At 41.2% G+C, this 144,179-nt stretch overlaps 1 protein-coding gene across 1 annotated transcript; it reads left to right on the top strand.

Annotated features, from left to right (window-relative positions):
* Window positions 1–64,773: 64,773 nt before the first annotated feature.
* LOC148027495 (Glycosyl hydrolase family protein) lies at window positions 64,774–128,646 on the top strand. Its single transcript, XM_087689218.1, has 7 exons — window positions 64,774–65,280; window positions 98,299–98,625; window positions 98,788–98,957; window positions 116,791–116,888; window positions 116,990–117,343; window positions 121,767–122,180; window positions 127,767–128,646. The coding sequence occupies exons 1-7, from the start codon at window positions 64,828–64,830 to the stop codon at window positions 128,366–128,368; spliced, it is 2,418 nt and encodes an 805-aa protein (XP_087545344.1). The 5' UTR covers window positions 64,774–64,827; the 3' UTR covers window positions 128,369–128,646.
* Window positions 128,647–144,179: the final 15,533 nt, after the last annotated feature.

The raw sequence follows: 144,179 nt of genomic DNA, 5'->3' as shown, positions 1-144,179 counted from the left end.
GCAGGACACTATAGGTTACACTTAGCAACACCATGATTATGCTACTGTATTTTCTCCTGAGTGAGTCTAGGGTGGATAGAGAGCAACAAGAATTTACTAGATATCGGTCTACTGCCTATCGCCTTACTCCATCATATTATGACGTGCAAACTAGTGTTAATTGTCCTTGTTGGGATTTTATATGTTGGTATATGGACGCAACTGAGGGACATTCTTTAGATTGTTTACCCGTGGCACCTATGTCCTATTATGATGATGATGCCTCGGCTCCACTCCATGTTATACTAGAGATTTCTAGTGATGCACTTGATGATGCTTCTGATATATCTGGTGTGAGGGTGCTAGGGATTCTTCAAGATCATCATGTATGTTGTGATTTGTTTGATGGATTTGATGTTGACCGTTTAGATGATTTTGGGTTACATTTTTTGTTTGTTTTAGAGGATTTACGAGGCTATGATGATTTTTGTTTAGATTTTTTGTTTTCTTAGTTTGTTTAGTTTGTGTTCTAATTTACATGATTTTTTTAAAAAACAAACCTCTTAATTTAAAAAAAACACACCAAAACAAAATATTCTAATATGATCCACTTTTAGTGTAAGGTTTCCTTTGTTTTTCAACTGTTCACACATTAGTTTAGTTAACTTTCACTTAGTTAGGTAGTCTGCTGCACACACGATTGGGTTTATCTTTCAATGTCGGTTTTCTTTTCAATTGGCTCTGGGAACCACAAAGTTACGACGCACTCTTATCAAGTGTTTTCTTACCTTCTTTTGTTTTGAATTTTTTATTATTGCACTTTCTCTTTTTAGTAGGTTCGTTTTGTTATGATAAGAATGGTGTACTTATGAGTATTAATTTCTAAAGCAAGGGGAGTCCTGACTCATGCATGATTGTGTTTTTGCTAGTTTGAACTAGCTAATTAGAAGCTCACTAGAGTATATCCCTTATGGATTGTTAACCCTCAAATGAACAAAGGTGGAAAATCTGGAAAAGCTGAAGCAGAAGACAAGGCCAAGGCAAAAGTGAAACGGAAGACGAAGGCGCACCAAGAAAAATCTAGAAACACAAGAAGCGTAGAAAAGTCCTAAATAAGAGAAAAAGGTGCACAAGGAAAAGCACAAGTCAATACTTTTGTAAATGAGCGCAAGCGCATCGTGATTTAATTTAAGGAGAGCTGGGCTATCACCCATGCAATTTGTAAAGGTAGCTGGGCAGTAGGAAGGAAGCTAGGAAGATAAGAGGACAATGGGAAAAAGGGCCTAGGCGACGGCCAGCCATGTAAAAAAGGGGATAAGGGGATGACCACCCAAAAGGGATTTAGGGTTTTGTATATAAAGTTGAAAAGTGAATGAGAAGCTCATTCTTGTCTGTGGCCAAAAGTGGCTCTCCTCCTCTTCTTCTTCTTCTTCTTCTTCTTCTTCTTGCTTACTTGAGCTTGTGCTTGAGAGAGGGAGTGTGAGAGTGTGAGGGAGTGAGTGTGTGAGGGTGAGGGACCGGGGAGGAGAATCTCTCCATCTTCTCCTCTCTTCTTCTCTTCTCTTCTCTTCTCTTGTCTTGCTCGCGGCGATGGAGCTTGGAGCGTGGAGCTTGCTTGAAGCTTGCACTTGGATGGTGGAGCTACCGGAGTGCGCGAGAGAGGAGGTAACTCGATCGGCATGGAGATAAGCTCATTACACCCATAGATATGGATGGCACGTTGGCTATGTGAGAGGTAGCCATTAGTGCTCAGCTTGGAACGCTTGAAACAATAAGCGGTCCGCGGGTCTTGGTGGTTGAGCGAAAGCTCCCACATTTTGGTTCCGTTTTCGAGACCAACGGATTGAAGCCTTGAGCGCTTGCACGCTTCGAATCGAGCATTGAAGTAGGGTTTTCCCCGAACGGGCGCTTGAGGTAGATAGGTAGGAAGTGAGGTAGTTTGAAGAGGTATTCAATCTCCTTAGCAAGTAGGTTTTTGTTGTTTTGGACTTGGGAAAGCATGATAGAGTAGTGTAGATATTTTTCTTATAAAGTTTTCTTGCATTTAGGAAGGATAGGAGCAAGACATGGGAGCAAATAGTAGGGATTTTTGTTGTTGTATAACAGGTTGAAATAGGGAAATAGGGACACGGATTCAAATTTCTGGCTGGAAGAGTACGAGGGATTAATTTCTGAGGTTACAGCAGGCTAGGATGGGGCAATAAGAGGCCCACGGAACCAGGGAACACCACATTTGACATTCTACCTTCTGAGAAGAGAGTGAGCTTGAGAGCTAGGAAGAGAGCGAGAGAGAGGAAGCAGCGGGGAGATCGTTGAAGTCGACTGATTCAAGCGCCACATTGATTCCAAGTATGCCTAATAGTTCCTTGCATTGTTTTGCACCTAAGCACGGGATGATTCCAAGGAGTAGGCGTTGACCTTGAAGCATCGCACGCAGCCTGCGGACCGTCGTCTACACCGTTGGACCAGTCCGTCCAACCCCCAGAATAGGACCACCCAATTTCTGGAGTCGGACCATCCCACTCAGAAAATCGGACCACTTTTCCGATTCGACTCCCAGAATCGGATCACTCCCAAAATCGGAGCACTCTGAAAATCAAACCACTTTTTGGATCAGACTCCCAAAATCGGATCACTCCGAAAATTAGACCACTTCGAAAATCGGACCACCCCCGTCCGACTGCTATAATCGAACCCAGTGTCAAAATCGAACCACGTTTGGACCACTCGACCCATTGCAGCAGTCCGACCCAATGCCAAAATCGGACCAAAGTAGAAATCGGACTGTCCGAGTCCCACAATCGGACCACCCTGTCCGATTTTCACAATCAGACCACCCTATAGAGTGTGAGACCCTAAAACTGATCGAGAGACCATATAGAGTCGAAACCATATTATAGGGCTGAAATTTAAAGCAAGTAGTTCAAAATTTGGCTATATACAGTCTTTCAATTCCTGTATGGCATTTACCCCCGAACCCCCACAAAGGGGGCTCTACCCCCTCCGCACCTCCCCCAAGTAGGTTGGAGAGAAAATACGCGTCGTGATAGGTCCTCCAAATTGGACCCTAGTGTAGTAATGGCTCTACATGAGCATGGATTCTCACTTGCAAAAGAGCAATCAAAAGACCCTACCCGAGCAGAGAGAAACAGAGACCCTAGAACATCAATGGGCCAATCTAGCCAACAAGGGCAAAATGGCCACACTGCAAAAACACATATGTATTGCATACGGACTGCATCTAGTCAAAGCAAAAATCAACAACATCAAGCTATGACTACGAGGAGGACTAGATATGAGTCCTGATGATAGATTCTCCTTGAATAGCACTGCACTGACGATCCAAGACATCAGTGGAGAATCCACATCTGGTCGTGCACTTGGGGACTCAAGGGCATTTGTCAAAAGGCTTAAATTTACAAGCCAAGACCCGGAAGACGAAAACATAGTACCACTTGCTTATCTTAGGGTCAAACTCACCATGAAAAGAGAGCATATTATCGATGCTCTGATGGATGAAGGAGCAGATTTTAATATCTTGACCTATGAATGATGGACCCTACTAGGCCAACCAGAGCTCACATCGACTAATGCAACTCTTAGCCCTTACGGGGGAGACCCAAAAGCACTCATAGGGAAGTGCAAAATCCTTGCGACAATCGAAACTGAAAGCTTTCCTATCCTATTTCATGTTCCTCCAAATAGTGCTAATTATGGGAAGGAAACTCTCCTAGGAAAGGGAGACCAAGTGTGAGGCTGACTATGTAGCACAGAGGATACACCTAACACTACTGGGTGTGAGGATAGTCACAACCTTTAGCAAGGGTGACCTCATCGAACCTCGAGGGAAAGGCCAAGAGGGTGCTGACATAACAGTCAAGCCTGCTAACGCGAGTAAGGACTTGTTGGAATAGTTGATACAAGCACAGGTCGAACAGCGAGAACTAGTGAGTGAGGCCATGCCTGAAACAAGAAGGTCAAGAGACAATGCCAAGGACGGGCTTTGGACTTACAAATATCGTAGAAAACCCCAAAAGAAGCCCAAGCCTTATATAGATGAAGGCATCGATGGAGGGTGAGCACAACGCCACGATGGATATCCAAAGCATTGCTACGTGCTCAAGGGTATTACGCAGGTAACCAATGGATTTGGGTGCCAAAACCCCTTGCTAAACCTCCCTTGTCGACTGAAGTCCAGATCATGTCAAGAACAAAGAAGCGTAGGAGGAGATCTAAACGAAAAACCAAGTCTTGAGTCAACAACAGTGGAGTGACCAAGCCCCTCATGGTTGAAATCAAGAAACCAAATGGGACCAATCAGAGGGTAGATCCTCAGCCTAGCGTGCTTGACAAGCAGATATCAAATGTAACCATTGAGGATACGCAAAAGCCACTAGTGCCCAAGGAGCCTTTGATTCCCCAAGAGGGTAGCAGGCATCATAGGCATAACATTGCTCATGGCAAGGTTGAATGCTCAACAAAGCAAATGGCAAAATCATCTAACAGCCACGAACAAATCTCCCAGCCAGTGTCAAAGCCACTTAGGAGTCCCAAGTCTCCTACACCCTCTTCTCCTAAATAGACATAGGAAGCACAACAGTCGTCAAGTGCGGCTACTCAATCCCAATCTCTACCTACATTAGAGCTTCCAAATGTCTCAACCTAAGGATGTGTTTGTGCAATCCACCGTGGCTAGCTCGACTGATACTCGATCTACACAAGTGAATGCTCTAAGGGCAACAAAAGACTCGACCACTTCCAATCAACTTAAGGACTTGACACCGCAATCCACCAATAGTAGCAAGTCCACTGAACTAGTTGCTACTACTTCCAATCAGGGATCACAGCAGTCACAACCCTTGGCCGTGACAATGCCACTTGCGGAATGTGTCCTTAGTAGTTTACCTGTGAAGAAGGTGTCGCAACGAGCTTCATTGACAACTCCAGCACTTCCAAAGCGCCTAAAGTCTAGGCTGGAGGAGTTAAACAGAAGGGAAGCTAGACTCTCCAAAAAGGGAGGCAGTTGTATCCTCACAACCTAGCGAGGCTATTCAGCAGGCCACGGCTATGTCCCATAAGGACACACTAGAGAAAGAGAATGCTGAGGCCCAGCCAAGCACATCAACAGTTGACCTAGTCCAGGGTCCTGAGTCATTGAGAGATGCACCTTCACTGACCAAGAAAAAGAGGAGAAAACAACGAAAACAATAGCAGTTACAGGTGGTTGTGGACCCCAAGAACATTGATACCAAGAGCACTAGAAAGCTAACGAATAAAGCATCAAGTCCATCCACCAATGACCCCATTGATGCCTCTCCTAATAGTGGTGAAACCTCAGACACATCCGTGTGCTCTGAAAAATCAAAGCAGTCGTTACCATCAACAGCTGCTTGCAACACTCAATCCACCGACAATAGAACTTGCATTGACCAATCAAGAGTGGATACAACACAATCACAATAGGGTGACAAATCTATACCAGTCACATCCAACGAGAACCATGGCGCAATAACAAAGCCTTATGAGAAACATGGAAACCCCAAGAGCATAAGAAATCCTAGCGTTGACAAATCTTGCTCATCCAGGCCTAAGCCCCCAGCTATGCTAAGGCCTAGGCAAACTCCTAGAACCTTGCATGGCATAGCAACCAAGCAAGCCCTCGTTGAACATAGAAGTGTCGCATAATGCTTAACCGAGTTGGATGCTAAGTTCAAAGTGTTCGCATGTGTCTATGTCCTGGCAAACATGGGCGCATTCCCTAAAGAGCAGCTTGAAGAATACTTGCCATTTCCCTTATCTTGGGAAGAGCAAGAACATCTTGACGAGCACTATAATAGGCTCCTGTATGAACGCATGCGACTCATCTCTGACGAGGAAGCCAACAAACTATGCTTAATTGTAACATTCAATGATGTGCTCTGCCAACCAAATCTCTTAGAGATAGAGCAACTAAAGCGACAATCAGAGGTCGAAGTCAATTTGAACAAGGTTGGTTTGAAAACCGCGTGGCAATGGCCGAACTAGGAGCCCAGATCATGACAATCTCAGAGGAGCGATTGGCCAAATGGTGGTCTCAAAGAGACCAAACTTATGTGGCTCCAACTTTCTTTCGAGTGCTGATTGCCGTTCGGGGTACGGACTTAGCTGAAACTAGCCAAGAGAACTCTCTGTCTGATAAGGTTCTCACTGAGGAGGAGTTACATGTTGCTAGTAGACTCGGACAAGGTTCCATGCTACTCGATGTTGCAAAATATCTATCGGTATTGAGTAAGCTGCCACGAGTACTAGATGCGTGTGCCACACTCCAGTACAATCCGGAGTTCTACAATTGGCTTTCATCCTCGAGAAGTGACATGGATTCGTAAATATGTACATAAATAAACAATGAATTTTGTGACTCTATATAGACAATGTCAACACACACAAGCAATGATAGTCAAGCGCAGGGAGAAGAGTTGGGTTCAATAGGCTAAGCTCCTCAGGTCCTCCTCTCACCACACATTTAGAAGTTGTGTGACCATTCCCGCCTCCAGGTGGAGGGCATCCAACCCTCATCACCACCATAGGAAGCTCTGACCGACATCTCTGAGGGTGTAGACAGGGTACCGTCCCTTTCTATACACCTTTCCCCCTTTCCGGTCTATCCTTCTGAGGAGGAGCCCTGCCCCACTCCATAACAACTAGTCCATGAAACTTAGCATAAGCCAAGATATGCTAATGGCTGGAGGCCAAATGAACATCATCATAGGGGCCATCCCTCTAGTACAAACACTACATGCCTCACCTCTCCCCTCCTTGTCATATGCGCTTGATAACCCATTGTATAATCCCTTCCATGCGAATGGTTTTATCCTGTCTCAAGGCCTAATCCTTGGTTCGCATCTTGCAGGTCCCCCTACGGTAGTAGACATGGAGTACCCAGTGTAGCTGGCTTGCAAATATGCTATCTGCCGTCGAAGGGAGCATGCAGCATAAGCTCCTCCGCCGGAATGCTACGTACCTAGCCTCAAAAGGTATGCAAAGAAATGAGGTTCCAAGCGACACCGCCCCGGACGTAGGTCGAAAAATCCCCAGGCCAGGGGCATAGAAGCTCAAGGAAGCACACAAGGCATGGCAACACTGGTCGTGCAAGCCCCCAATAGATGCTCGGGCACTAGGTGCTCGAAAGAGGAGAGGGCAGCTCGAGACAAGCAAGAATTTGATGCATTGTTCAAAAGTATTTTGGAAATAGTTGCGGCCAGGGACTACACCATTCAGGTCTCGGGCAACATCTTCCCTACCCAACCTCACAGGAGTCCCTCACCAGCAAAGCCTCATTCGCCCGACCACCTGAACTCGCCCCGCCTCGTACAAATAGAGTAGCCCCATGTTATGTAAAAGGCTTATCAAATGCTACCTGTACGTACTGACATGTTTCCCAAATGTACAAACTATATATATTTATGTTTACTATGTTTCACGTCTTTAGCAAAAGAAAAAGATAATCAAGCGCATGTGATAAGTATCTAAGTTAACACCATGGAATTCAGATAAGTGATGTCTCCTTGTGTTGCACTGGTTTATTATGGTTGTGGCATGAGCCGTGCATGTACTCTCATGAAGTAACAAGTGGATGCAGGATGATATAGGTCTTTGTGCGAAAGTGTTCAATGCCCAAGTCACCCCAAGACCACCAACCCCACAAAGAGCCGTGACAGAGCTACGCTGCCAAAAGCAAAAATCACCCGTGCGAGTGCCCACATCGCACGGCCCAAAGCATGATCTTAACCACTTCCTCTTTCTGGGTTACGCTCTGTGCCGGGCACTCACGACAGCTAATACCCCAATTGTACCAACATCGCACGTTCCAAAGAGGGTTGCAATATCTCAAGTGTATCTCCCCATCTCAACGACTGCTTCTCTAACAACGAGGCTAGGGCACAATCATCACTGTAATATCCATTTCTTGAGCCTTCGAAGCTTGACATTCCCCAACCCATTAAAAGGCTAATAGCCTCAACATATTGCAATGGTTGTACTCATGCAAGTCCAAAAAAAAAAGGCACAAGAAAAAGAAAACGAAAAAGCAAAGAAAGAAAAGAAACGAAAAGAAGAAAAAAAAAACAAAAAGATACGAAGCACCCACGATCACGGCACAACACCTAGGGGTCCTCAAATTAGGTACATCCAGTGACCTTGGTCGGATGGCTCCGTCCCTAGTCCCCTAGCCCTTTAGTATCACCCACAATTGTTCAAGGCACATCAAGGGCAGGACATACCTAGGGAGCTTGTCTCGCCTATGGTTAGACATGTCACCCTGACCCATTCGCACGATTCCCTCTTGCACTCTGCCTTAATACCATTGCATTCAATTGTTGTAAGCATCGCACGAATGGCCATGAAAAGTACACCGTCCTCATCAAGCAAGTCCACTAGCTCCCAGCTACCGAAAGTGCGGTGTCCATGTGTTCAATTATGCTACGTCATGCAGCCACAATGCAAATGATGTCTCATACACCTTCATGTGTACTTCTTCTTAACATGGACAACTTTGCTTCATCAACACATTGTTACGAGAAACCAGCCCACGGTCTTCTAACTACGTAATACCTAAGTATGCACGAGCACTCACATAATATCTGCACCGAAATATATACACAGTTTGGGTCCTCAAGTGTAGGACAATACTCTCAGCTCACTTAGAGTTCGACCTGTCTCCCAAACTAATTGAACTATGTCTTGTGCACGATAGAGAAGACTAGCACTACCCCTAGGGAGAGACCACCTATGAGAGGTTTTCAATTGCAGGTATTAAAGACTCCAACGAAAGTGTCGTTCGCTCTTCATCAATACCCAACTCTGAACTCTTATCCTTTATCATCCTGTAAGCCCGCCAAGAATCGTCATGTGCAGAATCCCCAACAAACCAACACTTGTGCTGGCCATCAGTGCAATCCCCAACAAAGAATAGCTCTACCACCAACTCCAACAACCCTACCAGCAGCCACCTAGGCCACCAACGTGCCCCTAATGACCTTCCTCCACACCACCACCAACACTTCTCCACAGCAACCATCGATGTCCCTTTCACCCACGTCTTAAGTGCATGCCAAAGCCTGCTACCTACGACGGTGAGTGCCATGGGACTGGCACTCGTCTAGGAGGGGGGTAATGTTAACCCTCAAACGAACAAAGGTAGAAAATCTGGAAAAGCTGAAGCAGAAGACAAGGCTAAGGCAAAAATGAAATGGAAGATGAAGGCGTGCCAAGAAAAATCTAGAAACATAAGAAGCGCAGAAAAGTCCTAAATAAGGGAAAAAGGCGCACAAGGAAAAGCACAAGTCAATACTTTTGTAAAAGAGCGCAAACGCATCATGATTTAATTTAAGGAGCGTCGGGCTCTCACCCGTGCAATTTGTAAAGGTAGATGGGCGGTAGGAAGAAAGGTAGGAAGATAGGAGGACAATGGGAAAAAGGGCCTAGGCCATGGCCAGCCATGTAAAAAAGGGGATAAGGGGATGACCGCCCAAAAGGGATTTAGGGTTTTGTATATAAAGTTGAAAAGTGAATGAGAAGCTCATTCTTGTGTGTGGCCAAAAGTGGCTCTCCTCTTCTTCTTCTTCTTCTTGTTCTTGCTTGCTTGAGCTTGTGCTTGAGAGAGGGAGTGTGAGAGTGTGAGGGAGTGAGTGTGTGAGGGTGAGGGACCGGGGAGGAGAAGCTCTCCATCTCCTCTCTTCTTCTCTTCTCTTCTCTTCTCTTCTCTTCTCTTGCTCGCGGCGATGGAGCTTGGAGCGTGGAGCTTGAGGATGGAGCTTGCTTGAAGCTTGCACTTGGATCGTGGAGCTACCGGAGTGTGCGAGAGAGGAGGTAACTCGATCAGCATGGAGGTAAGCTCACTACACTCGTAGATATGGATGGCGCGTCGGCTATGTGAGAGGTAGCCATTAGTGCTCGGCTTGGAACGCTTGAAACAATAAGCGGTCTGTGGGTCTTGGCAGTTGAGTGAAAGCTCCCACATGGATTTATTTCATTTCTTACTTGGATTTTTTGAGTATCAAACCATCTCTTCATGAAATTTTGACTAGTTTGTCTGTGATGAAGTTACTTCTATTGAGCCTTGTGAGATTAGCCTACAAGTCAGCTGACTAGTTAGTGTAGCTCTCTTGATTAAGTTTCTCGAGGAGGATTGTTGAGATAAAATTTTTGAAGGCTCAATGTTGAATAGTAATTGCGTAAGTACTCTTTTAAAAAACTCAAAATATAATTAAACCCAACAAACTCAAGACTTGAAACAAAAAAAACACAAATCCATGAAAAGAAAGAAGGAAAGAAAGAAAGAAAAAAAGCTCTCAAAAGAAGATATCCATTGCTTCTAAGGTCTTGGTAGGCTATAGGGATTTCCTTGACGGTGCCTTGTATCTCTTTGGGCTGGGACCTTTTGAGCATGGCTGAAAACAAGTCTTTAAAAAAAACACACACAAACAAACAAGCCTCTAATAAAAGGAGATAGAGGTGTAGTAATAATTATATTATATATTATAACATGTTAGTAGCTAGACACATTGTCTCTTCTTTCATGGAGGGTTAGCAATTCTGCCCTAGAGACTTTATCTTGTGGAGTGTCCTATATTAGTTTTGCTAAGGTCTGGTGTTGGACTTGCAAGAGTAAGCAAAGTCTTTGTCATGGATATTTGGAAGGAGAATAGCGTAGCATTTCTTTGCTTTGAGAGGTTTCTTCTTTCTTAGCAGCTCTTATGGTATTCTTTTTTGTTGGCTTCTTGATTGGAAATTGCAATGTCATGCACGTCAGTGGACAAAGTCGTTGAGAAACTAGTTTTATTCCCACATTAAGTTAGTTCTTAACTATAGAAGGAAGAGATTATTATTTGTTGGAATATATTGGTTTCCTTTGTGTTCCTTGTAGGATGGCTGCAGATATAGCCGTGTTCACAACAGGGACGCTCGCGATGTGGAGGGGGAGACCAATTATTTTTTCACACTTCTCAGTTTTGAGCTTCAGAAGCTTTCTTGGATAATGTAGCTGCTATTGAAGCCATTCTTGAATATTGGAGTCATTTTTCCTTTGTTATTTCACAAGAGCTCACTCAAGCTAGTGAGGGAGGAATGATAATTGCTTATTTTGAGTCATTTTTACACCATTTTTTGGCAAACTGATGAGTTTTGGCTCTGCATTACGCACTATTTTTTACAAAAGTTAACTTAAAAATAAGATTGTAAAGCCGTATTTGGGCTGTGCTGAGGAGGAATTAGAAGTCGAGAGTTTGGATATTTTTAATGGAGAATTTAGGGAGTGGAAAAAATAACAGTACTAAAAAGATGTGGGAATTTTTTTAGTGAAAGGCGTAGACATTTTAGAGATGGGTAGAAATACATGTATAATCTAGTATACATACATAGAATTTGGGTCGAGAAGCCATGGGCGGGGACAAAATAAGTTGAGAGATGTGGAAAGGTGTCAGGGAAACCGGTTTAAAGTGGGAAAACTCTCAATTTTGAAAAGGGGTTATTCAAGAAGTTGAGGGGGGGGGGGGGGGGGGGGGGGGGCTGTCATGTGAAGGAGGAGTTGAAGAATGAGAGAGAAAACAACAAGAAAGTAGGCACCATCATTCTTGGGCCTTTGGGAGAGATTGCTGCAGAATTTGGCCATGAAATCATCATCATTTGGCTGCATTTTATCCTCTCTTCCATCTCCACCATCCTCATCCCGTTCTTAGTTCTCATTAATCAGTGTAGTGAGAGGAATTTTCTACAAGATTAAGAGGAGATTAGTGCATATTAGTGGGATAAGTGGAAGATTAAGGAATAGGAAGATTTCTAGAAGTGAAGGCAGAGGAGGAGCAAGCATCAACACCCCCAAATACGGTGGAACATCTTCAGTTATCTTCTTAATCGGGTATTTTGTTTTCATGAAAATTTGAATGAAAAATGGATAGAATGCATGATTTGTGGTTGAATATATCAATTTTTCATCTCTGAGTGTTTACATTGAAATGGTAGAGAAATGGGGGCTGAAAATAGGCTAAAAACTATATTTTTAAGCCATAATTAAGGAAAATCAAGAGTTCTAAATAATATTAATAAGAATTGAATCAAAAAAGAGTTAGAATACATGGAAATCAATTTAGAAATGAATTTTCATAACTTGGAGATGAATCTACTAAAATATTTATGTGTTTTAGTACCAAAAATGACAGTTTTTTATTATAATTAGTGAAAATTAAGAACATTAATGAAAGATTAAGGTGCATACCTTTTTAAAAAAGTTGAAAGAGGTTAAGATAGATACACCTATCAAATCTTAGTTCAAATGGACCTCTATAGTTAAAGTTATTAAATTTTCAACGGTGAAATAATAGTTTTTAGGTGTTTTTGAGAAATAATTAGTGAATATTAAGAATAAATGAAATAATTTATAAATAAAAAATAGTATATACACTAAATTCATCATTAGGAGTGTGTGGTTAATAGGGTTTGATGTATTATGATGGGATATAGCTATTATAAATATTTTTATTTGTTAAATGGTAATAAGGAAAAATTAATAACATTTGATAATGAAGAAATTAGAAGGGAATTTGAAAAGAGACTATAGTTCATTTTCTATTGAGAATATGTTTTTAAAGTTTAATGGATAATGGTTTTCATTTACATACACTTCCTTTGTAAAACACCATTCATGGTTGAAGTAGAAATTAGTGAATATTAGTGATTGTATTAAAGTATTAAGAGAAGTCAATAATTAATTAAGAGTTTTTAAGTTATTTCTTTCTCTAATTAAAGTCTTGAGAACATTGGAGTTTGTATGCTACGGTTGTAGTTCAAATTTGGGAGGTTGAATAGTAATGTATAAGGAATTGCAAGTAAATAAAGAAGGTTATTAAATAGTTGATGGTTGGACTACTGAGAGAAATGTAATGTGAAGATAAAGAAGACATAAATATCCATTTTAAAACCTTAATTAATACAATGACTTTACATATAGTCATTTTTCCCACTTATCTATAGGCTTCCTAGGGGACCTACAAGCTTACTTTCCATGGTAGACTTCTCTTTGAGCCACCACGCTATTGGGGCTAAAAAATAAGTTAACAAATTAGGTATGTGCACCAAACTAAACAAATAACTGAGCTTAAAAGTGACTGAGTTACATATTTTCTTCACTTGGTCTCTACTAATTTTCAAGAACCATGGTGGTGTGCTCCCCTTCTCCCTCTAGCTCCCCCTTTTGCTCTCTAGAGGTAGGAACCATAGTGGGCTCCTCCTCTCCCTCCAGCTCCCCCTTTTTCTCTTTACAGATAGTAAAAGAAGAATAAGGTAGACTGTATAAAAAAGAAGTAAATAGTTACTTACTCTCGTAAATATATCCCTTGTGATCCCAACTCTTGGCCACTTTTGGGATTTGATTATTGCATCCATCTTTCACACATGTCGTTTGTCATGAGAGTGGTAGCAAAACACAAGGGGATGTACTGGTGCTTGCAAGCCAACATGAAAGAATCCACTACATAGGCGGAGTCTAAAGACTACCCATAAGCAATGCAAGTCCCCAAAACATGGATTGTGTTGCCTTCATCCACAACTTGGGGATTGGGAAACAATACAAGCCTTCCGCCTCTCTCCAATTTTGCAATCAACATTTTAAGAAAATCACTATGGGCCTAAGTCTCTTGACCCTCGATAGTGAGCAAATCACATTTTATCAATAGGAGAAACATGAATATGTCATTAGTAAAGAGTACCAAATAGTACCAATATTATCAAAGAGTGCCATAATGTAAATCACAATGTACCAAAACACACAAAAATATAGCAACATGTTTCAGAAGGTACCAAAATGCACAAATAGTTGGGTGCAAAATACACTATAATGTATGTAATAAAAGTGTGCAAAAATTACCATGGATTACTAATAAATAATTGATATTCAAAAATAAAAAGGACTAAATAGTACCAAAAATACTAGAAAGTACCAAGTGATGGGGGGTCCTCCACCAAGCAATGGAGAGCCTTCTGAAGAAATTCGCATGATGGTTACCACCAAGCAATGGAGGGCCCTCTATCAAGGGATGCGGGGTCCTTCACCAAGCAATGGGAAGTACCAAACAATATTTGATATTCAAAAATATAAAAAAGTATCAATCAATACTAAAAATAGTAAAAAAGTACCAAGCGATGGGGTCAAGCAATGGGGGGCCCTCCGCCACAAGCAATGCAGGTTCCTTCGCCGATGGATGGAGAGTACCAAACAATATTTGATATTCAAAAATAAAAAGTACCAAACAATAAAAATACCAAAAAGCTACCAGTAATGGGGGGCCTCCCCCCAACAAGCAATCAGGGGTTCTTCAAAAAAGTTCACACAAGGGCCACCATTGAGAGATGGGGGACCCTCCACCATAGTGACGGGTGTCCCTCGCTTAGTGGTGACCCATACAATGATTGGTATACATGAGGGTCACCACCAAGTGACGTGGGGGTCCTCTACCCCACCAAGTGAGGGGCCTCCCTCACTTGGTGCTTACCCGTAGGGCATGAGCAATGCACATGAGGATACCACCAACTGATGTGGGTGACCCCTACTGCAGTGAGGGGTCTCCCTCACTTGGTGGTGACCCATATGGCATTTAGTGCACATGAGGATCACAAAATAAATACAACACTAGGCCAATGGAGTATAGTAACTACTGAAAGAAAAGGATGATGCCAAAAGGTAAGGTAAAAGTACATGTTAAGCTTCCACCTCTTGGGCAAGAAGCTGCAAATCCTCAATGATTCCAAGTTGACACCATGGCATTGGAGCCCTTAACCCTCTATAAGCTCTCCTTGTTTCATTGGAGAGATGCCCTTAGCTTATGTAACTTGCTCAACTTCTACGTCATGCAACTTGTTAAAACCCTCTCATCAATGCCTTGCAAATTGAAAATGTAATCTAGTTCAGAAGGCCTCAATTGAAAAAGTTATCTTCTTCAATGCACATGTCACTTGCACCCTACATGGTCTTTCTATTCAACCCATGCATGGTACCTTGAAAAATACCGTTTACCCTCCTCCAATGGTCCAACTTCTTTTCCATCCCTTCAGGCTTGCTTTTGCACATGTCTAGCACTATCTCCCCGAACTTTGCCCATGCAATCTTATGCATGGAAAGGTCTTCTTTTATCACACGACATCTCTCAAATGTGTAGCACTTGGAAAAATTTGTCGTGATCTCCCCTCTCGATGGGAGGGGCCTAATAAACCTTGTGGAAGAGTAGTTTGCAGTCCTCAAAAAATTCACATTGTAGATGGTTCAAGTATATCTTGGCATTCTTTTAATGTTGTAGCTTGAACACTATGAGCCATTGTTCATCAAGGAGATCATCATCAGTCAAGGCCTCTAAGTGACCTTTTCCTCAAGGCTCAAGCCATACTCCTTGTGTAGTTCATATGCTATAAAGTAGAATTTGCTGAGTATTGGGTACTCATCCCTTTTGTTTTTCCTTGCAATGCACAACTATCTAATTAGTTGGTACATGGCACCCAAGGTTCTAACTATATGTGATCATGCAAGTGACGATGCAGTTGCTTACCCCTTTTCCCCATTACCAACATGTTTTGCTGCTAAGACGAGGTGTATTCTTAGTCTCACGAAGGAGACCATCTGTCTTCTTTGGCATTGGGGCAACAATTGTGGGGCTTGCCCTCGATGCGCATTTGCATGCTAGTGGCCTCATAGCAATTGGAAAAAATGGAACCCTAAAAACCTAAAGCAAAGCTTGCATAAAAATATTGCATAAAATCTACCCTCCAAGTTTACGAAAAAGAACCAAAGTGCAAAACTAAAAATAGGTACAATCCCTGCTATGAAGTGAAGCTGCCCACTTTTTAATATAAACTTCCCTAAAAAACTCCCTCCAAGTTTGTGAAAAATAACCAAAGGGAAAAACTAAAAATAGGTACAATCCTTGCTACGAAGTGAAATCAAATATTAGATGCAATAAAGGTTTGTGATGTCGTAAAAAGACTTAAGAGCTAGGGGGTTGTTTGCATAGTAGTAGCTAGAGTAAATCCTTTTGCTCGCTCATTGGCAGACCTTGAGTTTGCTTATACTAGCATCATGCCACAATTGAGCAAATGTCCTCCCTTCACTTTTTTTTTGGTGATTTTGCAATGGTGCCATGATCCCTTTCTCTACTTCTTTGCCTGCAGCTCTTTGTAGCATCTCATTGGTGCTTGGACCAACATCCATGGAATGCACTTGCTTGGAGTCATCATAGCTTAGGAAGCATCATAGCTAAGTTTCTCCAAAGAGAGAGAGAGAGCTATGGAGCTACCTTTTACAATAGATCTAAACAATAAGCATGTTTTTGGGGGTTGGTGGGAGAGAGAGAGAGCATGCTATGGTGATTTTCACTGTGGCAGCAATGAGGAGAGAGAGAGAGAGAGAGAGAGAGAGAGAGAGAGAGAGAGAGAGAGAGAGAGAGAGAGAGAGAGAGAGAGAGAGAGAGAGAGAGAGAGAGATGTTGAGTCCTAACCTCAAACCCTCCCTTCCATCTCCGCCATGTCCATAATCAGTTGCAAGTGCAATTAATAGGGTGATGTGGTACTTCATTTCTTAAGTTTAAATATTTCAATCCTTCCATTTCTTCAAAGAAAATTTCTTTTAGCCAATGGGGTCGTAGCATAGTGGTTGGTGCATGGGTTGAGTTCCACCAAAGACACAATCATCAAGCGACTAAAAATTGGTTTATTCTACACACAATTTACCAAAGGCATGTGGTTTTTCCACCAAACTGCTCTTTCGGTATGGTACTTTCATTATCTATCATTCATTGATGGCGAACTTTAAAGATGTCACATGCACCGCCTTCAATGTCTCACCATCACATACAAACTTCCCTTCAATGACTCTCTCAAAATCTTCCCTCTTCATTTTCAAATCTTTGTTTTTGGGGACTCTAAACCACATCAATGTTGCAAGCATGGATCACTAATTGTAACTCGATTGCAAACATGGTTGGCTGTAAATGTCTATACCATCTCCATATTGATCTAGAAGATGAATATGAATCCATTCACAAGAGAAACCAGGTGCCTATTAACACCCCAAGTGCGCTGGAATGAGATCAGAGGGTAGAAAGAATATCGATCTATGGACTGATTGTAGGTTGTATCCTATGGATCCTACAACAAGAAGCACCCCTCCATTCTCGTCATGTTCCTCATTGCTGAGGTTTATTGGAGATAGTAGCCAAGGGCTTCTAGCTTATACATGGAATCTAGCATGTCATTCAAACATTTTGAAGCTGCAAAACCAGTGGTTACTCCAAGAGAGAACCACAATGATAAAACAATTGGAGGAGAGCCAAGAAAAAATAAGGAGACTCAAAACCCAGCTACGTGCAGCCAAGCAAAAGGAAACAATGCTCAGGTGGTGTGAGAGGCAAAGAAGTCTAAATAATATCAAGACTCTCAAGCTTGGAAGCAGAGGTTATAAGTAAAGAATAATAACAATATGGTAACAGTTGGTTGCTTGCCCTAAACTACTTGTATTATTTAATGCTATGTTGGGAGCATCAAGTCTAAAGTTAGTGATCATTCTGTGAATGTGTTATGAATCCACTCTCATACGTGTGACATTGTTGTTGTACTAACACAACCACTCTCTATCTAGACAAAGCAATGAGGGATGTGGAGAAAGCATCAGAAGCCTAAAACAACATCATTCCTTCAAAAGCTATGAGGAGCATGTTGACCGAAAATAGGTTTAAGAAAGCCAAGGAGCAATGTGTTGAAAAGTTCTTGCAACAAGGGTCTTTCCTAGACAAAGAGGACATTCAAAGCACCTTGGACAGGGTGAGAATTAGAAGATAAAAAGCTACACCCAACTCTTCAAAGTTATGCAAGAGACATTAAAGAAGAAAAGGGTCAAGGAGTCTTTGCTTCCAAAGCCATCTTCAATTCAACAAAAAAGACACAAAATCAACCAGTGAGTCTTGGAAGTCCTTGGTGAGCCCTTTCACATCATAGATAGCTATCCCAAAAAGAAGAGAGTGCTAAACTAGGACAATTGTAAAAATATATTCTTAAGAATGTTGCAAAGAGCAATGATCAAGTTCTACATGCTAGAGCATGCAAAAGCAAATGGGGTTGCCATTTTTGTTATTAAGGTGGATGAAACTGAGATTGCGATCGCAAGAAAATGGAGAGAGTTTCTATCACCTTGATGAATAGGGCTCTTGAACCATGTATCAAAGGGGATAAAGGCTTGGAGGTATTGCACTTTAGCATACAATTAGAGCAAGACACCTAGTGGTTGGGAGCATTTTAGGTTGGCATGGAAGATTTTGACTATTGAACTAGGTGTTTAAACAAACTTATATACCCGAGATAATAAGTGCTCAACAATCAGGGGAGAAACTAAGCATGAAAGGGTTTGGACATAATAAAGTGGAGTTGCACATGGCCATACATTTAAAGACTCTAAAGTACATATATAATGTATAAAAAGGTGCTACTACTAAGAGTCCTTGCATTTACTACATGGCCATGGCCAAGAGTGGAATGCTACTAGTTGGAACAAGGTTGCCAATAGACACACCAAAGATCCAAACTTTTAGGTCATTCTAGATATCCCTTTAACAAACATCTACATGTGCACATTGCATGCCTTGTGTAGAATAGTTGAGAAAATTTTGCATATGTACCAAAAGGCCATTGATGGTGCTATCATGGCTCTTGAGAGGGTTTTGCTAGACATTGGTCTCCACAGGGGGGGAATGTTGTGATTGAGATAGATCCTTAGAGATCCAAAAATGAAATGAAAATAGTGTTCCCATAAAAACCTCGATAGGTGGGGTTAGGGCTAGAAGGTTTTTAGGCTTCCATGGTAAGCTCAAAAAAGGTTCTTCTCACATTCACCACAACCAATGGAAAGTGCTACACAATGTAGTCAAAGACCATGGGGATGATGGAAGAGTAAGGAACAATAAGGTTGAAGTATGGGAGGCATTGGACATAGTGTTCATGTATCATGATAAAATACCTTGGTCCATTGAGGATCTCCTAGCCTTCAAGAAGGCCCTCAACAAATTCAAAACCTCCATGAAGGATGCTTGGGGAGAAAACAAATTCATGCAATATATGGTAAGGAAGTTCCTTCAATTTTTTAAAAAAAGTTTGGGGCGAAAGGGAAAGCAAATATGAGGCTTCAATGACATCTACAAAAGGGGTCACTACCAAGCAATATGGGGCCCTTTCTCTTTGAGGGAGGAGTTTTTTTTTGCTTGTTAGTGACCCTCCCCCTCCCTCAAAATGAGACACCCAACATCGCAATTAACCAAATTCAAGGTAGATGATGAAAAGGGGTCACTGCCATGCAAAATGGGGAGTTCCTCTCATCGATGTAGGGGCCCATTTTGCTTGTTTTTTACCCTCTCTGGGAATGAGGTGCCCAACACTCCAACTCACTCTGTTCAAGATAGGCGGTAAGTAAGTGACACAGATAATTGATTGGAATGAACTCACAATCAAGTAGATAGCATTTGTGTTTTTTGAAACTCCATATGGAGCTTCAATAGGCCTTGAACTTACTACTTAACACTTAACTAATTCCATCTCTTTTCTTATACACAACATATTATTTATAGTCATGGACCCTGGTTTGCAAGGTAGTATGAGAGTTTGTCGATTTGGTCCACCCAAGGAGTGGAGAAGTCTCATTACCAAGCAAGGACCATATACTTTAGGCATATAAGAGATCATGGTGATGCACAAAAGGCAAATAGCCTACTGGAAGTTTTCCGTAGGTTTTATAGATTCATTTGGCACAAAATGAGGTTAGAAGAAGCAAAAAGGATGTGCCAAAACTTGGACATTGCTCTTGCATTAAAAAGATCAAAACAAAAGAGATAAGAAGCATACAATAACTCATGTATAAATGAAATTTTTTTACAATGGCTGGCCTCTATGGAGAGACAAGGCCAGAGATGGGGCTTAAGGAGCAAATAAGTAAGCATCCACTCCTTACTATGTGGGCTTGAAGGGGACAATTTCATCGTCTTTGTCGACATGTCCTCATCCTCATCACCCTCGTCCCCTAAGGTTGGCAGTTGTATTAGTAGTGATGGCTCCGTTGGAGGTAGTGACTCTATAGCCAACACTCCTAGAGGGGCAGGCTCTGTAGGACCCTGTGCTTTGTCCACTATAAGAATTCTTGTTTTGCGTAAGGATGCAAGTCACCCAATTCCTAGATCCTTACTGCAATGTTATGAGCAATGTATGACATGTAGTAAGAGGCCCTCAAAGATTAGCATCCACAAAACCTGGTCAACACTTGAGAAAAAAATGGGGAGCCTTGTATTGTCCAAAGAATATTCATTGTGAAAAATTATAATCTGTAACAGTAAAGTCATTTATTCAGATCAATACACATATTTCTTTGTAATACATTGCTTGAAAGTATATTCGTGTGTATGTACCTTTGTATGATTCAATTTGCCAATGTGTATTGTTAGAGAGTCGTATCTTTTTTGTGGAGTTGCTAGCAACCAATGTTCTTGAGCCACTACTTGTGTAAGAAAGTCATTGCTTCCAACTAACATCTACTTGTAAATATACATTCTTAGAAAAGAATCCAGGAACCAAGAATAAGAAGAGCACACAAACTAAATACCCATTGATTTTCATTGCTTTCAAGAAAATGTGATATCCATAAAGGGATTGTGCCACCAGTGGATTCCTATGGCCGTAATGTTTCATGTTGTCCCATGTTCACTATGTTGAGCCTTTGCATTATTGCCCATCTTTTCTCTTTCGTAGGCCATTTCTACTACTCATAGGCCTTGCCCTCCACTTTATGCCTTTTGAGGATCGCCTCATCCAACGTCCATTTTGCATCTTTGACTGCAACATCAACCAGGAGATGCAAATCTACATCATCCACTACTTGCCTCACTAAATTGAGCCAAGACAATAAGTTTGTAATTCTCGTGGATATATAATGAACTCATAATGTCATCTACTAACACATAGTCGTGGTCATCCAACATTGTAAATGTAGATAGAGGCATACCTCCTTCCTTGGTATATGAATCGAGTGATAGCACATCCTCTAGGTCAGTAGGGATAGTAACTAATGCTCTATCAAAACTTTCCCTTTGTTGAGCAGCCTCCACTCTCTCCTCCTCTACATCAAAGGCTGCAATCTCCACTACCTATTCAACCTCTCTATTAGTAATAGTAGGTTGTCTCCTATTGCCAACGTGCAGTGCTTGTGAAGTCCCTTGCAAGTCTATTCCCATTCAATAGGAGATACAAATAGAAAAGGAACACAAAGGAAGAATGAAGTAGACGATACCTCTTTGAGTGTATCACTAGTTCTTTGTGCCCTTGTGTGCATTGGCAAGTAATTTATCTAGCGCCCTGACTAACTTTCTCTTGGTGACTTTGTTGGTCTTGAAGTCATTCAGGTGAACATATTCCTCCGCATCAATAGTCATCATGCTAGATGATGTGATTCTTTGGTATTCCTCCATGTTGGGAGTAAAGGTGCTTGTGCTGCCTAGCCACTCATGTATTAGTTACGCTGATAGTACCCATATACCCACACACCTGTATATCAAAGGTGGTGGGCGTCCATTACTAACACTTCATTCTTTATTCTTTTAGTGACATTTGAATAAAGGGAAGGTCGATCACACATTGTGAGTGTTGGAGTTCCCACGTTCTCTCTCTCTCTCTCTCTCTCTCTCTCTCTCTCTCTCTCTCTCTCTCTCTCTCCATCTCTCTCTTGCTTTTGCTCTGTGCTTCCACTTCAGGGCTCACTCCCTTCAACTGGTATCAAAGCCATTGCATCAACATTGAGGAGCTCAACTTGGCATTGCTTCAACCTCTGGAGAAAAGCTTCAATTCACAATTTTAATGGCAGACATGGCTCAGCTTGGAGAGGTATGATTTGGTTCTCTTCTTCTTCCCGATGATAGGAAACTTGTTGAGGCTTGCTGCAAGACTTCCCTTGGCCCTAGCAATCATTGCCTTGGGCTCCATTGGGAGCAAGAATAGCTACAACAAGAGGGTTGTAGTAGGCAGAGCGTTTTTACTGCCTACTATCCGTGCCCCTCTTCTTGCCTCATTTGGTATTGGAAAATTCATGGGCATTCACCCTTTGGAATCTGTCATTGGTCCTTGCTACTTGAGCACTCCATTGGAGTGTTATTCTTCAGCTATTGATTATGCATTACAACTTACAGGCTGCAATAATAGGGCAACCCCCTATCTTGAATGTCCCATGATCATTGGCATGCCCGTTTGATGCCCGAGTGGCTATGCCTATGCTTTGAGCTCAGTTTGGAACTGATTTGAGGACTGTTCTTGCTCAGTTTGATAGTGATTTGGTTGCTGTAATAACTAGGGATGAAGTCTATTTTATTAGTGAAAGCATATGCCTATTACTCCCAAGTGCTTATTACTGATTATTCCGGGTGATATACCGATGCTTATGGTTCATGTTACATGCTTGGGTATGATTTTGGATTGCCTTTGAGCTAAGATTGGAGCATTTAAATCTTGGCATTAGCTATCCTTCATTGTTCTTGACATTAGCTATCCTTCATTGTTATCTATGGTTATTTGATGCTCTAGTAAGAGCTTTGTAAGATACTTGGGTCGGATGCTCTCAAATGTTTGCTACTTGGATCTTGGATGTACGGATGCCTTCCACAATATTTTGAGCTTTGTTTTCTTGTCTGGCATTTGAATTTTATTCCAATGGGTGACATTTGGAGATTACATTGAGCTTTTGGTTACACAGTTGAGCTTGAGGGTCTTATAGTGAGACCGTGGAACTTGGTGACATGTACATGTTCTTGTCATGCTTTATGTACACAATTGATGCTTAGTGGGCTGATTTGACATTACTTTTGGGCTGGGACCTATCTCTGTCATGATATTGTCAGTGATGTATGAATCTTGGTTGGTTATATACTAAGCTTTCGTTACATTTGCTCAGTTGGTTGTGCCTCTAGTTAGTCTCTTCTATTACCCGCGAGACCCACTCTATGCATAATGGTTATGCCTATGGGATGTACCTCAGTCTGACACACTAATTCTTTGTAAATTCTAGGGTGCAAGTTTCATATTCACTCACTACTAGTTGGAGTTATTCCCTAGCAGTTGCAGTGTGTCCTCTATCAATGATTGCCCCTCTTTGGCATTGATTTCTTACTAATGTACTTTATTTTCAGCATGTTGTAATTGCAATTTACTGCACTATTATATGAGTAGTCACCTTCATTTAATAGTTCTTTACATTAAGTTTGTGGACAGTTCATTACTTGGTCAATACCCCTTGTTTTCAACTTGACGTAGCAGTGGTTTTAGGGTTGTTTGTAGTACTTACAATAGCTTTCTTTGACATTTTGTGTAGTTGTTTGCCTTCATTATGGTTGGTGGCTCGAGTGTTAGTGCTATCTTTAATATTGAAAAGTTGGATGGCACCAACTATAGCTACTGGAAGGCCCAAATTTGGCAAGTTTTAGTGCAAAAAATGCAGGCTAGACCCTTGAAACATAAGGGCATCAAGCCCAAACTTATTGATGCAAATAGGTGGGATGAATTAGATAAGCTATGTAAGTCCACCATCATATTACCCCTCTCTAAGCCGGTGTTCTATAATGTTCTCTCTGATTGGAAATCCACATGGAAATTATGGGAAAAGATTCATAATGTCTATCTATACAATAAGCAAAGCCCCGCTTCTCAGATGTATTAGCTGAAGCAACTCATGGACCTTGTCATGAATGATGGCACTTCTATGTCTGCTCACTTATATGAGTTTCATTCCATTATTAGCCATTTGTCTTCGTAGGGGATTGAATTCAAGGGCACTCTTCTTCCCTTGTTCCTATTAGTTACACTACCTAAATCATGGGATACCTTTCGTACTACTATGTGTGACAACATACCTACTGATGTGCTATAGTTGCGGGATATAAAGGGTGCATTCTTAACTGAAGAGGTTAATAAGAAGAATGTCGATGCTTCCCGCGCTTTTCATGATTTGATAGTTCGATGCAATAATGGTAGGGGCGGTAATGATCACTGTGGCAAAGACTCTTAGCAGTCTCACTCTCAGTCATGTGGACAATTATGGGAAAGCAGGGCATATTTGGCCATAGTGCCATAAAATGTACCTTGACAAGTGCCATAAGGGTAAAGCATAAGACAAAAATGATGATCACAACATTGTCCCTAGCAAATCCAATGTTAAGATTGAAGAGATTAATGGTGTGCAAACTAATTCTGATGATGAATTCATGCTTCCAAATTCTTCTCTTGATACTTCATAGTTGATTGATGCTTTATCAAGGTATACCCAATGTTGGTTGATAGATTCAAGGACTTCTTTTCATGTGACCCCTCATAGAGAGTGGTTTCACTCCTATTGTAGTTTGACTGGATTTGTCTATTTGGGTAAAGACTTGACATTGGAGATAGTTGATATTGGTGATGTCTAGCTACAGTTTCATTCAAGTCAAGTGTTTACTCTTCATGATGTATGTCATATACTGGCTCTCATGAAGAGGCTTATCTCTAGCACTTTGAATGATGCAAGTTATCTAGTTTCTTGTGGTGATACCTCATGGAAGATTACCTATGGGAATCTTGTCATTGCACGTGGTGCTAAGTCCAATACTCTCTACCCCTTGCTTGTATCTAGATCAATTAACCATATTTTGGTAGTGGATGCAGTTCCACATGTATTTCTTTGGCATCGTCACCTTGGGCACATGTCCTTGAAAGGAATTAAAATGCTTACTTGTTTGCAGTATCTTGTGCTCCTTGACTATAAGTGCTTTAAGTCTTGTGATCATTGTCTATATGGTAGGAAAACACGTAATACGCATAAAAGGTCTCGTATGACACACATGGGTGAGCCATTGGCTCTCGTTCATTCAAATGTATGTGGTCTCATGCCTTACAAGTTGTTAGGTGGTGTGAAGTATTTCGTTACTTTCATTGATGACTATATATATAAGGTTTGGGCATGTTCTATTAAGCAGAAATTGAAAGTCTTGGTTACATTTTAGAGTTGGCTTGCTTGGGTTGAGAACCAATCTAGGTATAGGCTAAAATGACTAAGGTTAGATAATGGGAGTGAATATGTCTCTAAAGCCTTTGAGTAGTTTTGTGATAAGAGGGGTGTTAAGCATTAGTTGACCACTCCGTACACCCCACCCCAAAATGGTATAGCTGAGTGCATGGATAGGAAAATTTAGGAGTGAGTTCATAGTATGCTTATCCTCCAGGCAGGCTTACCCATGGGATCTGTGTTTAAGTCTATGAAATGCATCTTTCTTGGTTATGGAAATGTAGGTGAGATGGGCTATCGCCTATGGGATCTGCAAAAGCTTGGAAGGTTATCTGTAGCCATAATTTTATTTTCCAAGAAGAAAATGCATAAGCAGCCTAAGTATGATATGTTGATTGCCGGGCATGCTCATGATGAGTTGGATGCCTTGAAAGGTTAGCTCATGAAGAGCTTTGAGATGAAGGACATGGGTCACATATTCTAGGGATGTGCATTCTGCGCGATCGCTCTAAGGGGCTCCTCTACTTATTAGAGCAAGAGTACATCCAAAAGGTCCTTGGGTAGTTTCATCTACATGATGCTAAGCCTATTAGCTATCCTTTACCTTCTCATGTGAAGGTTAGTCAAGCTGATCGTCCACTGTCTGATGAGTAGAAGGCCAAGATGGCCAAGATCCCTTATGCATTCGTAGTGGGTGTATAGCATGATAGCTACTCGTTCTGACATAGCATTGGCAGTGGGAGTTGTGGCACACTATATGGCTACAATTGGTTGATGGCATTGGGATTCCATCAATGGTATCATGAGGTACCTGAAGGGCATAGTAGCTATGTGCATATGTTATAGTGGCCAAGATACAGGGGTTGTGGGATACACTAACTCTAATTATGTAGGACATACAAACAATAGAAATTTCACCTCTAGCTATGTCTTCAACTTTGCTAGAGGTGTTGTTTCTTGGATGTCCAAGGTGCAAAAATGCATGGCCCTATCTACTATAGAGGCAAAGTATATTGTACCCACACTAAGGCTTGCAAGGAGGCTCTCTACCTTGGCATTAGTGATGTGATCCCTACACTGCATTCAAATTCTATGAATGCTATTCAATTGGCCAAGAATCCATGATCTTCCATGTGAAGACAAAGCACATTGAGGTACGTTTCCACTTTATACGAGAGTTCATTGAGGACAATTCCATTGAGCTTGTCAAGATCTCAAAACTGACCAAAATCCTATAGATTTTCTCATTAAAACTCTCTTAGCAGAGTATTTTGTCTTCCTTAGGAAGTTGATGGGTGTTGGATGAGATGATGTCTTTCCTCATCCTACTGTACTCATGTACATTTGTACTTTGTTACCTTTTTCTTATTCTCTCCTCACTAGGGGCACATTAGCCTTCAAGTGAGAGGTTGTTGGGGGTAAAGGTGCTTGTGGCTAGCCGCATATGTATTCGTTACATTGACAATACTCGCACACTTGTACATTGCAGGTGGTGGGTGCCCATCATAATAACTTCATTATTTATTCTTTTAGTGACATTTAAATAAAGAAAAGGCCAATCACAAGTTATGGCTGTTGGAGTTTCCACTTTGGGTGTCTCTCTCTCTTATTGTTGCTCATTCCGCCATAGCTCTTGCTTTCCCTCTATGCTTTGACTTCAGGGCTCACTCCATTTGCTCAATTAGCCTAAAGGAGCCCAATACTTTCTCAATAGGAATCCATGACTTGAACATGCACGACAACTCAAGAGCACAGGAGTGAGCGCGAGCATTATAGAGGAACATATATAGCTTTTCATTTGGGGTCTGCTCCATGTCATCCTCAAACACCAGTTCAATCTTCCTATTTCCTTGCCCAATAAAGAAACCAAAAGTAGAAAATAATTGATTCTCCAAGCCATAAAAACCACTTTCAAACAAGCCTCCTTTGCTTGGTGGCAAACCATAATGTGTTCAAGTGGACATGAAGGTCAACACCAAGAAATGCTCTTTATCTGCCACCCCAATGAGGGGCCTCCCTCTTGGTGGTGTCGCATACTATATTTAGTACACACAATAGTGAAAATCAAGTGATATGGAAGCCCTTAAGCCTAGGGAGAAGCCTCCTTTACTTGGTGGTGACCCATGCTACATTCAACTGTACACAAGGGTCAACACCAAGTGATGCTCTTTGCTTGCCACTCTAGTGAGGGGCGTCCCTTGCTCAGTGTGGTAACCCATATGGTGCTCACTGTACATGAGGGTCAAAAGCAAACAATTGGGAGCCCTTAACCCTAGGGAGAATCCTTCTTTGCTTGATGGTGACCCATACTATGTTCAAGTACACATGAGGATCAATACACAACGATGCTCTTTGTCAGTTGTCTCGATGAGGGGCCTTCCTTACTCTATGGTAATCCATATGGTATTTAGCATGCATGAAGATTGAAATCAAGCAATGTGGGAGCTCTTAAGCCTAGGGAAAAGCCTTCTTTTCTTGGTGGTGACCCATACTGCGTTCAAGTTCCAAGGAGGATCAACACCAAGCAATGCTCTTTGTCCATCGACCTAGTGAGGGGCCTCACTCATTTAGAGGTATCCCATAATACATTTATTGCACATGAGCAATGTGGGAGCTCTCAAGCCTAGGAAGAAGCCACCCTCACTTGGTAGTAATCCATATTGCATTCAAGTACACATGAGGGTCAACACCAAGAAATGCTCTAGCTCTTTGTCCCAGTGAGGGGCCTCCCTCACTTGGGGGTATCCCATATTGCGTTCAAGTGGACACAATGTCAAAACCAAGTGATATGGAAGCTCTTTAGCCTAGGGAGAAACCTCCTTACTTGGAGGTTACCACACTACATTCAAGTATATATGAGGGTCAATACCAAGTGACGTGGGGGCTCTTAAACCTAAGGAGAAGCCTCCCTTTCTTGGTCGTGACCCATATTATGTTCAAGTGTATCAAGCAATGTGGATGCCCTCTACCCTAGTCACCTGCCATCCCTTTCTTAGTAGTGACCTTTGAGGTGTTCAATACATGCTGGGTCAAAACCAAGCGTGCGATGTTAGTGCACAAGCTCTCACTAAACCAGCAAAGAATGATAAGATGACTCATCACTTCATGGAGGTGCCTCTCACTTAGCGCTCACAAAATTAGAAATGGCATAAAGTTAAAGTAACCCACACATCACTATCTCCCATGAGGACCAATAGGCCAAATCAATAAGCAGAGAGCGGGGATCAATGGCCCATATATACATGGTTGTTCTCAACTTGCAATATTTTATTTTTACTTTTTATTGAACCCTTAAAAATAAGCATGTGTCTTAGCAGCGCTCTACATCATATCCCAATGGGGACCCATCCAAAACAAAGCTAAAAATTTTCACATGTTAATATAAAAGCACTCAATACTCAATGCCCACACCCTTAACATGTTAATGCAAAATACATGATCCTCACGTTGTAAACTAGTTACTACTTTAGCTTCTTCAAACTAGATTCTACATGCATTTTGTAGATTTCTTACTCTCATCTTCACTTGTTCCTTTGCTCTACCTCTCACTTAGCTAGCCATCTCTTGAGCCCCCATAAGGAGTGTATCTCTGACCCATCCACATTGAGAATTCGCCACCAAACAAAGAGATTTTGCCATCATAGCACCGATTTCATTGTAACCTATTCACCATTAAGGCTATGTTTTGTTTCCAAAAAATATAATTGAGCATTGCATATTTGAGATTTTACCCCCCATGGTGATGGTCCTCACACCATGGTTTCACTTTGTTGGATGGTCTTTCAAGGTCAACATTGAGCAATCTAGCAACCCATTTGCCATGAACTGCCTCCCTCGCTCGATGGTGGCCTTCATTCCTTGTTATTCACTTCGATGGTCCCTACCAAGTAGTGTGTGGTTAATAATTGCTAGTGAAAGCCTCGCAACCCATTGCCAGGAGAAGCCTTCCTCACTTGGTGGTGGATCATGTTCTGTGTTTTTAGAGTTGCCACCAAGCTATGTGTAGAAAGCCTCTATGGCTTGGTGGTGGCCCTCATCTTGTGTAATTGTCTTGGAGGGTCAACACCAAGTGGTGTATGGCTACCCACTACCAGGGAAAGCCTCCATCACTCAATGGTGACCCTCATCTTGTGTTATTATCTACGAGGGTCACCATCAAGCGGTGTGTGGCTATCCATTGCGAGGGGAAGCCTATATTGCTTAATGGTGGATCTCGTCCCATGTATTGTCTTTGAGAGTTAACACCAAGTGGTGTGTATTTTGCAAGTGTAAGGTAGTAGCCTTTATCGCTTGGTAGTCACTCTCTTTGGTCTTTGACTTAGGCCTAATGCCTCTATCTCGCTCAAGGCGCATAAGATACTAGGCTCATCGGGAAGTGCTTAAAGAGCTACGTAGGATAGAAAATCACATATAGCTTGTGATACCATGCTTGCACTTCCAAAGGTTGGTTCACAAAATCTATGAGAAACGGGGCATTGACATGAGATGGAATGTGTCTGCAATTCTATCTCTTCAAGAGATTGCAAAGGACTTCCTCATGGATTTTTTTGAGGATGCATACTTTCTTGCAGCCCATGCTTATAGGGTGACAGTCATGCCTAGAGATTTCCATAGCTTGCACCACTTGCAGCTATTGTATGTGACAGACTACTAAATTCTATTAATATCTTGGACTGGAATATGCAAGAAATTCTTGCCATCCTTCCTCTTCACCATTGATGAACTAGGCTGAGATCCCCCATCCCACATGAGAGGGACACATGCTTATAGAGAGTGTGAGAGTGGCCCAACAAGTGGCTAAGATTTGGACGCAGCCCCACTAGCCCATCTGGGCAAGGCTTTGATCCACCACCCCGATTTCCATCACGTTAAGCCCCTCCAGGACAAGCCCCACCACTTTGAGCCCCTCTAAGTCCCAACCCTTGAGGCCCTCTAGCACAAGCCCCTCCGAGAGGAGCCCCTCAAGGATGAGTCCCTCTAGGCTGAGCTCGTGGCCGTCTAGGCCGAACCCCTCTAGGCAAAGCTCCATCATGTTGAGCCCCTCTATGCACCCTAGAGACAACCTTGTCATGACACCAATGTTTCCACCATAGCTATGCTTCTCTTGTAAGTCTCAGCCAAGCATTCATTGCTTGATTCACTAGGTTGGTTCTAGCAGAGTGGAGAAATAGTCCTTCGTATAATCGATCCACATTTCGACATGTAGTTCTATCTTCATTCCTTCTCCATCAAATTCAAGCAGCTTGACTTGTTTGAAAAAAAATTTCCCCTCTTTCTCCTTTGATAGGTCAACAATAGCTTGGGATAGCTACTGAGGGAGTTTCAATTGAAGGAACTTAAAATAATATTGGTACTTTTTACCTCAATGCATATTTAAATATTTTGATTACCCTCAAGATCATCACTCCCATGAGCAAGAGCATCTTTATACAAGTCCATGATTATATTTGTTTTCCAACCTAATATCTTACTACTATGATCATGGTAGAAATTGGTTAAAAGAGAGTATATTATATTCACGTATTGGTTCTACAAGGGCAATGTAATATGTGTATCAAAAAGGAGTTTATTTGTCCTCTAGTAACGGTAATATACAGACTAGATATACAACACTTTAACCATTGAAATTTTGGAGAGAAATCTTGAAATATGTACGGGATTCACTCATAGTATTGGGCCCTAAATATACCCTAGGTAAGTTGACCTCATAATTGTTAGTCTGAGATCTAGGACTTACAACAACTTGACTCAGTTGGACAATTTCTGTTACCTTATGATAGACCCACTAATTAAGAGTCATTGTCGCACCATCTCTATATATCATGGAGTATTTGCTTTTGTGAAACATTTAAAGTCGAGCCAAGTGAAGTCTTTCTACCCCACACAGCTTCCATAACCATACTTAATACCATGTGTCAAATTGGTATAAATGGAGAAATATCCAGATGTTATTCCCTTGGCTTGATATGGAGTCCAATAATTGGGATTGAATTGGAAGTTTTCAAGGACAAAGGTTTGCACCGTTGTACAATATATTTTTTCCCTTAGCATAAGGTTGCACTAAGATCCAACTCTATAAATTTCTAGAAATAGGTCATGAATTTCTAGCGACCATTCTTGCACCAATTAGGAAGTATGAGGGGACATTTCATGTATGCAATCAATAGCTATCTTGATTACTATTTGTAACAGATTTATTAATGCCTACTTGTCTCTATTTTTATATTTTCTTAGGGAAATTTATTTATATTGTATAGACAAGAGAAGAATTCAATAGATTTTAGATGTTTGGCACAATATTTTTTTGTAAGATGAGCTCATATATTTATATCCTGATGGTATATAAGATTCTTATATAAGGCTGCTTATACTAGGACTCAAAAAGAAACTTGATACATGATTTTGGATTTAATGGAATCTTTGATACATAATTATTGTCACAAAATGCTAGTGCAAAGATTTGAAAATAAGTAGGAGATTCGTTCATAGTGTTGAGTCCTACATATTCCCAAGGTAAATCGGGGAGCTCTTGTATTTTATAGTTATTTGCACAAGTCTCAATGAGCTATAACTTTATGATTAGGTTGCATGACCCTAACAATACAATGAAAAGACCATTGGGACAATGTCATTGATTTTCCCTCTCTTTCTTGAGTAGAATATGAAAATTTCCACTAGCTACAAATTCTTAGCCCATCATATCCTCCATAAGTCATATTCTATATCGCTTACTAAATCAACATAAATGAAGTAATAAATAGGCACCACACACTCTAGTCAAAGAGAAAAAATGCACTAAGATACTGATCGATATACTTCAAGAAGCAATTCATGCAATGCTTGCACTCCTTCTTGCACACAATTTTTGTAGTGAGCTTCAATTCTTCCTTATGTGATTCTAGCTACAAGGATCATAATAATTTGAATACATGACAAGCATTTTGCATTGTTGTACTTTAGTATGTCTCTTGATCTTATCTGGGCATAAAGAATCACTCCCGTGATAATGCACATCCCATTACCTTTCTAGGGTCAAATGAATGGATGCAAAACTATTGGTAATTTATAGACTTTTCGTAGTTCCATTTCATTATTTATCACAGTTTCATTTCTTACATTCTTTTCTTTGATTTCATTTTTCATCATCAAACATGTTACAATTATTATTTTGATACCACGTGTAACGTACCCACCGCTTAATTGCAAAAGGTAGCATTTGGTAGTCATCTAGGGTCTATCTTAGTTGTTTATTGCCATCCATGCTCCATAGAAAAATAATCAGAATTTGATCCTTGACTGGGCGACCTTAGGTCTTCCTCGCTATTGTGAAGTGCTTAGTCTCAACCCATGAGGAATGACTTGAAGGTTCCTACAAGGTGTAATAGTCTCAAATAACATTCTAGTGCTCTATCTAAGTAATCACATTATGACCCTACAAGACTCTGAGCAACTCAATCACTATACTTGGTTTATAGTGAGTGAGAGAGAGGGAGAGCTGGGCTCTACTCCTTTACCTATAAGGCAAAATATCATCTCCATTTTCCTAAAATAGTGAACTAAGACCAAAGTCTATGTAAAGTCTGCATCCCTAACTCTTGTCTTAATATTTTTAATGAGAAAAGAACTCGACTTATCAAGCCCACCTAGCCATTGATTGATTTCCATTTGGAAAAAGCCATTATCCAATTTCCATTTACACATGGTTTTTATTTAGTTTTCTAACCAAAAAGCGCTAACACACTGTTCATCATGTATAAGCAACTTTCTTTATTGCTCGTTAACACTGGGTTCATTTCATGTCTACAATAGATGCAACACAAAAGTAGTGATGACAATCCTTTCAAAACATCTAATTTATTATTTAATAATCATTACATTGGATTTCTACTCATAGAGCTAAATACAAAAGGACCCGCTCTCTTTCTTAAAGCGATAAACCAACCTATAAATTCATATGCTCACTACATCGTACTTGTATGTATTTTTTCTCCCTTAGGGCCAACTACGTAATTACCTTTTTCTTACCAGAACCCCCATGGTTATGTATTGCCATAGGAGGGATCTTTCGTACATGACCTTACTGCTTCGATGCTAGTCTGGTTCTCCTAGGCAAAACAAAAATCTCACTCAAAACAAGCCTCTATAGTTGCCCTTGGGGGAGGTACAATTTGCTCAATCATGCCCAATATCTAGGCATAGGCAAAAGTTATTAGTAAATTTCTTAGATGTATATTACACGTAACATCCACCAACACAAGAAATAACCAATCAATCCTTCTCAAATAGTATTATATTATTTAAAAAAGAAGGGAGATCTATACATTTTAATGTAACCACACTTCCTAATTTAAATGGTTGTATCAATCAAGAAAAATTCTAGTATTCAATCTTTTGATAAATTTTTCTCACATCACTAGCTAGAATTACATGCTTTTACCAATGTGTGACTAGGTGCAACATTTATGTTTTAAGGTGTTTTAATGCGATTTTAATGAATGACAATAATTTAAGATATGCGTTAAGAATTTAATGAATTATTTGTGCATTATTTTTAATGCGCTTCATGCAAGAAGGCTAACATCCTATCTTTCCTAAATTATTGATGTGTATGTTTGAATATCATAGTGATAATTTAATCATTAAAAAGTGTGAATAAAAATGCACCCTAATTTTGGACAGTTTGAAGGTTATCAAGAACATATCTATAAATAAAACACCAAATAAAATGTTTGTTAATTTGATAATTGTAAGTTGACTTAAGTGTATATTTATGGTTAATCTAGAAACTTGAAAACTTATCTATTAAATAGGTAGATATTCTATTATTCCATCATTATTTCCTAGGATAATAAGGTTTATTTTAGAAATTATGTATGAATACTTAGGCAAAAGAATACCTAATTTTGTACATTGGAATGGATTATGTTGTTTGCTACCATTTACCATATGCTAAGTGCGTCACTTGTTGGGTAAAGGCGCCTCCGCCTAGCCGCCCCTGTATTACTACACTGACAGTACCCGCCACTGCACACTGCAGGTGGTAGGCACCCGTCACAGTCACTTATTCTTTATTCTTTTAGTGACAGTTTGAATAAAGGAAGGCCCGGCCACACATTGTGGTTGTTGGAGTTCCCACTTTTGAGTCTCTCTCTCTCTCTTGGCTCTTGCTCTCCATCCGCCATAGCTCTCACCGCCAAGCTTCTTCCTCCTAGATTCCACTTCCCTTCCAACTAGTATCAGAGCAAAGGCATTGGAGCTTTCTTGGCATTCTCTTCAGCCCAGATTTGAAGAGCTTCAACCCGAGCTTCAATGGCAGCCATGGCACAATCATTTGCAGGTATGTTTTGATCTCTTGCCTCCTCCCCGAGCTTTCGAACCTTCATTGGCTTCTTCCCGGGCTGCATTGTAGCCCCCTCGACATTGCCAAGTGCCCCCGAGGACTGTTGAAGACCTCCCAACCCCTAGGAACAACCAGTGCAAATTTTGACACATTTTCAGGGGGTTGGGCTGACCTGCTCCTCGCATTTCCTTGCTCTTCCTCAGCTTCCAGGCACTCTTGGCAACCTTCCCGAGCATTGTTGGACTCCCCAACATTAGTGCTTGGCTCCTGGTGATCGATTCAAGTGCTTCCCCCTTCAGCCCTTTGCTGTATACACAATCCTAGGACTGTCAAAACATGGCAGCACTTGACATTTACTGTTTGATGCTTTTTGGCATTGCCCATTTGATGCCTATTGATGCCCGGATGTTATGGGATGCTATGTCTATGCTTTGGGATTGATTTGGAGTGTATTTGAGCACCATTTGAGCTTCATTTAATAGTAAATTGTTTGTTGTAATACAGTGGGTTGAAGCTCATTTACTTGGTGTATGCATTGGTTCATGGATACGGGGTGCTTACTGGAGGTTTGAATGATCATACTGATATATTTGGAGGTTGTCAAATGCTTCTTCTTGGTTTTGGAATGCTTTTAAGCTTGAAATAGGCTCCGCCTTGGTCGTCATCACTAGCATTTGGCTTCAGTTGGCATGCTTTGGACCGGTTTATACGTATGGTCACTACTTGACATTTAGGCTTCTTGCATTTATGCTTTGGTCAGATATGGATGCCACTTGGTTTGCCCATGCTTGATAGTTACTTGGAGCTTCATCTTCAGATGTATTTGAGCATTTTGGATCTATTGGGTATTACATTTTGTTGTCAGTTACATGCTCATGCTTTTCGATCTGAGATAGCTTGGGATTTATGCTCCGAATGTACCCTACTGGGATTTGGCATGTCTGATGCTATGTATTCGATGTATTAGAGTGTTTCTTGCTCTCTTTGTATCTGACTTTACTTTTAGCGGGAGCCTCTTGATATATTCAGATGTACACAGAGTCTTATTTACACTTGAGCTTGAGCTTGTGGGATAGTTACATGCATTTGCTCTCTTGAGAGCTTTATGTCTGTAGTTAGTCTGTAGTGGGATGATTTGATACACCTATTGGGACAGGCACCTATCTCTATCACAGCTTTGTCAGTTTTGTATGCTTCATGGATGGTTATGCATTGAGCTTCTTGCTCTATTAGTTGTGCTTGTACTTGGTCTCTTCTCTTACCCCGAGACCCATTACATGCATGACTTCTAAACCTATGAGATGTCTCTTGCATAACACGTGATTGGTTTGACAGTTCTTGGTACCTTCTTGCCCCTGGACACTCACTGTTGGATGTATCTTGCTACCTGGAAGTTGCAGTGACATATGTACCAGTGATTGCTTCATTTTGGAATAGTTTTACATATTGCTGTCATTTATTACAACAAGCTGAAATCTGCAGATTTTGAGTACTTCTATGAGGGTAATGCTTACTATTTGATGTTATCTTGGTCATATTTGGTGGACAGGTGCTTCTCTTGGTGAAATCCACTCTTTCAGCCAGTTTTAGCAGTGGTTTTAGTGCATTTTCTGCTAATTATAACAACTTGCAATTTTACTTTTTTGCATTGATTTGGGACAGTATGGCTGGTCATCTGAAAGACACATCTCTCTTTAACATTGCCAAGTTGGATGATACCAACTATGGGTATTGGAAGTCCCAAATATGGCAGGTTTTGGTGCAGAAGTTGTAGATTAAACCCTTGCATTTCAAGGGTGTCAAACCTTAGGATATGGATGATGATGTTTGGATGGAAGTTGATGAGCTATGCAAGTCTACCATTATTTTGTCATTCTTAGAAGAGGTCTATCATAATGTTGTTGAAGATGAGAATCAGAGTGCATGGGATTTATGGGAGACGATTCAAGAACTCTATGCGCAGCAAAGTCCTACATCACAAATGTATTGACTGGAGCAGTTAATGGACCTTCGCATGAAGGAGGGGACGTCCCTATCATCTCATTTTAGTCAATTTCATGCTATCATGAAGAATCTATTGCCACAGGGTATTGAGTTCAAAGACAACTTGCACCTATTGTTTCTGCTTGGCACCTTGCTTGAATCATGGGATGTCTTCCGTACTCCCATATGCACGAACAAGCTTGATGGGCTGAAAATCAAAGATGTTGAGAGTGCTTTATTGACTGAGGAAATCAACAGGAGAAACAATGATGCTTCCCGCTCTTCACATGCATTGACCATTAGAGGTGGCAGACATGGCAGGCCTGATAATGATCATAAGGGCAGGGACTTTCAGAAGTCCAGGTCTAAGTCACGTGGTCGCAGTAAGTCTCGTGGATAGAAGTCTAATCTTACCTATCATTATTGTGGGAAAGCAAGACATATTAGGCCATAGTGCCATAAAATGCATGATGATAAGTGCAAGGAAAAAGGAAAAGAAAAAGTGTAGGAAAAGTCTTTTGAGCGCAGTATTGTACCTGCAAAGTCCAATGTGAAGATAGAAGAGGTTAATGCCATGCAAGCCAGTGATTTAGATGATCATTACATACTTGCAGCTTCTTCATGCGATGCCTTACAAGCTTCTAAGATACATTATATGTATGCACAGTGCTGACTCTTGGATTCAGGTGCGTCCTTTCATGTGACACCCTATAGAGATTGGTTTTATACCTACTATACCATGTCTGGTTCTGTGCGTCTTGGTGATGATAGGTCTCTTTACATTGTGGGTATTGAAGATGTTAGGCTGCAGTTTCCTTCTGGCAGTTCTTTTGTTTTGCACAATGTATGCCATATACCTGCGTTGACTCACAGCCTTATGTCAGCTAGACAGCTTGATGATGCAAGGTATTTTGTATCTTTTGGAGACTCTGCATGGACGATTACTCGTGGTAGGCTTGTGCTTGCAAGAGGTGCCAAGTCTGGCAGCCTCTATCCCTTCCTTGTATCTGGAGCGACATTAGATCATGTTTTGTCTGTGGGTTCTATTCCCCATGTATCCCTTTGGCATGTTCGTTTGGGGCGTATGTCTCTTAAAGGAACGAAAATGCTCCGTGCTTTGCAATATCTTCTACCTTTTGACTCTTCGCATTTTAATTCTTGTGATCATTGTTTGTATTAGAGATGGCTTTCTTTAAGCCTTTAGAAGCCTCTTCCACTAGCCTTTCTCTAATTTTTGAAGAGCATAGAAGACATTCCTTAGTCCTAGAGTTTCATTGTGATGTAGACCTTGTTTGATCTTTAAGTCCACTTTACCTCTAGATGTTGAACCATGATGAGGTCAAAGATTGATCACAGGTGCCTTACTGTTCAACTCTGTAACCTGATTAGAAGAGCCTGATAAAGCTGTTCAACTCTACAGTCAAACCATTTAGGATGCAAATGTACATACTGGCTAGGTAGCTGCGTGTGCTTCTCACCTTTCACAACCAAATCCGACTTCCACACCAGTGCTTGTGACCATGTTCCCCCTTTTTCAGACGGTGAATTGAATGTCACTGCCATAGAGGCTGCCATAACATCTTCTACTTTTTTGCACCAATGATCCACTGTGTCTTTCCATTTACTCACAAGCTATTTTGCCAAAGTCTGCACTCTCATCGAAGAATGCTTATGCAAGCTATTCATAGCTTTCCCAATCTCTTTGATGAACGACCATTCAAACAGGTAATGCTACTACTGTTCCCAATTCGTGGGATGAGAGCACCAGAGTTCATTGCTTGGAAGATGCCAAGACCAATCGCATTGCAGACACTGTGTGTGGGCTTGACAGCAGCATCACTACCTCCAATTTTTGTAGAGAAGCATGTGGAGTGACGAAGAAGGCCTTCACCACCACAAGGGAGCAAGCCACCTATCTTCTACAGCACTCATTCTATCGTTCTCCCCCTCCTCCTCTTCCTCGGCCTCCTTCTCCTTATGCTTATCTTGAAGTGACAAGGCCAGAGGCCAAGCAAGTTAGAGAGCTTTCGAGTCTCTCTAGACTAAGGATCAAGAATTAAGTGCCACATAGTACGTGGATCAGTCTATGAAGTTCAAAATTGCTACGGAAACTGCAAAAGAGCTATTCAAAGAAGTAGATCACAAAATCAAAACCTTGCTACAAGAGATTGATGAAATGAAAGAACGTGTATCTACAGGAGTGAAACACAGAGCGTGCTTGAAGAAGCATAGCTACAAATTGCTGAGATTGAAACTGAACATTTCCAAAAAAACTCGGATCAGTCAAGTAATATGAAATAGAGTCACTGGTGGTATTGGCAGCATTAAGAGTGGCATAGGGAAGCTAAAGACTGGCCCGGGGGTGAGAGTAATGGATTCTAATCTAAAGACTGGCCCAAGGGTGAGAACAATGGCTTCTGGAATGCAGGCCTATTTCAATTGAATTTATCAGGATCTCATATCAACAAGTCGTTTAATCACAACAAGTTTGCACCGTGAAGCAGCAGTTAGAACAAAATTGAGGCAAGACAAGCCAACAGGAGGTCTAAGGGGATGAGCATCATTGCCTTGTAAGACTGCACATCGGGAGGCATGGCTGCTTCCTTTGGAGGACTCTCCTACACTCAACCTGCCGCCACTACTTCTCCCTCCATTACCATGGAGCATCTTGGAGCACTCAAGAAAGGCTCAATCATTTTTTGATCTCCATCTACATCAAGCATCATAAGGTACTTGGTTTTTGAACTCTTATTCTCTCAAATTCATCCTCTTGCTGAGCCATAACCAATTGCTTGAGAGAATGCAAAAGAGCTCAAGTAGGCATTAGGAGATAAATTTGATGCTTATCTGCTATCCAACTCTTCACAATCATTTTGCCTCACTTTCATTGCGTGGAATGGATAAATTCATGCTGAAACTCATTGAGGATTATTGTCTGCTTACCTTAACCAATTGAGTTGTTGTTTCTTGAATGAGCTACTTGAATTTTTTGGCAGACTAGAAATACACATAAAAAGTCTGGTAAGAAACACATGGGTGAGCCCTTAGCTCTTGTGCACTCACATGTATGTGGGCCCATGCCCTGTCAATCACTTGGTGGGACAAAGTACTTTGTTACTTTCATAGATGATTACTCACATAAGGTTTGGGCTTATCCCATAAAGAGAAAATCTAATGTCTTAGACACATTTTAGAGTTGGCTTGCATTGGCAGAGAACCAGTCTGAGAAAAGGCTAAAATGCCTAAGGTCAGATAATGGGGGTGAGTATGTATCACGTGCTTTCGAGCAGTTTTGTGATGAGCGGGGTATTAAGCATCAATTGACCGCCCCTTACACCCCTCCCCAGAATGGTATGGCTAAACGCATGAATAGGACCATTCAAGAAAGGGTCCGTAGCATGCTTAGCCAGGCTGGCTTACTGCAACACTTTTGGGTTGAGGCAGTTACTACTGTAGTGCATCTCATTAATAGGTCGCCTAGTAGTGGCATTGACTTTCAGGTTGCAGAGGAGGTATGGGCAGTCAAGCCCCCCTCTTATGATCATTTGTGTGTCTTTAGAAGTGAGGCATTCTGCGATATGCCCAAGGACAAATGCAATAAGCTGGATCCTAAAAGTGTCAAATGCATTTTCATTGGCTATGGAGATGTAAGAGAGATGGATTACCGTCTATGGGATCCGCAACCACAAAAAGTGATCCACAGCCATGATGTCATCTTTCATGAGGTCAAAATGCATATGCAGCCTGAGAAAGTGGTTGAGGTATGCAAAGTTATCTTTCACGAGGATCCACCTGCTCTTGTTCAACATCCACGTCCAGCTAGACAACATGCAGCATCACCTAATGCTCATGGCCCAGATGCTAGACATGCTAATGTTAGACAGGATGTCAGTCAGGTAGTAGAGCCTTGGTTGAGGCGCTCTACTAGAGATAGATGACCTCCTAACCGTTTTGCGCTCTCTATGGATTATGTACTGGTTACAAATGCAGGAGAGCCTCTCACTTATGATGAGGCTATGCATAGGGGTGATTGTTACTCTTGGGAGAGGGCTATGCAGTCTGAGCTTGACTCATTGCATAAGAATCAAACTTGGGATTTGGTTTCCTTGCCTCAACGTAAGAAGGCTTTGCCATGGAAGTGGATGTACAAGCTGAAAAGTACCCTTGGATACCCCAAGCCGGCATACAAGGCTCGATTGGTTGCTAAGGGTTTTAAGTAGAAGCATGGTATTGACTTTGATGAAATCTTTTCTCCTGTGGTCAAGATGACCACCCTATGCTTAGTCTTGGCCTTGGTTGCACAGCTTGACCTGGACTTGTACTAGATGGATGTCAAGATGGCTTTTTTACATGGACAATTGCATGATGAGATTTACATGGAGCAGCCTAAGGGCTTTGCAGATCCTGGCAAGGAACACCTAGTGTGCATGCTAAAGAAGAGTCTATATGGCTTGAAGCAGGCACCTAGGGAATGGTACCATAAGTTTGATGCATTCATGCAGTCACAGGGCTATAGCCGCAGTGCTATGGATCCGTGCTTGTACACGAAGAAAGCCCATGATGGTTCCTTACTGATTTTGGTACTCTATGTGGATGACATGATTTTAGCATGGACAGCTCATGAGGAGCTAGATGCTCTTAAGGCTTAGTTCAAGAAGAGGTTTGAGATGAAAGATCTAGGATAGGCATCTCATATACTTGGTATGCACATTACACGCGATCGATCCTGGGGACTACTCTATCTATCATAGAGGGAGTACATTCATAAAGCCCTTGAGCACTTCCACATGCAGGATGTTAAGTTAAGCCTATTGGCTATCCATTACCTTCTCATGTGAAGGTTTCACAGGCCAATTGCTCGCAGACAAATGAGCAGAGGGCCGAGATGGCCAAGATTCCCTATGCATCAGAGCCATGGGCAGTCTTATGTATGCCATGATAGCCGCCCGTCCAGATATTGCTTTTGTAGTTGGGGTTATGGCACGTTATATGGCTACACTTGGCAAGAAACATTGGGATGCCATGAAGGGTATCATGAGGTATCTGAAGGACACAACAGATATGTGACTTTGTTATGGCAGGTAGGATACACGAGTCGAGGGGTACACTGACTCTGATTATACACGACATGCAGATAGTAGGAAGTCCACTTCTGGCTATGTGTTCACTTATGCTAGAGGGGCTATCTCTTGGATGCCTAGGGCATAGAAGTGTACGGCCCTTTCTACTACAGAGGCCGAGTATATTGCAGCCACAGAGGCTTGCAAGGAGGCTATCTGGTTAGGCCGTTTCATTGCAGACCTTGGTATGACAGATGTTATGCCTACCCTGCATTCAGATTCTATGAGTGCCATTCAGTTGGCTAAGAATCTGGTCTTCCATGAGAAGACGAAACATATTAAGGTGAGGTATCACTTCATTCGCAAGGTCGTTGAGGATAAGTCTATTGACCTTGTCAAGATTCCAACTGAGTAGAATCTTGTAGACTTACTCACGAAGAGCCTCACTACCGAGCGCTTTGCCTTCCGCAGGAGATTGATGGGCATTGGATTACATGAGGTTTTTTTCCTCATCCTATTGTACATGTGTACATGTTCTACTGTCTTTTCTTTTTTTCTCTCTCACTGGGGCAAATTCGCCTTTAAGTGGGAGGTTGTTGGGGGTAAAGGTGCCTCTGCCTAGCCGCCCGTGTATTACTACTCTAACAATACTCACCACTACACACTGCAGGTGGCGAGCACCTATCACAATCACTTATTCTTTATTCTTTTAGTGACAGTTTGAATAAAGGAAGGCCCGACCACACATTGTGGTTGTGGGAGTTCCCACTTTTGAGAGTCTCTCTCTCTTGGCTCTTGCTCTCCATCTGCCATAGCTCTCACCGCCAAGCTTCTTCCTCTTGGGTTCCACTTCCCTTTCATCACTGATGATAGACCCACCACGCTAGAGGGCCCTATTTTGTTTGCCATGTTGGCCTTCTTATGCAGGGGCATGATGGATGGAGAGAAAAGAAGTGGGTAGTAGAAGATAAGGAAGTCAAGTCAAATGAGAAAAAGAAGGCAAGTAGGACGAGATAAAGATGATAGATGAGAATAAAACAGGATAAGTAGAAATTATGGCATAGAAAAATATACATCAACAAATTCAGACTTCACCTTATCACTCTGTCTTACATATGCTCATCTTTTATCACTGCTTTCTTCCTATCATTACTTTGCTCTCACTTGTCTCTTTCCTCGATTACTCTCTATTGGTCGTCCTTTTGTAGGTGAGGAGGGGGGGTAGGATTCTATTGACATAATGGAATCTTGATGTGTCAGTGTGTGGCATAAGTAGAATAAAAGATATTTTTATCTTTAATACAAAAGCCACATGTTGATTAGGAGGGGGATAGTAGGAAATATCTTCATAAATAAGGGGGGGGGGGGGGGGGTACTATCATCAAATCCTGCATTCATGAGAGGGGGATACCTTGTCATAAATGATGATTTTATAAGGGGGTGAGAGTCTCTCTCTCTCTCTCTCTCTCTCTCTCTCTCTCTCTCTCTCTCTCTCTCTCTCTCTCTCACTACACACACACACATATTATAGTATGAACTAGGGGGGTTCTTTTAAGAGATATAGATTAAAAAATCAATTATGGGGTGGTGGGGAGAGTTATTTTGCAGCATGAAAGGGGGAGGGGGGGCTATGTGCTTCAATTGCCTTCACACACATTAGTTGGGGTCAATTGTAACATCATTATCCAGTGCAACAACTTCTACATTTGTTTAGCATGACACTAATATAGATACTCTAGTGGAAGCTGAAAATATTCATTAAAGTAAAGAGGAAGACTATGACAACCCTATGCACATCAAGGAAACTCAAGATGTTGCCCTTTTCAAGGAAACCATTACATATGAGGCACCCTCAAAGAAACAAGCCTCAAATTTCACAAACAATAATAGCATCAAATTTCACAAACAATAGTAGCAAGACTACCAAGAAAGTCAAAAAAGCAAAACAAGGTTATACCATGCAGACAAAAGCTTGTGGATTGTGAGTTCTCTACATTCATAGATCATTAGTATATTGATGATTTCAAGTTGCTTTTGTATGCCAAACTTTACCTCAATAAAGATATGACGAAGACAAGGCAAGAATTAGTTTGGATGAAAGATGACATGGAGAATCGACATGGTGCAAGATTAAGGAGGTCAGTAAAAGTACCTTGCAATGTCAGGGCAAGTGGGAAGCTATTGTGGAATGGATCTTGTGATGAATCTAGTGTAATGAACCCATGATTTTCAATATTTTTTTTTTCTCCACATAAATTGTCCACCCCCCCATTTGGATTTAGCAAATCACCCCCCTCTCCATGTTACATATGAGCCTCCCCCCAAATTGGTGCATGAAACTTCCCTCCTACTCCTTGCATGTGAATCATCCCCCCTGCTGCCACATAGGATCCTTTTTTTTTCAACCTTGTAAAGGTTACAAGAAGGAAAAGAAAGATAACAAGGAGGAGGGGGTAGCCTATTATGGTTGTCAATCAAGTTGCCACCTCACCCCTCTCCATCATCATCACCACCTCCCCTAGCCACCTTATCTTCCCTATCACCATCATTATCATAAGTTCTAACTTGTAGGATATGATGTTCATGTCACTTGGCTATCACTATTCCAAATGCAATAGTAATACTTTATTGGTAAATGAGAATGATCTAATGTGAAGTTTGTGAATGTTCACTTTTCCAAATAGTGTAAATGAATGTGCATGATAGTTGTGAAATAAGAAGCAAATGAAGCATCATAATACTCAATAATTGTTTCACAAAAACCTAGAGTCAAAATGATCAATCAATAAGCCTTTGGTAATGTGTGATTGTTTTCTTAATTGGTTGTATTTCCATGTCAATTGCATTAAACATTTCTCTATGGAGTAAGCTCACACAATACCCCTATTATTGTTGGGAATTTGAGAAAAACAAATACATAATTTTAGTAAACACAAGGTAGAGTTTAATGTCATGGAAAGTTATATAAATGAGCTTTTACCCCTACAAGCAAACATTAAAAATTCTAAACCCTACCAGTTTTAGACTAGATATATTTTCAAATGCCCTAATGACGTTTGAAAACCCTAAGGAGTAAGTTCATGGTAATTTCATTGTGCAAAGTGTCAAATATAGAAGCACATAAATGAAAAGAATAAAGAAAGTCTCACAAAAACATGAAATAATCAATATTTTAGAAGGATTAAGTCAAGTATGTCTCATTGACACTTTATCTCAAAGCATTGATCCTTCTTTCAGAAGGATTAAGTCAAGGTATGGCTCATTGACACTTCTATCTCGAGGCATTATAGCAACATGATTGTTGTTTGATTTTACACAAATTTATCAAAGTGAGCATGGGATAGTCTATGATTGTAGTCTACGCTTTCTATTGAATACTTTAACCATTTTTGAAAACCCTAAGTAGCAAGCTGGGGGGGGGGACAAGATCTCACCAAAGAATGAAAGATTTTGTATTTTGGAAGCACACACTGCACTAGTGCATTCACATGCAGATCCTCTAATGCAATCCAAGTAGCTCCAAAAGCCACAAGAGTAGCCTTAAAATATCTAGGAACAAATGCTCCAATTAGACGAGCTATCAAGCATGCATGGCCCTTGTAATACAAAAATCGCAAATTTGAGCCTACATTCAACATCTCTTATTGACACTTTTTGTTTCAATGAATTGTAACAATGTGATTGTTGTTCCATTTTACACAAGTAGTAACAACATGATTGTTGTTCCATTTGACACAAGCAGTAAGAACATCCATGATGTCTACATGGGATAGTCTATGCTTATACATGTATGTAGTCTATGCTTTTTATTGAAGACCTTAGTTAATTTAGAAAATCCCTAAGTAGTATGTTAATGGCAATTACACTATGCAAAGTGTGAAATATAAAAGCACATAGTTGAATATAATGAAGAAAAGAATTTAAAATCATGAGAGCATTAGTATATTAGAAGCATTGAGTCAAGATATGCACTCACAAATTAGTATCTTAGAAGCATTGAGTCAAGAAAAGAATTTCAAAACATGAGAGAATTAGTATCTTAGAAGCATCGAGTCATAATTGAGTCAAGATATGCACTCACAAATTCATATGAGGATGCTCTAATGCAAAGCAAGTTGGTCCAAAGCAAGAAGAATAGCCTCAAAAAGTGGCAAAACAATTGCTCCCAGTCAATTAAACTACTAAGTATTGATGGCCCTGGTAAAATAACAAACTAATATTCAATTAAGCTATCGAGCATTGATGGCCCTTGCAATTTCAATTACAAAACTTAGGACCCGACTTCACTTAGATTCAATTTTTGCAATCTATTAAAAAGAACATGAACATCATTGATTACTTTGTAAGAATGTTAAAATATGGCTATAAAGGATAATAATGAATTGTTTACAATTATGTTAATTTAAGAACAACAAATTGCTGATGTAAAATGAAGGCAATGATTGTCAAAGTTTCTTTAAAAAATGTGTTAGAATTATTGGTGAGGGAAATCCTTCTATAGAAGCTGGAATTGAACTCTCACACCTTGCTCATAGTCATAAGTTCTAACCAATTAGGCTATGCCCCCAACCTCAATGATTGTGGAAGTTGTTGATGGCATTAGGGTAGGAAGGAGTGCAATAGCAAGTAAGAACAAAAGGCTAGAATTATAAATTGGAATGGGTTTGAGGTGTGGGTGGGACAATTTTTCATTGCTGGAAATCACCTCTTTCAAGGGGTGATCTCCAAAAAGAAAATCATCATTGTATGGAAATTACTACCCCGTGTGGAATGAGTGGACACTGCCCATGAAAGAGGCTCAAGGGACACTCAACTAAGGAGATTGCCCCTCCAATTGGTAGCCCAACTCATGATCATTCAAACCTAATAACAAATTGAGGGTTGTTAGATAAACTCCAAGAAGACCCAACAACCCACTCCCACTTGTATAAAAAGAGAGCTTTAATGAAGGAATGATAGACATGTATTGGGCTTACACATCTTGTGTGCAATCTCTCTCTCTCTCTCTCTCTCTCTCTCTCTCTCTCTCTCTCTCTCTCTCTCTCTCTCTCTCTCTCTCTCTCTCTCTCTCTCTCTCTCTCTCTCTCTCTTTATTTCACATCAGAGAGTTGGTGGAGACGACAGGGCATGGAACAAACCTCTGATGCTCTAACATCTTTCTTCTCCTTTGACACCCTGACATCTTTCTTCTTGGCATACGTTACTCCAAACATGCCCCTTCTCACAAATTTTTGTTGTCACAATGTTGTTATGATGTTGTCCTTTCGATGTGATAAAAGCTACTTGCTGCAACCTGCTAGATGTCTTGTATCTTGAATCTGGATAACAAGTGTCTACAGCACTTCAATTGCAGTCAACTCCACATATCGTGGCAATATTTCCCTCATCCTGACTTAGGGAGGACACATGTATGCAAAAACCCAACGATCGCCTTTGTGGAGCAAAGTGACTGATAGTAGCAAGACTATGGCACTGAGAGACATGTGGTGGAATATGTATCGTTGATGGCAGCAATAAAGCCATCAAACATCAAATTATCCCTTCACTTCTTTCTAATAGAACAATTTCTCTTCGTGTCTTTTTTTCCTCTTCTTTTCTTTGTTAACTAATTGATTGTATATTAGACTCACTAAATATTAAAAACATTAGAAACTATCTAATTCATTTTTAGAAAGAATAAAACAATCTAACTTAATAAAGATCTACTATTTCTATGTAAGGATTAAGGATTAAAATAATGAATAATAACACTAAGAAAATGGAGATGGAGGGTTTAATGAAAGACTTCAAGAAGGGAATAACATGACTATTCAAGAACAAATTACAACATCTTTAAATACACATATGATTCAAGTAAGCAACACTTTAATGAAGCTTTGTTGTCTTTATTAGCTAATCAACAAAACCAAGTTGCTACTAGAACAAACCAACCACTGGACCACAATGTGCATCCAAAGAATAGATGCAACTATGTCAAAAGCAATGAAATTGCATTTTCTTTGGCCTTGCCTAAGACATGAAATCATACTTAGGGTCCAAGATCAAGGGCCTAAAACCTTACGTGAGGCCATACAAATAACACAATGAGTAGAAAACAACACATAAAATGAAAATATGATTAATTTCCATACAACACGTAAACAACAAGATAGGCCTACACCTATGGATATAGATATACAAAATGTGCATTCCTCTAGAAGATCACCACAAAGGGATAATCAAGGATGACCTCAATGTTATAATTGTAATTTGTTTGATCATGTAGCAAAATATTGTAGGAAACCAAAAAGACAAAGAACAAGTGAACTTCAAAACACACAAGTTGATTTTAGTACAACTGCAAATCTTGGATCCGTGCAAGGAAATGACTAGTGAGTGGATAACGAAGGCCTCCCACTTGCACATTCAAGCCTCCTCGGAATTAAACAGATTACTTATTTGCACAGTAAAAGTAGACATCCAAGGATAAAAATTAGATACATTAATTGACATAGGGAGTACTTTCTCATCCATAGATAAAAATATGATGTAAGAACTAAAATTAGAAATTAAAAGAGTGCCACAAATTGTAGTTTTATTTGGTTATAAGCATCACATTTACAAGTCCAACAAAGTAGCAATAATAAAAATTGATATACAAGGAACTAGTTGCTTTCTTAAATGTTATATATTTCCACGACAATTTGTTTCTCTCACTTTAGGGTGTGATTAGCTTGATAAGTTACAAGGAAATGTAAAATTCAAGACAAAGAAGCTTGAACTACTTGGAGGGAAATGGTTGGAAATAACAAAGAAAACATATGTACATGAAGTTTATTACTCTAAAATCATATTTTTGCAAAAAAGGGTAAAAGATATAAATGTTATACTTAAAAAATACAAAAAAGTAATGCTTTGCATTTTACCCTCAATTATTTCTACTCCCATTGAATATCACATTGACACCTTAAATCAATAATTGAAAAAGAAATAAAATAGATGCTAGAAAAAGGTGTCATTCAGCCACCATCAAAAAGCCCTTGGGCTTTTGAAACTCGCTTAGTAAAAAGGACTCAGAGGAATATCGATTTTGTGTTGACTACATACCATTAAATAAAATAACTTAGTACAATCTTTACTCTATGCCATGAATAGAAGCCTTAATTGACGAATTAGAAAAATCAAAGTACTTTACTTCTTTAGACTTAGCATCAAGGTATTGGCAAATTCAAGTACATAAACATGATAGAGAGAAAATAGCCTTTCACACATCAAAAGGGTTGTATGAATTTACAGTAATGGCTTTTGGACTTTTTGATGCACCAAGTCCATTTCAACAACTTGTTGATAATTTGTTCACTTGTGTTATTATTTAAAAAGTATTAGTTGTTTACTTGGATGATATTCTTATTCATATGAAAACTTGGGAGGAACATTTAAAAATAGTCAAGGAAGTATTGACAATATTAGAAAGGTTTAATCTTAAACTACAACTAAAAAGTGCAAAAAGGACTAGTAGGCTAAATTAAAATTTCTAAGATTCATAAACTCCGATAGAGGAATTCAAATAGGTCAGATTCCAAAAAATATAGCAACAATAAAAGCATTTTTATAACCTAAAAATGTTAAACAACCACAACGCTTTCTAGGAACGATGAATTTTTCAAATCAAATTTTACTAAAAATGGTAGAAATAACAAATCCATTACATAAGTTGTTAAGAAAAAAACAAAGTTTTGAATGCACTAACTCTTGTAAATAAGCCTTTGAATAATTAAAAGATTTAATTTATAAATAAATAATAGATTATCTAAATTTTCAAAAACTTTTGCTATTAAAAACAAATGCTTCGAATGTTGGCATAGGAGCACTATTGTTACAACAAGATGACTTTCAAAAATGGAGACTAATTTGTTTCATTAGCTGCTCTCTCACAAAAATAGAAACAAATTACTCCATGACTATAAAGGAACTCCTTGTTGTTATATGGTCTTTACAAAAATTACATCCTTGTGTACATGGATCAAATTTGATAGGAGAAATAAATCATCAACCATTAATTTCCTTAATAAGAAAATCCCACCCACCTAGTTGCCTACTAAGATGTATCTTGGCAATCCAAGATTATAACTTTAAAATAAATTACTATAAAGGAACTGAAAACAATATAGTCAATGCCTTTTCTAGAATAACACTTATTCAAAATACCATAGTAGAACAAATACCTACAGATTTACAAAAGTAATAGCAAGGCTCCAACAACAATATCTTGACATACAAAGAATCATAAATGAATTTTGAAATAATAATCCTAATATCCAAAAAATATGGTTAACTTGGAACAATGTGGTATATTATGTTGATCAATAGCAAGAAGTTAAGGTAGTAATTCTTGTCATTGCAAAACAACTACATAGAATATTTTCATGCACACCCATTGTTTGGACACTTAGGATTTCACAAATGTCTCAAATTCATAAGGAAAAAATATTATTGGCCAAAACTTCATCATTCTATAGCACACTTTTTAAAGAATTGTAGAAAATGTCAAACATTTAAACCTTGGACATGAAAATCAAAATGGACTTCTCCAACCTATCAAAGTATCCAATACATTTGAGTTAGTAGCTTGGGATATCATCAAGCCATTACTCGAAAGTAGTAAAGGAAACAAATAGATAATAGTGTTAATTGAATATCTAACACGATGGTGTGAAGTTAAAGCATTACCACATGCAACAACCAATTCAATAGCAAATTTTTTGTTAGAAGAAATAATAGTTATACACTCTTACCCAAAAACAATACTTTCAAACCAAGGGCAAACTTTCAACTCTAAAGTAATTAAAATAATTTGTAATTGCTAAGGTATAACTTTTGCATCACCATATCACCCACAAACAAATGGGTTAAGAGAGCATCTAAACAAAACAATCAAACGAATTATTTCAATGAATGTGAACTTGTTACAACAAAATTGGGATGAAATACTACCCGATATAACTCATGCATATAGATGCTCATTCCAAGCATCCACTGAAATAAGTCCATTCAGGGGATTATTTGGGGACAAGTCCCAATTTTTTTCCTCGGAGATACATCTACTAGAAATACCAAATAAATATAAAGATGTAGTAGATTGGTACTTAGAATTAAAACAAAAACAACCATTAACCAGAATTGCAATTCGAAAAAACTTTGACATAGCTCAATCTAGACAAAAAAAGATGGTATGACAATAACATAATAAATAAAGAATACAAAATTGGGGATTACTACCCAAATAGAAAGAAGAACTTAAATGAATCACTACAACATAAATGGGTTGGACCAAATGCAATAACAAACAAAATAAGAAAGAACACTTATGTCATAAAAATATTAGGAGAATACAAAAACAACTGCATATGTAACAAGAATTAATGAGTTTTTCCAACATACTAATGAGGATGTATTGCAGGACTCATCAAGGGAAGAACTCAAGGAACAAAAAGTTATTCCAAAAGATAGTTCATGGGCTAGGGGGGAGGTGTGGAACTAGTAGATGCTATGAATGAGGCTCAAGGGACACTCAAGTAAGGAGACTCCCCATCCAATTGGCCACCCAACTCATGGCCATTCAAACCTAGTAACAAACTTAGGGCCATTGGGTAAACTCCAAGAAGATCCAACGGCTTGTTCCCACTTGTATAAAAAGAGAGCTTTAATGAAATAATGGCAAGTAGGTATTGGGCTTACACATTTGTGTGCAATCTCTCTCTTCCTCTCTAGATTTCACACCTAAAATGGATAGGATGCATGATGGAAAGGGAGTGAATTTTTTTGATTTGCATTGTCATTCCGTTTCGTCAAGATGTGCCCAATGTGAATGTCATCCCCTATGAGCCCCCCCCCCCCCCCCTCGTGATACACCTGCACTTGTTACTCACTCAACACGGCATAGAAAGGTAACACGATATGTGAGAGCAAGGTATACTCTTGTATTATTCAATCAAAAAAATAGTACAACATATGCACTGTAAGAGATGGGGAATACAAGGGAAAATACAGGAATAAAATAATGGAGGAAAAATACTTGCTACAGTGGCGATATATAAGATGTAAGGGACTTGGCAAATTTACCATCAGATTATAATAACAAGTCTCCTTCATCTTCTCTCCCTCTCTTCAACTTTCATGGCTTCCTTCCTTCATTTTTTTGTCTTTCTCTCTCTGCTTCTAGTATTCTCTCTCCTCTTTCTCTCTCCCTAGTCCTCTCCTTGACAACTGGTATCAGAGCATAGGTTCTTGATCCAGTTGGCCAACATTCCATTCAGTTATCCTTTTTCAGTCACTCGGATTTAAGAGCCACAGGTACACAGGTACAGACATGACATGGAGCAGCAGTGCAGTTATCAAGGAATTTTGGACCACAAGGACTACAAGTCTGGAGCATTAATGGAGTCTTAGACCAAGTTTGCAGGCTAGAAGATCAAAATAGCAGGTCGTCACTTAATTTTAGGTAAATTTTGACAAGCATTTTGAAGAAAGAGGATTCACTAAAGTCAGGAGAGACTTTGCCATTAAAGACCTTGAAAAGGGTGCACAACCTGGCCCAGGGGGAACTTTGCTCACCTCCTGGTAATCCGAAGCCCAAAGTTGCTTGCAAATGCAGGTACTCTCTTGAAGAACCAAGATATTGACTTGGCACTGCTGCATGAGATGTATTTGTTGATGTATGGATGTATTATTGGCTGTAAATGTATGGGAAAATACTACTGAGGATGTATTTGTAGACATGAGAATACATATGCAGTCAATGGCAGTGAATACGATGCTTGGAATGTATGGGAGATGCCTATGAATGGGGAAATTATGCTAAGAGATGTTGATGACATGCTCAGTTTTGGAATAAGGTTGCAAACAATGAATTTGCATGATTGGGAAAAGTATTATGCCATGTGGGATGACCTTTCAATCATGCATTGACAAGTTGATCCCTTGCAACCCTTTTCTTGATCCCCACATGGTGTTGTAAGTAATTTACTTGCATTTACAGAAGTATACCTACTCCTAGGAACTAAGGTACAGGTCTTGCAAAGTACCCAAAAGTCCTACTAAGGGCCTTTATCAGTTTTGGAGCTCTAGTTGGACCCTACAAGATACTTACAGGTTAAAATAGGCCTCCTACAGGTATAGACAGGGTGCTAGACTGGCACAGTACAACAATACTTTTCCTAATATAGAATTTTCTGTATAAAACCTAGGAGCATATGCTTATGCTTATTCGAAGAGGGAATCCTTAGCTTTGACTTGAACAAAAAATTACATCAATCGGAGCTTCCTAGCTCAAGTTACGGGCAGAACAATAATAGGTGGTCTAACAGAACTGCACCTAACCATGGCAGGGAATAGGGGGAAAACCAAGGCCAATGAAGATGTTCAGCAACAAATCAAGGATGCACGAGAACCAAGGACTGAGAACAACCATGAAATAGATAACAGGAGTATCCTCATGACATTGGAAGCCTCAATGTTGTTAATGACACTCTATGTAGGCATGAGACAAGGCATAATCAAAGACATAGGCTATTTTGGAAAGACAAGAGGCTATACTTGCAGGCATAGCAACAAACACAGAAAATCATGCTATACTCAAAATGTGTCGAATGAGAGCTACCGTGGACACACTTAATGCCAATTTCTCTCTGTGGTTGGAGATTCAACTAAAGGGAAAAGAGTAAGAAGATCGGTCATATGTACATGCTGAAAGAACCACCTTCCCATCAGTTAATGCAAATTCTCAAGGCATTTTAGGAAGAATGGGCTTTCCCAATAGTAGCTTTGAGCTTGGCAAGCCTTCTCATAGGCAAAAATCCCCATTAGGGAATGCATCACGAGAAAATTCTCAACTTCCATCAGCCCCCATGCCTTCAACAAGGTTTTAGCAGTCTTTTGGCAGGAATCACTCTCATAATAGTACCACTTTTGGCACTCAAAATGATCAATTTCAGTTGGGATAGTTTGGACATGCCACTCCTCATGAACGAGAGCTGAGAGATAAGATTATCTTCTCCAAATTTAATGGTCAATCCTCTTCCCCAGCTGAATTGGAAGAATGGCTTTCAAAGCTTGAAGACTGCTTTGATATTTTGCCAAGAAATGATGGCCAAAAGATCCACTTTGCCACGATCCACTTGGAAGGATTTGCTCATACGTGGTGGCGATATATTAAGAGGGAAAATCAGCAAGTTGATACTTGGGATGCATTTAAAGCACTTATGGTTCAAGTTTTTGTGTCCCCCGTAGAGAAAGAGAAGCTTGCCCAACAGTGGTATAGCTTACAGCAACGTGGCTTGACAGTTCGGGACTACACAAATCAATTTCTTCATCTCATGATGTATGTTGAGTCCATAAGTGATGATGCAAAGCTGCATAAGTATATATATGGCTTGGATCCTCAATTATCAACTGATGTTTCAGTGCAGTCACCTTCTGATTTGTTCAAGGCTATTGAATTGACTAAAAGATACTCTCGTAAGTATCATAGGGATACTTCCGTTCAGCCACAGTATGGACAGCAAAAAGAGGCTTATTTCGACCATCTTTTGGGCAACCTAGAGGGCCTACATAGTCCAATTTTGGACAGCAATGAGCTGCTATAAAAGAGGGTCAGATTGAGGCTAATTATGGTGGTGGAAATATGCCATTTAGCACCCCAGAGTTCCCACATATCCCACCTTCAATGCCTCAAGGCAAATCAGTAATTTCAGGGCAATAAACAACGTTAGGACTGAGAATAAACAAGGGGACAGTAAGAACAAGCATGTCTCAGCCTTTGGTGGTCAACAGTTCATTCCCATGGATTTGTACAAAGAAAGGAAAGAGAAAGGACTTTGTTTCAAGTGTGGGGAAAAGTACACAGTTGAACATGCGTCCAAATGTACTTATAGAAATGCAAAGGCAAGAGTACAAAGTATGTTGGTCTTTGAAGACTTATAGGATGACCATGAGGATGCAAGTGCCTTTGTAATCACTGTTGAAAATGATGAGGTTGATGAAGAAACTGGGCAAGAAGAGTTCTTTGACCCTGCAGACACCTTTCCTTTTGATCCCAATGGTCATGTACATGTAGATATGGGTGACAATAATGACTCACATGCTGGTGTCACTATTTGTACTATCTCCTTGGATACTTGGACAGGATCAAAGAGCCCTAATACCCTTCGTCTTCAAGGCAAGATTCATGGGAAGGGTGTGTTTATCTTGGTAGATAGTGGTAGCACACAGTTTCATAAATAGAGCAGTCATGGATAGGCTGAAATGTTTTGCCACTAATTTACAACAACCACTGAGGGTGCAAGTTGCCAATGGGAGTCAAGAAATTAGTACTCAAATATGCCCAGCTCTACATATTCAGCTTGCTAAAAATTGTGGGCAGAATGTAGACTTAATTGCACTTGACATGGGGCCAATAGACATTGTGTTGGGCTGTGATTGGCTGAAGACTTTGGGCACCATTTCTATGGATTTCTCTTTACTATATATGCAGTTTTTCAATGTTGGACAGCTTATTCACTTGCAGGGAATCCAAAACAGCAGTGAATATCAGCTCATTATGGCCAAACAACTTAAGAAAGAGTTCAAGAAACGTTCTTAGATTTGTGTATTGCAGTTACATAAGGAAAATACAGATCAATCCAGTAATATCCAAAATAATTCAGCTTCAAAGGCTCTTCTTGATGAGTACAGTGATTTGTTTCAGCTACCTATCGCACTACCTCCCAAGAGAGCTATTGACCATCCCATTGATTTAGAACCACACTCCAAGCCGGTGAATAAGCCTCCTTACAGGTTGTCCAAGTGTGAAACAGAAGAAGTGGCTAAGTAGGTCAAGGATTTATTGGATATGGGTTTCATAGAGCCTAACTCATCTCCCTATGCATCACCTGTCTTGTTGGTCAAAAAGAAAGATGGCTCATTTAGAATGTGCATAGACTATAGAGATGTGAATAAGACCACCGTGAAGAAGAACACATACCCTATCCCTAGGGTGGATGACTTGTTAGATGAGTTGAAAGGGGCTAAATATTTCACAAATATTGATTTGAGATCTGACTATCATCAAATACGCATACGTGAAGGGGATAAGATTAAGACAGCATTCAGGGCTAATCGTGGGCTTTATCACTTATTGGTTATGCCCTTTGGTTTGAAAAATGCACCCACCACTTTTCAAAGCCTAATGAATAAAATACTTTAGCCATATTTATTTAGATTTGTGTTGGTATTTTTTTATGACATTATCATCTACAGGCGTTCATTGGAAGCTCACCTATTGCACATGAGGCAATTATTTGATGTACTTAGACATCATAGACTCTTTGCCAAGGAGTCAAAATGTTCCTTCATGTAGACTAAGGTAGAGTATTTGGGCTACATTGTCAGTGAGGCAAGCATTAGAGCTGATCCAAAGAAAGTGCAATGTGTCAGAGATTGGCCTACACCTGCAAATACCACCTCTTTGAGAGGATTCTTGGGTCTCTCTTCATTCTATCGTAGATTTATTCGACGCTACGCCACTATTATAGCTCCTCTCACTAATAGGCTAAAGAAAGAAGCAGTTTTCTGGGATGCCATTGAAGATAGAAGCTTTAACCAGCTGAAAGGTTTGCTTACTTTAGCCCCGAGGTTTGCCCTGATTTCTTTAAGGAATTTACCATTTTGTGTGATGCCAGTGGGCGAGATATTGGTTCAATATTGCTATAAGAACATGGGGTAATAGCTTTTGAAAGCCGAAAACTTGTTGAAAATGAGATGGTAATGAATGTCTATGATCAGGAAATGCTGGCTATTCTTTATGCCATAAAGAAATGGCACCATTACTTGCATGGTAGTAGGTTTAGAGTCAAGAGTGACCATAGGGTCCTTAAATATTTATTATCTCAGTCCAATCTTACTCCTAACCAACGTAGATGGGTGGCCACATTTCAAAATTATGCCTTTGACATTACCCATACTCACGGGAAAGACAATGTAGTGGCTGATTCCTTGTCTAGAACGTGGGCATGTAAAGTCTCTGCCATCATGGAATTGCATTGCGATTGGATACACGAGCTTCAGGAGCTTACCTATTGGATGCTAATTTCAGCAATATATTTTAGAAATTACAACAAGGTCAATGTACAGAAAACTCTCCATTTCAGCTAAAAAATGGGCTTTTATGGCTTAATGGTAGGATTGCTATCCCTCACACTTCCCCATTCAAGTAGAAGATCATATAAGAAATGCATTCAACACCTACAGCTGGTCATTTGTGAGCGTTCAAAACCTATGACAAAATTGCCAAGAGTTTTCATTGGAAGGGCCTTTGGAGAGATGTTAAAGAATGTCTTGAGCTACGTGCCTTTTCAGCAAAACAAGGACAACATATTAAAGCCGGGTGGGTTGCTATAGCCATTGCCTATTCCTGAGGGCAAGTGGACTCGTATAACCATGGATTTTATTATAGGTCTGCCTGTCACCAAGAGAGGGTAGAATAGCATCTATGTGGTGGTGGATAGGCTCACAAAGGCAGCTCATTTTATCCCCACTAAAGCCCAATTTATTGCATCACAAGTAGCCAACCAATTCATGGAACATGTGTTCAAATTGCATGGTTTACTAGAGGTCATTGTGCATGATTGGGATACAAAATTTATGAACAATTTTTGGCAAGCGGTATTCAATTCTATGGGCACCAAGTTGGCTCCCTCTACAACTTATCACCCCCAAACTGATGGTCAAACAAAGAGGGTCAACAAATGGCTGGAAACTTATCTGAGACACTTTTGTCATGATATTCATCATGCTTGGGATACATGGTTACATTTGGATGAGTTTGCCTATAATAACTCCACCCATACTAGCATTGGAGTCTCACCCTTCGAGGCTTTATATGGGTATGAGGTCCCTCTCCCCACAATCATCTTCAATGAGAAGATCAATCCTCAAAGCAAGGAAGAATTGGACAGGATGTAGACCCTACTTCAGCAATGTAAGCTAAACTTAAAGAGAGCTCAAGATCAAATGAAGCTTTATGCTGATGAGAAAAGACGGGACATTGAGTTCCAAGAAGGGGATTTGGTTTTGCTGAAGGTACCTAAGTCTTAGGTATGCCACTCTTAAGGATGGCTCCAACAATAAGCTAGCTCACATGTTCTATGGACCCTATCAGATTATCAAGCGGGTGGGTGACTTGGCTTATCAGTTGGAATTACCCCCTTCCACCAATATTCACAATGTTTTTCATGTGAGTCAACTCAAACCTTTCATTGGATCATCAGTGGATTACTTAGAAGACCTCCCTCCTATGGATGATGAGGGCATCATCCAATACATTCCAGAGGCAGTCATAGGTCAAAGGGAAAAGAAGCTGCCCTCAAGATCAATCATGGAATACTTGATCAAATGGCAAGGATTACCCCTTGAAGAGGCCTCTTGGCGACTAACTCCAATCATGGAAGAGTTTCCTCATCTTATGGATACTGACTTGGCTGAAATGTAGTCAACGGTTAACCTGCAGATAGCTCTCTATTTTCAACCATATTTGATTTTGAATTATGGGCAGCATTTAATGCCATACATGAGCTGAGAGTACTTGAGGTAAGCTTCGTTTCTATATGACAAACTCCCCGATCGGAGTTACCTATCAAAAGTTATTGCATATTTACTACAACAGGGTCCTGTAGTAGATAGCATGCTGTCCACTGTCTGCAGCACTCAATTCCTCACTGAATATGGGTTAGAATCGGATTTTTCTTATTCCCCAATCATGCCCATACATCATATTGTATCCATGACCCAATATACATACATAACCCCTCATATGATTTATTTAATAACCCCTTGTAATCATGCAGCAGAGTAGTACTCTGGACTGCCCTGCCCTACCCTATTCTGTAATGTGCCCATTTTGTTTTTGAGGGCAAAAGCCTTTGGGTGGGGATGGAATGTAAGAGATGGGGAATACAGGGAAAAATACATGAATAAAATAATGGAGGAAAAATACTTCCTACATTGGCGGTATATAAGATGTAAGGGACTTGACATTTTTACCATCAGATTATAATAACAAGTCTCCTTCATCTTCTCTCCCTCTCTCCAGCTTTCATGACTTCCTTCCTTTTCTGTCTTTCTCTCTTTTTCTAGTCTTCTCTCTCCTATTTCTCTCTCCCAAGTCCTCTCCTTGACAGGCACATCCCAGGACTACACCCTCATGATGCTACACATAAGAGGGTTCACCACTGGGTATAGGGAATCACACATAGAGTGGAAACCAAGCAAGGCTTAGAGTCACTACTACTCCATATATAGGTGTTTTCAGTAAAATAACGCCATGGTATAGCTACAAAGCCCTTACACTTACCCCCACTTATTGGATTGCTGTCCTCAACAATCTAAGGGTAGCGTTTACTTGACTCATTAGGAGTCTTAACATAGCCCTTTCTAACAATGCGGCCAGTGTCTACTACTGCCAGTTTAGGACTTGTGGAAATCACGGGGTCTTAACAAAATCTATACTATCAGGCTGGTCAATGTCTACTGCACTAGGACTTAGGGGTCTTAACACATCTTTTTCTAGTAAGTTGGTCAGTGTCTGCCCATCTAGACTTGGTAGGGCTCTTTTTGAGTTTATTGTTGTTAGGGTTACCATGTGAGTCCACCCTTGACTCAAGTACATTTGAGGAGTGGAGGCGTTATTGGGCCCATGATTGAGAACCATTCGTTTGGAGAGGCTCAAGGGGCATTGGAAGAAGTAGTGGGGTTCTCCTTGAGCTAGATGGCAAAGGCATCTTTGCCGCGCTCCCATGCCTCTGCTTCTGAAATCCAAGTGGCTTCCTTGAGGGGACGCCCACACCACTTGGTGAGGTACTCAGGGTATCCTTTTTGTTCCCGACATCGGAGGATTGCTTCTACTTCAAAGGGACCGTTTGAATGGAGCATTGGTACATGTCATCCCCATTGGTTGTCGAGATAGAACCTGTGCAGAAGACGAGCATGAAACGGATTATGAACACATATACTTTCTGGCAGGTTGAGTTTGTAGGTGATTTCATTCAACACTTGGGTGATGAGGTAGGGTCCATAGTAGCAGTGATTGAACTTGGGGGTTATATTCTTGGGGAGTGACATATTCTTAGAGCTAACTAGGACCATGTCTCCTTTAGTGAATAGTACGGCCTTCCTCTTTTTGTTGGCTTGCTCGATCATGGTGATTTTGCTTTGTTCTAGGCTCTACTTGGCCGCCGCATTCCGATCTCTCCATTTCTTCAAGAATTCCTTTGCATCTTGATCTTCTGCTTTGGCTGCTCTAGATGCTAAGGCAAGTGGGGTGATGACTTCTTTTCCTATGGCCAATTCAAAGGGCATGTAACCTATGGCCGAGTGGATGGAGTTGTTGTAGTTAAATTCCAACACATCAAGGTACAAGGCCCAATCTTTTTGATCCACCTAGGCGTAACTCTTGAGGTAGCCTTCAATGCCTTGGTTGACTTGTTTTGTTTGTCCATCTGTTTCAGGGTCGAAGGATGATGAGAATCTCAACTGTGTTTCCAGAGTCTTGAAGAGTTCCTTCCACATGTCACTCATGAATCTTCCATCTCTATCTGACACTATAGCTAGGGGTAGGCCATGTAGTTTGAACACATGTGTGAAGAAGAGGCGGGCTACCTCCTTAGCATTCAATGGTGGTTTGGCACGGATGAAGTGGGCTTGCTTAGAGAAGTAGTCCACCACTATGAAAATGATGGTGTAACCATGGGATTTAGGGAGCTCCACAATGAAATCCGTATTAATTACATCCCATGGGCGGCTTGGTACGGGCATAGGTTGAAATAATCCCACTGGCTTTGAGCGTGCTGCTTTTACAAGTTGGCAAGTAGGACATGTTTTGATGTAGTCAATGATTTCTTCCTTCATGTTGGGCCAAAAGAACTGCTTCCTAAGTGGCTCCAGGGTTTTGCTCTGTCCTTTGTGTCCTCCTAGTTTCCCATCATGTATTTCATGGAGGATGAGTTTCTTCAGCTCCACATTGTTGGGGATATACAATCTTTTTCCTACAAATAGGATTCCCTCCTCAAGGGTGTACATTCCATGCGGGGTCCTGTCACCTTCCACATCTTGTATAATTTTGTGCATGTCTTGGTTCTGTTCCAAGGCCTCCTTCACTAACTCCATGAAGTTGCTACTGACCACACTGACGGCTTTCAAGTCAGCTTTACGGCTTAAGGCATCTACTATCTTGTTGTTGGTGGAGCCGAGCTTGTGTTTTATCTCCAAATCAAATTCAGCTAGGAAGTCTAGTTGGTGAGCTTGTTTTGCCGATAGCTTGGGTTGGGATTGGAAGTATTTGAGGGAAATGTTGTAGGTGAAGACTGCTATGTGCTTGTCTTGAGCATAATGCTTCCATTTTCTGAGGCAATGGATGACTGCAAGCATTTCCTTCTTATGTGTGCTCCACCTAGTTTCAGCATTTGTGAATTTCTTGGATTCATAAGCTATGGGGTGGCCTTCTTGCACCAGTACACCACTAATGCCATAATCAGATGCATCTGTGGAGATCTCAAAGGGTTTGGTGAAGTTCGGTACCTTCAAGACGGGGGTTTGGCTCATGGATATCTTCATTTGGTCAAAAGCTTCATGTTGCATGCTACCCCATGTAAAAGTGTTATCTTCTTTGGTGAGGCGAGAGAGGGGGGTGGTGATGAGGTTGTAATCCTTGATGAACCTTCTGCAAAATACTGTGAGGCAGAGGAACTCTCGCACTTCCCTTACAGTCTTCAGTACGTGCCATTTTTGGACAGCTTCCACTTTCTTAGGGTCCACTTTGATACCAACTACTCCTACAATGAAACCTAGAAATTCTAACTCCTTTACTGCAAACTCACATTTTTCTGGTTTGGCATATAGCTTATGTTACCGCAGTTTCTAAAAGACTAAGAGTAAGTGTTGCTTGTGTTCTTCTAGGGTCTTACTATAGACTAGTAGATCATCAATCTAGATAATGATAAAGGCATCTATTTCGAGTCTAAAGACCATCCATGAGGCCACAAAAATGTGCCTGGCCCATTGCTTAAGCCAAATCTTAAGACTAACCATTCGAAGCTACCATATTGGGTGTGGAAAGCTATTTTAGGGATATATTTTTCTGCTATGCGGATCTGATGGTAACTTAACCTAAGGTCTATGCGGCTAAAGTACTTGGCTCCGTGTAGGCTATCTAAGAGATCCTCCACTAGGGGCATGGGGTATTTTTTTAAATGGTGATTTTGTTAAGGGCCCTATATTCTATACATAGTCTAAGTCCCCCATCCTTCTTATTAACAAACAACACTTGGGCACCAAAGGGGGATTTGCTGGGGTGGATGAAACCTTGTTCCTCTAATTCATGCAGCTGCTTCTTCAATTCCATGAGTTCGGCGTGATTCATGTAATAGGGTGCTCGGGCTGGTGGGGCGGATCCTGGAATAAGTTCAATTTTATGATCCACATCCCTTCTGGGTGGTAGACCCTTGGGAAGCTTTAGTGGCATTACATCTTTGAACTCCTCAAGTATCTCTGCCACTTCTGTGCTACTTCTTTGATGTTTGGGCTCCTTGGTGTCCTCTTGCCCAATGCTTCAAATCATACATAGATAAACCATATCTCCTTGCTTGACAGATTTCTCCACTTGCTTGGCACTGCACGTCATGATGTGTAGCCTAATACGTTCCCTTGACCCTGTGTTGCTTGGGTTGGCACTCTTGGTTGATTCGAACTTGACTTCACTGTTTGGCATGAGACTCCTAGCCTATTCTCCTTCATTTGCACTTTGATTGGTGTCATGCTTGGCAACTTCATTCTTTCGCAGGGTACTCTGACACCTTCTCCTTGCATTCTAGCATCATCTCATTAACTCCCTTTCCAAACATTGCAATGACATATTTGTCATAGAATTCTAAGCCTAAGATAACTTCAAAATCATCCATGGGATTACTAAGAAGTTGAGTTTTGCTTTCCATTTTCCAGCTTCTACTTGCATTGCAAAGACCCGTTTCACTTCTTTGGCCTCTCCTTTTGAGAATGTTAGTGTTAATCGTTTCGGGGCCTTAGACAATTTCAATCCATGTTTGGCTACGCATCCCGGGGTGATAAAGTTGTGAGTGGCCCCTGTGTCCACCATGATAGCTCGATTTCCGTTGCTCACTTTGCCTTTGATGTATGGGTGATGGACTTCTGCTACCCGGTCTGCCATGCATTGGGGTCATGCACTAACTGTTCCTACTCTTTGGGTGGTCCATGCTTTCATCACTTCTGCTTGGGATTTCTTAGATACGTGGGGGTTGCGGTTCCTCTCCTCTATACATGCTAGTGGTGTTCCCGCTTGATGAGACTGTATCTTCCATGGGGCATTTGTTTTGATAGTGTGGTCCCCCGCATTTGAAACATCTGATCCCCGTGGTTGGCCAAGCCTAGGGGTCTCCACCATGATGTGTTTGATCCTGTGGGACCATATGATGCATTGGGAGTTGGCCTGTAGTGGTTGTTCCCCCACCTGCCTACTACTTCTCTTGGCACTAATGCGGGTTGCAATGCGGCTAGTGTTGTGTTGGGAGTTTGGCTCCATGTGTTCGTGAATGACCCTCTAGGGGCATTGGGTCTTGGGGTCCAGGAATTTTTGTTGAGGTTGGTATTGAATGTGTTTTGGTTTCCCTAGGTTGTTCTCCTACCTTCCAAGTCCACTAGTCTTTTAGCCATTCTCATGGCCTCTGTTAAGTTGGTTGGCTCCTGTTTCTCTACATCTCTTCTAGCCCATTCTTGCATCCCAAACAAAAATCCATGTAATTTGGTGTCAATGTCCATGTTTGGTAGCTGCAGCATGATCTGCTTGTATGTGCTTACATACTCCTTCAACTTTCCTTGTGTTTGCTTGAGGTTTCTTCATTCATCTCTAACTTTGAATTTCTCCATCTTTGGAATGAAGTAGTCTTTGAGTTTCTCCTAGAGTTCTTCCCATGAAAAGATGGTGTGACCCTGCTCTTGTTCTAGTAGGTACCAACTAGCAGCATCCTCCTCCAAGTAGATGGTTGCCACTCTTTCCTTTCCATCTTCAGTGATTTGGGTGTATTTCAAATATCTGTCCACTTCTGCAATCCACTTCTTCAAGACCAGCCCATCTCTCTCTCCATTGTACTTGGCGGGTTGGGGCATTTTGAATTTGCTATAGTCGTCTTCTGAGTTGTCACTATCTTCCTCTTCTTTGCAATTATGCTTCTTATCCTTCTTCTTACTTCTTTCTTCCACTACCTTCTCCTTGTCTTTTCTTGTATCTTGCGCCCTCCTAGAAGTCTCCTCTCTACCTAATCTATCCATCTCCTCTTGCATTTTATGCATTTTCTCCTCTTCTTATTGATGTAACACCCATTCTCTATAACGCTGCTCCACCTCTAGTTTTCTTCTTCTTTCCTCTTCCTTTTTCTCTTCCTTCATCTGCATGTTCCTCCAAATTGACTTGAGCATGCCTGACATGCCCTCCAATTGTCTCTCCAATCCGGCTACATTCTCCTCTTGGGCTACTCTCCATTCTTGCCCTCTACTCTTCTTCCTCTCTTCCATTGTTGGGATGGGTACATTCTCTCTATCGTCCTCCATGTGGTCGTTGGTGTTGTCGGTGTGGAAAGCCGCGTTTTGCCTTTGGGTGGTGGTCGTGCTATGGGGAGCTCACGTCTTCAGATGGTGGATGGTGTTGGGGTCGCCGTGTTGGGGCGTCATGCCGGGGTCGATGTGACGTGGGGCGACACAACATGGGTTGTTACGACTTGTTCTCTTCAGGGCACTAGATCTTCTCCCTTGCTTCCGTGAGCACTCCTTCATTGCGAGCAAGAGTTGCTCTGATACCAAGTGTGATGCACCTGCACTCGTTACTCACTCAACACAGCATAGAAAGGTAACATGATATGTGAGAGCAAGGTATACTCTTGTATTATTCAATCAAAAAAACGGTACAACATAGGCACATCCCAGGACTACACCCTCGTGACGCCGTACATAAGAGGGTTCACCACTGAGTACAAGGAATCACACGTAGAGTAGAAACCAAGCAGAGCCTCAGAGTCACTACTACTCCCTGTATAGGTGTTTCCGGTAATTATGCCATGGTATAGCTACAAAGCCCTTACACCCCCTCCCTAACCCCGCAAAAAAACACACACACGCCAAAAAGAAAATAAAAAAGAATAAAAAAGGGGAATGAGCCATGGTTATGTTGGGAATCGGGATGTAACTCTCACCTCAGTGAGAAATGGCTGTAAAAAAGGGAACGGAAAATTCCTAGCCTAGCCTTTTTAAGGGCCCTATAATAATCATCAAGTCACAAGTGCAGCTGATGCTGGCTGCTGGCTGGCTACTGGATCGAGCAGATGGCATCGGTGGTGGTAGCATTGACAATCATAACGATCGCGATGATGCTCCCGTTTTCTGCCACGTCTACGGTTTCTGATCATCATTATCGTCACCGCGTTCATGATCGATGGACGACAACAGGGGCAGAGCTCAGGTATGCGTGCGCAGGAGAGGAGGAGAAGCGCCTGCCATTTTGTGATAGGTCGCTGCCTGCGGAGGTAAGGGCGAGGGACCTGGTGTCTCGACTGAGCCTGGCGGAGAAGATATCGCTGCTCGTGGACGGTGCCGCCAATGTCTCGCGCCTGGGCATCCCCGCTTACGAGTGGTGGTCCGAGGCTCTCCATGGCTTGGCGGACAATGGCCCGGGCGTGCGGTTCGCCCCAGACATCGTCCCCACAGTCACCACTTTCCCTCAAGTTATCCTCTCTGCGGCTTCTTTCAATCGGACACTCTGGCACTTGATCGCACAGGTATCTAACAGACTCAAATGTTACTTAATCCATCGATCCGTCGATCAAATCAATGCCATCGCACTTAATCAATCCATCCATCAATCATTCAGATCGACACACTGTCAATCCATCGATTAATCAACGAAATCATCACACCTGTAATGAACGCCCAGTGCACTTAGCCCTCAACCACAAATGATCCAATTCTGCTTTCCTCCCGCTAAGAATGCATTGGGCAACTCTGCCTGGTTTCACTCGAAGTGTGCTTGAAAGGGCGGCGGGGACGGGGAGCCTTCAGTGTTTCAATCACCTCCAGCCACAGAACTGCGGAAGCTTCTCTAGCTTTCTTCTTATTCCAGCAGCCATCACCATCCAAGGGGAGCACAAAAGTTGATCAAGCTCGTCAAGTTGTTCCAGCGTTCACAATGAAGGCTGTCTTTTCTGCTTGGGTTCAGGATATCGTCTCTCTTGGTTTATCTTGTAGGATAAACACTCTTTCAATCAGCTGCAGCTGCAGATAGCTAAAAGCTATAAAGAAGGCATGTCCTTGCTAGCGGGAAGGATATTTTCAGCCAGCCAGATTTGCAATTTCTCTTTAGTGCAAGCTTACACACCCACTAACTTTGTGGAGTGTGTTTCGTAATAAGGTATGTTTAGGCAGCATGAGAATGAGATATTGACTCCGTTTTTCACGCCAATAAGCTTCTTCTCTTGCTTGGTGAAGGTGATGTCTGTAGAACCCATTTGAAAATAAAAAAAACAAGAAGAAAAAGCATAATGATGTCTAGAAAGATGCAAGGAAGGTTCTCTTGTTTTATGTGGGAGGTGGTCATTGGCTTTTCTGAAAATGAGGTTGAAGCTATCAAGAAGGGGATGCTTGCATCCGTCGTGGCATGCGTATAGGTAATTGCCCAACAAACACAAATGAAGGTCAATTTTGCTTAGATTGCAATGGAGCTTTCCCTTGTGTTACCAACCATTATAAGATTGGACCTTTTGCTTTGTCACCATCCATGACATGAATCAAAGCAAAGAATGATAGAATCGTGCAATCATAGATTATCTATTGAAGAATGTAACTAAAATTGTTCAAAAATGTGAAAGAACAACCTTAGAAAAAGTGTTTTCCTAAGGTTGAGGATCTCAAAGAGAGGTTATTGTGACATATATATTTAGGGGCCTTGAAGACCACTAATTGCATGTTATGTAAAGCTAGCATAACCATATTTGACATGGGATTGGAAGGATATTTGACATGGGATTGGAAGGATTGTGGGCACATTTTATGAAGGGTCAACTTGGAAAGAGGTGGTGGTGATAGGAGAGATGATATCGAGGGGTAGGTGGTTGGCTATGACTAGCATGAGGGTACCCTTGCCTAGTAGGGGCAATGTTTCTTGTGGAGGAGAGATGATTGTAGTAGGTGTGTGAATGAGCAAAGCAATGGAAGTGGAAGAATGCAATTGTTGAAGGCTGGGAAGAATGAACAATGAAAGAGAGAACACAAGAACTAAAAGAATGAATGAATGGGCAATGAAATCCATAACTCAAAGAACATGAGATGTATTTGACAAACTACATAGGTGATGGCAGCATGTGTGATGACCACCGGTAGCTCTAGTCTCCCTCTCGACAAATATATATTTTCTGATACAAAAAGAGTGGATGAGTGAAGTCTATATAGAAAGTAGGACAAGACCCGAGACTAATATGCTAGCCCTAAATGGGCTGTCCAATTGCCCATACAGATGCCAAGTAAAACCTAAGTAATGTGACTAACATATATGAAATGTACACTACTAACACCCTCTCTCAAATCATGGGCGATTGGTATAATAAAATATACAATGATGGAAAGATACAAGCCCTTAGGAACCACCACCATGTCCCATACCAGAGCAATGATTTGCTAGACACCTATAACATCATAGTACACACAACAATGACACTAGAAGCACCATAGATACTCCAACATTGGTCAAATGCTAGATGCACCTTGATAGAACCATTGATGTTGATGTTGATCATACTTAAACCTTGATTGTAGACAGTGGAAATAGTTGAATCTTGATGTTTGTCACAAACAGCCGTTAGAAGCACATCATTATCATGATTCCCCTCCTTCAATCAAACTACTAAAGTGCCTCCCATGTGTGAGGTGACTTGGAGAAAACACCGCTCATTGTTGAATCATGGGCCTAATAAGTCAAATCAGCCCAAGGATTTGAATGGCGAGATAGTGTCAATTCATGTACAAAGTCTCTCTCAGGGTCCATTGCATTGTGTAGATGTATAGTAGGCATTGACATGTCCTACCTCCGCTCTTTGATAATCATCCCTCTTTAGTCTAGGGATACTAAATGTGCCACTCTACTTCTATTGAACAAAGACATCCTTGTTTCATGCCAACAAGTGCAATGGAGAAGAAAAAATATTGCTATAGAGGAGATTAAAGAATGCTAGAACTGGCATGGGCAAAGAGGCGTGCGAGAGCCCCAAAGGAGGTAATTGACTTGTGGATGCTCCACATGCCGAAAAGGTATAGGATGGCCTACTATAGAGGAGATTAAGGAATGCTAGAACTTACATGGGCAAAGAGGTGTGCGCAAGCCCCAAAGGAGGTAATTGACTTGTGGATGCTCCACATGCCGAAAAGGTATAGGATGGCCTACTAGGTATTGTCATGTTGGCAAACTATGTAGCTACTTGGGAAATGGGAGAGTAGGGTGGGGCTAAATACATGGTTGGGATACCCTTGCATATAGGTCCCCATGCATGATTGGGTTGGAGGGATAAATCCCACCATCTGCCATTGGTGCACCTCCGCCTCTTGGATGTGCAAAAGCAAAGGACCTAAAGGGATAGGATGTGCTTATGCTTGAAGATCCCCTCAATATGGTGTGTGGTTGGATGGGTGGAATGCTAAATGGTGATGTGGAAAATGCTGCAGTGCAAGAAAAGGGTGGAATTTGAAATTATGGTGAAGATATGGAGGTAGTGAATGTATTAAATGGATTTTGAGAATTTAATGGTGGAAATTGAAATGTAGATAATGATGGAAATGAAGATGAGACACCAACATTCAAACTAACTATGAGATGCAAAACTCAAAGAAGGAAAGTTGGAAGAAGAAGTACCTATTTTTTTTCTTATATCCATCTGTATGTGTGTTAGCATATTGAAATCGGTCCTCTTTAGGACTTGTGCCATAGTCAATAAACTGGAATCTATCTTCCTCATAACCTATTCCAGAATCTTCCATAGATATAGAAGCAAAAGAAGAAGGGTCAAAGGTAGAAACTTGTGTACCTTGCATCAGAGTGGATGTATTAGGTTGGAAGAATGGAGCATACTTCGGATCTCTTTCTCCAATAGAGGGGCCATCCCTAATGGCGACTCTGATGATCTTGCAATATCTTTAGATCTATGTGCAATGTCTAAAGTGAAAAGGCCATGTTTACCTTCAATGGCTTGTTGGGCTCAATATATGAGAATCAAGTTGCACTTAGACTGTGCAATCTCAAAGGATTTGTAGACTTCATGATGGTCGGAAGTCTATCCACCAGTGTCATGGAACCTTGCTAGGCAAGTTGTGAAGCCTACTCCTACTCAGATCTCGATAGGACATATTGGAGAGTGGAGTGGTGTGGAAGTATTTGAAGTCATCTTCCCTTGATAGATCTTGTTTCTAATGACCAGCTTTCCAATTGAGGGCCTAGGTATCTTTGGAGAGTACCTAGCTTTGATACCGTGTAAAGAAATACTCGTCTATGGATAACAAACACAATCATATGACAAAGCACAGACTAATAAAAGAACTTGGTAGGGTTAAGGTAACTTAGAGTCAATGAACACAGAAGATGAATGAAGAATAATGAATAAATACAATGCTCATACAGTAAACAGACTATGCAAGGTGAATACAAAACCTCGAACTCCCATTTCTCTAGGACCGGGGTAGAGAGTGTGTTGTCCTACATACGGATCCCGAAATGCAGTAGACAGTCTCTGTAAGTGTATGGCAGCAGCAAGCACGGATCTAGAGCATTTGGATCACTGCTGGATGAAGCTGGACAACTTGGAAGAGTAGGCAGCAGACTGAAAACTGTCAATAGGATGTAAGCAACTGCTGCAACAGCAAAACACAGCAGTATAGATGAGATGGCAGGCTGTACAGCAGCAACTGATCAGTAAATGCAGCTGCCTTGATGATGTCAGTAACCAAGCGGCAGCAGTAGGCTGAAAATGCAGGCTGGTCTGTTTTGCAGCAGTCAAAGGCAGCATTATGATGGATGGGAACTGTTGCCAGCTGATGGAGAGTTTGGAATCTGGATCAGGTGCCAGCTAGTGGACAGCAACCTTGAGTTGAGATATCTTCCGGAAGGGTTGTGGACAATAGAGGATAGGCACCAACAATTTGCAAAACAAGGATGGGCTGAGTGGTGGGCAGCCTGTCTATTTATAGACGTGTGGATCCTCCCAAATCAGGGTTTGGCTTATGGGACACAAACACGAGGAACACATCTCTCTTTAATGTAAATTTGGTAATAATTGAGTTTTGGGGTTGTAATAAAGAGCTAGCCAGGTTATAATGCATCTTTTAACTCAACAAAGTGGCGTGGCTGTAGGGATGACCAGCAGAGAGAGGGTGACCACATGGCTGGGTCTACAGGTGTGATTTGTAGATCAGGTGCATATAGACAGTTTTGCAGGCAATAGAGCGACAGGGAGAGGGTTGCAGCTTAGCATTCACACTCCAACAAACAGGTGTACAGTCTTGTAGACAGCTGTGCAGAAAAAGGAAACACATAGTCAGCCAGACCTGCAAACAATCTAGGTCTGTAGAGTTTGACCGGTGCTGAAGTAGTGACCTGCAGACGTGCTTGGTTTGCAGACAGATGTGCACAGCCAAATTTATGGGCAGCGATAGACTTGTGTCTATGGCAGATATGGACATGTCTTGTTAATCAAGCAGGGGCAGTTTTTGGGGTCTAGACACGGATGAAGAAGAGATGGTATGACAGAGCTGGTAGTCAAACACAAGAAGCATGCTGAGGCTGATCATGTGTGTGGAGCTGATGACTCACCTTTGCAAATGCCTCAAATGTTATCTTATTTCCAAGATGCTAGTCAGCCAGATGGTTTAGAGGAGTCAGATTGGTAGCATTTGCTGGAATTTGCAAAAAATTTGTTTGGGGAATAAAAAAATAATCTTCCAGAACTTTGAGAAACAAGATATTATTGATATGTATGTGGACATGAAGAAGATATTGAGATCAGTTTCTTCTTTTCATGAAAGGGGTGTCATCTTGTTGTCCATTGCTAGAATCCTTATGTTGTCATGGATTCGGTAGTGAGGTTGCAGCTGATGTCACCGGGTGGTGATACTTTTTGCAGTTGCTTTCCTTATTTACTTATATAAATATTTTATTTTTCTTTTCTTTAGTTGCTGTTGCTTTTTATCCCCAGAGTTCTCTTGGATTAAGCCGGGAGCTTTGCATGGCCAGAAGAGGCAGCCATTGGGACAAATTGGACTAATGGTTTATCTAAGCCTTGGGACCGATTCCATATTGGATGGGCACTGAAGAAAAGAATACTAGTGGTTTGGGATTGTGTGCTCAGCCACTGGAGATGGTGCAGGACAATGAGCTTGGCCAAGACAGAAGATGCACATGTGAGAATGCTCACAGAATAAAAGTCACCGTAACTGAGCCACATTACACTTTTTGATGTGGTTGCAATGATAAAAGTTGCTCAGAATAACTTGAGGAATGCAAGGGTCACCATCCCTAAAATTTAGGGAGTTACTATTTTTGGACCCCAGAATTTGTTCGCGTCATTATCTTCTTCGTTTTTGCACGAGGATTAATTCTCTCGTCTGCACTGAGGTCAAATTTTGCACCGATCATGGAGAATTTTAGACCGGAAGGTTTAAACGAGAAAATTGTTACATGTATGCCATGTGGCACAAATTCCCAAAAGAGAGAGAGAGAGAGAGAGAGAGAGAGAGCATTAAAAAAAAACGTAATAGGCATGAGGGGTAGATCTAAGAATGAAGTTTTGAGGAGCTGAGGGTAGATTGCTGCAAGTATATCAGCTATGGAGAGTACTTCTTCGTCTCTGACTCATGTACGGAGGTAGAGCTTGCTCCCTTCGGTCAACTCTCTCTCTATTCTTAGAGGAAATGCTCTGCATGATGGGCTGATTCCATCGAATGTACAATTCTGTGTTTTCTTTGCACTTCTGCTGAGGCAAGAGCCTCACTGTCCAGGTTTAGGAGCAGCTGATTGCTTCTCCAATGTAGGAACTAAAGAAAGTGATGATCACTCCACACATGAACAATGTTTTCATATCTGATTTAGTGCTATTTGTGGGTTTGTTTTACTGCTGGAATGATGCCAAGGTCAAAGGGTTTGTAGTCCAATTGGTATGGAACAGATGTGGAATGGAATAAGGTTGAGAATAAGTCAAAAAACAGGTGAAAAACAGTAAATACAGAGTTCTGTAGATTGCAATTCTGCACTTGAATTATTGAGTTATGGTCATAGAAAGTGTTTTCCTACTTGGGATGTTGTTCTGGACATGCTGGACAGTAAAAACAGTAAATACAGAGTTTTGCAAATTGCAATTCTCACTTGAATTATTGAGTTATGGTCACAGAAAGTGTTTTCCTACTTGGGATGTTGTTCAGGATATGGTGTACTGTCCTTACGCAGCTGAAATTTGCTCAGAAAAGATGAAAGCCAACTGTTCATAGGTTTTGTACTTTGGAACATTTCATTTTTTTTGTAACTTTCCATCTTTTAATTGATAAAGAAATACAGAAAGGGGCGCCGGACTTCGGGGCCAATCTGGTGTTGAGTGAGGGAGTGAGGTCTCTGTTTGTGTATGTATGTGAAAAGACCAGGTACAAATTGAAGGGACTACCGCTTTATGTGAGGCATAGACCGGTTTCAACTGACTTTCAACAATTACTTGAGCAAGAATGTCCCATTTGGGCGGAGGTTGAAGGCTGCCCAAGTGTATGTTGGTTGCTCTTGATAGATGCCATGGCTGCAATTGGAAAGGATTTAGTCCCCCCCAAGTGTTTGTGCAACAAATAGGAATGGGACACATCAAGGAAGCACCCTAACTGGTTATATATTAAATTCCACATGCATCTATCCCTTAAGGTTTCAGCTGAAATGGGGAGCATTTGCAAGTCATTGCTTCTCTTGTGGTAAATTGGGTCATTTTATGGCAGAATCTCACAAGGAGGTCCACACTGATTTGAATGGTGAATCTAGCATTTGCATGATGGTTCTAGCTTGGATTTAAATATGGATGCTCTGCCTATTGAGGGAAACATGGAAAAAGGAAAACAACTAATTTTGCCATTACTTGTTTTTGAATGTGGTTGGGAAGGGGTGGTGTCTCAATTGCTGCCTCTCATCCCAACCCTCAATTCTCCACCCTCAGATCTGCCCCAAATAGCCTAGAATGGGAGAAAATGAGGCCAACACGGAAGTACACTTGCATGCAGCCTGAAATTGACACAAACTTAACATTTGACAAATTTTCATTTTTCGTAAGGGGCTCTACATGCAAAAATGAGTTGCCTAGCCCCTTGGCCCTATCTTCATTTTTAATAACATTTAATGTTGTGTAGTCTCAATTTTATATTTCTAACCTCTTTGAACTTGAAAGTGTTGAAACTTTCCACAAACCTTAGTCTAGGATATCAAATAATTTAAAACTGTAACCCCCATGACACCAAAATTCATTTTCAAGTGGAAATTCAACATCTTTGACCAAGATTTGTCCTAGATACCTCACTAGCACTTGTCCACAACAACTTTTGCCAATGTTCCCCACTGCAAACGCTAGGATTATCCGTCACTATGGCACGCTTAATCTTACATGTACACAACTTAAGTGTTGCAAATTAAGTATCCAAAGAACATTAAGTTAAAAATTCATGTCCTCATGGCATACCAACTCTCATGTGCCATTCCACTCCATAGCCTCGGATTTTTATTTCATGGCTATACGCCAATGATCATGGTATAATGCCTCTCCAATAGATGTGGGTTTCCTTCTTACCATGGTATGGTTATCAACCCGTAAATTAGTATGTAGGAACTCCCGTGTATATGCCTGATTACAATGAGAATATCATGGCCCTTTCTGCCACTCCCACTCCTCAAGATGCCCTCTATGCCTGTATCAGAAAGGTTTTGATGAACTCATCAAGGAGGAGGCCAATACACTCCCCTACTCATCTTTGGATTAGTCACTAGTTGGGAATCTAGTATTGCTGCTATCTCCTTCTCAAGAGCCTCAAATTGTGATGACTCCACTTGAATTGATTATGGTGACCATGTGTCGCCTAGATCTCCAAGCATGGGGTGCTTCTCACTTCCCTGTGCGCTTGGAAGCTCTACAAACTGCAGATCTTTATTGGTGTAAATGTTGTGAGACTTTGGATCTTAGATGCGATATCCCATTAACTAGGAATTGTAGCCCATGACACTTGTCAAGTAGCCTTGGAATCCATCTAAACCTGCTCTTTTCTTGGGATGTGGATATATATACCATACCCAAAGACCCTAAAATAAGATGCATTAGGCTTAGAGCCAAAGTATGCCTCAAAAGGTGTCATGTTGGCAATTGTTGATGTGGGTGACCTGTTAAGGATATGGACAACGGTTGCTATAGTCTCTATCCAAAGAACTTTGGGGCTTTAGCACGGTCCTTGCCATCTCCACCACGGTCCTGTTCTTGTGCTCCATTCTAGGACGAGGTATTGATATTGACAAATCCGTGATGGATCCCTCGTTCGCATAGAAGCGAGCTACTTTGTTAGAGGTGAATTCCCTGCCTTTATTAGCTCTAAATTTATTAGCTTCCTCCTAGATTGACTTTCCTCAAAGATAAGCCACTCTCAAAAGTTTGAGAAGGCTTGTGACTTTGGTTGCAAAAAAAAGGACCAAGCCATCCTATTGTAATTATCTACAATAAGCATGATATACTTTCTCCCCTTAAGGGATTCTTGACACATTGATTTGCAAAAGTCGATGAAGACAAGCTCCAAGGGGGCCTTTATCCTTTGAGAAGTCTTGTTAGGAATAGAATCTTGCTATTGTTTGCCTTTGATGGAGTATACACAAGGGGTTTGGCTCACTCCAACCTCTGGTAAGCACAAACCATTTGTTCATAAGTTGCCTTACAAAGGTATTTGTGGTTGAAGTGGTCGAATCAAGCATGCCAAATCTTAGGCCGTGCTCTTAAGCATGTAGGCATCAAGCTCCTCTTGTCCATGGCATACCACTTTCCTTGTTTGGCCATCTAGAATCCAAAAGAACATCAAACTCCACTATTAGTCCTAGTCCACAAATCCCTCTCACAGAGAGCAAATGAGTGCCAAGTTTGGGGACGCATAGGGCCTCCAATGTAAAGGCATCGCCTTGCCCATCATGGATGATCTGAATTTCTCCTACACCACAAACTAGGATGGAAGAGTTGTCACCAATATAGACTTGACCTTGTATCTAATGTGACTGGTGAATGCCTTGTTTGGAGGGAGTCGTGGTGGGAAGTGCCACTATGCGTGATCCATTCATGAGCATGTGGAACGGTCAACATTGCATCGTGTGACAAAGGTGTCTCCAATACCTCAAGGTGGAGAAACATTGATGATGTAGGAGTAGGAGCCACTTTAGGAGGCTTAGAACCTTGTTTGACTTCTCCATCTTGCCTTTCCTTCTTGTCCTTTTTGGGGCCGTGCTTCTCTAATGACTTGTCTTGCCACATTTGTGGTAGGTGGAGCCCTTCTCCTTCTTGGATTTGTCGTCCTTTTTCTTCTCCTTACCCTTTTACTTACCCTTTGTCTTTTGACTTGTTAAAGCCTTCGAATTTCTTCTACTTATCCTTTGCCTTTTGACTTGTTAAAGCCTTTAGTAGAAACTGGAGATTAAGTTAGTCTTTGTGATCCAATACCATGGGAACTAGTTCCTCTGACTTAATTGTATCAACTTGCCGTGAAGTGGTCAATAGAAATTAATGTAATATGTGGGTAGTTGTGATAGAAGAGTTATAGCCATATCCTTTGAGGAGATCACTTCCCCCAATGAGGATCTCCATTGCAAATTGTTGGAGTTTGTTTATGTGATCACTGATCCTTCATTGATGCAAAATTGTTCGGATCCAAGATCTGCATTTGCATCTTCAAAGACACCCTCTTCATAGGTGTCATCCTGTTGTATAGCTGGTTCAAGTGCAGTCATATCTGTTGTGCACTGTCACAAGGACATGAAAATTTATTGCTTTGCTTAGCATTCGATTAAAAGTTAATCAAATGTGCTAATGTGACTTGCACATGCGAGGTGCAAGTCAATTATTTCATAGTGTGGGATCCATGCATAGTCACTAGAACGTTTTGTCTTGCTTCGTGTTTCGAGGTTTCAAGGTTTTGTTTCATTTGCTGCCTTGAGGTTTCAAGGTTTTGAAATATTATTTAGAATAGTTAAAATCATTATATGTTAGTAATAGTAGAGGAAGAAATATAGTATTATTAGGTGAAGAAAACATATCCATAAAATGAAAATGTTCATTCCACCTAGGTCCCAAAGGCAAAAGACAAAAGCCTAAAATTAGAACATCCATTTCACCTACTGATTTAGAAATTAGTATTCATGACTCATAAATCAAAATGTAGAGGCTATAATATATATATAATACATAATGTAAAGTGAAAGTAGAAATTGATATTCATGAGTGAAAACCTTGCGAGGGGGTATTTTCATTTGAGGTGAGAGACCCAAGGTAGAGGGGAAGGCGGAGTGTATGGAAGAGGTGGACAATGAAGAGAAGGAAGAGATGAGTTGGAGATGGAGGAGGATGAGGTGGACTAGAAAGAGGTGGAGGAGAAGGTGACAGGGTGTGCAAGGAGAACATAGAAAAAATGTGGGTTATAATAAAAAAACAGACCGCATTTTCTTTTGATAAAATAAAGCTTTAAAAACTATTTCATTTCATGACCTTGTTTTGCGAAACGAAACAAAGTATGAAAAGATGGAGGAGGTGATTATGCACATAAGGAGGCTGGAAAAATTGCTAATTGTAAAAGAAAAACAACCCCCATGTTTTTGTTTCACAACCATGTTTCGCGAAACGAAACGAAATGTTTTGTGTGTTTCAAGGTTTTGTGTTTCGCTAGGATAGAACCCATTTTTTGGTTACTATGGATCCAAGACCCAAAGATATCAGTTGGTGCCAAAGGCAAAATTCGTAATAAGGTACGCTTGACAAGTACTAGGTGGTAACCAATGTCAAATTTGGGCCTAGAACAATTAATCAGCCACTAATGTCAGTGGTGGTAACATTAGAGGCTAGACATTAATTAAATAATTAATGCCAGTCTGAAGGTCAATAATTGCTCAAGGATACTTGGAAGGCAAATTGACATACCTAATTTAATTATTAATTGGTGGAATTATTTTTTTGGACACTAGAATAATTATTAAATTAATTTTTAGAATTAATATTTGGACTATTAATTTAATAAGCTGGATAATGTTGATAAATGGGATTAGAAGGCTGCCACTTGGCAAATGTTAAAGATGAATATGGATTTCTTGCCTTGAAAAGTAAGCTATATTTACAAAATTTTGGGGAGCCTAAAGGAATAGATAATGATGAAAAATGGGATTAGAAGGCTGCCACTTGGCAAATGTTAAAGATGAATATGGATTTCTTGCCTTGAAAAGCAAGCTACATTTACAAAATTTTGGGGGAGCCTGAAGGAATACCAAGATGATCATCCAAACTCTTTGAGCCATTGGAGTCTCCATCAAGATTTGCATGACTTGTAGATGTGTTATTACCATGTGACACTTTCTTTTTTCCTTTTTCATTGTGTGCAACACTAGTAGATGCATTTGGAGATGTGGGCCTACTCCTTAGTCTCCCAGAACAAGGACTGACTATAGATCTACTACTAGATAGTGTCTTTAGTCCATTAAGAGTCCATGATTTCTACTTTTCTGTCTGCAGATGACTATCATGATCATTAATATTATTCAATGCATCTCCACTTAATGCATACCAACTACTCATCTCATGAAAGACAACATTCTTACTTACTTGAAACTCACCGTTATCAAGGTTATAATAATGACATTTTTTCTACATAGTAGAGTGTCCAATGAAAATATATTTTTCAACCTTTAGGTCCAACTTCTTCCTTAACTCATTAGGCACATAGACATATGCAACACAACCAAACACTTTCAAGTGGAATACATCAAGTTTCTTTTCTATAAAACATCCTTTAGGAGTCGTGTCATGAACTACAGTTGTGGGGGATTTGTTCATAATATAGATAGTAGTACGAACAAACTTAAACAAAAAATGGTGGTAGTAAGTATTTTGGTTCATTCATTGATGATTACTTTAGAAAACTCTAGGCATATTTTATAAAAGAAAAGAGACATGTTTGAGTACTTCAAAACTTTTAAGGCTGTCGTTAAAACAAAAATATGCTTGAAAGTTAAGTACTTGAGATTAGATGAAGGGGAGCAATACCTCTCTAATAAGTTTGAGTGCTTTTTTGAGATCTCATGAAATAAAGCAACAATTTACATACAAGTATACATCATAGCAAAGAGATACATTTTGGGTAGTCCTAAATATCTGCGTGCACAATATCAAGTATATTCGTGCTTATATCTCTATCATGCAAAAACGGTTGCCTTGTGTGCTTTCCAAACTGATATACTTCACAAACTTTGTGTAATTTTGCAACCTTGAATGTAGGTAAAGATGTAATCAACCCTATGGAATAGATTAATTTCAGCCTTTGTAGATTTGCATATCCAATACATTTGCACCATATTTCAATGTCTATAACCACACCTTTGCCTTTGGCATACATAGCAACATTCATAGCAAGAATCTCAGTATCCAAAGTAAACATGTGGCCAACTCTACTTCCTTTTGCAAAGTCAACTTGTAATTATTATTAAATTCTTCAATAAAATAACCGTTTATGCTTATATCTCTATCATGCAAAAACAGTTGCCTTGTCTGTTTCCCAAATCGACATGCTTCAGAGACTTTGTGTAATTTTGTAATCTTGAATGTAGGTAAAGATGTAATCAACCCTATGGAATATATTAATTTCAGCCTTTGTAGATTTGTATATCCAATATATTTGCACCATATTTCAATGTCTACAACCATACCTTTGCCTTTAGCATACATAGCAACATTTATAGTAAGGATCCCAGTATCCAAAGTAAACATGCAGTCAACTCTACTTCCTCTTGCAAAATTGACTTGCAATTATTGTTGAAGCCTTCAATAAAATAACTGTTTACATTAAATCTAACCTACATCGCTTGCTCCATTTGTCTAATAGATACCAAATTCTTTGTGATGGATGATACATGTAAAACATCCGAGAGATACTTTGTCTTAACATCGTGCAAGGAAAATGAAACTTTTCCAATATGTGAGATTGGATGATATGAATTGTCACCTGTCTTTACATAACTTCGACTTTGTAAATCTTGCATCTCTCCAAACCATTCAATATAGTTGGTCATATGATCAGATGCACTAGAGTCAACATAGAATACATCATCACATATCCCATTTCGTGTAATAGTATTCATCATATGTTGTATTACAAACAAATCCTAAAATTTACCATGATTTTGTCTTGAAGACAATGCATAATTTCCTTGCTACAACTTGCCACTGTGAACATCATCCTTCTTATCAAAACAATGGGCTACAATATGATATGTTTTTTCACAATAATGATAGATAATACCGAAATTATTAGAACCTCTGTTTTGTCATCCATCTCTTTCTCTAGCTTTCCTTGCTCTAGGATTACCATAGCCTCTCAAAATCTACATATTACTAAATTGTTGATTTAACCTGTTTTGCTAATTACCACCACCACAATCCATACCATGGCCTCTTATAGTAGATCTACTACATCTCCTTCCTAAACTTGAGTAAACAGCTTGGGTGTATTCACCATTTCTTTTAGATGACTCACCTTGCATGTTGATCTCTACAATGATAGAGAGACCAACTTGTCAAAATCTAGAAACGGCTTTCGTACATATATAGAAATAATAAAGGATTTCCAAGTCTTCTCATTATTAAGGCTACCCAAAGTAGATGAAACCAAATCATCATCATGAAGTATTGCGTTAATAGCTGCTAAGGAATTTGCAATACTTCTCACTTTGAAAACATATATATTTATAGACATCTTTCCTTTCTTCAAAGTATTTAACTCTTGCTTGAGTTGAGTCTTTGTACCTTTGTATTTACTAAAAACATATTCTTGAAGATTATCCAAGTTGTATGTGAAGTTTTTGCATTTTTGATATAACCTACCATACTATTATCAATGACTATAGACAACCAACACATTATCTTTTTGTCTTTTGCATTCCATTCTTTTCACGCCTTTAATTATTTTGCAGTCATAGAACTACTCAACTCTAGTTTCTTTTCTTCACCTAAAACAAATTCAAAGAGGTATTTTCCAATAAGAAAGTTTGTTACACGGAACTTTCATGATGTGCTCAATAATAAATCGGGTAGCCTTTTTTACCAACTGCTCAATAATACATAGAATTTGCAACGTGTTTATAGATAAACCTTGTGTTTGCTTCTTGATAAACACCTCGTAACTTACAGAATGGGAAAGCTTCTTATTGATTGCTTGCTTTCTTGAATCCTTGTTTTTTTTTCTTCATTTCAACCTTTAAAATCAACCTCTCTTAGTAGTGTCACTTTGAGATCATGTCACAAATCATACGATGGAAAGAGTTGCTTGAGCTATTGCATCGAACACACATCATACACACAAGAAGAAGCTCACTTAAAAACACAAGAAAAGAGATGGAGGAAAAAATGTTTTCTTGCTAGTTTTTTTTTTTCATTTTTCCTCTCATAACACAATATACACAAAGTATAGACAAGATACAAAATAAAGAAAAGTAGCCTACTAAGTCAAATAGTGCATAATTGACTATCCTAATTAACTAGTGCTATAACTATGCCATATGTAGGTAGGTGTAACAAATCAAATATAATAAGTGATAAGTGAGTGGTCATGTGAGGGTCATAAGTAATGATCATCCATGTGCTAAATCTAGAAGTGTGAACTTATCTAACCATGTGGCCTATAATCAATGTCCATCTCAACATTTAACCCAATTATATGAATTTTTTGTAGCTTTCTTACAAGGATTCTTTCCCCAGTTATCACCTCAAAGACTTACCTTGAATCAAGTAGGGGATACTAACCTAGTAACAATAATAAATACATTGGATCCTAACTGAGGGTTGATATAGAACAATTGTGTACTTAGAATTGGATATATTAAGATAATACAAAATGAACTATCTTATTAGTGGTACATTTTAGAAGATTGGATGAAATTTAGCTGAATACAATTAGCGTAAATGACCATTACAATTGGTATTTTAGGAAAGAATATAAGGCTTTTAAGAGGATGGATTAGAAACACATATAATGGATAATGATATTGAGCTTAGTGGAGAAGATAGACTATGACATACTGTGTGTTAAAGAAGACAAGGAGCTACTAGAAATTCTTATCAAGCTAGACTTAAATAAACAAAGAAGTCTTGAGTAGTAGTAGATTTTGAGGGATGTGCAAGATAGAATAAGCTAGCAAGAATAATAGTTAATGAGAAAAGCTCCAAAACTTACATGAGACGATAGAGTAACAAGTGCTTTCACCCCTCACTAACGATGCTCATGGTCGGCAAGAGGTGTAGTTGAGAAAAGGAAAAAAGTCAAATGATGTTTAGAACCTTGGATCTTTGGATGACACACAAAATGTTGTGCGTATTTATGTGTGCCATAAGGACAGGTCTTTGTCTGAAGAAGGTGCTGGTGGTGCACCTTGGAGCTTCAAGGCAAGCTCTAATCCTAAGGCTCGATTATGTGTGCCCCCTAAGCGTTTGGCCTTTGACAAGCGTGGTAAGGTCATTACCCCATGGGATTGTAGATAGCCACACAGTAGCATAGTTGATGTGGATTAGTCTTCAACCTCAAAAGCACGTAGTAATGGGACAAATATCTTCACTGTGTTGGCAGATTTCCTTGATAAGGATGTTTTGGTTCTAAAAAATTGATTCCGCATGAAAAGAATGTACTAGGTATGTCCAATTCTCGTAGGCAAGTTTAATTACACTTGGAAATTTTAATTGATCGTCCGATTCTCAAAGATTTAATTGCATGATGTGCATTTGAAATTGCTTGCACTTCCACGTTGCAATCCTATTGCATAGGTTAAAAGGTGGATTTGTCTAAATGTATCCTGGATTCCCTCGCGAAAAAGAACAACGCATAATGCATTTAGATAATAATCTCCTAGTTGTGATTCGTATGAGATAATCATTGACGTCCATTAGATGTTGTCCAAGTAGTTGCATTGCATGAAAGGGATTTATGTACCTTGTAAATTGCATGCGGTGAAAATTACATCCTAGGTTGGGCTAAGTGTCTAAGGACGAATTAAATCAATAATGGTCACGTGGTATTTGTTCATGCCTGGAGTCTTTCCATCAAAGTTTGTATTTAGGAAAGGATGTATTTTCACACTAAAGCTTGAATTCATTACCTCAAACAAAGGGATCATAGGCATAGTTCTTGGTATAAATCAACGTAAGGTTTACACGAGTTAGCCCTAAATTGTCATAGTACCAAGGGTTTCGACAGAAGCACGGCATTGATTATGAAGAGACCTTTGCTCCTATTGCCGGTTGACTTCCTTTCGGTTGCTACTCGCGCTCGCCGCTCACCGCGGCTGGCTGATACATCAAATGAATGTCAAGAGTGCTTTCTTGAATGGATACTTGGAGGAGAAAGTCTATGTGGAGCAACCACCGGGCTTTCCCTTAGGGAACCCTAGGGATATGATATTCCGCTTGCAGAAAGCTCTTTATGGAATGAAGCAAGCACTGCGGTCTTGGTTCCATAGAATGGATGAGTTCTTACAGACTCATGGATACCATTCTACCCCTTATGACCTGAACTTATATGTTCGATCCACTCCAGAGGGGGCTAGCTATATCCTGCTATATGTTGATGACTTACTCATCACATGTTCAGATTCTGCTGCCATAGCGGAAATTAAGGCTAAGCTTAAAGCTACATTTGAAATGACAGACCTTGGTTTGTTGTCTTATTTTTTGGGGATGGAGGTAGTTCGTTCTGGAGGTTGTATTTTTGTGTCACAGCAGAAGTACGCACTTCAGCTTGTAAAACAATACACTTCGAATCAGACACGGCCAATGGCCACGCCTATTGATCCTACCGTCCACTTGTTAAAGGATACCCTAGGATAGCCCTTCGATGCACATACCTATTATTTTGTTGTAGGAAAACTTCTTTGGTTAATTCACACTAGGCCAGATTTAGCTTACTTAGTTAGTATACTCAGTCAGTATTTCACAACACCTAGGATGTCACATTGGATTGCATGTCTTCGTGTGTTGCGTTATTTGCGGTGTACTTTTTCTTATGGCTTGACATATGGTTCTAGTTTATGTTTGCAGGGGTACACTGATTCTGATTGGGTAGGAGATCCTGACACCCGACGTTCCCATGGCGGCTATCTCTTTATCTTGGGCATGGCTCCCATTTCTTGGTCCAGCCGTAAGCAAGAGACGGTGGCGGCTTCCATGGCCGAGGCTGAGTACCGGGCTCTCTTCGATGGCACCACCGAGGCCATCTATCTGAGGAGTTTACTGGCGGCGCTTCATTTTCCATGTGACTCTCCCACAGTTGTCTACTGCGACAACCAGAGTGCCATTGCCCTTGCGGGCAATCCGATCATCACACCACGGACACGGCATGTGGGAGTCCACTTCCACTTTTCTAGAGAGCAGACTGAGCTGGGCACTATTCGCCTAGAGTTTGTGCCTGCATCAGATAATTTTGCAGATATCTTGACCAAAGCTGTTAACCGGCCGGTTCTTCAGTACCTGCTACCTAGGATCGGCTTGGGTACACCCTCCCCTATTTCTTCAGCTTGACGGGGAGAGGGTGCTTCCCTCTTGCTTTCCCTTCCAGTTTGAGAGGGGGCGGCTCCTACTCTTGATCGTGACAGTGATGATGCTTACAGTTTTTTAGACATTACATTCACTTATTCTTTTGTATTGTATTATGGGCATTTGTAACTTCATCCGCACTATCAGGATGACGTGATTGTAAAAGGGCACTTGGATAAGTGAACTCTTCTCTTGCGAGGGCACTGTCCCAGTGGCACCGTTGCATAGCATATTGCATAAGCATGACATCTTGCATCTCCCTTTGCATTACCCTATGCATTGGCATTCTGTTCATGTCAACATGCATCTGTGCGCATTTATCTCTTTTCGGTCTTTTGGAGTGGTCGACTCTAGGATCCACCATATTCGTAGCATAACACATGGCAGTTCTCCTAAAGGCAGTTTCCCTACCCTTGCTTGCTTGCTTGCTTTGCTTGTCTTACTAAGCCCACCGTTTTTTTTGCCTCTTATATATTCAACACATGATTGGCACATACACTCACTTTTATCATCCTTAGGCACTTATCCTCGTCAGTGCGAGGGATTGGCTTGCTAGTTTTGTGAATAACTTGGGTTTAAAACTCTCTTTATCTTTTCCTATCTGTCACTTAATCAGCCATTGCTCCTATATTACTTATGTATTTTCAAAATACTTTTCAAAAAAAAAGAAAAAAGAAAACAAAACAAACAAGTCCATTGTTGATTCCATCCGTCTTTATAGGCCTCGGTAAGCCCTTGGGAGCACCCTTGGTCCGATGCCCTGACCTCTTTGGGGTGATCACTTGGGGTCCCTTGGTAAGATATCCATCACCTCTGTAGTCTTGGTAGGCCACTGGATAGCCGATGTGCACCTTTTGTCCGATGCCCTGGTTGCTTTGGGGTGGGACGCCTTGGGGTAAATCAAAATTTAGGTTGGTTTACTTTTCTTACCCTATTTTGGGCCTGAGAGGGGGTGTTGTGCTAAGAAATGCACTTAGCCACTTAAACAACCTAAAAACATGCTTATTTTAGGCTTATTTTAGCCAAAACCCTAAAACGGGGAGCGGATCGAGAAAATTAAGTAGGAGAGGATCTAGAACCCTAATTTTCTATAAATTGGTAGCCAGCTCTCCACTCTTTTACAATCTCGTTTTTGTAGGTTTCAGCTGTTACCAGCTTGCTGCCCACACCCCGGTCACGGAGGACATCTCAGGCCTTGCTGTCCATCACTGTTCCCTACAGTCTAGCGCCTGTTTCCAGTCTTCCACACATTGATTGTTGCTGTTTCTGCCTGGCGACTGATTGTTGTTCATCTGCACTGTTGTCGTATAGCTTGCCACGCCAGCAAACTGCTGCGTTTGCAAGCTTCAGTTGCCGCCCTGACAATTTTCTCTCTCTTGTCTGCAGTCGCTGCAGTCTTTCTCTCCTGCAGGCTGTCCTGGCTGCGTTTTTAGTCTTTCTCTCTCCTACAGGCTGTTGTACTTGCGTTTTTAGTCTCTCTCTCCTGCAGGCTCCGTTTTTAGTCTTTCTCTCTCCTCACTGCTGTCTGCATCAGATCCAGCTTCTCACTGCTGTGTTTACTGGTGTTCGATATCTGGAGGCTGCCTTACTGTGATTCGGCATCCGTTCGGAGTACGACACACTCTCCAGCTCATTACCCTTGCTCTGATCCTAGAGATTCAGGAGTTCGAGGTTTAGTATTCATTCACTGCATAGTGTGTTTGCTGCATGAGCATCGTATTATTAGTAGTCATATCATTTCAGTTATTCACTGTGTTCATTGTCTCTGAGTTACTCTAACCCTAACCCTAACTGTTTTCTTTTTATCAGTCTGTGCTTTGTCATATGGTTTCTGTTTATGTTTCTGTGTTAGGGTATTTTTCTTTATACTGCTATGAGCAATTCTAATGTAATCCTTTTATATGCTGATGTAGAGAGTGCTCTACTTATGGAAAAGATGAATCGGCAGAACAATGCATCCAGTCTGTCTTCTAGTGCTTTGCATACTAGGGGCAGATCATAGCTAAAGGGCAAATATGATGGCAAGGGACGCAGTAAATCACATGGCAAAGATGTTAAATGCCATCATTGTGGCAAGAAGGGTTACTTTAAACGTGATTGCTACAAATGCAAGAAAGAGTTTGGAAAAGGCAAGAAGATAGATGATAGCAAGGAAGAGAAGAAGGACAGTCAGCCTAAGAAGAGCAGTGTAAAAATTGAAGAGATGAATGTAGACACTCATGACAGTGACGGTGGGAGTGATGTACTCTTTGTCTCTTCACATTTTGGTGCACATTCTTTACTTGCAGATACAGATGATGACATGCATATCTGGATTCTTGATTCAGACGCTTCCTTTCATGTCACCCCTCATCGTGAGTGGTTTTTTGCCTATACAGGGAATCGACATGGTGTTGTCCATCTTGGGGACAACTATGCATGTGAGATTGCAGGTATTGGCAGTATGCAGTTACAGTTTCAGCATGGCTCTGTCTTTACACTTTAGCATGTACGACATGTACCTCAGCTCAAGAAGAGCTTGGTTAGCACAGGGCAGCTAGATGATGATGGTTTTTATACCACCTTTGGTGATGGAAAATGGAAGATCTGTAAGGGATCAAGAGTGATTGCCAGAGGTTGCAAGAGTGATACTTTGTATCCACTTCATGTATCTAGTATGCGTGACCATCTTGTTGCTGTGACCGAGGAGCCAAGCGTTTCCTTGTGGCATGGCCGGTTGGGACATATGAGTCAAACATGAATGAAAGTGCTTTCTCGTTTGGGTTACTTGCCTTGTCTTTGTTATGCTGATTTTGTGCATTGTGATCATTGTATTTATGGAAAACATGCACAGACGTCTCATAAAAAGTCTCTTTTTTTGAAATCTTCTCCTCTAGAGTTAGTACATTCGGATGTATGTCAAATGCTAGGATTATCTTTAGGGGGAAATAAATATTTTGTCACCTTTGTCGATGATTCTACACGGAAAGTATGGGTTTACCCTATTCGTAGCAATGATGAAGTGCTTGACAAGTTTAAAAAATTATTGGCATTGGTTGAAAATCAGACAGATAAGACACTTAAGTGTCTTCGTTCTGACAATGGTGGGGAAAATGTGTCCAAGGCCTTTTAGGCATTTTGTGACAGCAAAGGGATAGAGAGGGAGCTCACTGCCCCTCATAATCCGCCCCAAAATGGAGTTGCAGAGCGTATGAATCGTACCATATAGGATAAGGTCTGTACGATGGTGTCTCATGTTGCATCACCCCATGGTTTTTGGGCAGAGGCTGTTATGACAACCGTTCATTTAATTAATCAGTCACCAAACAGGTCTTTGGGAAGGGGAGTTCCCCAAGAAGCGTGGTCGGGCAAGCCACCTTCATATGCTAATCTAAAAGTTTTTGCCTGCGAGGCTTTTGTGCACATTCGTAAAGAAAAACGCAGCAAACTTGAGCCAAAGTCCTGCAAATGCATTTTCCTAGGATATGGTGATGAGGGTGAAATAGGATATAGATTGTGGGATCCCGAGAAAAGGAAAGTAGTACACAACAATGACGTTATCTTCTGGGAAGATCACATGCACAAACAGCCCTAAAAGACTGAGGAGGTTTGTAGGGTTGTATTCCGAGAAGAAATACCTTTTGGTCAGCAAAATGTGCCCGCTGTACAACAGCAAATACCTGCTGTAAATGAATCTGTTAATGTAGGAAATGATGCTGGAAATGATCAGCCAGCTATTGCCCATGCTAATGAGCCATTACATGTGCAGGAATAGCCAAGACAACAAGCTGTTAATGCTGATTTGCAGGCTGAAATGCCAAGACAGCATGCTGAAAACGGAAATTTGCAAGAAGAGCTAGCAAACAATGACCATTGGGTTAGGAGATCATCTAGGGCTACTAGACAACCTGAGAGATTTATTCCTGGTGCAAACAATGTGGCTGATTATGTCATGTTGACAGACTGTGGTGAACCGTCTTGCTTCAAGGAAGCAATGGACAGACAGGACAGCAAGCAATGGTATAAAGCCATGTTGTCATAGATGGAATCTCTTGAGAAAAATGCCACTTGGGACTTGGTGCAGCTGCCTAAAGGGCAGAAAACCCTTCCATGCAAATGGGTTTACAAGATGAAGGTCACTTTTGGTTCCTCACCAAAGTACAAAGCAAGATGAACCATCTTGCTTCGAGGAAGCAATGGACAGACAGGACAGCGAGAAATGGTATAAAGCCATGCTGTCAGAGATGGAATCTCTTGAAAAAAATGGCATTCGGGACTTGGTGCAGTTGCCTAAAGGGTAGAAAACCCTTCCATGCAAATGGGTTTAGAAGATGGTCACTTCTGGTTCGTCACCAAAGTATAAAGCAAGATTGGTGGCAAACTCTCCTGTAGTCAAGATGACTACATTGAGAACCATTTTGGGCTTGGTTACATTTGAGCATATGGAGCTCATACAGATGGCTGTAAAGACTGCGTTTTTACATGGTGATCTACATGAAGATATATATATGCAGCAGCGTGAAGGGTTTGTTGAACAAGGGAAGGAAAAAATGGTATGTAAACTCAAAAGGAGTTTGTATGGGCTGAAACAAGCACCAAGAGAATGGTATCATAAGTTTGATACATTCATGCAGTCCCAAGGCTTTCATAGAAGTCAAGTGAATCACTGCTTGTATATCAAGAAGATAGTAGATGACAGCCTGATTATCTTGGTTTTGTATGTTGATGACATGCTGATTGCTAGCAGGGATACTCGTGCCTTGGATTCAGTGAAGCAAAGTCTTTATGGTAGCTTTGACATGAAGGATCTTGGTGATGCAAATCACATTCTGGGCATGGAAATACTTAGAGATAGATCGAAAGGCTTACTCTATCTATCTCAGTAGGAGTATATCCCTAAGTTTTGCAGCGTTTCAATATGAAGGGGGGAAAACAATTGGGGTTCCATTGCCTCCATATGTGAAACTTGGTGCAGAGGATAGCCCTACATATGATGATGTGAAGGCTGAAATGGCCAAGACACCATATGCTTCAACTGTTGGCAGTTTAGTGTATGCTATGGTTGCTACATGTCCTAACATTGCTTTTGTAGTGGGAGTGGTTAGTAGATACATGACAACCCTTGGTAAGAAGCATTGGGATGCAGTGAAAGGTATTATGAGATACCTCAAAGGCACAAAGGAGTTGTGCATCTGCTTTGGAAAGCAGAAGGCATCTGTTGTTGGCCTTACGGGATGCAGACTATGCTAGTCATGCGGGCTGCAGGAAGTTCACTTCTGAGTATGTGTTTACTTTCACAGGAGGAGCAGTTTCTTGGATCTCCAGGCTACGAAAGTGTGTTGCATTGTCTATTGCAGAGGCAGAGTATGTGGCTGCTACTGAGGCATGCAAGGAGGCTTTATGGCTTTCATGTCTGGTGGGAGAGCTTGGCATCACAGAGTTACCTGTTCTCCATTATGATAGTCAGAGTGCTATCATGCTAGCACGGAATCCTATCTTTCATACAAAGACAGAGCACATATAGGTGAAGCACCACTTCATGAGAGATGTACTTGACAGCAAGAGCATTGAGCTTGTCAAAGTGCATACAGATGATAACCCTGCAGACCTTCTCACGAAGGGTCTTCCAGCAGAGCGGTTTGCTCATTGTCGACAGATGATGGGAGTTGGATAGATATATGTATTTCAGCTTTTTACATACCTAGACTTAGCTGATTCTTTTCTCCTCTTAAGGCACATTGCCTTTAGGTGGAAGGTTGTTGGGAATAAAGGCCTCGTGACTTTTAAATGTGCTCGTGTGTGAACAGACCCTTAGTACTTGTACTTACACATATATATCTATCTTAAAACGTAAAGGTACACTCGTTATTGTACCTAGAAACATGCTCACTCTCTACTCTGCTCTCTCTCACTCTCTCTGTCTCTCATTGCGACTAGTGACAGTCTGTCTCGATTTTCTTGCCTAATCAGTCCCTACAGAACAATTGGTGGGTTAGGCTTTAGCGAACGACACCTTCATGTTTCTTAAGGCTGATCTGGATAACATGCAAACAACGATGGCCACATGGGACTTATTTACCCTTGCCTCAGGACTACACAGTAATGCATCTAAGTTGGCCCTTATAAATTGCATTGAGAGTAATGTACAGGCCTTGGGTTGGCAAGGCGAGGTGGTACGTAAAGACCCTGTTTTCAAGTACTTGAGCTATCTTTTGGGAGTGCAGGTTTTTCCCAAAGCGTTAATAGATGGTTTTCTTCGCACATTATGGATAAGTTTGTGTATCGGAAATCACAAGGTTGGCCTTTCCACATGAGATTAAAAATAGCACAGACAATTATGATTTCATATTACCTTCCCTTGCTCCCTTGGCTGATGTCTCATTTACAACAAATCACTTAACCCATCCAGTTTTTACTTTGGAAAAAAGATTCTACTCGGATGGGTATCTCCTATATCTTTTGGCACCATGTTTGCACTCCCAAAAGAATGTGTTATAAGATTCGAGATACACACTCGACCTTATATACTTAAAATATATATGGTGAATATTATGCTGGTGCAGAGAGAGAGCAGATGAGAGAAAAGAAAGATGTAGAGAGAAAGAGAGAGAGATAGAGAGATTGACAACACACTAGGGACTGGTAGATGGGCCAGTCCCCCCCCTTGTGGAGTTATATTATTGATAAGGAGTAAGCTCCTCTGTTGTACATAAACCAGTTCTTGACTTGTAGATCTTGGGAACAAGATCACTGTTCCTTGCACGGTATACAACCGGCTAACATTTGTATAAGTTGGAAGTTGGCACCTTTTGATCCTTCTTGAGTGTCTCCTTCTCTCCTACATAATATGTGTAGGGATTTTCTCTTGGAGCTTGATTTCAGCAGAGCTTCCGCAACACTTTGTGAGACTTGAACCGCCTTCTCTCCTCCTCTTGCATGTATGCAAAGTGATGCTTTCTTCACCTCATCTACACCCAAGGAGAGCCTCTCTTTTATAGACTCCAAGAGCTTCTCTTCTTAGAGAGAGACTATAGTGCCAAGATTGGAAGGGTTGATCTTCATGCAAGATGTGGCTGTTCCAGGACCTACTCTAGAGTACCAATTTTGAAATCTCTCTTTATGCATTGCTCGGATGAAAAAACGTCCAACACAAAAGTTGTAGATCTCGTCGTTTTTGATAACTTTCGCGGGCCGTTTTTAGAGATCGGCTTTCTATCGCGAGATATTTTAAAAAGGGATTCACCATGTCTATTTTAAGAAAAGCAGCTTTTTAAACTCTATTCTTAACTTATGGTCCATGCAACCACCTTGAGCCATAGATAAGGAGAGTTCATTAGATTGCCTTAGGCCTCAACCTTAAGATTGACTTCCACACAAAAGCTTGTGCCATCTTAGACCTTAGAAAGAGAAAATCACTTCTCTTCTCACTTCCAGAGAATCACGTCTCTCATTTTTCTTAGTGAGAGAATTACCTCTCTCGTTTTTCTTAGTGAAATCATTACTTTCTCATTTTTCGTAGTGAAATAATTACTTCTTTCCTTAATTCATTAAGAGAGAAAAGAGCTTACACCTTGACTTGTAAGGGAGAGGATGAACCCAAATGAATGCAATGCTCATTACACACAAGTAGATTTTCCTAGGCATCCCTGGATGCACACATAAATACATATAGACAATACTAATGCACTTCCTCTTCTTAGAACTCAATCCATCTTTATTTATGTGTTAAATCCTTGGTTCTTGTGTACACTCTTACACTTGGCATACACTTCCTTCCCCCTTCATAACTTGTACTGCCTGTACTAGATATCCCCGTCACAGTGCTGTGATCACCCCATTAAGTGATGCACTAGGAATACTGGTCTCTAAATGGTCTCATGGCCATGCTAGATCATCATCAACACTTAAAGAAAAGTGAGCCATTAATTTATTGACATAAATTTACTAAATAGAGAATGCGTAATAAGCAATCAATTTAGTAACATCCCTCTGGCTTCTAAACAGTTTACCTCAACTGTAGAGGGGATACATAGTCCTTAAGAAGATCTGGAAAGTCTTGTAGTTCTCTCTCAGTCATAAACTGAGCGTCCAATGGGAGATAATTCTTAAACTTAACCAAATACTTCGGTATTACCTTAATTGACCTCAGAGTATTGTCCTGATGGTGTAAAATTATTTTAGGCACAAGGAACTCTTCTGTTTCTTCTATGTCAGGTAAATCTTCCTTGATTGGTTCCATTGGAGGTTCTCCAATATAGGGACGAAGCAAACTTATATGGAAAGCATTATGAATGTTCCAATGACTTGGTAGATCCAAACAAAAAGTCACATCGTTTGTCTTATGTGTCATCTTAAGAGGGTCATAATAGCGATTAGAAAGCTTAACCACTTTACCCTTTTGACCTTTCTGCTTCTTCAAGCGAGCCTTCTCAAAATTAAGAAGAACATAGTGTCCCAACTTGAGATCTAACGTACGACGATGCTTATCAGCTTCACATTTATGCTTTTCTTGTGTCCTTTGGATAACAGCTTTTACTTGAGTGAAAGCTCTATCAATGTCTCTAACAAACTCATCCGCTGCAAAGATCTTATCCTTCGTAAGAAGAATGGGTGGTAAATGAGGCTTACTATAGATGATCTCAAAGGGTGCCTTACCAGTACTAGAGTGCACCGTGTTATTATATGCAAACTCTACTAAAGGCAAATACTTTTCCCATTCTTTTTTATTATCAAAGACATAGGATTTCAAAAGGTCCAAAACAGTAGAATTAGCACTTTCACTCTGCTCATCCGTTTGAGGATGATAAGAGATTGAAAACTTTAACCGAGTCCCGAGGTTCTCGAAGAGAGTTTGCCAAAAGAGGTTGGTCATGTAGGGATCTCGATCACTTATAATGGACTTAGGCATATCGTGATGCTTGAAAATATGAGCAATGAATAGGCTTTGATTGTCTTTCGCATAGGTATAAAGTGTGCTTGCTTATTGAATCTATCAATAATAGTCCAGATTGCATCGTTGCCTGCTTGTGTGCGAGGAAGCTCCATGATAAAGTCCATGGCTATACTTTTCCAAGGCTCATTGGGAATAAGTAATGGCTTCAGTAGACTAGGTGATTTATGCCTGTTATACTTTACTTTTTGGCATATCTTGCACTCGCAGACATATCTTTCAATGTCAGCTCTAAGAGTGGGCCAAAAGAAATATCTTTTCAATGCTTGAGTAGTGGGTAGAATACCCCTATGTCTAGCATATGGAGATGCATGTGCTTCATCCATTACCTTGTGTTACAATGGTAATGCTACACAAATTGCTTGATGATGATACAAATAACCATCGTGAATCAAGTAAGGTGTAATCGGCTGACCTAAGTTAAGCTGATCCCATATGGTTTTGAAGTCGGAATCAGTTGCATACATTTTGGGTAAATCTATGAACTCATTATGGTAAACAGTTGTGATTGCATTCACTCGAGGTTGCCGTGATAGAGCATCTGCTACCACATTCTTAGTTCCAGATGTATAAAGGATTTGAAAGTGAAACATAGATAAGAAATTTGCCTAATGCATGTGTTTCTCTGAGAGCTCTTTTGAGTGAGGAAGTATCTTAGACTTTGGTGATTTGTTTTAATAACAAAATCTACACTAAGTAAATAGTGTTTCCATACTTGAAGAGCATGTACCACCGCCACAAGCTCTTTCTCATATACTAGAGCATGTAGCTCTTTCAAAGGCTTGTGTAGTGACGGCAGAGATTGAGTGACGGCAGAGATTGAGACAGACAGTCATTACGCGTAGTGAGAGACAAAGAGAGTGAGATAGAGCAGAGTAGAGAGTGAGCACGTTTGTAGGTACACTGACGAGTCTATACCTTTAGGTTTTTAGATAGATATACATGTGTAAGTATAAGTGCTAAGGGTGTGTTCACACTCGAGCACATTTAAAGGCACGAGGCCTTTATTCCCAACAACCTCCCACCTAAAGTCAATGTGCCTTAAGAGGAGAAAAGAATCAGCTAAGTCTAGGTATGTATAAAGCTGAAATACATATACCTATCCAACTTCCATCATTTGTCGGCAATGAGCAAACCGCTCTGCTAGAAGACCCTTCGCGAGAAGGTCTGCAGGGTTATCATCTGTATACACTTTGACAAGCTCAATGCTCTTGTTGTCAAGTACATCTCTAATGAAGTGGTACTTCACCCGTATGTGCTTTGTCTTTGCATTTAAAGGACTTACAACCAATTCTACTCCTATCCAGGGGAAGTTGAATCTTAGAATTAGGGATTACCACGACCAAGAATCTTTTCTATTTGCACCCATTGGTAACTGTGATATTATCTTAGGTATGCCTTGGCATTATAAGATTAGACCTCTTCCCAATTTTGTTAAGAAGACCCTTGCATTTCAATTCAAGGGTCGAAACATAGTATGCATTGTTAATGCTAGAGATTGGCGTGTGCCAATGGTTAGTCATGTTAGTATTTCTAAAGAAATGAAAAAAGCTATTTCTGCGTATATGACTTTTGTGAGAGAGTCAAAAGAAGCTATGATTCAAGGGCACTTAATGCCTCTAATGAACACAATACCAACTAATGCTTCTAAGTTTCAGACTTTAAAGAACCCCTCTCTTTAATTGATCAAGCCAGACGTGAATTTGTTAAACAATATGAAGATTGTTTTGGTGATTCACTCCCAGGAGAGTTACCTCCTAAGCGCCCAAAAGATCACACAATTGATCTTATCCTAGGCAGTTCACTAGCTAACCAACCGCCTTACCAAGTAAGTGCAAGTAAGTAAGAGGAGATCCTAAAACAAGTAAACGAACTGTTGAAAAAAGGGTTAGTTCAACCTAGCTCTTCTCCATACTGCTCCCCAGTCTTACTTGTTCAAAAGAAAGATGGTTCTTTCCGTATTTGCATAGCTACAGATCTTTGAACAAGATCACAATCAAGAATCGTTTTCCTATCCCAAGGATAGATGATATCTTGAATAAGTTGCAAGGGGCTAGTATATTTAGTCGCATTGATCTCAAAAGCGGCTATCACCAGATACGGATAGCACCTGAAGATGTTTATAAGACAGCTTTTCGTACAATGTTTGGACTATACGAGTTCTTAGTCGTGCCATTTGGTTTGACTAATGCACCCGCCACATTCAATTGAATGATAGAGAGAATTTTCAAACCTCACTTAAAGTTCACAGGTGACTTCTTTGATGACATTCTAATATTTTCACTGTCTGAAGAAGAGCATAGAAAACATCTATCTATTGTTTTTCAAGAGCTTCGTAAGCATAGACTACAGGTCAATGCTAAGAAGAGTGAATTTTTCCTTTCAAAAATTCACTACTTGGGCCATATTGTTTCTCACAATCTCGTGAGAATGGATCCTGAGAAGATTCGAGCCATTGTCGAATGGCCTACACATACTTTTGTACATGAAGTTAGAAGTTTCTTGGGCCTATGTTCATACTACAAGAAGTTCATACAAGGTTTTGCGTATGTTGCATCTCCTCTACATGACCTTACTAAGAAGCAAATGCATTTTCGCTCGGGATCAAGGCAACTACAAGCTGTTGGGAATAAAGGCCTCGTGCCTTTAAATTTGCTCGGGTGTAAACACACCATTAGCACTTGTACTTACACATATATATCTATCTAAAACCTAAAGGTATAGACTCGTCATTGTACCTATAAACGTACTCACTCTCTACTCTGCTCTATCCCACTCTCTCTGTCTCTCATTGCGTGTAACGACTGTCTGTCTCGATCTCCGTGCCTAACTCATCACTACAAACAAGTCTTTATGGGGGGGGGGAGAGGAAGTTCCCCAAGAAGCGTGGTCGGGCAAGCCACCTTCATATGCTCACCAGAAAGTGTTTGGCTACGAGGCTTTTGTGTACATTTGTAAAGAAAAACGCAGCAAACTTGAGCCAAAGTCCTGTAAATGCATTTTCCTAGGATATGGTGATGAGGGTGAAATGGGGTATAAATTGTGGGATCCCGAGAAAAGGAATGTAGCACGCAGCAATGATGTTATCTTCATGGAAGATCGCATGCATAAAAAGCCCGAAAAGACTGCGGAGGTCCATAGGGTTATATTCCAGGAAGAAATACCTTTTGGACAGCAAAATGTGCCCACTGTACAACAGCAAATACCTGATGTAAATGAACTTGTTAATGCTGGAAATGATCAGCCAGCTATTGCCCATGATAATGAGCCATTACATATGCAAGAACAGCCAGGACAGCAAGCTGTTAATGCTGACTCACAAGCTGAAATGCCAGGACAGCATGCTAAAAATGGAAATTTGCAGGAAGAGCCAGCAAACAATGACCATTGGGTTAGGAGATCGTCTAGGGCTACTAGACAACCTGAGAGATTTATTCCTGGTGCAAACAACGTGGCTGATTATGTCATGTTGACAGACTGTGGTGAACCGTCTTGCTTCAAGGAAGCAATGGACAGACAGGACAGCAAGCAATGGTATAAAGCCATGTTGTCATAGATGGAATCTCTTGAGAAAAATGCCACTTGGGACTTGGTGCAGCTGCCTAAAGGGCAGAAAACCCTTCCATGCAAATGGGTTTACAAAATGAAGGTCACTTTTGGTTCCTCACCAAAGTACAAAGCAAGATTGGTTGCAAAGGGGTACAAACAGGAGCATGGGATTGACTTTGATGAGATATTCTCTCCTGTAGTCAAGATGACTACATTGAGAACCATTTTGGACTTGGTTGCAATTGAGCATATGGAGCTCATACAGATGGATGTAAAGACTGCATTTTTACATAGTGATCTGCATGAAGACATATATATGCAGCAACCTGAAGGGTTTGTTGAACAAGGGAAGGAAAAAATTGTATGTAAACTCAAAAGGAGTTTGTATGGGCTGAAACAAGCACCAAGAGAATAGTATCATAAGTTTGATACATTCATGCAGTCCCAAAGCTTTCATAGAAGTCAAGTGGATCACTACTTGTACACCAAGAAGGCAATAGATGGCAGCCTGATTATCTTGGTTTTGTATGTTGATGACATGCTGATTGCTAGCAGGGATACTCATGCCTTGGACTCATTGAAGCAAAGTCTTCATGGCAGCTTTGACATGAAGGATCTTGGTGACGCAAATCACATTCTGGCATGTGAATACTCAGAGATAGATCTAAAGGCTTACTCTATCTATCTCAGCAGGAGTATATCCCCAAGTTTTGCAGTGTTTCAATATAAAGGGGGGAAAAACAATTGGGGTTCCATTGCCTCCATATATGAAACTCGGTGCAGAGGACAGCCCTATATCTGATGAAGAGAAGGCTGAAATGGCCAAGATACCATATGCTTCAGCTGTTGGCAGTTTGATGTATGCTATGGTTGCTACACGTCCTAGCATTGCCTTTGCAGTGGGAGTGGTTAGCATATACATAGCAACCCTTGGTAAGAAGCATTGGGATGCATTGAAAGGTATTATGAGATACCTCAAAGGCACAAAGGAGTTGTGCATCTGCTTTGGAAAGCAAAAGGCATCTGTTGTTGGCTTTACGAGATGCAAACTATGCTAGTCATGCGGACTGCAGGAAGTCCACTTCTGGGTATGTGTTTCCTTTCACAGGAGGAGCAGTCTCTTGGATCTCCAGGCTACAAAAGTGTGTTGCATTGTCTACTACAGAGGCAGAGTATGCGGCTGCCACTGAGGCATGCAAGGAGACTTTATGGCTTTCACGTCTGGTGGGAGAGCTTGGCATCTCAGAGTTACCTGTTCTCCATTGTGATAGTCAAAGTACTATCATGCTAGTGCAGAATCCTGTCAATATCCCCAGTTTATCTCGAGATGAGGACATCTCGATTCCTCCAAAGGAGAGAGACCCTGGATCAAAGAGTATCAAAACTCGTTGATTGTTGAGTGTCCCCCAACCCTTTAAGAGTTGTCTCTTCTTCTCATTTGAATGAGTGTTAGGTTGCACATCCAGAATAGAATTAGGTTGCACATCGGGAATAGTATCAAAACTCGTTGATTGTTGAGTGTCCCCCAACCCTTTAAGAGTTGTCTCTTCTTCTCATTTGAATGAGTGTTAGGTTGTCTCTTCTTCTCATTTGAATGAGTGTTAGGTTGCACATCCGGAATAGAATTTGAGGATGGCAGAGGAGGATCTTTAATCACGTTTGCTTCCTTCCTTTTGTGAGGACAATCAGGCTTTATATGCCCTAACCACAAAGAAAACACATTCCTTCCACTTTGTACTTTTGTATCTCAGAGGGTGAGAGATACTTGCTCTTCTTCTTATTACCCTCCGACCTTGAATATTAGTCATGGGTAGAGGTAGGTCTTCTTCGATTAGTCCTGTCTCTTGGTTGATCATAGAGCTTCTCTTGTCTAGCTCTACAATAACTCATCTCCAACTTTCGAGATGTACCAGGTGTATGCAAACTTTCAGCTATGATGGGAGACTCCATCATGCGAGATAAGGTTTCACATGGTTCTGTGTAAATGAGGGAGTAGGCCAGCTTGAAACTTCATTTTCTTCTCTTCATCTTTGATTTCCATGAAAGGAGTAACCTTGAGAAGAGTAGTCCAAAACTTGTTCACATAACTAGTAACCTTCTCATGCTCTTTTTGGCCTAACTATGCATAAGGAGAGGCAAGCTAGAGAAGTTGAGCAGCAGCATGTGATCAGGACAGTGTACTCCACAGATCCCAGAGACAAATACTAGCGAGGACTATGCATAAGGAGAGGCAAGCTAGAGAAGTTGAGCAGCAGTATGTGAGCATGAAAGTGTACTAGACTGATTCCAGAGAGACTGAACAGTTTCAAATTTGGACTATGCCAATAACTTTAATACGAGATGTCTTTACTAATGAATGAAACAAATAACCTGTTTGGCAGTGCCATGTGTTAGAAAGCTTCCTTTAATTTGATTTTGAACAGGGGTTCTCAACCATTTGGTTGGGATATTGTCGTTGATTTCAGGCAGTCTCTACGGAGGCTCGGGCAATGTACAACGTGGGACTGGCTGGCTTGACATATTGGAGTCCCAACCTAAACATATTTCGTGATCCGAGATGGGGACGAGGACAAGAGACTGCTGGGGAAGACCCTTTACTTTCAAGTGAATATGCCATTGCCTATGTTAGAGGTCTGCAAGGTCAGTTCTATCTAGAAGAAGTGCCTAAGGAAGCAAATACTAGATATTCCAATGCCACGCTACCCCTCAAGGTGTCTGCATGCTGCAAACATTTTACTGCGTATGACTTGGAAGCATGGGGTAACTACACTCGTTACACCTTCAATGCTGTGGTAATTTTCCTTTCCTTTCTCAAGTCAATTAAATGTTTTCTCCGACAATGTGACATTTTTGGCACAGGCGGGAAACTTGCTTGAGGCTTCTCTTTTTACATTCTGCTGGCATACCTTGAAAAGTAGCAATACTGAACAAAATTCTGCTGTCAAAGCTTTCAGGTCAGTCGACAGGACCTTCTTGACACCTATCAACCACCTTTCAAAAGTTGTGTGCAAGATGCTGAAGCCACATGTATCATGTGCTCATACAACCGCATCAATGGGATTCCTGCTTGTGCCAATCGAAATCTCCTCACACAAGTTGCAAGGGAAGAGTGGGGCTTTAAAGGGTTTGCTCCTTCCCTTTTTGCCTATGTTTACTCTGGATCAATCTCTGCATTTCATGTTCACAGTGTCTTTCTGTCAGAGATTGTAAGGCTAATGCGGGTTCCTAAGTAGGGAAATAATACACAGGCAGACATCCAGTTACAGTTTCTAGGCAAGCAGGCAGTCCACAAGAAAGCAGCCAATCAGACTTGTGAGTTAAGCTACTGGGTGACTTGCTATTAGCAAACATGTTCCCTCTTGAACAGGCATGTGGCACTGCTCTTCAATGCAGGCAATTTGTTCTTTTAACTTTTTGCAGTGTGTTCATGATTGGGAGTATATAAAAGGGGCAGAGAATTTTCCAATCAGTTACATAAGACACTCCTGTGTAATTTTCTTGCTTACAAGCACGCAAGTAAATAGCTGAGAAGGGGAAGGGTCTGTGTACAATTCTGACTGCTCAGGAGTTATCAGTTGTTTGACCTAATACTATTGGGGTGGGGTCCAAGGTTGAGTTTTGTAGGTGGTGAACATCCGAAGTCTAAATCTTCTGATGTAAAATATGAGGTGGTGACCCCTCTGTAATTTGCTCTTCAGTGCAGGCAATTTGTTCTTCAAACTTTTTGCAGTGTGTTCATGATTGGGAATACTTTTAAAAGGCCTGGAATTTGCCACATAAGAGGCTCCTGTGTTATTTTGTCGCTTACAAGCACTAGAGTAAATAGGTGGAGAGGGGAAGGGTAGGTGTAGATGGGGGACATTTGAAGATTAAGTCTTTTGATCTAGAATGTGAGATGGGTTAAGTACCTGTATCTATTTTCAAGGTTGATTCTGTTAGCTTGCCTGTGTTAGTTATGTTAGTTTGTCATCTCTTGGTTGTGAGCTCCTGTTAGAGTCTAATGGAGATATAGGAGATCTAGTAGTTTAGGTGCATTTTCTTCAGTTGTCAGCTTTGTGTGTGCATTCCTAGGCCAATTTCTGCTTTCCATAGTCTGCCTACACCTGCTAGACATTGCCATTGTCATTTGGGGTTTTTCCCGGGGCCTTCCTATTTTTTCTCGTATTTTTTAGAGAGTGACCAGCATTTATGGCCCCTACCGGTGTAGGTCGGGCCAATTTGTTGGTCTTTTTGGATATTTATAGCCACACCCCCACTTGGCAGACACACACACTCTTTGGTCTTTAGTCTTCCATTTGCAGGTGCACACTCCGACACTCCATGCTTGGTGCTGCCATCATCATCAGCCTGATTTGGTGCCCTCACTAACGCTTTGGGATGCGTGCAGGGACTGATCAATCCATCCCCATTGTATCAACATTCTTCTTCAATCAGTGCAATATTCTTCCTTCATCTTCTGCTTCCTCTCTCTCTCTCTCTCTCTCTCTCTCTCTCTCTCTCTCTGTGCTTCTCTCTATGTTCGTGTTTCTCTTCCGTTTCGCACTCTCACATGGTATCATCGCCTAAGTGAGGACACAGTCTAGAGATTTCTTGCAGAAGAGTAGGTTTTCATCGTGGAGGAGCGGCCTAGATTTATTAAACACAGATTTTCAGCCTGTGTTTGCTGCATTTACAGCCCGTATAGGTGGTCGAGTGTCGGTTTGACCTTCCTGACAGCCTGTACAGGTGGTCTAGTGCCCGTTTGACCTTTGTGACAGCCAAGCGAATTCTCTAGGAGGCTAGGCGACAGTATCTAGGACCCAACGACAACGTTAGGCGCCAGACGGCCTTTGTTTTCTGCGTTTTGCAGGTGATAGCCCGTACAAGTGGTCCATTGCCCCTTCGACCTTCTTGACAGCCAAGCAACTTCTCCAAGAGGCTAGGCGACAACATCTAGGACTCAGCGACAACGTCTAGGTGTCTGGCAGCCTCTGTTTTCTGCCTTTTGCAGCAAATGCAAATTTGCGTTTTGCAAGTGACAGCTTTCTGGCAATAGGCGATAGCTTCCTGGTGCAAGTGACCCCTTTCTGGTGGCAAGCGATAGCTTTTTCCTGATTGATAGACAACAAATCTAGAGTTTGTGTAGCTGACTGCCTTTTGTCTCCTGTGCTGTCTCCATCAAAACGCAACTTTCTGGGTGATTGCAGGATTGAAGACATCTTACCAATTCACGAGCTTTGATGACTCAGAGGAGGAGCTTTTTTCAAGACACTCTTCTAAGTGGAGACACGATTATTGCGATTATAGTTGGCAAGAGGAGTCCCCCGTTCACACCCGTCCCCCTTCTATTCATCTATTACAGAAGGCTCCATCCAAAGTGAAGATGCCATCCTTGATACCCTCGATATTGTTGGGAATAAAGGGCCATCGTGCCTTTTATATGTCCACGGGTGTGAACACACCCTTAGCACATTGTACTTTCATACATATATCTATCTAAAAAACCTAAAGTGGTACACTCGTCATTGTATCTAAAAAGGTGCTCACTCTCTACTATGCTCTTTTGGACTCTCTCTGTTTCTCTCTGCACGTAAGGTCTGTCTGCCTTGATCTCTGTGCCTAACCAGTCCCTACAACTGGTATCAGAGCTCATGGCTCTCTCAAGCTGTTGAGGGGTAGATCAACAGGTGTAACAGTCTTGTGGACTATTAAGAGGTGCAGGCGACACGCAGAGTCTTGTGTAACAGTCGTGTGGATTGTTGAGGAGTGGGCGACAGCTGCGTGACCAGTCGAGCTGTGTGACATGTGACGGGCTGCACGACGGGGGCTCCATATGAAGTGTGGACCTGCAGAACGATGGGGGTTTGCAGGACGGGGCTCCACGATTGACTTGTGAATGGGCAACGGGGGCAACTAGTTGATGCAGCGTGAGGGACCTGTGATAGGCGCCGTGTTTAGCGGGGCGACCAGCGCGAACGGTGAATAGGCAGTGTCAGTGTCACAGCGCACGACTGAATGGACTTGTCAGAATTTTTCCAAAAATTCAATCTTTTTTGAAATTTCTTTTACCCTCTAACCAAGGTTTTGTGTGCACAAGCACAATATCTCAGATCTGTGCAAAATTGTCCCAGAAATTTGGGGCTTTTCTCGAATTTGGGGATCTCAACACAGAATCAGACAATTTGACTCAGAAATTGCAAAGTCGGTACACATTTGCTCGGGAATTTTGGGGCTTTTCACATTTCAATGAAATTCTTTCAATTTCTCTGAAATTAGTGCACGCAGGACTTGGAAAATTTGGTGATATGTCTAGATTTGGTGTGAGCAAGATGGAACAATGATATTTGTCTCAAAAATTGCAGGGATTTGTGACATTTTGTCCCCGACATTTGGGGCTTTTAATGTACATGTGCAAATTGGGCTGAAATTTACCCAATTTCTCGACATTGATGCACATTGGACCCCGTGCAACTTGGGGCTTTTGCAGTTTGGGCAAAATTTGTGTAGCATTTGGTCATTTTGTGTACATGCAGGTTGAATTCCGCGCAATTTGGATATCAACACTTGGTAAAATTTGGGGGTTTTGCTGAAATTGCTTTATTTTGGAAAAATTAGTTTGTCCTATGCATGACAGAGGAAATGCAGATGTGTGTTTGATGCTTTGAGCACAAAATTTTGGGGCTTTTGACCATTCGTGTCAAATTTTATGCCCATGGGTACATGTACAACAGAAATTGCAGCTGAAATTTTGGGATTTCTCATGTAATGTGATGCACATGCCCTTTGGAACAGCTGTAATCAGTTGGATAATGCAGTAGCACTTGGTTTGGTGCTTCTGAAAACTTAATTATAGATCTGAAATCTGTACTTCTGCATGGTCATTTATTGCTGATTGATACCTGTTTGTTGTCAAGATTGTGGGAGAGAAGGAAGGAGTCTCGCTTGAAGCTTTCTTGCTTGCACAATGGGGGAAGACACACAAGGGTGGAGGCTGAAAACAGTTTTCCTCTTCTTAGTTGTGTAAGCCAAAAGAACTCAAGTACAAAGAGATAGAAGAACCCTAAATATGGGTCTCAAACCAAACTCAACTAACTAAGGTGGCATACTAACTGAGCCACGAACTAGAGTAGATAAGGATAGCTGTCATCTAGCTATTATTCATGGGCGGTGTACCAACCGCATCTACAACTGACAAGTCGGTGACATAAATGCACAACGGTCACCCTGGCGTATCACGAGTGGAGCTCGATATCTCAACACTCCCCCTCGAGCTCAATCCCAATTCCTGCACACCAAGCAGGTCTCTGAACTTGCGCAGCTTCTCTGCGCCCAATGCCTTCGTGAATATGTCAGCTACCTGATCCTCTGTGCTGACATATACTAGATCAATAAGACCTAGTAAAACCCTCTCTCGCACATAGTGATAATGCACCTCAATGTGCTTTGTTCTAGCATGATAGACTGGGTTATTTGCCAAGTGTATACTACTCATGTTGTCACAATAAATGACAACTGGCCCATCTGTAGACTGATGCATATCATAAATTAGCTTATGTAACCAAGCTACCTCACATGCAGCCATTGCTGCACCCCTGTACTCAGCCTCTGTGCTCGACAAGGCAACTCTAGGCTGTTTCTTGCTGCTCCAAGTGACTGTAGCACTCCCAAAAGAGAACACATATCCACTGGTAGATCGTCTATCAGAAATGCTACCAGCCCAATCAACATCAGTTTATCCATGTAACTGTATCTGAACCCCAGTCTCATAAAATAGTCCATACTGCAATGTGGACTTCACATACCTGAGTATACGTCTAGCCGCATCTAAATGCGGTTTCCTTGGAGCCTGCATAAATTGACTTACCAATCCAACAGCATAGCTCAAATCTGGCCTGGTAATAGTCATATAAATCAAGCTTCCTACTATGCGTCTGTACACAGTAGGGTCTTCCAGAAGCTCACCTGCATCTGCGCTCAGCTTTACATTCTACTCCAAAGGAACTGAAATAGGCTTACAGCCTGTCATTGCATATTTGGACAGCATGTCCAATCCATACTGCCTCTGCAAGAGCTGTATCCCACTTGGTGATCTAATCACCTCAATGCCCAAGAAATAACGCAGCTCTCCCAAATCCTTCATCTCAAACTTCTGCTTCAATAGCATTTTCACATGAAGGATATCTTCATCACTGTCACCTGTCATAATCAAATCATCAACATAAATGACAAGTAGCATAATATCTTTCTCTGTTTTTCTCACATAAAGTGAGAAATCTGCCTTGGAAATCTGAAAGCCAATAGTGACAAGATACTGTCCTATCTTGTCAGACCATGCTCTAGGTGCTTGCTTCAAGCCATACAAAGCTTTCTTCAACCTGCAAACAAACTCAGGATGAACAGCATGCACATAACCTGGTGGCTGCTCCATATAGACCTCTTCTTGCAAATCACCATGCAAGAAGGCATTCTTTACATCCTTCTGATGTAAAGACCATCCCTTTGATGCAGCCATAGCAATGACTGCTCTTACGGTTGCCATCCTTGCAACCGGACTGAATGTTTCTTCATAGTCAATGCCATATGTTTGTGCATACCCCTTGACTACTAATCTTGCCTTGTATCTGTTCACAGAACCATCTGCATTGTGCTTCACCTTATAAACCCACTTACAGCCAATTGCATTCTTACCTTTAGGCAAAGGTACCAATTCCCATGTAGCATTTGCTTCCAAGGCATCCATTTCTTCATCCATGGCTTTCTCCCATTTTTCTTTTCCCATGGCTTGCTCAAAAGATATGGGTTCTGGTTCCTGTATCACTTTGACCATATATGCATAGTGAATGGCTGTAAATCCATCATATTTCAGCCTATCCACAGGATACCTAGCTCTGGTAGACCTGCGCAAAGTAGGTTCACTCCCAGGTGCTCTCAAAACATCCCTGGTCTTCCTTACTCCAGGTGTAACAATAGAAGGAATACCCAACTCATCATCAATGCTCTGTTCTGAGCCACTGGATTCACCATCCACATAAGAGTGACCTGCATTCACATCAAACATGGGCTGATCTATCTTCTCTTTTCCTTTTCGTGATACCTGCATACCACTATCTGCATTGCTTTGAGAAGATTCTCCTGATCTCAATCTGCCTGTCCATGGCGAAGAATGTGAACCACTGCTAGAGGACGCTCCAGGTCCACTAATATTTTGTGACTGCTGCTGTGAATTCTGTGCAGCATTACCATTTTGTGCATCTACATCATCAATCACATTTACTGGTTTATACCAGCTACTCATCTCATAAAAAACAACATCTCTGCTCACTGTAAACTTACGAGTAGAAGGGTTATAGCATCTATACCCTTTTTGCTGTAGAGAGTAACCAATAAAGATGCACTTCTCAGCTTTTGGATCCAACTTGGATCTCAGCTCATCTGGCACATGTACATAGGCAATGCAACAAAAAATTTTCAAATGAGAAATATGTGGTTTCCTACCAGTATACCTATCCTCTGGAGTCATTCCATGTATTGCTGCAGTGGGAGTCCTGTTCATTATGTAGATTGCTGTAGCAACTGCTTCAGCCCAATAAAAATCTGGCAGGTCTTTTTCATTAAGCATGGCACGAGATACCTCTCCAATATGCCTGTTTTTCCTTTCTGCAATTCCATTTTGTTGTGGGGTATAACTGCATGAATATTGCTGCTTTATGCCATGCTCCTGCAAGAACTTTGCAAACTCATTTGAGAGGTACTCTCCCCCTCCATCTGACCTCAGGCATTTTATTTTCAGACCTGTTTCTTTTTCAGCCATAGCTTTAAGGGTTTTGAAATGTCCAAAAACTTCACTTTTCTTTTTCATAAAATACACCCAAATTTTTCTGCTATAGTCATCAATAAAAGTGACAAAATAATGACAGCCTCCAAGAGATGCAGCTTTAGTAGTTCACACATCAGAGTGGATTAATTCCAATGGCTTCTCACTCTCTTGAACATGTCTAGGAAATGGTTTCCTTGCCTGTTTTCCAAACTGACAGGCTTCACATACCTTATGCATTTCTGCAACCTTGAATTTCGGCAAACCTGCAACAATATTTTGGGCCTGCATTGATTTAAGTTGCTGTACATTAACATGACCAATGCGTTTATGCCAGATATCAATATCTGCAACTACACCGGTCCCATGTGCAAACATTGCTGCACTCAATTCAGACATGTCTGCATCCAATGTAAACATTCTGCCCTTCTTCTTTCCTTTTGCTATCAAGCGACCTTTATTTTTCATATCCTCAACAAAGCATCTATGAGGATTAAATCTGACTTGCAAGCCCTGTTCAACCATTTGACCAACAGAAACTAGATTCTTGGTGATATTCGGGACATGAAATACATCGGACAGGTATTTCTTTTTCCCATCCTGCATAGACAAAGGAATTTTTCCAATCTGCACAATAGGATGTGCAGTATCATCACCAGTCTCCACAAATCCTGGTTTTTCCATTTTCCTTGCATCCTCCATCCATTCTGCATGACCTGTCATATGGTTTGATGCACCTGAGTCAACATACCATACATCGTTGCTTTCTTCTGCACTTGTCACAGAATTGTTCATGTGCTGCACCATAAACAAATGCTCGTTTCTGTCATCACCCTGTCTGCTAGAAGATGCATAATGCCCTTGTTGCAGTTTTCCATTCATGATGTCATTCTGCTTTTTATAGCAGTCTTTAGCCATATGACCCATTTTACCACAATAGTAGCATTCAACATTACTGTTTGCATTTTGGCCTCTTTGCCATCCACCACGACCTCTTTGGCTCCCCCTGCCTCTAGAGTTACCACGTCCTCCTCCATAGGACTGGTTTTCTTGAGTTTGCTGCATATTCTGATTTTTACCACGGCCTCCATATCGGCCTCCTCTACCTCTGCCTCTACCTCTTCCAGCATTTGAGTAGAAGACAGCTTCTTTTGAAGTTCCTCCTGAAGAAGATGCACCACCATTTCTCTGTTCCTCAGAAATTAGAAGAGCAATCAACTCCTCAAAATCAGGAAATCTTTCACGAACTGAAATGGATGTCCGAAACTGTGCATAATCCTTTCCTAGACCATTCAAGGTCACAGAAACTAAATCATCATCTTCCACTGGTGACCCAATGGAAGCAAGTGCATCTGCTATCTTCTTCACCTTCATGTGGTAGTCGTTGATGCTCATATTTTCTCTTTGTACATTGTGCAACTCTTGCTTGAGCTGCATTTTCGTGGCTTGCGTATTTGTGCTATACATTTTTGACAAAGTATCCCATGCCTCCTTTGGCGTACTTGCATCTTGAATATGCACAATCATAGAGTCTGAAATACTGATAGACAGCCAGTACATAACTTTCCTGGCTCTCTCATGCCATGCTTTGAATGCCTGCATTTGCTGTTGATTGGGAACATCAGGAATAACTGGTTCTTCTTCATTTCCTGCAACAAATTTCCAATATCCTTTTCCCATAAGGAAATTCGTCATTCTAAACTTCCATGCCTGGAAGTTGTTCTTGTCAAGCTTTTCAGTGACAATCTGTGAAAGAGAATCAGACGCCATTACAGAATACTGCAAAAAATTCTGTCACTGCAAAAACCACAGCTTCACCCTCACAAGGGAAAATCTGCAAAACTGGCGAAAGTGGTATATGACCACACAGTCACTTCCTAGTGACGATTTTGCATCAACAGGCAACAGGGATGATTCTGTAACTCCCAATGTCTCTGCGCATAAGCATACAATGCAATTTTTACAGTAACTATTCACCGACCTGTAGAACAGTGGCTGCACAGCATAAAATTGGGCCTTTTCCTGAGTGCGTGCAGAAAACTTCCGCCTCCAAAACAGGCCCCGAAATGGCCTCAAATAAAAAAAACAGGGTCACCAAGAGCTAAAGCTCATTCCCGCAGCATATACTGCCCTCTTGCTTCACCGCGAAGGGCGTCTCAACCTGAGACAATGCACTCTTGCAATTTCCGGCTGTGCTACCTGCAGAGATCTGCTCCCAAAACAGAAAATGAAAGCAACACTACTCCTCTTACCAGAACACCGCGAGCTTGGCTTGCTTTCTTGAGCTCCTTACCACGAATAAGGCTCTGATACCATGTCAAGATTGTGGGAGAGAAGGAAGGAGTCTCGCTTGAAGCTTTCTTGCTTGCACAATGGGGGAAGACACACAAGGGTGGAGGCTGAAAACAGTTTTCCTCTTCTTAGTTGTGTAAGCCAAAAGAACTCAAGTACAAAGAGATAGAAGAACCCTAAATATGGGTCTCAAACCAAACTCAACTAACTAAGGTGGCATACTAACTGAGCCACGAACTAGAGTAGATAAGGATAGCTGTCATCTAGCTATTATTCATGGGCGGTGTACCAACCGCATCTACAACTGACAAGTCGGTGACATAAATGCACAACGGTCACCCTGGCGTATCACGAGTGGAGCTCGATATCTCAACATTTGTACCTTGGTCACTTGGGTGACAGTTCGGGCCTGCATTTGCTGTTTTTTTTTTTGGTCACATTTGGGCTGAAAACAATTGCTGGCAGCAATGACAGCAGTAATTTGATGCATATAAAGAAGCTTGAAGGCGCACATAATTTTGCAGTGTGGCAAAAACAGTGCTACAATATCCTATTACAAAAGAAGCAGGCAAAGCCGATCAAAACTAAAGGAGCAAAGCCTGCGGACATGGATCAGGACGATTGGGATGATTTGAATGAGCTTGCATGCTCAATCATAGAGCTATCGATTTCTGATGCCTTGCTCTTCAACATTAAAGGTTTGGATTCTGTATATGCTATATGGACTAGACTGGAAGAACTATGTGCACAGAAGAGTGCTACAAGTAAAGTGTATTGGCTGAAAAAGCTTATGGATTTGCGTATGAAAGAACGTACAGCAATGTCTACTCACTTGAGTGAGTTTAACTTCATTTTCAGCCAGCTGGTTGCCTTGAAGTTCATGATTGATGAGGAATTTAAGGCTACTTTCTTGCTTTGCACTCTACCAGAGAGTTGGGATACATTTAGGACTGCTATGAGCAATTCTAATGTGATCCTTTTGTATGCTGATGTAGAGAGTGCTCTACTTATGGAAGAGATGAATCGGCAAAACAATGCATCTAGAAGTCTTCCAGTGCTTTGCATACTAGGGGCAGATCACAACAAAAGTGCAAATATGATGGCAAGGGACGCAGTAAATCACGTGGCAGTGGCAAAGATGTTGAATGCCATCATTGTGGCAAGAAGGGTGACTTTAAACGTGACAGCTACAAATGCAAGAAAGAGAAAGGAAAATGCAAGAAGACAGATGACTGCAAGGAAGAGAAGGAGAGTCAGACTAAGAAGAGCAGTGTAAAAAGTCTATTTTTTTGAAATCTTCTCCTCTAGAGTTAGTACATTCGGATGTATGTCAAATACTAGGATTATCTTTAGGGGGAAATAAATATTTTGTCACCTTTGTTGATGATGCTACACAGAAAGTATGCGTTTACCCTATTCGTAGCAAGGATGAAGTGCTTGACAAGTTTAAACAATTATTGGCATTGGCTGAAAATCAGACAGATAAGATACTTAAGTTTCTTCACTCTGACAATGGTGGGAAATATGTGTGCAAAGCCTTTCAAGCATTTTGTGATAGGAAAGGGATAAAGAGGGAGCTCACGGTCCCTCGTAATCCGTCCCAAAATGGAGTTGCAGAGCGTATGAATCGGACCATACAAGATAAGGTCCGTACGATGGTGTCTTATGCTGCATTACCCCATGGTTTTTGAATAGAGGCTGTTGTGACAGCCATTCACTTGATTAATCGGTCACCAAACAGGTCTTTGGGGGGGGGGGAGGGGTTTCCCCAAGAAGCGTGGTTGGGCAAGCCACCTTCATATGCTAATCTGAAAGTGTTTGGCTGCGAGGCTTTTGTGCACATTCGTAAAGAAAAATGCAGCAAACTTGAGCCAAAGTCCTACAAATGCATTTTCTTAGGATATGGTGACAACGGTGAAATGGGGTATATATTGTGGGATCCCGAGAAAAGGAAATTAGTACACAGCAACGACATTATCTTCCAGGAAGATCGCATGCACAAACAGCCCGAAAAGACTAAGGAGGTCCGTAGGGTTGTATTCCGGGAAGAAATACCTTTTTGGACAGCAAAATGTGCCCGCTGTACAGCAGCAAATACCTGCTGTAAATGAACCTGTAAATGCAGGAAATGATGCTGGAAATGATTAGCCAGCTATTGCCCATGAAAATGAGCCATTACATGTGTAGGAACAGCCAGGACAACAAGCTGTTAATGCTGATTTGCAGGCTGAAATACCAGGACAGCATGCTGAAAATGGAAATTTGTAGGAACAGCCAACAAACAATGACCATTGGGTTAGGAGATCGCCTAGGGCTACTAGACAACGTGACAGATTTGTTACTGGTGCAATTAATGTGGCTGAGTATATCATGTTGACAGACTGGTGAACCGTCTTGCTTCAAGGAAGCACTGGACAGACAGGACAGCAAGAAATGGTATAAAGCCATGCTGTCAGAGATGGAATCTCTTGAAAAAAATGGCACTTGGGATTTGGTGCAGTTGCCTAAAGGGCAGAAAACCCTTCCATGCAAATGGGTTTACAAGATGGTCACTTCTGGTTTTCCTCACCCAAGTACAAAGCAAGATTGGTTGCAAAGGGATACAAGCAGGAGCATGGAATTGACTTTGATGAGATTTTCTCTCCTGTAGTCAAGATGACTATATTGAGAACCATTTTGGGCTTGGTTGCGGTTGAGGATATGGAGCTCATATAGATGGATGTAAAGACTGCATTTTTACATGGTGATTTGCATGAAGACATATATATACAGTGGTTTTAGGGTTTGTTAAACAAGGGAAGGAAAAAAGGTATCTAAACTCAAAAGAAGTTTGTATGGGCTGAAATAAGTACCAAGAGAATGGTATCATAATTTTGATACATTCATGCAGTCCCAAGGCTTTCATAGAAGTCAAGTGGATCACTACTTGTACACCAAGAAGGCAATAGATGGCAGTCTGATTATCTTGGTTTTGTATGTTGATGACATGTTGATTGCTGGCAGGGATATCCAGTCATGCCTTGGATTCATTGAAGCAAAGTCTTCATGGTAGCTTTGACATGAAGGATCTTGGTGATGCAAATCACATCCTTGGCATGCGAATACTGAGAGATAGATCGAAAGGCTTACTCTATCTATCTCAGGAGGAGTATATCTCCAAAGTTTTGCAGCGTTTCAATATGGAGGGGGGGAAATCAATTGGGGTTCCATTGCCTCCATATGTGAACTTCAGTGCAGAGGATAGTCCTACATTTGATGATGAGAAGGCGGAAATGGTCGAGATACCATATGCTTTAGCTGTTGGCAGTTTGATGTATGCTATGGTTGCTACACGTCTTGACATTGCTTTTGCAGTGGGAGTGGTTAGCAGATACATGGCAACCCCTGGCAAGAAGCATTGGGATGCAGTGAAAGGTATTATGAGATACCTCAAAGCCACAAAGGAGTTGTGCATCTGGTTTGGAAAGCAGAAGGCATCTGTTGTTGGCTTTACGGATGCAGACTATGATGGTCATGCGGACTACAGGATGTCCACTTCTGGGTATGTGTTTACTTTCACAGGAGGAGCAGTCTCTTGGATCTCCAAGCGGCATGCAAGGAGGCTTTATGGCTTTCACGTCTGGTGGGAGAGCTTGGCATCATAGAGTTACCTGTTTTCCATTGTGATAGTCAGAGTGCTATCATGCTAGCACGGAATCCTGTCTTTCATGCAAAGACAAAGCACATACCGGTGAAGTACCACTTCATTAGAGATGTACTTGACATCAAGAGCATTGAGTTTGTCAAAGTGCATATAGATGATAATTCTGCAGACCTTCTCACGAAGGGTCTTCCAGCAGAGCGGTTTGCTCATTGTTGATAGATGATGGGAGTTGGATAGATATATGTATTTCAGCTTTGTACATACCTAGACTTAGCTGATTCTTTTCTCCTCTTAAGGCACATTGGCTTTAGGTGGGAGGGTGTTGGGAATAAAGGGCCATCGTGCCTTTTATATCTGCACGGGTTTAACACACCCTTAGCACATTGTACTTTCATACATATATCTATCTAGAAAACCTAAAGTGATACACTTGTCATTGTACCTAAAAACGTGCTCAGTGTCTACTCTGCTCTTTCGCACTCTCTGTCTCTCTCTGCGCGTAAGGTCTGTCTGCCTCGATCTCCGTGCCTAACCGGTCCCTACAGATATAAGTGCATGTCTTACCTTCATTACCCAAAGAACACAAACTTGATGGTTCAAACTATTCGTTGTGGTCGTGTAAGGTGGAGTGCACAATCGACACCTTTGATCTTTGGGCTTTTGTTCCATATTCCATTTCCCATCCTAAGGGGGGTCCAACAAATGGGACTTATATGGACCGAGTAGCCTTGTGGGATCGGCTCAACTCTCAAGCCTGCTTCTTTCTATTTATGAGTTTGTAGGATTCTATCCTTGTGCATATTCACAGGTTGAAGACTACGGTGGAAGTGTGGAAGAAGCTTGCATCTTTGTATCAAGACAAGATGTTTGCCCACAAGATTTCCCTTGAGAAGAAGTTGTGGATGCTTAGCCTTGATGATTCCTTCTCTATTAAAGAGCATATCATGAAGATGGAGGACATGAGAGATGAGCTTGCCTCTCTTGGTCGGATGATATCCTCTGAAGACATGGCTATGATCCTTTTGACTCATTTGCCATCTTCTCGATTCAATGTCTTCTATACTAGCCTTATCACATCGAGGACCTAAGAGACACTCTTATCGAAGGAGCTTTCACTGCTTGTCTTGGAGCACGACAAGCATCTTAGAGAGGTTGGGGCTAGTGGCTTTGGCTCCACCAAGGCATTTATTGCAAGTACAAGTGGAGGGAAGAAGAAGAAGACACAAGCCAAGGACAAAAAGCAGGAGGACAAGAAGGATGAGAAAAAGGAGAAGCCCAAGTGCTCATACTCTAGGAAGGGCACTCATCCCGAGGAGAAGTGTTGGCAAAAATACCCCCCCGTTTTTGTGGGCTACAGTACTACTATAAAGGGCTATCGGTTCTACGACCCGATGACATGGAAGCTTGAGGTGAGTAGGTATGTGATATTCGACGAGGCTTTGGTCTTTGAGGATTCTATTGATCGTTCTATTGCGGGTGATTCTTCGCCATCGATTGACCCCCCGTCCCTGCAAACCACCTACCCTTAGTTCCTCTTCTCCCTTTCAAGTTGCCTCTTTGTATCCCTTCTTTGCCTTTGGCTCCTCCCCCTTCTCCTTCTCCATCCTCTACCGTGGCTTCCCTACCACCTTCGATGGATGTGACTACTACTTCTTCGTTGCATACTTCCACCCCTTCGGCCTCCCTTCCGAAGTCTTCTAGGGATGCTTAGCTGTTAGATGGGGAGCCTTCTTTAGATGAGGAGGATTTGCCTTTCCTTGGTGAGGGGGAGTCTCTACCATAGACATGCATTATAGATATCGAAGGCTACTCAGTCCCCCCATAGCAGGATGAGCCTGTTCAGATTCCTTGTTGGTACCAACAACTCGTACGCGATTTAAATGTTTCTCACTTTCTTACTTCTCCTACCAGCCCACGCAAATCAACTTGCTTATAGGCCCAACGGAATAGTTCACTTTGTGTGAACTATGCTTTTATGTCACAGATTCTTTATGATAGTGAGCCTAGTACAGTTGAGGAGGCTCTTACATAGGATATTTGGCGTCAAGCCATGCAGGAAGAGCTCAATTTTATTGAGTGTAATCAGACTTGGGAGTGTCTTGTTGGCTCCCTCATCTGGCTTTTTTACACCTGGCCAGATATTTCTTTTGTTATGGGTTTGTTGTCTTCTTTTATGAAGACTCCCACTCAGGAGCATTGGAGAGTGGCCTTAGGACTTAATCCTACGGGATCATTTATGGAGAATGGGCTACTCTTTCTTGTTGAAGTGATTCTGATTGGGCAGGTAATTTGCACACTCTCATAGATTCTAGAGTTTGAGATCTCAAGGTGTGGATTGTGATTAAGATTGAAAGAGGATGTCTTCAACAGTGCATGTGTTTTACCACCGTTAAAATGAAGAGTAAAGAGTGCCTTTTTCCTAAACTGAATATGAAATACTATGGGCCTTTTCCAGTAATGCAAAGGATCAATCAGGTAGCTTTTAGGTTGAAGCTACCTGATCATTGGAAGATTCACAATGCTTTTTACGTGAGTCTTTTTAGGCCTTTCGGTGGTGGTGCCAAAGGATATTGCTAATGAGAGATAGTGAGAGGTTGAGGAACTAGATATTTTGTTTCCTGAACAAGTATTGGCACATAAGGAAAGGAAGGTCAAGGGTAAACTTTCCTATGGCTATTTGGTGAAGTTTCAGAACTATGCACCACTTGATGTGAAATGAATGGAGAAGGATGACTTAGTAAATTCACATCAGTAGTTGCAGGTTGATGCTTTTAAGCTAGTTTGGACTTTCTATGGCTCAATCAGGCTCAGCAGAGGGCAGATCTGAAGCATTGTCTGATGCTCATGAGGGGGGTGGCGCTTGTACTTTCTTGGTACAGATATCTTAAATTTTCTAGAAGTTATTTACAGATCTTACAGATTCCATCCAAGTACTAAATGTTGACAGTATTTATGCTTTGAGACTTCCATGATCAGTGTAGTGGACACTTGTGTTTCTTCAGGTATGCTCGGTTATTTGCTTGTGAAATAAGTGCCATTTTGATAATGATGCAGTGGCACTGCATGTACGGACATACTTGTGACAATAGTCTTGCTTGGTTACTTGGTTACATGTTTTTGCTATCTGGAATGCCTTCTTGGATTCTATCTGAATGCAATTGGGGTTGATTGCAATGTTTTCAAGAGGGGGCGTGTCACTAGAATATAAAAGAACTTAACAATTATACATAATGTTTGGATGGTTTTTGCTATTTGGAATGCCTTCTTGGATTCTATCCAAATGCAATTGGGGTTGATTGCCATGTTTTCAAGAGGGGGGTATGTCACTAGAATATAAAAGAACTTAACAATTATACATAATATTTGGATGGTGACTAGTTGCATGGTCAGTTGAGAGTATTAGGAGCTTGGTAGCTCAAAGGTGGGATGGAACTATTAGGAGCTTTTTGGCCCAAGAGCAAGACTAAAGAAGCCTTTTAAATGTGCATTTCTAAAGTTCAAGTGAAACTATCTCATTAATATGAAAATTTGGCCTAGTAAGCAGTTGGGATTTTAATTTCCAAGGAGGCCCTTTGTGACTTATGCATTTTCAAGCTACCTCCTCAGGATTGAATGGATTAACAATCAGCCCCTTCATGGTTGAAACGGTTTGTAGGATTATAGAGCATGCAATTAGAAAGCCTATCTGGCTATTTGCAATTCTTTCTCTCTGTGGTTCAGCAGCTATGAGTTTGTTTCAGCTGTTCTCCTCAGTTTTGCTGCAGATTTCTTAGTTCTCAGCTATGGAGGCATGCATGGAGTCACGGCAATGGCCAATCGTCTCCTCTTGGCATGGGGAATCCATTGGGCAGCTCTAGAACTCCATTACTAACAAGAATCAACAGCTTGTGATTGAAAGGGCATGTGGGATTTTAGAGCTGATGCATTTAGAAAACTTATCTAGCTATTGGCAGTTCTTTATCTCTCTAATTCAGCTGCCGTGAGTTGTTTCAGCTCTTCTTCTCAGTTTTGCTAAATTTCTTTGTTCTACATGCATGGGTCTTGACAACAACCAATCGTCTCCTCTTGGCATGGGGAATCCATTGGGCAGATTCATAACTCCATTACCAGGAGGTTTTGCTGTTGATTTAGACCTAAACCGCTCAAGACTGGTTATTAGAGCACCTCGGGTTGAGATCCTCCCTTTTTCTCTAAGATCTCGGTCATAGTGCACTTTTAGGACAATTCTGTGTGGAGAAAGTATCTTTCTCACAGTTCTATTTGCGAAAAATTCCTTTGTTTGTGAGAGGAATAGTGTTGGGATTCATGGGGATAGGCTGAAGTCTTCAGGTGGATGTCTGAAAACTCTAGATTTCATAAGAGAACAGCAATGGAGGTGGAGAAGTCATTGACCACCTGTGGATCAGTTGGTGTCACATGGTACAGGAACACTCTAGCTTTAGCTCTGTGTGGCTTTCAGTAGCTGAATTTACTGTTTTCCTGAATTAAGTGCTTGCTTAATTAAGGTTTATTGCCCTTTAGGATTTCAAAGGCAGTTTTCAGTGTGCATGTGTATCTTTGGGAGAGTGTTGCTAACAAGTTTGCCAAATGGACCTTCAAATACAGCACTCACACACTTTGACTAGCTTGTTTGCCAATATTTGTTGTGACAAGAGATAGCTTGCATCCTCAACTAAAGAAGGTCAAAGGTGGCAGCTAGATCAAACTATCTAACTCTGAACATTGAGTTATTATTCTGTGGACTTATCAGACAAGAACGATACTTCCGCACACAACATTTATCATGTTTCCATGATGAAAGGTGCTGGTAATCATTTACTAGAAGATGCTTGAGCTGTGACAGTTGAACATCTCTCTTTTGAGTGAGAATTTCAGCTGTCCATTCTTAAGCACATCTAGTAGGCATTTTGCTGTTTTATAAGTATTTGAACTTTAGGTGATAAGTCGTACTATTGGCATATGTCCTGCAGTCGATGCCTACCTGCCTATTCTTTGTGCAGGAAACATGCTATCTGCATTTATCCATTCACCTATTGGCTACACTCGTTTGTAGGTGCTGCTTGTTTTAACAATTATTATTTTCAGGAGGAGGGTAATTGTGGAGCCATTCTCCTCCAGTGGTGTCTTTGCATTGCCTTTTCCTTGCATGCCTGAATTTTCTAGAGAATTAACTGCTCTTCTTTCTGATATGCAGATTGACTTTGGATATCTAATATGTTCATGCTTCAGGTACATAACATCAGATTGTGATGCAGTGGCTGTGGTGTATGAATATGTTGGTTATGCTTCAAGTCCAGAAGAGGCAGTGGCAGACTGTTTGAATGCAGGTGGACCATACTAGCTATTCAGCTATTCATGAGTTAAGCTTTGGGTGTACTCCTAATTGTTTTACTATTTGAATGAAATTTGCCTTGGTGATTTGGAACAGGGCTTGATTTGAACTGTGGAACATATATTTCCAGGCATGCAGCAGCAGCCATTGAGAGTGGCAGTCTAAATGTTTCAACAGTGGATCGGGCTTTGACTAACCTGTTTACTGTTCAAGTACAACTTGGTCTGTTTAATGGAGATCCAAAGGCTCAACCGTTTGGATCTATTGGCCTAGAATCAATTTGCAGTATAAACCACCGCCAACTTGCACTTGAAGCAGCTAGACAAGGCCTAGTTCTTCTTAAGAATGAGAATATGACTTTACCACTATCGAAAGGTGGCATTACCAAACTAGCTGTTGTTGGACCCAATGCAAATGCCTCAACTGATTCGCTTCTTGGTAACTATGCAGGTATAGTTTGATTGTCTTAGATAAGAATCATGAAAGCAGCAAGATATCTTGTGTTTATCTTGCCCTTAACACTTGCCAGCAGAGCAAAGTTTGGGCTGGCAGGCAAGGCTTCCTACTTACACAAATTTTGAGAATTAGATTACTGTTAGAAACCTATTGGAAGATTTACACTATCTCATTTTCTATGCTCCATCATGTAAAAAAACAACCCTGTTTTGAGAGCTTTCTACTATCTTATTTTGGATGCTCCCTCATATAAAAACTTTAGTATGTTTTACATTTTTAATGCTCCATTATATAAAAACATTAATGGAGTTCTTTTGTCTTCCTGCTCAATGCAAACCCTTTCTATTTTGTTTGCTATTCCATATTCTCAAGGCTGTGCGATGAGATTGTTGAGTCTTGTACCGAGCCTTCATATGTCCTTGCTTAGGCCCTATTTGGAGATACTTTGTCAAGAAGTCATCAATTAGTTGTCTACGAGCTAAAGGATGCGCCCGTCTGCTTTCTTCTCCTATCTTCTTTCTTCCTAGTCCCAGACGGAGCTTTGGCATGCTCGGTTTGGTCACCTCAACCATAAGTACCTTTGGAAGGTGGTGGTTGGTGAATGATTGGTCAGTGGCTTACCACAGAGGCTGCGGTAAGCCAAATACCATCTTGCATCGAAAACAACTAACAATGCGATTCTATCCCCAATAAGGTGTCTCAACGGGCCAAGGTCCCCTTGGAGCTAGTCTTCATTGATTTGTGTGGTCCAATGAGATAGGAATCCCTCAAGGGAACTAAGTATCTCATGCTTATTGGTGGTGATTTTAGCAAGATGACTTGGGGCCTACATTTCATAGCTTATGTCACAAGCCTACTTTCACTTTTTAGACTAGCTTATATCAATATGGGTGGAAGTTGAAAGCCATCAGAGATGATAAGGTTGAGGTGTTTATCTCGCATGAAATGTCTTGATTTTGTGTAGATCAAGGGGTACACTAGGAATTTGTCAATACCAGCACTCCGTTTAGAAACGGAGTAGTAAAGCGAAAGAACATGACAATGGTGGAGATGGTGAGGACTATGTTGGAGCATTGAAACATGCCTTGGGCTCTTTGGGCAGAGGCCATAGCAATGGCCATACATATCCTTAGCAGATTTTCAATGTTAGTAGTTTCATGCATGACACTCTTTTAAGATGTGTTTTGGTACTAAGTTTGATGTCCTATTTCAGGATCTTTGGGTGTGATGTGTGCATCCACATCTTGTGGAAGGAGTAAGGAAAGATGGATCCGAAGGCTGCATGATAGGTGTTCGTGGGCAACAATTGCCATTTGGAGACTTAGGATGTCTATACCAGCAGAGACGTGCATTTTGGGGAGGAGATTTTGACCTTAGAGGGTAGTGAATAGCACCTTGTTCTTGGAGATTTGGGTGACCGGTGGTCACCATAGCCAGTTTAGGAAGAGTTGTTAGAGACTAAGGCTTTTGAGAAGGAGATTTCACCGCATGGTTCACAACGGTGGCTGATCTAGAGATAGTGTCTACGAGAGAGGAGTAGGGGGAGTATCGACCTCCACCTCGATGGGCTTATTAGACCCTCTGAGATGTAGATATCGAGGGTATCCCAGAGGAGTGGTAGTGGTAGGAAGGGCCATGACGATCTTTTTGTAATCAGGCACATACAAGGGGGTTTCTACCACCAACTATAGGTTGACAACCCATGCCATGGTAGACAGGGACCCCACATCCATTAGAGAAGCATTATGACATGATCATTGGTGTAGAGCCATGGAGCATGAACTTGAAGCCCTTGAGCGGAATAGTACGTGGGAGTTGGTATCACTAGCAACAGAAAGTGATTGGAGTGAAGTGGGTCTTTAAGACCAAATAACATAGTGACAACACTTTGGACAAACACAAGGTCTCGACCAGTGTCCAAGGGATTTGCTTAGGAACTTGGTCTTGATTTTGATGACACCTTTGCCCCTACCACATGGATAGCCACTATTCGGATGCTTCTTGCACTTGCTAGGCATAGGAGATGGCCACTTTACTAATTGGATGTAGGTATTAAGATGGGCTCATTAGACCCTCTAAGATGTAGGTATGGAGGGTATCCTAGAGGAGTGGGAGTGGCAAGAAGGGCCATGATGATCTTGATGTAATCAGGTGCATATAAGAAAGTTTCTATGCACCAACTATAGGTTGATGACGTATATCATGGCGGCAGACAAGGAACCCACATCCATTGGAGAAGCATTACAGTGCAATCATTGGCATAGATCCATGGAGCAAGAACTTGAAGCCCTTGAGTGGAATAGTATGTGGGAGTTGGTATTTTCACTAGCCAAACGGAAGGAAACCAACCGTCCTCATCGGATAGGATGGTAAAATCTGATCAAGCACTTAATTCCAGCAATTAATAATTGAGCATAAATTGAAATGCATAATTTACCTTAATAATCTCGGACATTGGACACCTTGTTGGCCCCAAAATTGGTGCCCCTTTCGGTATCTCTTTAACTTTGATTGCTAGTACAAGTTGAGATTCCACAATCTCCTTTGCTGTTCCAAAAGCCCCTTGTTGTAATAACAATTAGCAAGCAATTTGGGCCATTTGCCCCTTGACTCTTTACCCAAGACTCACACAATTGGAACCACAAATTGACCAAATGCTGCCCCAATTAACAATGGCTGGGTTGGCATCTGAATTCCTTGACAACTGCACTACACAAATTTGAGGTGCCGAATTCAATGTACGACGCCTTCTCCTATTGTCACGAGTCTTGAGGTGGCTGTCAAACCCTAATTTCTACAGAAATTTAGGGTTTATAGCAGAAATTCTCTTAGCAATGCAAGACATAGAAGATGTGGTGGTAAGGTGCTAGAAGATCTGCCAGTGGAAATAGCTCATGATCCGCTTAGGGGTGCTTTGCATGAAGTCAAGAATCGTATTGTCACTGGTCTGGAGTAACAAGCAGGTAGTGTTATTCATTTGCTATTAAGGATACAATGGATCTGGTTTATGGGATACAGAATAGCAGGTTCTCTTCTCTAAAGTGTAGCAGTTGCATTGAAGAGACGAGTGGGTCAAATTTTTGGTCTATAAGGGAATTTGGTCTCTCCTCTATAAAAGAGAAATGAAGGCTCCTCCCCTTTCCCCTCGTATTGTTATTAATGTCCAGCTAGATGGCAGAAAATCTCTTGTTGTAGTCTTGTGCAGCGTGCTACTAGATTGACCTACACACACGTGGGATACTCTACATCCTTATAACCTACTGGCTGCTCCATATACATCTCTTCTTACAAATACTAGATGGTAATTTTAAGTGTTAAAAGAAGAAAGATAGCTTGCCACCCTTAAATGATGGATGGTATTTTGCGCAAGATATATGGATTGAAAATGAGCCATCAGGTGCTTAGATACTCCTATACTTATTGCTTCCTTGATAGTCCTCATAGCCCTAGGTTGGTCAGGAGGTAGAGGTCCATGTGATTGCTCCCCAAGTGTCTATATGACAAGGTCACCTTCAAGAGTTTGAAGCTCGTAAACAAACCCAGACAAGGTTAGAGCTATGGTTTTCAACAACTTGGCTGCATACTGTAGTTTCAATTATCAATCATTGATTCCTTCTTCCTGTTTTTTGTGCACTTGCCACAATAGATCATTCAAACCTCAGAAAGAAAGGGCCTTATCTGGTTTGCATTCCATTAACAAATAGCAGTGTGGGCCACGTTTTGTGGTCAACTGCTGCAAGTTTCTTAAACTTGCAAGTTTCTTAAACTTGCATCTCCTAACGAGTTCCATACCTAAAGAATCTGTTAAGAAAAAGCATGTCAAAGTCTGCTTTAGGAAGCAGGATGAATTGCAGTAGGCTAGACAGATACATTCCTGCAGTGAAAGGAGTTGTAAATTTGAGCATGAATTAGGGATAGATTGTTGAAGACTTCTACTTTTCTAGTTTACTTTAATCCAGTTTTCAGCATCATATGTACTCCTCTTTTCTAATGTTAGTCAATACTGTTTAAGAGAGTGATCATTACTCTCCTTTCTATGTGTATCAGTGCTGCATTCTATGTAACCCACTGTCTTTCTGTCTCTCTTGCTAGTGACTACTTAAGCTTATTTAACGGGTACAGTTGAAGGTACCCAGAGATTGATTTTTATTGGTGTGTTTATTGACATGCTTGAACTTTGCCTCAAAAACATCATGAATTCTTTTCTGGTATAACTGCTTGGCAAATTTTTCGGTCAACAAATAGATAACACCACATCTCAAATGGCATAATCTACTTAATTAATGTTTTAAGTGATCTTTTAATAGGAAGTGGTATTTTGACCCAGCTCGTGATTATTTCAGTACTACTTCAGCAGTTCATATGCTGCACGGAAGTTGAAAATGCTTTTAAAAATCAGTTTTTCCTGTTGATGTAGGCCCTCCATGCAGCATTACAACTCCACTTCAAGGTCTACAAATGTACAGCAATATTATGTTCGAGCCTGGTTGTGTTGATATTGCCTGCACGTCTGATTCTTTATTGCAGTCTGCAGTGGACATTGTATCAATTGCAGATGCTACTATATTATTTGTTGGCTTGGATCAGTCACAAGAGAGGGAGGATCATGACCGAATTGAGTTGGTGTTACCAGGGAATCAACAGAATCTGATTGCAAAAGTTATGGATGCTGCAAAAGGGCCTATTGTACTGGTGATACTGTCTGGAGGCCCTGTTGATATATTGTTTGCAAGGGATGATGCCAAGATTCAGGGGATTATTTGGGCTGGTTACCCTGGTGAATCCGGTGGGCAAGCAATTGCTGAAGTGATTTTTGGAGACTATAATCCTGGTAAGAGGTTGCACTGTATATTCGATCATCTAATACATACATGGTTTTTAGTAAGGGATGTCATGGAATCACATAGATAGGCTTATGTGAACTAAGTATCTGTAGGTGTTCCAAAATAGCCATAAATTATTGAGTGTGAAGCCCCTTGCTTAGGCTGAATGGCAATTGTGGCAACTGAAATGTGGATGGAGCTCTCTTATTGCATGCAAGTTATGTATTCACACATAAGAGAGATGCAAAAGGCCAAAAGGCCAAGATGACCTATGAGACCATCAGCTAGAACCATCTGTAATGTGATACAGTTGTTTGGAAAAGAAACAGTAGACATAAACCTAAAAGCTAAATGGGTGTTGTAGGTGCTAAGATGCCATAAGGTTGGGGTTCATGGGTATACATAATACACAAACATGGTAGTAACATATAGAACTGATATACATATCATCCTAAGAAAACCCTCATTGGTTGTTAACCCCAATGCAAGATGGGGAAAAGAAAATTCAAAAATATAGAATAATGCGGAAAAAGGCAGCCAGACAAAGGAATAAAAGAGGAAATGCCAAAAGTGCAAGGGCGACCGCAAAGGTTAGGTCGAAGGCAAATGCGCATTTTATAATGCAAAGGCGCCATGCTCCCTCCTGTGCGAATTGTAAAACATAGATGGGCATAGGTGAAGGGATAAGGTAACCAGAAGGGAATAGGCAAAGAGGACCTTGGTAAGATTCCCGGTCATGTAAAAAGGGGATGGGCGCCCAAGGGATTGAGGGCTTGCATATAAACTCAAAAAGTGAATGAGAAGCTCATTCTTTGGTGTGTGGCTAAAGTAGTCTTTTCTTCTTCTCTTCTTCTCTCATTCTTGCTTGCTTGTGCGTGCTTGAGAGAGGGAGTGTGTGAGTGTGTGAGAAGGTGAGGGGCCATGGTGGAGAAGCTCTCCATCATCTCCTCTCTTTCTCTTCTGTTCTGTTCTGCTCTGTTCTCTTGTCTTGTGTGCGGCTATGGAGGATGGAGCTCAAAGGAGGAGGCTTGAGGTTGCTCGAGCTCGCATCTCGAATCGTGGAGCTATTGGCTTGCTTGAGGGAGGAGGTCACTCATTCATGCATCAAGGTAAGGTCACTACACCCCTGTAGGATTGAAGGCGTGTCGGCTAGGTGAGAGATAGCCATTTGTGCTCGCTTAAAATGCTTGAAGCAATAAGCGGTCCGTGGGTCTTGGCGGTTGAGCGTGAGCTCCACTTCATTTTGGTTCTGTTGCCGGGACCAGTGGTTTCAAGCTTGAGCACTTGCACGCTTCAAATCGAGCATCGAAGTAGGGTTTCATCTTAGAACCGGTGCTTAATATAGGTAGGAGATTTGGGGTTTTAATCTTAAAAACAAGTAAGTATTTTGGGTTTTTGATGAGTAGGCAAGTAGGATAAATCATTTCAGTATTTGGGTTTTGATTTTTGTTGCATTTAGAGTACGATAGGATCAAGAAATTGAAGTGAATCACTTTAGGGTTGTTGCTGTAAAACAGGCCCAAACAGGGTAGAAATAAGGGAAAAATGCAAAAAAAGAGTTCTTGAGTGTGTTGAGGTCACAAGGGGAGAGATCAGAGAGGTCAAGGTTGAGCGGGACAAGGGTTTAAGACCCCAGAGAGCAAGGGCGAAGCTCATTTTCACCTACAACAATGAGAGAGAGAGCTTGAGAGAGAGAGAGAGAGAGAGAGAGAGAGAGAGAGAGAGAGAGAGAGAGAGAGAGAGAGAGACCTAGAGCTCCTAGTGGGTCGATTGTCTTCCACATGCGTTTTTCGCACATACCAGATATATACAAACCTTGTTCTTTGTCCATACTTGCATTCTGGAAATCCTTGTAGGCTTGCATACTGTAAATCATTGCGTAGAATCGATTCAGTGCTGTCACTACCTTCCTGCCGTTCGGAATCGAACACAGGCAATAGAGTCCAATTTTGGGCAATCGGACACTTGGACCTATCTAGCCCGTCCGATCGGACACTACCGTTCGATTTGAAAAATTGGACCAGGACACTCGGACACATCTTGCCTGTCCGATTGGATGCTCGACTCGTTCAATTCTGAAAATCGAACAACCTATAATTGACCACTTTGGATCGGATGCGAGAATTGGACAAACAAAATCGGATTTGGACGATCGGCCATCGGCCACCACTGACCACCTACAATTGGATGCGAAAATTTGTCGGACTAGTCCAAATCGGACAGTTGGGAATCGGACTACAGGAATTGGACTATTGTCACTCGGACGTCAATTCTGAGAATCGGATGTTGTAGAATTGGACACTCAGAATCAGACAACAAAAAGTTGACAAATCTAGCTCGTCTCGGGCAAAGCAAAATACCTCCTGCAATAGGGGAATCCTCCAAGCCTTACACTATCACCCAGCTGCTGGATGTTGCCACCCTGCCTTGGAGGACATTGCCAGCCTTTGGAGGTCATCCTCAACTGCGGGCTAGACTGTCTACAACATTGCCTGCTGTTTGCCACCATTCCAATCAGTTGCAGCCTGCATTTCTGCTCCTGGTGGACAGCCAGCTGATTTCATCGTCACATCATCATTTTGCTGCGTGACTGGGCTGCATTTTTCAGCTTGCACACCTTGGGTTTGCTGCTTGAAGTCTTCATCAGCATCTTGCTGCTTCTTGGAGGACTGTGTTTTGCTTCCTCCACTACTACCCACATCATCTCATCCTTGGTGGACTATTGTTGTGTTTTGGGATTTGTCTGGAGTACAACATAGCCTTAGAGCTGTTCTTAGTGTCTTTGACACCACTCTCAGCTACCTCTGCCCTGGTCCTTGAGGCACAAAGGTTTGAGTTTGCATCGTCTACATCTCTATACACTCTCCTCTTCATTGAGCATTCATCAACTTTTGTTCATTGTGTTGTTTTCTCTCTTCTCTTGTGTTGTGCAGTCTATTACAACAGTCTTCTACACTTCCATCACTACACCCACTTTTGATAGAGCTCACTTGTCACTCTAATTTCTAGATACCCTAGATACCAATTTCTACAAGAGATGGTTCATGTATATAGAATTGGAGTATATGATGGATTGTTTACTATGGACCCGCTCTTTGGATGAAATCGTGCCAAGGTTGGGAGAAGTTTTGCATGCATTAATGACACATGCCTTCCCTTATAATGTGGCTTCCTCCATTCCACTAGAAAGTGCCTCCCCACAAAACAATTGGTGTGATGAGGAGTGTTGAGAGGCATGCAAAAAGTTAAGGCATGAGATAGCTACTGGGAATAGTACACATAGGCAAGCTCGATTGATCTTTCAATGCCTAGTGTGAAGAAATAAATGAGCATGTTTGGGTAAACTGGAGACAAAGATATACCATTTGTTTTTGGGGTGAGACAACAAGAGAGCATGGGAGATGTTTCAAGAAAGGCAACTGGGTATTCATATCACAACACCAAAGGCATGGTACAACTATGCAAAAAATTATAATGATATAGAAGGCCAGTCCCCTGTATCTCTCCTATAGGGGCTCTATCCATCTTGTAGTTCATACCTTGCTATATGCATGGCGATAGAGGCAATTCATAGATTGCAGCTTGGAAAGGCACAAGATCTTGATGGCTTGGTTGGGGAACATTTTACACGTGAATGTGAATTTTTTGCTCCTTAGTTAAGGCACATTTTTTATTGAATCATGTGTGAGGGCTTTTTGGCAAGTTGGACGGAGCATATCATTTGTATCACTCTTTAAGAGTGGGAATCCTATAGTAATGGAAAACTATGGGACGATCATGATAGGTCACTACTTGGCCAAGATATATGGATGCATTTTTAGAGGATGAGCTCAGTATATGGGTAGAGAGACATTTATAGAGCACAGGGATAGGCAAGCTTTAGGAGGGGGTTTACCACACTTGATCATATATTGACTCTTAGAACTATTATAGAGGAGGGTAGGGCACATGGGAAGAGGAATTATTGCTGCTTTGTGGATTTCTGCAAACCATTCGACATTGTGCCTCGAGCTAGGCTCATGGATTGACTGTAGGATATTGGCACTCTAGAGGATCTATAGTGGGGGATCTATGATAGGGAGGGTGCATGCTCTAGGAGAGCTTTCTGACATGTTGGACAATACCATTGGAGTAAAGCAAGGGTGCCCACTTTCACCTACTCTCTTTGGTGTCTATGTTGATGAGCTCTCAGATTAAGAAGATAGATAAGGGGAACCAAGTGCAAGCTTGGCTGGCATATTGATACCCATCTTATTGATTGTGGATTCTCTCAAGGGCTTGCAGCACATGGATGCATGGAAGCGTTTTTCATGGATAGGAGATTGACAGTGAACCTTCGAAAAACCAAGGTGATGGTGTTGAATATCACATGAGCTTGGATGACCTGAGCAGGACATCGGTTTACTCTTGAAGGAGATATGGTTGAGTACACTAGATCCTATGTATATTTGGGGGTCACATTTACAGGACCTACATTTTCATTGCGAGATGCAATAGTGGCTAGGTTGGATAAAGGTTTTGCAGCAGTTGGAGTTCTCTCTCTATAACTTGGTAAACATGGATTTCACATGACAAGTTATTCGGGAAATTAAGTGCCGCCTTCAAGCATCAATGTTTTTGCTCCTGTCCACGTTTTGATACAGTATTGGCACTCTGTGATTAGTCAAAATTATGTACACCTTTCAATGGAAATAATCTTCGTTGTGTTGAGGGGTTCTTAAATCTGGGTACACATGCACATTTCCAAGCTTGTATAGATTTCATTGAGCTGGACCAAGATTGCTTAGTGGGTAAACTACATAGGTAGCTAGTAGGCTTTAACTCAGTTGCTAAAACTGTCCCAGAGGAACAGCTTACAAGGAAGGTGAGCACTCCAGTTAGCAAACATGGATAGCATGTTAAGGGCCCCAAAATGGAACCTAAAATGAGCCAGACAGGCACAAGACATGATGATGTTTCTGCACAATCAGAGAAGCAGTTCGGTAGTTTTACTTTTCATTTAATTGTGTTCCACATGTCATACATGATATATAGTCTTGTAGACTTCATTGTCTGCAAAAGACATGAAAATTTCTCAATGTTGTATGCTGCTTCATATTCTTCCAGTTTGCTTCACTGGTTGTTTGAGTGAATGTTTGAGTTTCTCACCAGTTCTATATTTGCTAAAAACTTTGAGTTTATGTGGGTCTATAACTGTCTGGAGAGTCGGTAACGTTACAAGTGAGTTGTGCATACCAATCACTGGTTTTAGAAATAAGAGACTTATGCAGTACGTCTTCTGCTTTGCAAGCACATTACTTAAATGAGTTTCTCGAAATCATATTGGATGCTATAAGAACAGTTTATGTAGCTATTCTAAAACTTGTGTCATATCAAATTCTATGTTAATTGTAAACATCTGCTCGTGTGAGGAGATGCCCAGTGTGATCACTCAAATTACTAGATGTTCTGCTCTGTCTGTTAATTCATTGAAGAAGAATGGAAATGGAAATGGAAATGCTTGATAATCAGCAGGTGTTGGTTGATTAACACATTTTTTGTATGAGGATGTCTCATCTTTTTCCTTATACTCAACAAGTTTCCCTTGATGCTAGGTGGACTGCTACCTGTTACATGGTATCCAGCAAATTTTGCAAGTGTGCCGATGACTGACATGCACATGCGTCCTAATCCATCTCGTGGTTATCCTGGACGAACTTACCGTTTTTACGAGGGAGAGACTGTTTTCAAGTTTGGTTTTGGACTCAGTTACACAGAATTTACACATTCAATTGTTTCCGCTCCCTCTGAGATTTATCTGCCCTTTTGTTTGAGTGAGCTCCATGATGAAAGTCCAGTGATGTGTTATGTTCCAGAAGATAAGGCCTTTAGTAAGGCTTTGAATCTTACAATCAGGATCAGCAATGTTGGAAATAGAAGTGGGAGTCACACAGTGCTTGTGTACTCCAAACTTCTTTCAAAATATGATAGCGCTCCAAAACAGCAATTGGTGGGATTCAGGAAGGTGTATCTGGAAGCACAACAGTCATGCCATGTTACTTTGCCATTAGACCCTTTTCAACACCTCAGTGTTGTAGACAAGGACGGTAGAAAGTTGGTGAAACCAGGTCCGCATGCATTGCTACTCAATGCTCTTGATGAGCAGCATATTGTGTATGTGAAGATTGGTGGTGGATCAAGATTGATACCTATTTGATAAAATAGTATAAACTCTTATATCAGTTAAACTATGAAGATAAACAGTAAATGTCCAAGTTACTCGACAATGGACACATGCATTTTTAGAGTAGATTGTAATCCCACGACTATGTAAATACCTCATTTCAAGGTAGCACCCTTGCTGGGGTCTTATGCAGGGCTATAATATTGGCTGATTTGGAGGAGCTTCATGCATTAGTTTTCATGCATAGCTCAATACAAAAATCATTGTACTTCATATATTGGATTTTGTTTATCATTGTAATATTCACATCAGGTCAGAACATACCTATTTACCCTGAACATGTTGAAGGGCAGCAGCTTTGCAGAGAGAAAACGAAGCCCCCTCTCAAATTTCTTCTATTTTGGCAAGTCACAGATCAGTTTCTATACTCTCGGTAAACTTATAAACTGGGCATTGTGTGAAGCGCTTCTTAGACCATTCTTAGATGCTACCTTATTTTAGCTTTGGACATCAGCAATCAAAGTAGATGCTACCTTCTTAGACCATTCTTTCCAAACAAGAGCCCAACTGTTGATAGGAGCATTTGCAAGACATGGTTGAACATCAGCAATCAATGTTGAGCCAGGGTTAAGATTCTGATGAATGCCCTCTTCACAAATGCTTCTGATCCAAAGGCTAATGGTGGGTTAAGATTCGGGTCATTGCAAGGGTCTTTGATCGTTGCATACTTCCCTTTTAGGAGTTTTGAGAATGAGCTTGATGACTCCTTCCTTGATCTTCTTTGATATCTGATCGTCCCAGTCGCATCGAGTTTTGTGTAAGTCGACACAAATACTTTTCACACTTCTCGAAAGAACTTCATTGGTAATCCATCACGTTGAGCGGCCTTAGTTTTCTTCATTCCCACAACCATACCACATACATGGAGGGTAACCAACAATATCTAAAGGGAAAGTAAGGAGTACTTTAGTTGTCTTCTTTTGAAAATTAGCTTCCTAGAAACCTTTACCAATATTGGCATTGCTTGGAAACTTGAACATAAAAGCCATATCAATATCATGGCATTGACTAGTCAAATAGTAATCCCTTTGAAATTAACTTGGTTTCTCCCATATCTTTTGATATAGAGAACACTTGTTTTGAGACTCCAAGGTAATATAACAACTAGTTCCATTAACAGTGAGCCAAGCCTCCTTGGATCCACTTCTTTTCTCCAAGAATAGGCAAATTTGTTAACAACACATTGGAGAAACCTAATGTAAAGTACAAAGTATAAAAGGTCCTATAAAGGATGGTTGAAAACATAATGGTTGAGTGAAAAACCAATTTGGTGAGTAATGCCATACCTTGTGAGGCACTAATTGAAAGAATGTTTGCACAAACACATCCCTCCTTAGCTTGTGAATAATCTTAATATACAGATACTAGAGTCTTTGTAGTGGAACTATCTTGAAGGTCAATGGCCCAATTATCTTTGCAGTGGAACTATCTTGGAGGTCAATGGCTTAACTATCTCAGTACACAGATCCTAGAGAGTCTTTGTAGTGTAACTATCTTGAAGGTCGATGGCTTGATTATCTTTGCAATGGAACTATCTTGGAGGTCAATGGTGGCTTGACTATCTCCTAGTGGTCTAGATGAAGCAAGAAATGATGCTAGCAATTAGATTGGAGCCCAATGAATCTATGGTTAATCTAGAGTCGAGATCCTTCTCAAAATCTTGAGCAACAATGAGAAGGGAGTGCCTCCCCCTAAAAATCCTTGTAACCAAAAGTTATGCCTCTATCCATGACCCAAGCTACTTGTAAAAATCAAACAATGTAACTGTTGGAATTTGAGTAAAAAATAGAGAGTACAAAACAAGTTCTAGAATGCTTTTTTGATAGGTCTCTCTAGTAGGCCGTTTTCCAATATATGAACGATGTTTTTTTCCCAATATCTTGTGAGGTTTGCCTTGAGGAGTTGGGATTCTTGCTAAATGCATAACAAATGGGCATTGGGGAGATTATCGTCAACCCCAATTGCTCACTCTTCGTGGTGATACGAGATATATTAATGACAAAATTTGTGAGATATCTACCGGCAAAGCTCATTAGGAGGCCTATATTATGCTCATTGATTTCGCATAATATAACTCTAATTGCGATTTTTGATGCATCGATATGCATGTGGAAAGTGATTGTTCAATCTGGCACTCTTAAAATTGGTGCCATCATGAGAGCCCTTTTCAAAGCTTCATATAAAACTTGGCATTCCTCTGTCCATTCCTAGGCAACTAGTAGCTTGTAGAAGAGGTTACACTATGGAAGTGTAGTTCAACACAAAGCGATGGTAGTATCTAGTATGTCCAAGGAAACATTGGACACTTTTGTGGTGGGCAGTGTGAGATACATTATCACTTTGATCTTAGTTGTATCTGTTGCAATGTTGTTTTGAGATACCACATGGCCCAAAATGATGCCATGTTTAACCCAGAATTGGCACTTCTAGGGATTCAAGGAGCGATGGTGCTACCAACATCGTTGAAGACTAATTAAAGCTTTTCGAAGTGTTTCTCCTAGCTAGAATGGATATAGAGGTCATCGAGGAATAGCTCAAGCCATTGTCTCAACATATCCTTGACAATAGTACACGAGCCGTTGAAAAGTGGCTAGTGCATTTGTCAAGCTAAATGGCATGATAATGTAGGTAAACACTCTCCATTTGGTGGTGAAGGTGGTCTTGGGACGATCATCACAATGAACATGTTCTTGCCTTTGAGGATAGCATGAGAACATGTATCTTGGTTATGCATAGTCCCAACAAGCTATCGTTTCTTGTGGCTAGATCATTCTTCGTTCTAACATCATGATAGATACATGCATGTAATCCATCAAGATAGGATGACTCTCTTTGTCGTAGAAAAAAATGTGTTAGTGTACTCATCCTTTACCGATTCTTTGACATAATGGATAAGAGCATCATGTTGGGGGTAAAGGTGCCTCTGCCTAGCTGCTCGTGTATTACTACACTGACAGTACCCGTGCCTGCACACTGCAGGCAGTGGGCACCCATCATTGTCACTTCATTCTTTATTCTTTCAATGACATTTGAATAAAGGGAAGTCTAGTCATACATTGTGACTGTTGGAGTTCCCACATTGTATGTGTCTCTCTCTTGCTCTTGCTCTTTCCACCATAGCTCTTGCTTCCGCTCGTACTTCCACTTTAGGGCTCACCTCCCTTCAATTGGTATTAGAGCCTTCTTTATCGAGCTCTTGAACTTGGTCGGGCACACATTCAACATTCATTCAAATACCTACTGCTTGGTCTTTACTCTTGGTAGCCATATCCATACCTTCGAGCTTTCGGTCGCGGTCTCATCCTTCTCGGGCTCGCATTGGGGCTTCTTGGGCACCCTCAAGGCATTCATTTGAAGGCATTGGAGCTCTCTTTTATTACTTTACTTCAGTTCATAGGGTATGAACAATAGGGCAGCCATGCCTCTTTGCTTCTTGTGAAGCATACACCTTCCCGTTGCATTTACCCTTCAAGAGGGAGCTTCCCTGGGTCCTTGGGACCCCGCACACCTAGCCAAAGCTTTGTTTTGCAGATCCCTAGCCTCTCTAGGATTGAAGGCACCATTAGCATGGCTGATCACAAGTCACTTCTCAGCTTCACTTTGGTCCATAGTAACTCTCCCAGGCTTTGGGCACTTGAAAAGGGTTCATCTAATGCATACAAACATGCCTAGAGGTTGGCATTGAAGGCTTTGATCATTGGCATTGGGTTTGGATTGATATACATCAGTTCCAAGACTATTATAATAGTCCACATGTAGTTCAAGAGCAGTGTTACATTAGTATTTGATGTTTATGATTGGTTGGCACTAGTTGTTGATGCCATTTGACACTCGATTGATGCCCAAATGTGAGGGAATGCTATGCATATGTTATGGGAATGATTTGGAGCTGATTTTGACCTTGTTTTATCTCAATTTAGTAGTGATTGTACTGTTGTAATACACCAAGGCTGAAGCTTATTTAGTCACTTTATGCTTTGCCTATAGGTCACGGATGCTTCTTGGTGATTCATATGACTACAATGGATGTATACGGAGGTTGGCGTATGTCTTGTATTGCTCCAAAATGCCTTTTGAGCTTTAATCGAGTTCTGTCTTGGTTGGCATTTGATTGACATTGGTCTATAGTGGCGTGACAGTCATTATGCCTATGGTCTTGCCCTTTAGTGCATGCTTTGAAGCATATGTCAGAAATACATGCTCCTTACATTATCTCTGTTTGATTGCCACTTGGAGCTTCAGTTCGGGCTTCCATTTGCATACTTTGGAGCCCTTGGATGCTATTTGGGTTGTTACAGATTTGACATTGATGACTGTTACTTTTTACATGATGTCTTATGTATTCACATGCTATCTTTGAGCTTGGTTGCTTGATTGACATCGATCCTTCTGCTAGTGGGAGCTTTAAGCTATCTTTGGATATTGTAGAGCTTTTGGGTTATGTAGTTGAGCTTCTTGAGTATATGAGGAGTGGATCTCTTACATGTCTATGCTCTTGATAGATACTTGTCTGCATTGGATGCTTTTGGGCTGATTTGATCCGTCTTCTCAAGTATACACCGACCTTTGTCATGTCTTGGCAGTTATGCATACATCTAGCTTGGCTTACTCTCTATGTTCTTTATGCTAGGGGTTGTATCCTCCTACTGACATCGATTGCTTTGACACATTTAGGTGTTTGGATCATGTTTCTTGGCTGCTACAATGTTTACTACATGCCCGCTTGATGCAAGATTTGACCTAGCAGTCATACTTGACTTTGGATCACTGTTAGCTTATTGTTTACTCTCATTTGTTCCCTACTGAGATTTATTACATCAAGCTGTTTTATGCGGGATGTGATGTATTTACTGACCTTAATCATGTCACTTTGATGTACTTTTAGTACTATTTGGTGGACAACTTGTCATTTTAATAGTTTCTCTTATTTTTAGCTTGTTTTGGTAGTGGTTTTGGCTTGTTTACTACTAATTACAGCAACCTGTTTTCTACATAGTCTACCTCTGTTTGACTCATTATGCTTGGTCATCTCAAAGATACAGCTTTGTTTAACATTGCCAAGTTGGATGGCACCAACTATGGCTATTGGAAGTCTCAAATATGACAAATTTTGGTGCAGAAATTGCACATTAAGCCACTAAGAAACAAGAGTATCAAATCCGAGAACATAAATGATGATGACTGGCCTGATTTAGGTGCAATATGCAAGTCCACTATCATTTTATCACTCTCTGAAGAGGTCCACAATAATGCTGTTGAAGATGAAGATTAGAGTGCATGGAATATATAGGAAAAGATTCAAGGACTTTATGCAAAGCAGAGCCTGCTTTGCAGATGTATTGGCTTAAACACTTGATGGATCTCTACATGAAGGAGAGGACCCCATTGTCTGCTCACTTTAGCTAGTTTCATTATATCATAAAGAATTTGGTCCAACAAGGTATTGAGTTTCAAGATAATCTGCATTCTTTGCTTTTTGCTTGGCACTTTACCTGAGTCTTGGCATGTATTTCAGCACTGCAATCTGTACCAACAAACTTGATGGGCTGAAATTGAAAGATGTAGAGAGTACTCTTTTGATTGAAGAAATTAACATGAAAAACAATGATGCTTCCCGCAATTCACATGCTTTATCTGTTAGAGGTGGTAGAAGTGGCAAGAAATATAATGATAATCATGGGAAGGACTCTCAGAAGTCTCGGTCTAAGTCACGTAGACGCAACAAGTTCCGTTGACTTAAGTTTGATCTTACATGCCATTATTGTGGAAAAGCAGGACACATACTGCCGCAGTGCCATAAGATGCATGATGACAAGTGCAAAGAAAAGGGGAAAGAGAAAGTGTAGGAGAAATCCAATGATGACAGTATTATACTTGCAAAGTCTAGTGTAATGATTGGGGAGATAAATGCCATGCAACCTAAGGAGTACGATGGTGACTACATATTAGCAACCTCTTCATGTGATGCCTCTCAGCTAACCGAGGCTCAGTCTATGCATGCATAGTGTTGGCTCTTGGATTCGGGTGTATCTTTTCATGTGACCCCCTACCGTGAGAGTGTTTTCATACCTATCACAACGTATTTGGTTCTATGCGCTTAGGTAATGATTGAGGTAATGATCAGTCTCTTGATATTGTTAGCATTGGTGATGCCACTATAGTTTTCCTTTGGTAGCACTTTTGTTCTACATAATGTACGTCATTTGTACTTGCACTTACTAAAAGCTTTATGTCTACTAAGTAGCATGATAATGTAAGTTATCATATATGCTTTGGTGATTCTGCATGGAAGATAACTCGGGGTAAGCTTGTTCTTGTAAGAGGTGCCAAGTTTGGCAGCCTCTACCCCTTGGTTGTATCTAGTAGTACTGACCATGTTTTGTCAGTGGATTCTATTCCACATGTATCTCTCTGGCATACTTGTCTTGGGTATATGTTGCTTAAGGAATGAAAATGCTTAGTGCTTTGTAGTATCTTCCGCCTTTTGACTGCTCGCATTTTGAGTCCTGTGATCACTATTTATATGGCATTCAAACTAGAAATTTGCATAAAAAGTTTGATATTCCACGCATGGGTGAGCCTTTGGCTCTTATGCATTCAAATGTATGTGGACCCATGCCCTATTAGTCATTAGGGGGTGCAAAGTACCTTGTCACATTTATTAACGATTATTCACCTAACGTTTGGGCTTATCCCATAAATCAAATTTCTGACGTCTTGGCCATCTTTCAATGTTGGCTTGCTCTCGTAGAGAATTTGTCTGGGCATAGGCTAAAATACCTAAGGATTGATAATGGGGGTGAGTACGTCTGACGTGCCTTTGAGTAGTTTTGTGACGAGCGAGGTATTAAGCATTAGTTAACCGCTCCTTACACCCCTCCTGAGAATGGTATGGCACTGTTGAGTGCATGAATAGGACTATCCAAGAGAGGGTTCGGAGTATGCTTAGCCAAGCAGGCTTACCATGTCATTTTTGGGCTGAGGAAGTCTCTACTACCATGCACCTCATTAATAGGTCACCTTGTAGTGGTATTGACTTCCAGGTTGTAGAGGAGGTATGGACAAGAAAGCCTCCCTCATATGCTTATTTGCATGTATTTGGATGTGAGGCCTTCTACCATGTGCCCAAGGACCAACGCAATAATTTGGAGCCGAAAAGCGTGAAATGCATTTTCCTTGGCTATGGAGATACAGGTGAGATGGGTTACCATTTTTGAGATCCGCATGTGCGAAAAGTCATTTGTAGCTATGATGTAGTCTTCCATGAAGACAAGATGCATAAGCAACTTGAGAAAGTGGTTGAGATATGCAAGATTATCTTTCAAGAGGAGCCCCCTGCTCCCACACAAGCTAGTTAGATGGCTTGCACTAGCAGTCGATGCTCATGGCCAGCTTGAGAAAGTGGTTGAGATATGCAAGATTATCTTTCAAGAGGAGCCCCCTGCTCCCACACAAGCTAGTTAGATGGCTTGCACCATTAGCCGATGCTCATGACCAGGATGTTAGATAGGATGTTGGACATGCAGCAACACAAGATGCATAAGCAGCTTGAGAAAGCGGTTGAGATATGCAAGATTATCTTTCAAGAGGAGCCCCCTGCTCCCACACAAGCTAGTTAGATGGCTTGCACCAGCAGCCGATGCTCATGGCTAGGATGTTAGATAGGATGTTGGACAGGCAGCAACACAACATGCCTTGAGGTGTTCTACTAGAGATAGACGACCTCTTGACCATTATATGCCCTCCATGGATTATGTCTTGGTTATAGATGCGTAGGAGAATCTCTCACTTATGATGAGGCTATGCGCGGGGGTGATTGTCACTCCTGGGAGAGGGCCATTCAATCTGAGATTGATTCATTGCATAAGAATCATACGTGGGACCTGGTTTCCTTGCCTACTAGTGGCAAGAAGGCTTTGCCTTGCAAGTGGGTGCATAAGTTGAAAAGTACCCATGGCCACCCCAAGTCGACATACAAGGCCAGATTAGTAGCTAAGGATTTTAAGCAAGAACATGGTGTTGACTTTGATGAAGTCTTTTCTCTTGGTCAAGATGACTACCTTGTGCTTAGTTCTAGCTTTGCTTGCCCCGCTTGACTTGGATCTTTATCAATTGGATGTCAAGACGAATTTCTTACATGGGGACGTGCATGATGAGATATACATGGAGCAACCTATGGGTTTTGCAGAGCCTGGTAAGGAGCACCTAGTCTGCAGGCTGAGAAAGAGTCTTTCTGGTCTAAAGCAGGCACTTAGGGAATGGTACCACAAGCTCGATGCTTTTATGTAGTCATAGGGCTACAGTCATAGTGCTATAGATCCGTGCTTGTACACAAAGAAAGGCTGTGAAGGTTCATTATTAATTTTGGTAATCTATGTGGATGAAATGCTTTTGGTAGAGAAAGCTCATGATAAGCTAGATGCTCTTAAGGCTCAGCTCAAAAAGAGCTTTGTGATCAAAGATCTAGGACGACATGTCTCTCATATACTTGGTTGCCTATTACGTGTGGTAGGTCTCAAGGACTACTTTATTTTTCAAAGAATGAGTATATCCATAAAGTCCTTGAGGGCTTCCGTATGCAAGATGTTAAGCCTATTGGCTGTCCATTGCCTTCTCATGTGAAGGTATCACAGACCAATTGTTTGCAAACAGATGAGCAGAAGGTCAAGATGGCCACGATTCCCTATGCATTCGCAGTGGGCAGTCTTATGTATACCATGATAGCCACCCATTTAGATATTACTTTTGTAGTTGGTGTTGTGGTATGTTATATGGCTATACCTAGAAAGAGGCATTGGGATGCTGTGAAAAGTATCATGAGGTATTTGAAGGGCATTGTTGATATGTGCATCTTTCATGGCAACCCAGGATATATGAGTTGTGGAGTACAGTGACTCTAACTACGTAGGATATACAAACAATAGGAAGCCCACTTTTGGATATGTGTTCACGTTTATTGGAGGTGCTATTTCATGGATGCCTAGGAGGGTGCAGAAATGCATGGCCCTCTCCACTACAGAGGTCGAATATGTTGTAGCCACTGAGGCTTGCAAGGAGGCCATTTGGTTAGGCCATTTGGTTTGCTGACCTTAGTATGACAGATACTATCCTTACATTGCCTTCAAATTCTTTAAGTGCTATCTAGTTAGCCGAGAATCTAGTCTTCTATGCGAAGATGAAACACATTGAGGTGAGGTATCACTTCATTTGTGAGGTCATTGAGGACAGGACTATTGATCTTGTCAAGATCTCGATTAACCAGAATCTGGCAGACTTGCTCATGAAAAGTCTCTCAATTGAGCGTTTTGCCTTCCTTAGAAAGATGATGGGTGTAGGATGAGATGACATCTTTCTTTATCCTATTGTACCTATGTAAAACTGTACTTTTTTCTTTTTTTCCCTCATCACTAATGCATATTCGTCTTTAAGTGGGAGGTTATTGGGGAAATGATCCTCTGCCTAGCCACTTGTGTACTACTACATTGATAGTAGCCACGCCTACACACTACAAGCGGCGGCAGGTGCCTATTGCTGTCACTTCATTCTTTATTCTTTCAGTGACATTTGAATACCGGTCACACATTGTGATTGTTGGAGTTCTCACATTGTATGTGTGTGTTTGTGTCTCTCTCTCTCTCTTGCTCTTACTCCTTCCACCAGAGCTCTTGCTTTCTCTCGTACTCCCACTTTAGGGCTCACCTCCCTTCACATCACTTGCTAATGGACAATATGTAATGACTAAGCCTAATGGATTGGGAATCTATTAGGGGTTAATTTGTTCCTTGGCACTATTTGTCTTTGCTCTTGTGGAGTTGGTAAGGCCAAAGGTGGTGCTACTTGTGGCTAGCATGGGTAATTGAGACCTTAGCTAAAATTGGGGTTGGGTCTTGGAAGTCTTTATGGAACTTTGTAATAAACAGCTTCATGCCCATAACTCCACAATTTGTGCAAGTGTAGGCCTCATGCACTCTGAAGGGAGATGATCTTTGTTGCAATGGATGCGCTACCTATTTTGTCCCTATGGTGGGGATGACTTAAGGGTTCCTATCATTTTCAAGAGCTCTTGCTACTACTTTTTGAAATAAGTCATTAGGTCTTAGGTGTCACTCATCTTAGCACTTCTTTGGCTTAGTTGAGGATTCTAGTTTGGTGCCTACAACTTTCTTATCTCGATTTCTCTCTTGATGAAGGTCATCAACATGGATTTCTTTGTCAAGGACTCCTTGATGTTGGAGTGGTTAAGACTTGAGTTACCTGCCATGGTTTCAGATATTTCATCCTGGATACCCTTGATGAAAGCCTTGATTACAACCTTAGCAATGGGTCTCTCAACAAGCTAGGATACACTTGAATAGGCTCCTTACTTTGAAGACATAGTCATGTATGCTCCCTTTCTCTTGCTATCCAATGTTCATTAGTCGAACAATGAGGTTATCCCCATAGTTGGCCTTTGTAAAGTGTTTTATAGAAAGATTCTTGAGTAGTATGAATGAGCTTTTTTAATGGCATCAAGTGCAGTGAACTAAGTTTTCCCCTTCTCTTTGAGACACAATCCAAACACCTCTGCTTGTATGGCATTGCGTATAAGGTTGTTTTCCTTGCAAAATTGCTCCAACTATTCCACAAAGCCTGCAAGGGTCATCACCATCGAGGTACTCGTTCAATTATTTGGCAATTAATAGAATTTTTGCATGACCCTTTCTCCATGGGTTATTCCCCATTCTTATTAAGAGGGTCTGAGCTATGCCCATGCCTACTTGTAGCATATCGGAGAGGCCAAATAGCTATCACTACATGAGTTTAGATAATGAATCCTATGAGGATACTATGGCTCTGATATTCAACAACATCCTTTAGATGCTATCCATCTTTGCTTGCATGATCATAAGTTGTTGTTTCCTATCGTTGTTAATGTCCCACAACCAATTGAGAGTGTTTGTCCCTTGGTTCTCAACTCCATAAGTTTTTGTCCCATGGCTTTAGTGGTCATGGTTGAGGTGTCAAAGTCAAAAACATGCTGAAATTTATCGATGATGACCTGGAAGTTGTGTGAGGTTCCACCCAAAGTTTCAACTTTGCCCATTATACTTGGTAGAGTCCCCGTGGTCTTTTAGTTGACTAACTAGATTACTTGGTTGATTAGGTCATGGATAGGGGTATTCTCCATATTGAGGGATTGGCTAGGAGTAGGTACTCAATTGGTAGTGGGAGTTGCAAGCTCATGTTCACTTTGTAGGCACATGCACCTATGTTGTGGTTCCAGGTCCTAGGTTTCCTAAGACCCGATCGACCTTTTATGGTTTTGATGTTTTGATGCCCTACTTATTCTTGATAGTTTGCTTTAATGGTGCCTTGAATATTTTGAAAAGCAATGACTTCATTGTTGAGAGTTTAATTTGTGTTCTTAATAGGTTTTGTGCACTATATGTAAACATGCTTTCCAATCAATTTGTGGTAGGTGCTTAGTACTTTAATTCACAACCATCATTTTCATCCATTTAGTGATTCAAATGTTATTTAGTTTGAATTTTGGAGCTTTGATTGATTTTCTAGCCGAGTTCCCTTGTTTGTGTTCTTTTTCCCTTCTCAATTGTTTTCCTTTTCTGTGATCTTTTCCCCTTTAGTTGTGTTATTTAGCTTAGGTTTGTTTGACTTCCTTGGTTGAATGTGTATGCTCTCATGGTGCAATGATGCATGGATTTTTTGTGGATTGCCTACCTATTATGAGGTACATGGTGTGTGGATGGGTCTCTATGTGTTAACCCAATGGTAATAGATGAGGTGCAGGGGCTATTAGAATGTGTGGGAAAGTGTTCTAAGTCACATGCTTGCATTGGACTACTAATGGTTTATTGTACATGTATTAGGATGTGACGTGTGCCTAAGAATTGTGTGCAAGATGATGTAGAAGGTTAGTGCATGTGCACGTGTGTGCATTGTGCAATAATACATGTGCACGAGTGCACTGTGCATTGGGGTGAACCAAAGTGGTTATATGCAATGATCTACATGTAACTATGGTCTAAAAAATTTCCTAGGATGGTTTAAGGTGGATTGTGTTGAGTGCATGTAACTAGGTGTGGTGTATTGTGTGTGTACATGATGCGCTATGCATTGCCCTTCACTGTGAACCAATCCATGTGCATGTGTGTGCTGTGCACTTTGCACCGTGCATTGAGGTGATGTGTTAGTACACTATGTAATGCATTAGGTTGCAATGAGTGTGGATGGTTGATAAAGTGTGGGTATGCATTATATGTGTGGTATACATGCACTCATATGCACGGATGCAACATGCGCCATTCATTATGCATTGGTCCATGCACTAGTGCTTTGGAATGGTGTAGGTACAACATGTCCTAAGGTGTTGTATAGTGGACTAGGTGTAGGGTGGATAAATTAACGAGACTAATGTATGGGCTGATGCTTGTGTGCCATGTGCCATGTGCCTTGCACATGTGCAGGGCTAGATTTTAAGGTGCTGATAATTGGCTTATAGTGTGGGAGGTGGTGCATGATGGGTGTACTAGATGCGATGGATAGATGCAAGTGTGGGTGTCTTGTGGGTATGTGCGATGTGCATGAGTGCATGAGTGCATTTGCATACTTGTGCACTATACACTAGCTTGAGGCTAAATAGAAGGTGATATAAATAGGGGTGGAATGCAAGATAAATGTCCTGAATGCAGTTGCATGGGTGTACATGAGGTGAAATGAATGTGGGTGTCCCAAGTGCCTATGTGCACTAGAATGTGTGCACTATGCACACATGTGCTATGCACATGTGTTAGTATGCACCATGCACTACTGGATATAATAAAATAGTGTGTTGGTGAGAGGCTAGGGGAGGTGTAGCTATGGCATATATGTAAATTGTGGTGGGTATTCTACACTAAATGCATGTGCTAATGCAGTGAATCATGTGTGTGTTGTCGAGGTGTACATCAATGCACTACAATGTGTATCTTTCTTTTTTCCTTGCTCCAATTGGCCCCCCTTGTGACGAATAGGGTGGGCATTAGCCAAATGAGAGAGAAAAAGAGACAATCAGCAAGTGTATAAGTGTGCATCCCTTTTCTATGTATAAGGGTGGTGTGTGCTAGTGCATGTGTGGGTATGCACTATGTGAGATTATCCTATCAGTGGGGTGCTTAGTCCTAGATGCAAGCTACGTGCACTAGGATGTGCAAGGTTGGCTAAGGATTGAACCTGATGCAAGGATGGGTGCTATTGTATTGTTCATGTGTACACCGTGTGTGTGTGCACTATGCACTAAGAGCAATGTGCACTATGCAATGTAGCTATGGGGCATATGTAGGTTGTGTGAGTGTGTTATGCTAAATGCATGTGCTAATGCAATGAATCGTGTGTGTGTTGTGGGGGTTTATGTTAGTGCACTACAAAGTGTCCCTTTCTTTTTTCCTTGCTCCCCTTGGCCCCCTTGTGAATAGGGCGGGAGTCAACTAAATTAGAGAGAAAAAAGAGACAAGCAACAAGTGTGTAAGTGTACATCCCTTTTCTGTGTATAAGGGTTGTGTGTGCTAGTACATGTGTGGGTGTGCATTATCTTGTTAGTGGGGTGCTTAGCCCTAAATGCAAGCTACATGCACTAGGATGTGCAAGGGAACTTGATGCAAGGATGGGTATTGCTGTACTATTCATGTGTGCAACATGTGTGTGTGTACTATGCACCGAGCAGTGTGCACTATGCAATGCAGTTGTGGGGTATAGGTAAACTGTGGTAGGTGTTTTACACTAAATGCATGTGCTAATGCAACGAATCATGTGTGTATTGTGGGGGTGTATGTCAGTGCACTACAAGGTGTCTCTTTCTTTTTTCCTTGCTCCCCTTGTCCCCCCTTGCGAATAGGGTGGGTGTTAGCCAAATAAGAGAGAAAAAAGAGACAACTAGTTAGTGCATAAGTGTGTATCCCTTTTTTCTACATATAAGACCAATGTGTGCTAGTGCATGTGTGGGTGTGCATTATGTGAGATTATCCTATTAGTAGGGTGCATAGTTCTAGATGCAAGCTACATGCACTAGGATGTGCAAGGTGGGCTAACCATTGAACCTGATGTAAGGATGGGTGTTGTTGTACCGTTTATGCGTGCACCATGTGTGTGTGCATTGTGCACTGAGTGGTGTGCACTATGCAACATGAGTTGTGCACTGAGCAATAGGGGGCTAGTGCACAAGGTTGTTATACAAGAAATGTAATATTCTAGTGAGCTAGAGTGAAGGTGTATTACATCGTGAGTGCACTAGGGTAGAGGTAGGAAATCACATTGATGGTTACTTATGAGTAGGTGCACTAGTGCATGTGTGCATTGGTTTGTGTGCTATTGTATGTGCACTATGTACACCAATGTGTGTACTTATGAATTGTGTAGTGCACTAAGGTGGATGATTAGATGTATTCCAATGGTGGTTTTATGCACAGGGTTAGGTGCAGTGTATTAGGGTGGAATGATTTGTTTGTGTGCTAGGGTGCAACAATGTACTAATTTAGTGCATTGTGCTTGTGTATGTGGGGGGATGTAGCACATTAGATGTAGTGCATTGTGGTAGGCTTAGTGCACCAAGTGTGCGCACTAGAATGGGGTCTTTGTGTGAAGAGGACTCCTCCTACTCGTCAATCCTCCTCCCTTACGAATGGGCAAGTGCCAGTTGAGAGAAAGAGCAAGTGACACAACACATGCATAGCTATAAATGTGTGGAGGTATGTATGTGCGTGCATGTGAGCCAAAGTGGATTAATGCAAGGTGCAAAGTACTAGAGGGCAAGCTGTAATGCAAGGCTTATGTGCTAAGCCCTTATGAGCAAAAGGAGGGTCTAAGATCTCATCATGTGTGACAACATCCTGGAGACTACCCTAATGCGCTATGAAGGTTTCCCCCACCCATTCTCGAGTGCATTGGATTTCCCAACCAACCAATTTTATAATCCACTCCATTGAGAGACATTGGCTCTTGGTACTGTCTTGTTGGTCCACTTCCTCTAGAGACAATGGTTGTTCAACTCCTTTCTTTCCTTCGACTCCACAATCCATTTCACTATAAGAGGCAATGACTATTGCCCACCCTTGGCTCCTCCGAACCTATCTATTACCTTAGCTCACTTGTCTTGCTCCATGGACCCTGGTCCCCTTGATCCTAGTGCGAGGATGCTATACATGTGTACATTATGCACTATACACATGTACGTGTGTATTGTGCATTGTGTATGTGTGTGGAGTGCAATAGCTTGAATACTGCTAGATACTGCCTTCTTTTCAACTTCTCCCTTTGGTCCCCCCTTGCAAATAGAGTGGGAGTCAAGAGGGAAACAAGAAAAAGGGCCTAGTGTATGGTCAATGCATTGAGAGTGTTCGATGCACAATGGTGTGCACTAGTACACGTATGTATATGCGCTAGTGTATGTGCATGAGTGTACTAGTGCACATGGGCGTATGTGCTATGCATTGTGCATTGTACATGGAGGTGTGTGCACACACGACCAAATTTTTTTGTATCACAATTTTTAATAACATTAATAACCAGGAATATTTAATAGGATGTTAGATAACCCATAGATGCAATGGGATGTTAGATACTCGAGGGGTTCACCTTATAGAACATGTAAGACCCGCGAGTTTAAAAGAAAGAGTATTATATTTTCTAAAATTTACACGATTATATTTACAAAAGGGGTTCAAAATTATAATTTAAAAAACTAGTAAATTTGGTAAAGTAAAATGGGTGGTTTTAAGGCCTTATAGCATGTAAAGAAAGGTATTTTTTAATA

Source organism: Lygodium microphyllum, chromosome 12 (genome assembly GCF_053477565.2).
Source record: "Lygodium microphyllum isolate KBCC chromosome 12, Lygodium_microphyllum_v1.1.10, whole genome shotgun sequence".
Lineage (NCBI taxonomy): Eukaryota > Viridiplantae > Streptophyta > Polypodiopsida > Schizaeales > Lygodiaceae > Lygodium > Lygodium microphyllum.
This window is presented reverse-complemented; position numbering and strand designations above follow the sequence as displayed.

Excerpts from the sequence above, each read along its gene's own strand:
- LOC148027495 (XM_087689218.1), top strand. The coding sequence starts at position 64,828 with ATGGCATCGGTGGTGGTAGCATTGACAATCATAACGATCGCGATGATG. Across the intron at positions 98,958-116,790 it reads GAAGAGTGGGGCTTTAAAGG|GTACATAACATCAGATTGTG; the intron begins GTTTGCTCCTTC and ends TTCATGCTTCAG. Across the intron at positions 117,344-121,766 it reads GCTTCTTGGTAACTATGCAG|GCCCTCCATGCAGCATTACA; the intron begins GTATAGTTTGAT and ends CTGTTGATGTAG.